This window comes from Epinephelus fuscoguttatus, linkage group LG3, assembly GCF_011397635.1.
Source record: "Epinephelus fuscoguttatus linkage group LG3, E.fuscoguttatus.final_Chr_v1".
Taxonomy (NCBI): Eukaryota; Metazoa; Chordata; class Actinopteri; order Perciformes; family Serranidae; genus Epinephelus; species Epinephelus fuscoguttatus.
This window is the reverse complement of record NC_064754.1, coordinates 18,418,748-18,541,960: the sequence shown is the minus strand read 5'-3', so window position 1 is coordinate 18,541,960 and position 123,213 is coordinate 18,418,748. Positions and strand designations below refer to the sequence as shown.

The 123,213-nt window shown below is 41.3% G+C and overlaps 3 protein-coding genes across 3 annotated transcripts; all 3 read left to right on the top strand.

Annotated features, from left to right (window-relative positions):
* Window positions 1-2,441: 2,441 nt before the first annotated feature.
* enam (enamelin) lies at window positions 2,442-6,122 on the top strand. The gene is made up of 4 exons (XM_049567669.1): window positions 2,442-2,495; window positions 2,640-2,669; window positions 3,273-3,356; window positions 5,440-6,122. The coding sequence occupies exons 1-4, from the start codon at window positions 2,442-2,444 to the stop codon at window positions 5,827-5,829; spliced, it is 558 nt and encodes a 185-aa protein (XP_049423626.1). The 3' UTR covers window positions 5,830-6,122.
* A 5,978-nt stretch (window positions 6,123-12,100) lies between these two features.
* On the top strand, window positions 12,101-28,274 carry cnga1a (cyclic nucleotide gated channel subunit alpha 1a). The gene is made up of 7 exons (XM_049567658.1): window positions 12,101-12,148; window positions 12,406-12,708; window positions 12,799-12,903; window positions 13,241-13,347; window positions 15,431-16,041; window positions 16,141-16,932; window positions 28,266-28,274. The coding sequence occupies exons 1-7, from the start codon at window positions 12,123-12,125 to the stop codon at window positions 28,272-28,274; spliced, it is 1,953 nt and encodes a 650-aa protein (XP_049423615.1). The 5' UTR covers window positions 12,101-12,122.
* A 10,635-nt stretch (window positions 28,275-38,909) lies between these two features.
* tacr3a (tachykinin receptor 3a) lies at window positions 38,910-94,596 on the top strand. The gene is made up of 5 exons (XM_049572403.1): window positions 38,910-39,529; window positions 45,202-45,390; window positions 46,790-46,940; window positions 86,162-86,358; window positions 88,861-94,596. The coding sequence occupies exons 1-5, from the start codon at window positions 39,162-39,164 to the stop codon at window positions 89,192-89,194; spliced, it is 1,239 nt and encodes a 412-aa protein (XP_049428360.1). The 5' UTR covers window positions 38,910-39,161; the 3' UTR covers window positions 89,195-94,596.
* The last annotated feature ends 28,617 nt before the right edge of the window (window positions 94,597-123,213 follow it).

Below are 123,213 nucleotides of genomic sequence, written 5' to 3'. Positions count from 1 at the left end.
GTCTTTTGACTGTGGGAGGAAGCGGGAGTACCCAGAGAAAACCCACGCTGACACAGGGAGAACATGCAATCTCCGTACAGAGGGGCTCCCCCACTCTGGGTTCGAACCAGGAACCAGAACCCTCTTGCTGTGAGGCAACAATGCCGCCCAGCAGGGGCGGACTGGCCATCTGGAGGTTCTGGAGAATCACAGAACAGCCGGTACTCAAGGATGGCCGGCGGCCGCCAAGCAGTCATTTTTTTTTGTTTGTTTGTTTGTTTGTTTTTCCTTTTTCTCCCTGATAACCTACTGTTCCACATCCAGTCCGCCTTTAAATTGGATGCCAGCCGGCCCATAGATATCTATGAGCCGGCCGGCTGGCAATCAAATTGAAGAAGGAAGCGCATACAAATCGAGCAGCCATGTGCAGCAGGTGCAGATGGGAGAGACAGCGTGAAAGAGAACAGTATGGTTACTGGTATTAATTTTTTAAAAAACGGAAAGAAAAGGGTGGGGCTGAGAAGGTGAGGGGAAAAAAACAAAGGCAATTAGAGAGTGAAGCCTCTAAATGTCGAAAGTTAACAGAAATGTTCACCATCATGTGTTAAGATTTATGGATTTTGACACCCGTGTCTGGGGCTGATGAGTTTCCACGCACCAGTTGTTGTGGGCTGGGCCGAGTCAAAGTCCAGGGCTGATTTTTAGTCCCAGTCCGCCCCTGCCGCCCAGTTACTGTTCAGAGTAGGACTAAAAACGCTAGCTAATGTTAGCGAGCTGGGTCGCTAACAGCTCTAATTTGTGCTGTAATGTCATACTGCATTATGTCACACATTAAATTGACAAGTTATTACATGACTGACCGGTAAAACAAACTTCAACACAACAAAGATTAAACAGAAAATCACTTACATTAGTAGGACACGCTGCTCTTACCTCTTCTCCTCTTACCTTCTGCCAGCGTAACATTATTAATATGTTTAATGTGAGCAGAGCAGCGCACAAAGTACTTTGTCATTCGATTTATCAATTTGGGGAAAATACGCTCAGTATAGTTTCATGTTTTTATCACAAATAGGCATGTCTGGGGGTGGCTTAGTGGTAGAGCAGGCGCCCCATGTACAAGGCTCTTGCCGCAGCGGCCTGGGTTCAACTCCAGCCTGTGGCCCTTTGCCACATGTCACTCCCTCTCTCTCTCTCCCCCCTTCACGCTTGTCTGTCCTATACATTAAAGGCTAAAAAGCCCCAAAAAATATTTAAAAAAAACCAAAAAACCAAATAGGCATGTCAGTATTTGTTATAGATGCTTCACCAGCCGACATTGATATGGCATGTTTTATTTGTGTTACTAATATTTAATTGTGTAAATAACCTGAGTAGTGTCCGAAAATGGTTTTTCACGTTGCAGGTGAGCTCACAACACAGTGCTCTACATTGAACTCCCTACACAGTGAGTAGGGAGTTGTGAATTAGTGAATGATTTCGGACACAGCCACTATCTACACTCTGCTCTTTCTCAAAGTGTCACAAGCAAAAAAGTTTAGAAACCACCGTTTGAGACATCACACTGTATTTGATTAGCTTATGAAATGTTTTTATTATAAAACTTGTATCCGTAGTAGAGTATTTCACCTGAAATGCAGTTAAGTAAATGTATAAACTATCATAAAATGAGAATAATTAAACAAAGGAAAAGGAAAATGTGTACTTTCCACCACTGCTCAAGTGTCTACTAGTGTGTGTAGTAGGGTTTAGATAGTGTATCTCTTTGTCACTATCATTTTACTTTAATATTTAGAGCTTCAAACATTATGCCTAGCAGCTCTGAACTGCCTAAAGCAATAAGCACTTGCCTAATTCTTTTATATATTCCATGTTTCCCCTTCACATCTTCATAGTATTTTTAAATAGCCTACAAACCAAGTGGTGTCTCCCAGTCATTATCATTACGTGCTTATGTCAGCTTCATGCTGTCTTGTCTTTTTTTTTTTGTTTGGTTTTAGGGCAATAAAGAGAAGGGCATGTGTGCTAAGAATACTTGCACACAGCGTGTAATTAAGTATAAGAGGGGCCTTAACCCTACATGCCTCTTTTTTCTTTTTTTCAAAGTGTTAGAAGATTTCTTCAAACACATAGCTCTGCGTGTTTTACTGGATATGATTGGCTGTCACAGGATGTTCCCGTGTATAAATGGCATCCATGTTAGAGATGAAGTAGATTGCTTTCCATCCCTGAGGAGACACAACTTCAGTTTCTCTCGCTGCACCGGGAAATAAAGGTGAGATGGGCTTTTTATATGGAAACAGGATTACATTGTGTCAGGAACAAGGTCCTGCTGATGCAAAAGGACACAAAGCGAATTATCTTAACTTAATTTTAATTTCAGAAATGCTTTCTTTTATCTGGAAAAGGAAACAAAGGAAACAAGATTGTCTCTTTTCTGTTTTTCAGTAGGAACAATCACGATGAAGCTGCTGGTGTTCGTAATGTGCCTGTTCACCACCACCTTGGCTGCTCCTGTAAGTCTTTCCTTAACATGATGTAAACATGTCATTAAGTCTACCAACTTGATCCCTTTTAAAGATTTTAAACACTGCTTTGCTTTAAGGAGGAAAAAGCACTAAGTCATTGTTGCTTCCTCATTCCTCTTGTTTGGTTTGCAGGTTGCGGAGAGCGAAAGCTATGAGGAAAAAGTAAGACATTTGCTTATCTGTGAGGTTTCTGTGTCCATCTGTCTGCTGTGGCATGTCATACCATGTTTTAGTCATGTCATCAGATGTGTAGTGCGATAGGTGTCTGACGGAGAAGAGGATAATTGGCTTAATTGCGGCTCATGTCTGGAGATGTCTGGTATTTCCTCAGCAGGTTGCGGCACATGCTAATGAGGCCCTGAGGTGGATGGAGATGTACAGGCTTTACCAGCAGCAGGTAGTGGGGGTCCATTTTAGTGTCACTGGACAAGAAGAAGAAAAAATATAAATCATTATTAGTTCAGATAGATTGCCATTAATCATTAATCTCTATTTTCCAGGGAGCTCTTGGAAACCCTTTCCTGCCTGCTGCTGCTGCTCCTGTAAGTTTATCTTGTTTGACTCTAACACGACTTTAAGATTTCTGCGAAAACTTAATATAAACAAAACTCTGGCATGATTACTTAAGTTTACTTACTCATGAATTATTCATTGGTTTAGGCTGATCCAGCTGCAGCAGAAGTGGTAAGCTCACATACAGGACTGCAGCGTCTAATCTGTCACAATGCAATATGCGCCTGAGCTGAAAATGTTTTATTTATGCAGGTGAATGCAGCACAAGCCGCGCCAGCTGATGTTCCCCCTGCAGCTCCCGTGGCTGTTGGAGACGCATCAGAGGAGGAGACGGAGGTGAGCAGGCATCTTCATACTGAACTGCACTGAAATGTTGTTTACAGAGGTAAACGACCAATGGAGATGTCTCTTTGTTGGTATAAATGTCACTACAGGTACTCCTGCTGAAGGGACCAAACAAAAAAAGCACAAAATGTTTTATGATTGGTCTCACATGACCAACAAAAACACTGGATTTACACTGAGCTGAGAAGCACAGGTGAAGGCTACTTGTGGTGCATTTCTCCTGCTCTGAATTTCACTTGGGAGCTCTGCTTAAAAAAAGAAAAAGACCTGCAGTGTTTCTGTTTCCTCCAAAACAAATTCAAGACAAAATCACCAGTCATCATGTGTTGATCATTTTGCTGAGCTAAATATTTTTCACATCAGATATTTTGACTTGTCATATTTAAAGGAATACTTTATCCTTAATAAGACCATGTATATATTCAATTATTAATGCCATGATATATAAAATTCATGAGGAAAATTTGTTTTTTCTCACACGCCTCATGTAAACCAAGTACACATGTAAAGCGAGCATCCAAAAACAGCAACACTGTTGATTACTTTAAGTCACTGGGGACCATGTTTATCAGAAGCACTAAGCAACTATATCAAAACAGGCTTTTACAAACTCTCACACAGCTTGTGCAGTATAATCCAAGTCTTATTTATCCAATTGCGGGCTCAGTACTTCCGAAATATTTTGCAAATCCTTGCCCTCAGCTCTCTCTGAATGGGACTGACAGTGAAAGCAACACAAACATTGTCCCCAGTGACTTCAATTAATTGAAATTGTTTGCAGTTTTGGGATTCTTTGTTCACTGTCAGCATCACAAATTCAAGGTAAAACAACATGACTAACTGATATATAAATGGTCACTTTGTGGATAAGGTATTCCTTTGAGAAAAACACAGGTGTAACTATTATCATGAACAATACCAAGACCCTGAAACTGAAGCAGCTGAATGGGATTTACACAATTCATTTATTTTATTTTAGTTTTTAAAAAAAAAACAGCTGTCAAATTCAGTTCTATTCAGTTTTATTAATAAAGCCCAGGGGGTTTTACAACATACGACATCCCTCTGTCCTTGGACCCTCAAGGCGGATAAGGAAACACTTCCCCTTTAACAGGGAAAAAAATCTCAGGAAGAGCAACTCTCAGGACGGACAGATGTGCCACTGATGTCGTACAGAACAGATCAACATATAAATTTACAGGAATCCATATGACAAAATGATACATAAAGAGAGCGAGAGACAAATATGTTCAGCTCATAGGTGGATTACTGAATGGGCCTATCAGGCACAAGCCCGAGGGCCGAAAGTGTCAGGGGCCTCTCTGGCTTTCACCTGCATACTTAACAGATACCAACCAGAAGGGGACACAAAACGACCGCAAAGAGACACCAAGCCGCTGCAAAAAGACACAAAATTACCACAAAGAGACATAAAAACATTAAAAAATATGAATAACTACTACAAAGAGACACAAAACATCAACAAAAAAAGAGTCAAAACCACCATAAAGTCTGTGTGTCTTGTTCCTATAGAGGAGAGGTGATGAGGCCTTTCATATATCTGTGTCCAGGGACCCATTGTCTGATAATCTGCTTGTGGCTCTGCTGGCCAACAGATTAGTCAGGTCATTAGTTGTAAATAAAATCCAGCAAAATGATCAAGACATGAGGTGAATCGGTTGCAGTTTCACTTTCATATGTGCTTTGTAATGATCTTAGGGGTAAACCAAAGAGGTATTACTAAGGAAGGTAAGTACTGGATTGTACTTAAAACTGGAAAAAAGACTGAAGCAGTAGAGTCTGACCTGCAGTCTGTTGAATGGATAAAGCGCTGACTATAACATTATGTATTATGCAGCCAGTGGCAGTTTTCATTGGACCCGTGTCCAGATGTCAGTTGAGTAATTGTATATGCTTGACAAAGCTCCTTCAGAGACACAAAAGATTTAATACAACTGTTTTTTTCACACGCTGTGTAGCTCTCTCTGAACCAGCCTGTTTGTTTCTGTGGTTAACCAAATGTATCTGGAATTTCTCCACATCTAAGTCATTTTTGTTCCATCTCTCGGCACAGGATGGCGCCCCTGCCCCCAGAGCTGCAGCACCTGGTGCCCCTGCTGCCCCCCTAAACTCTGATGAGGCAGAGGAGGCCGAGGAGGCGGAGGCAGCTGAGGCTGAACCAGCTGTGGTCGAAGAAGCACCAGCAGAGCCCGCAGCAGACCCCGCAGCAGACCCCGCAGCAGATGTGGAACCAGCTGTGGTTGACGTGCCAGCAGACGCTGCACCAGGTGATGCAGCTGTTGTGGATGTGCCTCCTGTTGATGTGGTTCCTGTTGACACGGCCCCTGCAGCCCCTGAGGTGGCGTTTGATGTGGCTGCTGCTGATGCTGCAGACGCCGGCGATGCCCCGCAGGCAGCTGAGATTGACACAACCGGAGTGGTAGCAGATGCTGCCGCAGCGTAGTTATCTTCCTCTTATTACCAGTTTAGGTGCTCCTCTGTTACCAGTTACCGGGATGGGTTTTGCTAAAGGATGAAAAAGCTGTGGCATATTGAGTAGAGACTGAGGACAACAAACGAGGTGTGTTTGTAGTCGGAATTGGACAATTAAAAGATGTTGTTGTGTTCTTCTTTCCGTCTTTAATTAAAATACTTTTTGCAGTTATGTACTTCCAGTTAAGCTGGGATTGATTAGTCATGGCCATGCACACAGGCACCATAACTTATTGTGCACACACTATAAAAATATATCTCCTCCAGGATTTCAATTCTCTGTGTGCCTTTTTCACAGCAGACATTTGGACTCAATCCTACCTAAGTGTTCCAGTAAGCTATGACAGTGCCAGCATGGACAAAATCAGGACCCTGTAACTGAAGAAGCTAAATAAAATTCAGTCACCATGATGTTTATTATTTACTTGTGTGCTTTTCCTACTGTGACATGGCAAAATGCCTTCTGTGAAAAAAAATAAAGTGTGAAATAAATGTAAGAACCTCCAGGCCACAGGAAATCCTGGTTTAAGGCTGTAGCTGGCTGAGTTTTAAGCTAGAGTGATGATACTGGTATCATATGAAACAAGAAGACCCAACTGTGCCAGCAAGGGGCTAAATAACACTTAAAAATTAGGCTAAATTTTGGCAGGGGAAAAACAGGCATGGCCATTTCCAAAAGGGTACCTTGTACTCTCAGCCTAAGATTTCTGAATGATATTGGGCTCTATGTGGACCCACGAGTCTCTCCTATATACTCAAGAGGGCTTGTTCTAAGTAAAAAAAAAACTTTCTTGTCATAAATATAAAAACAAAAACCCCAACAAATGGCACATTTCTGTAATACTGACGATGTTACCTATCCATTTGAAGAGAAAAGAAAGTTTTATCATATTCCAAGGCGGCATGGCATACCCTTTTAAGTAAACTGACCTCAAACCTCTTTTTCTTGTATCATTTGGGTGATTGGGACAGCTCATCTTATCACTGATTTAGGCCAGTGTAAGCAAATTTACTGCATATTTATTTCATGCTTTGATATAATTTCACATGCACACTTTTCTTTTCCTTTTCATCATTAAGATTTAAGACTCCATGTACATTTATGTTACACTTTATTGCTGAAGTGCATCCACAACTCTCACAGCAACCCCCTCCCTCCCACAGCCTCCCATAATTCTCTCATTGAACACATCTACTTGATTTTTTTTTTTAATCCTAGAAGTCCAAAATTCATTGAATACTCACCGACGTTTAAAAAAATGCTAATCAGGATTAGTTAAGGCTGGGTTAATAGGTCAAGGCTAAGTGTTAGGTTTGGCTTGGTGGTTCCTGCTAACTGGCTAGTTCAGCTAGCAAAATTGGCGTGCAAAAAAACACCTAGCAAAATCTAGCCAGTCCATAAATATTGACATGGTTGATTAGGGTTCTGCACACATGAAGAGGTTGCAAAGCACTGATCTAGAGTACACAAAGCACACACAATGGCTCTCTATTGCAAGGTTGATGATTTACTTTATTAGCAAAGCTTTTTAGCATGTGCCTGTTTGGGATTAAACAGGTTAATTCCAAAAACAGACACATGCTATAAACACATTTTTATTGATTTTGGAGCAGTAGTACATTATAATCATGTTTCCATCAGAAAATTTGTGCAATATATTCACTCTGAGAATTTTATTACCTTGAAAACTAGCTAAAGCTCATGTTACTTTCCTCACTTCACGCATTGCAGGGTCAACTTCCTGTTTGAATCTTGCCCTACCTACTCTACACGATATCACACCTATGAGGGCATGCTGTTTTGATTATGTGGTTTCACAGCTTGGGCTCATCAGGTGAGAAAATAAAACCTGTATCGTTATACTGTCCCATTTGACCTCATGTCCCAATCATCCTTAATTCACCCTACATCACTATGCAATTGCTCAACTTTCATATTGGCATAGTTTCAAATAGCCTATATAAAAAACATAAGTAAATTCCTGAAATTCAGTTGTGGCTTTTAGTTGATTTGGTAGGCTATAGCTTTAGGATCGTCAGTGGCCCCATCTGGCCATACCTATGGAAAATTACTGGGGGTGCCACTGGCTGCTATGGGAGCTAACATCATCACACATGAATAAAACTGTGTTTATAAAGTCCTCAAGAGTCTCAGCTCTCCAGTCATACCCAATTTATGCAATTCCAAGACTGTTTAGGGACCCCAGTCTGCAGAAATATTCAAATATAATAGGTGAAAGTAACACATTTATACTGCATGCAAAAAAACTGCATGATATTGCCCCAAACTGCATGGGATTAGCATAAAGTGAGCATGTCTGTAAAGGGATAAAACTGTCATGGTATCTAAAAAATACTGGTGAGGAGTCCATTATTTTGCCTTTCCTTTCACTCCTAATGCTGCAAAAACACACAACACAACCATTCAAAGCTCTCATAATTTCTACTTGTTCCAAAAGGATTCAATATAATATAAAACTTATTGCAATTCCAGAGATGTTTCCTGTACTGTCATAAAACAGCAAACACCACGTCAGCCAACAGGGAGTGCTACTGAGCCATCGGATGTCTACAGTGCACAGGGGAGGTGGAACTCCAGCTATTAGCATGCAGCGCTCAGCACTGATAGAGGTTCAGATTTAATTTTCTCTCTCATGATTCTTATTCATGTAAAAGGAAGCAGATGCACCTGATCTGAAATCTGTAATACCCGGCACGATCTAATAGGATCAGAGCTGGATATGGCTGAGAGTGCTGACTGAGCAGGAGATGCCTGTGTGTGTGTGTGTGTGCGTGTGTGTGTGTGTGTGTGTGTGTGTGTGTGCAGGCAGACTAAATCCTCTGCTGTTCCGCAAATGGTCAGGAAAATGATAGCCTGTCACAGATAAAAGAGGAAAAAAAGGGTGTCACCACAAAATGGTCTTCAGTGTTCTGTGTCCTCACTAACAGGTTAACTGAAGGTTGTCCAAACTTCACTTAAACGAAATCTCTTCTCCCACTCGAGTGGCCAAATAGGAAGGATGAGTGAGTTTGCCTCTCCACTTCTCAGCCAACTCTAATCCACAAATCCTTATCAGGGTCACTGAGACTCTGTGACACAATAAGTTAGACTCAATGCTTATAGGTGACACTTGTGCGGCTACATTTTGATATTGTTTTAATAAGCAACTAATGATTTGAACAAGAAATGTGTTGCTGCTGCAAGTGGCCCGCTTATAGATCTTAAAAAAGCATACAAAGGATTCAACGGAAAATGGACTCCGCATGACATTAACAGGTGGAAAAGGTGAGTCACATGAAACTGAATGGATTATGATTTCTGCAAACTGTGGTTTCAGACTTTAGGCTCTTTTTTTTACACAGCTTTCAACATGCCACACAAACAGTTTTGCAGTATTTTAGCAATGCAATGCAAGTCTAATTTAATCACAGGACTTATGTGGAGCAATAAACATACTGCATAAAATAGTTTGCAAATTTTATTTTCAGTTTTCCTGTATATCACCATTAAATGAGTGAAAATGTGAGCTTATGATTTGATGCACTGTTTTGGAATAGCTGTCTTTCCATTTTGCTCTCCAACTTGAGAAGATTTTTGTCATAGTTGTATGAAGGGTTTTGAGAACACAGCACCTTTTGTTGTCATGCAGCTGGGAACACAATGTCACTATTTAAACTTTTGATTCTAACAATGCATCAAAACCACAGAGACTATTAGACAACCATCTATGACTGCGTCTTTTGCAGATTTCTGTCTTAACTGTTTGGTCTAAAGTGTCAGAAATGGCCAAAACTCTCCACTACAAGTTCACAGAGACCAAGGTGACATCCTGAAATGTGATTTTGTCTAACCAACAGTATCAACACTGAGAGTATTCATATTTAAGATGATAGTAGCAGTTCCTTTAGTGCTATTTATCAGTCTAGATTATTTTGGTGTGAGCTGCAGAGTGTTGGAGATATCGGCCGTGGAGATGTCTGCCTTCTCTTGAATATAATGGAACTAGATGCACTCACCTTGTGGTGCTCAAAGTGCTGAAAAAATACATTTGAAAAACTCAACAGCAATGTCTCTTTCAAGAAATCATGACCTGGTTACTCAAGATAATCCACAGACCTTGTTGTGAGCAGTTTCACGTAGGAACTATTGTCTTTCTAACTACACCCACCAAGAATATCACCACACAGAAGGGAGAATGCATTTACTGCTTGCTCTCCTAGCACAAACTGAATTAGCTAACGTTACAGCTCAACTGGGGAGGATGTCATTGATGTTTACATCTTGCGCTGTCACAAACACAAGCCTCTCATCCCAACACATTCTCACTCCATCCTTGTCACATATCAGCGTATGGTCATTGACTTTCCACATCAAGAAACGACATGCAAGGTACCCTGGGTGCGTCGGTTGACGTTCTGGGATGCTGTGTCAAGTTCAGTCTGTCACATGCATTGTCTTCTTTCAAAATACACTTCCGTTTTCACAGTAAGTTTACCATTTACATACAGTCTCTTTCAAAATAAATGCACTAGAGTGGTACAACACCACAAATTTATGTTTTTTGTTTCCTTCAACAACAAATGCACGTGGTTGGGTTCAGGAAAAAGAACGGGATTAGGCTTTATAATCTTACGGGACACAAACACCGCTCTCCCAGATGAAAGTCGATGTTTGTTGGACCCATCCACCACCACTGCCTCCTGCCCCACTTGGACTTTCACCACCTTAATTTTTGTTCTCGTCCCAACGCATTTCCCTCTGATGCCACGGGGTGCCGTTAGATTGAAACGGTGACCAGCTGCTTTTCACGCAAACATTAAAGGACGCCTTTTATCATTGGCGTCTGACGCTGCAAGTCAGTGCCCAATAGGGCTGTCAAAATTACTCAAAAATGACGTTCGAATATTCCTTCTAAAAATAACTCATAGGTTCGAACCATTCGAATATTTTTTTTCCGCATTATGTCCACAAGAGGACAAACAAATACAAGAAAACATACTTGTATATGAAACATAACTACCTGTAGGTATTTTTATTTCAACATAAACGTCTTTGAAAACATTTACATACCTACACATTAAAATATATAAAACAATTATCTATACCCATGACCACGCCCGGCGATGACGCCGCGGAAGAGCCTCGAAGCACCGGACCGTGACCGGCTCAATCGTTTCAGCGTCTGGTCTATTTTCTGCGCGAGCCGCGAGCGAATGTATCAAGCCGGGTGACGGAGACAACAGCTGGGAGCAGAACCGCTTGTCAACCAGCGTGGAGAAATGCGCGTCTGATGCCAACGCCCACTTGCAAAGAGGACAGCTGCAGTGGTGTTTTTTTTCTCTCTTCACAATCAAATATCAATTTTCACATTCGAAGGTCCATTTTTTTTCAAATTCGAATTTAAATTCGAATTTAGAATATTCGTTGACAGCCCTACTGCCCAAGCATCGGTTTTCGACAACTTCGGAGTGAGACCAAGCTGCTCCTCCATGAGTAGATGCATGCGTCCCTCTGATATGGTTGGTGGGTGTAGTTTGGTAGAAAGAAAATAGTTCCTACGTGAAACGGCTCACAACAAGGTCTGTGGATTGTCTTGAGTAACCAGGTCATGATTTCTTGAAAGAGACATTGCTGTCGAGTTTTTCAAATATATTTTTTGGCACCACAAGCTGAGTGCCATCTAGTTCCATTGTATTGGAGAGGCAGACATCTCTGTGGCCGATATCTTACACTCAGCAACTCACACCAAAACAATCAAGATTGATAAATGACACTACAGGTAAGAGGAAATATACGTAGTTTTGATTCAGGTGTGGACTGCCCCTTTAAATGATGAACCAATCATCAAAAAATTCACTGATTAATTTTCTATCTATGGACTAATCATGTAGTCTAATAGTTTAGCCATACCTAATTTGAGGGTCTGTTATCACATTGCTGGGACAAACCAAGAGTATTTAACCTTTAGTCACTTCTCATCATTACACAAAATCTCTTCTTGTGATTTATTTTTGCAGGGTAAACTGCAGATCTGCTGCCATGACCACTTCAACCACCCTCACCGTGCCACCTCACACTATACCACAGCTCTCCACAGACAGTGAAGAGCACAGCGAGGATGACCTGTAAGCAAAAGACATGCTTAACATTATTTAAACAAAAGGGCATGTAAACCATTAATTAGAAAGTAAGTCTGTTAATTAACTTTATGTGTAACATGCTGTGTCTCTTCCAGAAGTGCGCCTGAATTAAATCTTCTCAACATGAATAACAGCAATAACAATGAAGAGTAAGTACGATTATGGAGTCACGAAGAGATAAGTGAAGCCCTTGTAAAACACAGTTCCTCTTTGATCTTTAATAGGCCTTACTAGGCCTATTAAATATATAAATTAATCCGCTCCCAGGGAGAAGAAGCCAAAAAAAAAAAAAAGAAAAGAATGAGAAGAAATAGTAATTATGTTATATTACAGACCTTTTAGCAAATGTTGCCTGGAAAGAATATTTGATGCTCAGTATTCTCCATTGTACTGATGTGCATTACAGTGAGGAGAAAGAGAAGAAGGAAAAGGAAGAACAGGAGGCAAAGGAAAAAGAAGAGAAGGAAAAGGAAGACACGGAGGCAAAGGAAAAAGAGGAGAAGGAAAAGGAAGACACGGAGGCAAAGGAAAAAGAGGAGAAGGAAAAGACGGACGAGGACGAACAGGAGGCAAAGGAAAAAGAGGAGCAAGAGCAGAAGGACAGGGAAGAACAGGAGGCAAAGGAGAAAGAGGAGAAGGAGAAGAAGGAAAAGGAGGAGAAGGAGAAGAAGGAAAAGGAGGAGAAGGAAAAGAAGGAAAAGGAAGCGAAGTAAGCATGTCAGTCAGAGCAACTTCCTCAAGACAACTTTTTCACTTTCAGATATTCAATTTACACTTTTTTTTTTCTTCCTTTTCACAGGGCCAAAGAAATTTTTGTCATTAATCCTGCCGGGAATTTGTATTACAACTGGCTGTTCATCATCACACTACCAGTCATGTACAACTGGACCATGATTATCGCCAGGTGACTTCTGTAAATCACAGATTCCTTTTCAACACTGTAAATCACCTGCAGATCAAATGGTCTCACAATTCCATTCAGTTCCATGAAATCATATCCTCTACCATATGTAGCTGTTACACATCACAAGAAGATAAGCAGCAGGCTGACTTTGTGCGGAGAAGTAGCCTCATTCTTTCAAAAGCTAACAAGTTCTCTGATTCACTTTGAACACACTGCAATACTGAATGCTATAGTAATCAGCTGCAGCAGTAGCACCATTCGATCTAGTGGGGAGGAGGCTTGACCTTTCATTTATGAAACATACTCATTGCTGGTGGTCTTCCTCTTCTGTGAACAGGGCTTGCTTTGAGGAGCTGCAGTATAACTACCTCATTTACTGGGTTATTCTGGACTACACCTCAGATGTAATCTACCTGGCCGATATGTTCTTCAGGACCAGAACAGGTGAGAGTCTGACCTGAGCCTCCCAATCTGTTCAAGGATAAGGCACACTGTTCAATCACATACCCACATGTACACTGATAAAATTATTTGCAGTTACTGTTGTCTCTGCTTCTCATTCTGCACAAAAAGATCCTGTCTTGATTTGTTTTCACTGTAAGTGATGGAGAACAAAAATCCACAGCTCTTGTTGCAAAAATGCTTTCGAGAGCCAAAGAACCAGGTCTGGACATTGTCTGGAGTTTCCCTTTCTCAAATGTAGCACACAACAGGAAACTGTCTGAGTCAGAGGCGTTCTCTCTAACACATTCTCTCTCTGACCTCGTTACACATCCACATTTGGTCATGGACTGTCCACATCCAGATATGACGTGAAAGGTGTTGGTTTTTGATGATCTGGGATGCCATGTGAAGTTATGCCTGCTACATGCATTGTCTTCTTTCGAAATACACTTCCGTTTTGATAGGAAATTTACAGTTTACATACAGTCTCTTTCAGAATAAACACACGAAAACCGCAAATTGATGTTTTTTTTGTCTTCAACAACTAATGGTCATGGTTGGGTTTAGGTAACAAAAGCACGTGGTTGGGTTTGGAATTTTATGAGATGCGAAGACTGCTCTCGTTGGTGAAAGTCGGTGTTTGTTAGACCCATCCACCACCACCCCCTCCCACCCTACTCAGACTTTTGTCACCTTAACTTTAACGCCTTAGCATTTCACCCTGATGCCACCCAGCACCATTGAACTATGCTGACAACCAGCCACATGTCATGCCAACATTAAAGGATGGCTTTTTTGTCAGTGTCTGACCCTGCAAGTCATTACCTATCACCAGAATTCGGAGTGAGACCTACAGAAAATACTCTGTTTGGTTTAGGTGAGGGGTGGCGGCAGTAAATGACGTGAATAATACAGCAGTCATGTAGTTGGTTTGTTATGTGGTCATAAAAACACAGTCTCCTGCCGTTCCTTGAATTTATTGGACGATTTTAACTTCAACCCTTACTGATAGAAGTTCCTGAATCTCGGCATCTCTCTAGTTAGACATTTTTGACTCCATCCCCCAGTGTTTGTGTTGTTCCAGTTTTGCGTGAGCCTCACGAAAGAAGCGTCATCAACATGTGCACTCCACACTCTTCACATATGGGGCTCAAATGGACATTACACAGATGTTGCTTTAGGGAGCTGGCAGGGTAAAATCCGTCTGGTGTCTGATGCAGCTTATTCAAATGTTTACATTCTTGCATACAGCTCCTTTGGGTAACCTCTAAGCTAATCAGAGGTTTAAGCAGTCTGCCTTAAAGAAATCAAGTGGGCATTTTCCAAGTCACAGTGGTTTTAGCACAAACTTCTCTATTTGGAAATATGGTACTAGTACATACAGTACAGTATCAGAAACTGTGGATCTTGTCCCCCATCACTTACACTGAAACAGCAGAAGGAAGGGATTACTTCACGGTCAGTATGGGCAGGAAGAATGATTACAGCAACCAAGAACTATTTCACTGAACATATGGGCATGTGAGTGTTGTGTTACAGTCGACTTGAAAAAATGTGAATCCATCCTTTAAGCATTTTAAACACACATTTGTCTGTGTTGGACATACGTTTGATTGTTTTACAAATCTGGATGTCATTGGGTTTATTTCTGGGACACTGATCTACAGAAAATAAAGTTACAATACGAGAACAATCCTTTGCTAACTGATCATTATTTTGAACACAAAAACACTAAATCTTGTGAGTATTGACATCTCTTCATGGTGAGATGAATATCTCATCACTGATGCAGCCAACTGTTCTAAAAGTTGCATTGTAATTTGAAAGGCAGTCATTTCTGTGTAATCAAGGTCTGATTATTCAATTCAATACAACTCAATTCAGACTTTCTTAAGGACATTACCCATGAGGGGTCCATACCACAGTAGAATACGATATAATACAATCATAATAAATAACAGGGATATTGTGATAAAAGAAAGTGTTTTGGATTTGATTCCAACCTTTCTTTAGGCCTTTTACTTTCACTCATGAGGAAAACCTTATACAGAGTGTCTTTAATTTTTTATCTCTTTGAATGCAGGTTACCTTGAGCAAGGCCTCATGGTGAAAGATAAGCAGCTGCTACTCGATCGCTACATCAGCAGCTTCCAGTTTCGTCTCGATTTCATCTCCATGCTGCCCACAGACTTCTTCTATTTCTACTTTGGCCTCGACTACCCAGAGATCCGCATCAACAAGCTGCTGAGAATCGGCCGCATGCTGGAGTTCTTCACGAGGACGGAGACTAAAACAAACTACCCCAACATCTTTCGTATTGGAAACTTGATCATGTACATTCTCATTATCATCCACTGGAATGCTTGCTTCTACTTCTCATTCTCAAAATCCATTGGTTTTGGTGCTGACGACTGGGTTTACCCAGCTTTGGATGATCCTGATGAGCCTGCATTTGGGGAGTTTGGCAGGAAGTATTCGTTTAGCCTCTACTGGTCCACACTGACCCTGACTACCATCGGAGAAACTCCACCGCCAGCCCTTGACTCAGAATTTCTCTTTCATGTGGTTGACTTTTTAGTGGGGGTTTTGATCTTTGCCACCATTGTAGGAAACATCGCCACCATGATCTCCAACATGAACGCTGCCCAAGCTCAGTTTCAGGCCCGGATTGACAACATCAAGCAGTACATGCAGGTACTTGGACCTCTTCTTTCCACTCAAAAAACTAGCCCAAGTATGGGTAAAATAAACTATTCTTTGATTATATGTTGAATGTTTTCCTTTCATTCACAGGTCCGAAAGGTCAGCAAGGATCTGGAATTGAGAGTCATCAAGTGGTTTGACTATTTGTGGAATAATGGCAAGGCACAGGATGAAAGAGAGGTGCTGAGGTATCTTCCAGACAAGCTAAAGGCTGAGATCGCCATCCAAGTCCACATGGAGACGCTCAGAAAAGTTCGTATCTTTGCGGACTGTGAGGCTGGCCTACTGATCGAGCTGGTGCTCAAGCTGCGGCCACAGGTGTTCAGCCCCGGAGACTATATCTGCAAAAAGGGCGACATTGGCCGTGAGATGTATATCATCAAAGATGGAAATCTTGCAGTTGTTGCTGATGATGGAGTCACACAGTTTGTTGTGTTGAAAAGTGGCAGCTATTTTGGTGAGATCAGTATTCTTAATATTAAAGGCAGCAAAGCAGGCAACCGACGAACAGCCAACATCCGCAGCATTGGATACTCAGACCTCTTCTGCCTGTCCAAGGATGACCTGATGGAGTCACTGGTGGAGTATCCAGATGCCAAAAGCATGCTTGAGGACAAAGGCCGGGAGATCCTGATGAAAGATAATCTGATAGACTTGGACCCAGCTAACATCAAGCCTGAGGTCAAGGAGCTGGAGGAGAAGGTCAACAAACTGTATGGCTCGATGGAGCTGATGCAGTTCAAGCTGAAGAGAATGCTGGGAAATTACAAGAGTGTTGAAAAGGCCCTGAGACGTCGCATCGCAGATCTGGAGCACCTAACAGGAGAGGAGGTGGAAGACGAGGATGAGGAGGAAGAAGAGGTGAAAAAGGAAGAGACGAAGGTGGAAGAGGAGAAAAAGGAAGAAGAGGAAAAAGGCGAGGAGAAAAAGGAAGATGAAGAAGAAGGTGAAGAGGAAAAGAAAGAAAAGGAAAAAGCTGAGGAAGCGAAAGATGAAGAAGGAAAGGGTGAAGAGGTAAAAGAAGAAGAGAAAAAATAAACCCATAGTTTCTGTAAAACACTAAGCACTTTTCTAAGTAGCCACAATAGAATCTTTATCACGAAGGAGTCTCTCTTTCTGGACTTGCTTTTTAATAATCTCAAAGATAATTAAAAACTGCAAAAGACAAAAAAGAGAAACACTAGAGACTGGCTGAAGTATCCACTGGAACTCATTTTAACAAGGTGTTGCCACTGTGTATATATTATCAGATTAAAGACCGTAATTCAATGGACAAATATTGCCAATGAAGATATTAACATTCAACTCAAATAAAATACTGGCTTCCGTTGTCCTATTTATTGTGATTTTCATAACTAGATATGCACAGAGTCTTATGCTACTCCCACCCCTGCAGTATACGCTGCTTCCCACACAAGGATAATAAAGAGCTACTATTTACAGGTAATCACATGGCATACAGTAGCTCTGGGGCTGAAGCTCTCTCTGCATAAAGGGTTTTATCAACCGATAGACAGAAGGCAAGGCTATTTATTTCTATAGCACATTTGTGCAGCGCTACAAGGGTGGCAATTAAAAGCTACAAAGTGCCTGAATTAAGAAATAAGACAGGCTCAAAAAAACATTCAAGCATTATTAATCAATAGATATGGTAAAACCAAAGCAAGGACCAGTGTTCAATTATAGAGAGCAGTGAACAGTTCAGCTTTAGATTTTGACCATGGTCAGATTTTGACAGTGCCTAAAATCACAGGGAAGGTTGTTATAGATATGTGTCACAAAGACCCAGCAAGTTTTTAGGGGGTTCAATATTATTTGGCCGTTGCCCGCTATGTGATTTGTAGAACAGTAGCAGTGTTTTACAGTCAGTTCTCTGACTTACACGTAACCAATGCAGACACTTCAGAATGGGTCTGATATTTCTATACTTCCATATTTTTGGTTGGCACTCACACAATTACATTTTGACATGTTAACAAGAACAACCCAGTGGTTTCCAATCGCTTTGGCGGCGACCCTCTAAAACAAAGCAATATCTGCTTGTGACACTTCATCAAAAGTTAAGGCCTTTGTGTGTGAGCAGTTCAACCAAAGAACAAGTTTTCCTTCTCAGATGGCTGTTGGAAATTGTTTTCAGAGGCATGAGGAGGTGAAAGCATCCAGTATTTCACAAAGGACATAACAATGGAAAGATGTTATCTGCAGTCTTCTAAAAATTTCATTGGTGCCTGCTGAAGGGTGCTGACCCCTAGGTTTGGAAATTCTAGTCTAACTCAGTGGTTCACTCACTCCTTACTTGTCAAATATCGACATGTAGTCAGTGGCCCTCAGCCTCGACACTGAGCAGAGGTATGAGTCCAGAAGCTGTATAGAATAATTGACATACCCACTGGTTTATAGACTGCCAATTTGAAGCTTGAAGTTTGGCCTTTCAGCTGTCACCATCTTTTGTTTTTTTGGAGCCAGAAGTATTTGGATGAGAGGACTGAGCTGTGGAGGAGTGGGGAGTGGATCTGACACATAGACTGTGGTGATGCCTCACAGACAGCCTGTCACTCAAGTGGCCTTGCCCTTAAATATGTGCAACTTTAAACCATAATAAAATGTAAATTGATGAATTATATAACAGCGCACTCCCTGTGCAGCTGTCATGAATAATTAAATTTGCCATAGGGTCCAAATCTGTTTCTTGTACCAGGCTGTAAACATGTTTATTCCTGCTGTAAAGTCGGGCATTTTAACACAGGGGTCTATGTGGATTGAATCGCTTCTGGAGCCAGCCTCAAGTGGCCATTCGAGAAACTGCAACCCCAGAGGTTGCTTCTTATATCAGACACACTGAGTGACTGCATTTTTTAACGTGACTGCCATATAATAAAGAGCAATAAAGTCTGCATCGGGCGAATGAGAAAGGAGGTGGATGGGTCAAACTTTCCAGACTTTCACTCAGGAGTCTGCTGTTTGTGTCTGTTGTGAAACCAAAAGTCAGTTGAGTTTTAAATAACAATGCAGTGTACTAGTATGTAGCATACTATGCTAAAGATGTATGTGACGTGGCGTAAGTGACATATGTTACATTAGGTATGTAACAAGTGTACTTACTTAAAGCCAAATCATTATGTTTTTTTCTAAACCTAACTACATACTTTTGTCACCCAGACTTAAGGAAGTAAACCTAAAAGTGAAGTTTTGTACCTACATTTTTAGTTTATTTTAAAAAAAAACAGATGGATGCAGTTAACCAGCGGATTTTTCTTGTGGAAACAAAACCTTATTTGAAAATGCAATAAGCATAAATTGACACACCATCTGTGACCATCGAAGACTTGCCGGTATTTGACGAGTTTGGAGTGAGCATGTGTTTTGGAGTCAGGACTCCTCCAAGGGTCACAAGATAAATCTGAGAGATCGTAAGATGATTAATGGGAGAGAAAAACAAAAGCAACAAAAAAGGAGAGTTGTTATAAAAAAAAAAATGTTGTTCCCATATTTTTGACTCAACTATTTAATGTTTACACTTTTAAGAAATAATAGATAATTTCACCTCAAAAGCCTCAGACAGTTATTTGAGTGAAACCATCTGAGAGAATGAGAGGGGAAATCACTCTTTGTCGGAACTGCGAACAACTCACCTGAAACGTGACGAGAAGCTTCAACTAGACAGCCTGCTTTCTAGTTTTGCTTCAAAGCCATGAAATAAAACATCTGATTTCTTAAACTTAACAGTGTTTCTACTTCAAGGCAGAAGCTTTCATTCAGTGGAGAGGCAGAAAAACCTACACATGTTGAAGATTATCAATCAAATGTGTGTATGAGCGTTTTGCGGGTAGGCGTTGCACTGTGCTCTAAACCACTGAACATGTTTGATTTGATTCTGCTCAGTAAAAACGCAAAGAAAAAAAAACAATTTTCACATCAAAGGCTCACAAATCTTCCTCACTCGTCAGTGCTTTTTATGTACACACATCACTGCCACTCGTCACCTGTGAACAGAACTGAGCTCCTTTCGCTCAAAGGCTGCAGATGTCTGACGGAACAAAAATAAGCACCACATAACAGTGTGAGAGCAGCTAAGCATGTGACTATTGATCGTCTTTGTGCTGGTCTCTCAGCGCTGATGACTAGATGGCACCAGCACAGAGTCACATTCACAAACTCTAATGCATCAATCAAATCGCTGATAAACCCCAACAAAGAAGAAAAGCAACCAATTTGCGATATCTGGCACACCTGAATGAGTCAGATTTGCTGGTGATTCGTTGCCATTCCTGGAGGAGCTGCGTGCGTCACCCTGCCTTCTCCTGTTATTTCCTCTGACTATATGATTGTGTGATGCATTGTGGGAGAAGCACGATGTCTTTGTCTTCATTAATTAAGTGGCAGCAGATGGTTTGTTATACTGTACTGCACATATAGCACTTAAGCAATTAAGGAACAGCGCCTTTCTATTCTTATCTATTCTGAAATGTCTCTCACCTTTTTTTAATTTAATTTAACAAGTTTTTCCAAGTCACAGAACTTAACTGAACAAACTTGACATAAATCATTTGTTTCAGTCTGATGAATGCCATCTGTTCATCATCAGTGAAAGTAACGGCCATATATTTGACATACAATGGATCCTGTTCTTTTACATTTGTGGGCAGTTTCATTCACAAAAGAGGGCATAGCGGGCATAAAAGAGGACCCGAAACTACACTAAACTAATTTAACTGCAACACTTTTGTTTTTGCTCCCATTTTTTACAGGTTTAAGTTGGAGATCTACAACTTCTTTTATGTTCACTAAAGACTCTGAAATTCTGGTCCCAGATTTGTTAAAATCCATGTAAGTGAGCATGTCTCCTTTTGTCAAGATAACATCTTGCATATCACATTTTAGAGTGGCTCTTTATTGTGACATTCCCAAAGCACACCTGTGCAGTAATGACGCATCAGCATCTTGATCTACCACACCTGTCAGGTGGATGGATTATCTTTGAAAAGCAGGAGTGTTCACTAACACCTATTTTAACAAATTTGCAACCTAAATCAAAAAGAAATAAGTCTTTTATGTGCATGAAAAAAGTCTGAGATTGATATCTTTAACCTGTGAAAAATGGGAGCAAAAACAAAAGTGTTGCTTTTACATTTTTGTTCAGTGAATTTGTTTGCCATGGCATCTGCAGTGATGTGGGCACTGTGCCAGACTTTCGTGGTGAACAGAGAGCTGGGCTAGAAGGCAAAGCTTTCAATTTACTGTTTCATCAATGTCCCAACTCAAACCTATGGTCATGAGCTCTGGGTAGTGACTGAAAAAATGAGACTGCAGATACATGCGGCCGAAATGAGTTTTCTCAGAAGGGTGGCTGGGCTCAGCCTTAGAGATCAAGAGCATGGACATGGAGGGAGCTCCGAGTAGAGCTGCTGCTCCTTTGCGTCGAGAGGGGTCAGTTGAGGTGGTTCGGGCATCTGATGATCAGGATGCCTCCTGGGGACCTCCTGTTAGACGTGTTCCAGGCACGTCCAACTGGTAGGAGGCCCCGGGGCAGACCCAGAAAATGCTGGAGGAATTGCATATCTCATCTGGCCTTGGAACGCCTTGGGGTCCCCCAGGAGGAGCTGGAAAGCATTGCTGGGGAGAGATACGTCTGAAATACCTACTGGCTTCGGGTAAGCAGTTGAAAATGGATGGATGGATGGATGGATGGATGGATGGATGGATACATGTGTTTGCTGTGACAGGCATAAAGAGTGAATGTCTGTCATGAAGTTAGCATGTATATTGATACGAAGTGTCACTACGTTTCATTTCTTATACATTTTAAAATGTGGAGATCAATTTCCCATCAACAGGTCTGATGCTTTAAATCCTTTGCTTCTATCAGGAACTGCACGGCACACTCTACATTGTATAAATATTAATGCCACATACACTATATTGTCATGAACTCAATTTTGATAGCCAATGAAAATGCCTTGGCAGACTGAGTGCAGTGAAGTGATGGAGCGCATGTTATTTATCCTGGGGAAATTGCTGCCTAAAAAGCTGATTTCCCAGTGGAGACATTTCCCTGTGGGATTCAAAGCCTGAGGGTATTCACTGTATTGACTAGAAGAGAGGAAGGAAAAAAGAAAAGCAGACTTATTTTACATTAAAGGCATTCATTAAATACATGTAGCCGAGCAGTAAAGCTGTTTAGCTGTGTTAGCGTGCACTACATTCTCAGTGAAACTCAAATGAATGGCCAAAATGCAAATTATCCACATATCTGATCACTAGTAGTGAATTATTTGGAAGATGTGAATTATGTCAGTCTCAGCTCCTGTAATCAGCATATTTGTCTTAAAGGACAAGGCTGGTTTTATTCCTTTTCACTAGTGCGCATCGTCCATCTGTTAATACTTTCTATCTCTCAGCCCCAAAACCACTCAATCCTGCTGAAGATGTTAAGCTTTAAAATGTGTTTCTATTGCCCAACCTACTTTAATTTTTAATGAATACGTTTCTTAAGTAGCTGGGTGCAGTACATTTTTAGAAAGCGTTTCTCACACAGAGGGGAATAGCGAGTTATTTCAAACCTTTTTAAGCTTTAGATTAATACACATTTGGCACTCTAATTGGTATTTACAACTGCAAGACAGTGTCTCGTATGTGGGATTGACTCAAATTGATTACAGGGCGTGTTTACAACATAATAAAGAAACATTACACCGAGTGCAACAGTGTGTCTCATTTATGTGTTTTTAATAGTTTTTGGATGTCAGTGGAAGAACCAATTAGGCTATATCAGGCTTTGTCTGTAGAAACAGTACTAGTTCAACACATTCTCACTCCGACTGCGTCACAAATCGATGTCTAGTCATGGACTTTACACATCGAGATATGACATACAAGGTACCCTGGGTACGTTGGTTGCTGACCTTCTGGGACGCCGTGCTAACTTCACCCTGTTACACGCCTTGTCTGCTTTCAAAATACACTTCTGGTTTTACAGGAAATGTACAGTTTTTATACAGTCTCTTTCAAAATAAACGCACTATGTTGGCGCATCACTGCAAATTGACGTTTGTTTCCTTCGACAACAGTGGTTATGTTTAGCCAACACATGCACGTTGTTGGGTTTAGGCAACTAAAACACGCAGTTGTGTTGGGTTTGTCTTTATAATCTTTCGAGACAGATGAAAGTCGGTGGTTGTTGGGCCCATCCAACACCCCTCGCCCACTAAACTTTTATCGTTGTCCCGCCATTCTCCCCCGTTGCCACCAGGCGCTGTTAAAGAATAACGGTGACCAGTCACGTATCATACTGATGTGAAGGACGCCTTCTTTCATCGGTGTCTGACGCCGGAAGTGATTGACCAAGTGCTAGTTTTTGACAACTTTGGCGTAAGACTGGGTTGACTAGTTCATCACCGTTATGCTTTCAAGAAGTCTTTCACCGCTGGACAGATGGTCTTTTCATAAAACTACATTGGCTGTCTATGCAGTAGAAAGATTCAAGATTCAAATTAAGTATGTTTGAAATTGGTGCTCTATATCCAGACAAAGAGATGAAAAGGGCTGTGTTGTTCAGAAGGTAGAAAACCTACAACTACCAGAATGCACTGCATCACACTGGACCAATAAGAGCTCCTATTGGTGGGTGACATAATATGAGTTCGTCCGTTTTCCACTGGAAACAAAATGGTGGCCGGCTTGTAACAATTTATCATGAATTACACCAAAAAGGTAAGCTAAAATATGTATCTGAAAACATATTAGGCAAGAAAAAGGCAATGCAATAACAAAATCTTGGTTTATATTTTAACAACACTGCTTATTTTAATCTGAGTATTTTCAGCCTATGTTTTTCCAATACAGTAAGGCGCCTGCTATTTGTTCACAAATTCTCATATTACAGCCAAATAGTGTTCTAAAATGTGGCCCCGAAAACATTTTGGGTGAGTAATAGGCAATACAGTCACAGAATCTTTGTTTGTAATTGACCAACACTGCCTAGTTACCCACAACCGGCAAACTATCCCTTTAAATATTTCAGGGTCGGTTGTTAGACTGATTGGAAAAAAACATATCGACACACACAGAGGCATACTAACACAAGAGAATACAAGGCTGAAGCTCAGCCACTTCTGCCTTATCTTTTCTGGTGTGAAGAGGTTTTCCTCTGCTCTCCAAGGGAATGTCAGCAGAGAACCAGGGGCATAAATATCAGACCGGAGGAAGAGCAGATGGAGTCGAGTTCTCCTGCATCTCCCTTCCCTGATCAATCAGCTCCAGCATCTCCCACATAAGAGCTTTATCCCCATTCTTCAAGCCCCTTCTCTCCTTATATAGGGAGCCTGGTTTGTGCAAAACGCATGCCCATAGGTTCCATATACCTGGTGTACAAAGTATCTGTGCAGGGTACCAAGACCATTTATATCAGCTGTCAGCATTTTCTAATTTCCAATGCTGTCCTCCCAGTCTGCCACCATTTGTCAAAATTCAGACAGGCACTCCATGTCTGAAGAAATATTTGAAACAAACAACTAAAACATTGGAAAATAATAAAACATTTTTAAGTGGCAGACAAGGTAGAAGATATCCTCAACACCCAGACACCAATCACAGTGTAACAGACGATGACTCATTGATGATATTAAAGATGCAAATGTATTAACAAGCAAAACAAGAGAGGTTTTTCTTGTTTGTTTGGTTTTTTGATATATTCAAATTCTACTCGGGGATGCTGTCGAGCAGCCATCACTTAAGCTTTGCCTTGAAGGTAGGAAAGTTTGGTACCTCCTTAATAAAAGGAGGCAGTTTAGCCTATTTCATTCAACTCATGGCACCAGTAAACAGAGACGAATCTCGACCTGTCTTACTTTGATCTGTGACGAATCAAGTTTACTTTACCAGCATATTTATTTTGCCATTGCCACAAGCATTCCCTAACCTTAACTAAGCTGCAGTTTAAATAAGTTTTTCAACAAGAAAACATCTGAAAAACTGGCACTGAACGTACTTTGGGTTTTGCAGAATCATCAAATATAAATGTTCATGTCTGGCGACTAGTTTGAATTTTACATGCAAAACAAACTGTGAAATGATATTCTTTTTATGAAGATGTACAGTGCAGATTACATTATTTTACTAAGATTTATTGGAATGACATGCATCAGTAATTAAATGGCAACTACATATGTTATATGTTGTGTTTCTTTTCCTAGTTTTATTTGGGAACTAGTTTGCACATTTTACCTAAAGTGTTATTAATCTGAACTGGTGAAATAATACCCCGTAAGACAGCGAAGTGACATGTTTGTTGTCAGGTTTTGTTGTACCCAAAAATCTCACCCTCAAACTGCTGCAACATTAAAATACTGCTGCTGAGTTACTGAATCAGTAATAATTAACCAGTAACGATATTTAGTGTAACACTGAAAGCCTGTCCGTTGCTAAAGGAAAGTTTGGAATACAGGAGTTAAATTTGTGTTTTTCTTTTTCACTGTGGTATCACTGAAGGATCGGTCTGAATACTTCTTCCACCGCCGTCTATCCTGTATAGGGCTCTAAGATGCTGAGGCACTTATTGCCCTTTTGGGACCTCATTAAAGAAACTTCCTCAGCCTGAAATCCTGTCTTATCTTAGTTAAGGATGGCATTTAGGATTTTTGCAATTACAGAAAAATGTTTCCTAATTGAATTGAGGAAAAAAATCAGGACAGGAATGTACTGTATCTATTACAGAGCCAACTAACATAGAGATATCCTTTATTAGGAATCCTAATAAACTGCCAAAAATGGCACCAGCTGTTGTGGCATTTCTTAACTTAGGATCCAAATGCAAACACAACCAGGAAACGGGGAATGGTTACAGGCGGTTTATTGTAATTTGAGGAAGTGGAGCTGCAGGCTTGTATAAAATGATGGCTGAGGTGGGCAGGGAATGGTGAAGCAGAGCAGGCTGATTAGCTGAAGGCAGAGCAGTCCGTATCCAGAGGCAGAAGACGAGAACAAGGCTGGACGTGGCAGGTTATGGTTGAGGCTGGTGTGGTGAACCTGAGGCACAGAGCAGAGTGTCAAAAAACTTGAAGTTGGCCCAGACATCTGTGCCACAGAGGACACTGAACGATCTGGAACAGTCTGGATGTCTGAGCTGGGGTTTTGTGCTGCAGTGGATTGACTGTAGATGTGGTTTAGGTGTGCAAGTTCAGCAGCTGCTGGCATTCAGGAGAACTGGGAAAGCCATAAGGCCACGCCCAGCAAACACACTGAGACAGACTCAAAACAAACATTTGGAAGGGGAAACAAGAAACACAAAGCTGAAACCCTAACACCAACACTATCATTAGGTCTGTATGGCAATGACATTTAAGATGGGGAACAACATGAACAACCAAATATAGTGATTGAAAGGCTACTTAAACTACATCATGACCCTTTGAATTTCCCGGACCTTGTGGTAATGGGTGTACATTAGCTGCCAAGATGATAGATTTTTAATGAAATATGTTTATGTCTGGCTCTGAAGAGGCTGACCAGGGCACATTGAGATCTGCCAAGAATCACTTTATTTATTTTTTGCTAAAGGTGACTTCCATACTGAGGTTGCAGGTCTGTCTTTAACATTACAGCTAAGCTAGCTAGCCTGTCACAAGTGAGATCCATTGTAATGTAAGCTGACTTTACCATCTGGAGATGGAGGGAATGGTGGATGGTGGATGATGGATGGTGTCACCTAGGTGAGACGGTTGCTGAGCTGCAGCCTACCATTCGAACAACAAAATCATTTTTGTTTTTTAGGCTTCAAACATGGGTGTTTCCCAGCAACCTGTTAGTGGTTTTCTACCAGCTTTTGGGCTCCAAACATTGTTGTTCGGGAGCAGATAATGCCACAAGTGATTTTTTTAAACCAAGAAGTCACTGCTTTTCCAGAGGGGATTGTGCCTCCAAAACTGGGTACTTCAAGGGACATTGTGTAACATTTTCAGTTGTTTATTGGCAAAAAATCAATGTCTGCATTCATAAATATGTCATCATTGGTGTATTATTACCTCCACCAATAATCTGACTTATTCTCGTAAAAGGAGAATTTTGGATTTGTTTGTAAATTGGGCGGGTAAGGAGAGAGCTGCTGAAGGAGAAAGGTAATGCAATCACAGGCGAGAAGAGGGATGAGGTGTGTGAGGTTGAGCCACTTGTCAGTCGTCAAAAGACAAGACGTGATTGGTTTGTTTCGATTTACGCCCGCCCCAACAGTCCTACGTTGTAAACACAGCCAGCATAGTGAGGAGGGGGTTCGTCAACTCGCGTCACGTGTGTCTGTGTAAGAGTCTGAGCGGCTACCATTGTTGCAATACGCGTCTGAAACAGTGAGGCACTAGAGTGCGCTATCCATTTGAATGCAATATATGATTTAGAGGGGAGAAATTCCTACACACTGTGGCTTTAAAGCTAAAACATGATATTTTCCAAACCACAACCAAGTGGGTTTTGTGCCTAGATATAACCACGTTAACCACAGCATTGCTGAAACATTAAGTTTCAATGTATCTACTACATAATAATATGTAAATGTGACATATCCATGGTTTGCAGAAACATGATGCTGACATTCCTGTGGCGGTTTGGTTGGGAGGAGTGCCAACTGAAGAATCAAATTGTAAGTTATTGTTACAAATTCCTAAGATAGGAGGTCTTAGACAGGACAGGACACAGCCATCAGTTTAAAGATTGCCCCTGTAATAGGAAGAGTTAACATATGACAAACAGTTGGGGTGTTTCCCTGATGCCCCTGGTCCTAAAAACCCAGAGCAACAATCAGTTCATGAAGAACTCACTCCTGACACTCATTTAATGGAGCAGTATCGACAAAATCTGCCAATACCCTGCCGAGCTCTTTCCCCCAGCTCCCATGGGTCATAAAACACTAATGCTGCATGTGGGGAATGTGAAAGTATGACTGTGGTGAAAGTGACGTCCGCTGATTGAAGCAGGGGGGACAGACTTGGAGAAACGTTGCATCGAAAGAAGGAAGGAGAGCCACTCCACTTTCTCCAATTAGCACTGATAGGCTAACATTTATGCATAAAACATATCTTGTCATTATCATTAGGATCATTGTCAGGAGCAAGAGTGCTTCATTCTTACCAGAGTAGCAGTTGATATTCACATATAATTACAGTGCCTTAAGCTTTCTTATGGCTCCACATGACAGTTAGTCTCCAGTCCTCTTCTGCTTCCTCATGCAGGTGGCGTAGAGCATCTGCATGGAGAATACCTTAACAAAAAACTGTCTGGACCCTGTGATAAAAGGTTTTAGTAGCAAAGACATGCCCTCTGATAGCCTCTAATGGATTAGTGTGTGACACAGCCTGTTGGTGGTCAAAAAAAAAATTAGAGGACAATAAGCTACAAAGTAAAGCTTTCACGTGGTATTCTTGTCAGGAATGTGATGTTCAGTTGTTAATGTCTGAGGTCAGGACTAATCAAGGAATATTTGGAGAGCAATGCTCTTTCATTAGCAAATGAATTGCTGTCCCTGGGTACATTTTGAACTGATCAAAGCAAATAGCCCCGAGCCCTGAGTTCTGACACACCACAGAGACAGCTGTGAAAAGAGCTGACGACAATGCTGCAGCTGAAGCTATATGTAACCATTGCCCTGATATTTTCACAAGGATGTGCACTGGAAGACATGCAAAAATGACATTTCATGTCAAAAAGATGTAATTACCAAACGACAATGAAGTCCGTACACGTGCGTAACAAAGCCTCCGCCAGACAATGAGCCTACAGCACCTCATTAAGCAGCCAGTCTCTAAATGATCAGAGGAGAGAACAGACAGGGGTCAAGACTGGACTCTGTGGAAATATGCCTCCCATGCAAATGAAGCATTTTTTAACCTCGTCTTTTGTCTTGGTTGCCATGTTCTTTGACAGCTGTAACTGTAAATTAGATGCCGCTTAAAGAACATGTACACTGTACGCCTAATGGGACCCAGTGGTGCTTTGGTGTCATGTGCTTGAAGACTGAAGTTTTGCTTTTTGGCCTCAAAGTTGAAGCATCGTGTTCTTTTCTCCCTTTTCAAACGGCTCATTGCAGGAGCGCCCTTTTAGTCGTGTGTGTGTAGGATGCATCAATACAACCACAGTGTCCTTGATTTAATTCTGGCAAGGGACCTTAGCTGTGTTGTCATTCCCCTCACTCTTCCCATGTTTGCAGTCTGCCAATAAAGACTGAAAATGATTGAATTAATTTCTTCAAAGCATTAATGTGGAACTATTTTTCAACCTAGACCCTATTTTTGCATGATTTTGTGTCCATATTTCCCACTGAAGAAAAACCCACTAACACCCACCAACATCTGGCTTTTGTATTTAATGGGAAATGTTACAAGTGGCTTTCACTCCCTGGCAGGCCAGCTGTTGGGAAATATGTGCTGGGGGACAACACTTTTCAAAGTGGGGGTCAAATGACTACACATATCACGATGCAAAATTTCATACTTCCTGCAATTATTATCCAATTAATCATATTTTCACGTGTATTTTCTATTTTTTGGCTAAAACAGTGCCCTCCAAAGAATGATTTGAGAGAAGTAAAATCAAACATTGACTGAAGAAATTACTGCAAGGTGTTATTACATCATAACATCGAATCATGACTGAAAAAATACCACTTTAATCAAATATTGGTCAAACTGGGCACAGAACTGAAATAAATAAATAATAATAAAGACCAGGCTGTCAGTTGTCAGTTGTTCAGTCATATGTAATTTATGTAATTGCAAGACTGGAACCCCAGTATGCAGGAATAATTTTGCAAAAATGACAATGTTGCATTTTCCCTCGCTGAAATTTAGTGTAACTTTGGAGCGTTAGTTGACCCCCTTTCCGACATGGTTGGTACCAGTCGATGCCTCGGGTCCTCTAGTTTAATATAATATCTTCACTGTAGCCTGATACTGCAGGTTCTATTTGCCAAAAATTAGTCTGCCCCACTTCTCACCTTCATCTCTGCCTATACCTGCTGCATCTTCACACTTCTTTTGCCAGACTTTTGGCCTTTGCCTCTCTGCTCCTTTCATTTTCTTGTGCTGTCTGTACCCTGACTTTTCTTTTATGAGTGCCTGATTTTTTGTGAGGCATCTGGACTCAGACTGCAGTTCACCTCACATGTTGACATTAGTGGGCTTATGAGTTCTCTGCAGTGCCGCTGTCAGATGGACCATACCACTTCACAATACCTGTGGGGGATGGCAGGAGTATCAGATGGCACACTGAAATGTGTTGTCAGTGATTTAAGTCAGTAAGTAAATTGTTGTACTTGACCCGATTTTAAAGGTCAAGCATAGACCTTTTCATGGGGCGTTGGGCCTGGGTCATCTGTACCAGTACTGCTCCCTGGACAAATGACTCTGTCGTAGTCATGGGTACTTATCAGCTTCAGCTCGGATCAGCTTAGATTGGAAGTGATGAAAATATGACATCTGGGGGAAAACACTCATTTTCGCCCTTTTGCCGATGCAGTGCAAGACAGGCCACCATGAAATAGCATCTGTTTCCATCCAAGCAGTGCTTAAAGAAAATGAAAATGAAAATTCAGCCATTATCTACTCACCATCATGCCGAGGAAGGCTCTGGTGAAGTTTTAGAGTCCTCACATCCCTTGCGGAGATTGGCGGGGGGAGCGGCTAGCACACATAATGGCTGACGGCGCCCCAGACTAACATCCAAGAACACAAAATTGAAACCACAAAGTATCTCCAACATGCTCATCCGTAGTGATCCAAGTGTCCTGCAGCCAAGTTGTTTCGAAAAACGTCATATGAACTCTGTTTTTAGACACATCAAGGGGTGTGAGGACTCTAAAACTTCACCTGAGCCTCCCTCGGCATGAGGGTGAGTAGATAATGGCTGAATTTTCATTTTTGGGAGCACTAGCCCTTTAAACATAAGTCCAAATTAATCAGCACCGTATTTGAGAAAGAGACTGAAAAAGTAAGATATTAAAAAACAGAAGGGACCAATATAACATTTTCACTGGCCACCATGCCGCTTTCCACTGAATACTAACTTGTTTTCCAGCCCGTTTGTGATGTTGAACGTGACACACCAAAAAAACAACAACAGAAAGCCATACTTGTCAACTGCAGAGCGCCATACACTCAATTGCACACGTAAATTTTGGTGAGAAAAGGGTAAAAGTGACCTGTGGGAACAACACTTGTTGAAAATGGTCCAGTATTGCGTCAGAGGGCTGTAACCTGCAGCAGTCAAATAGGCTACTATGTAAACATTTGAGGCAGGTGTCAATTTACGTCTAATAAAATGTTTGTTTTTGCCACTAACAGGCTCAGATTGTTATTATGAGTGTCTTACAACATTGTTTAACATAGTTTATGAGGTCAAGGTTAACTAGAGTACATTTTGCCCCTTCTCTGTTCATTTTAAGACATATCTGTGCTGTTGAGATGCTTTAAATTCAGATTATATTCAATTTGACGGAGCGACAGTGCCCCCTGCTGTCAAAACCCAGTATCGGCGTGAAGAAGTAACAAGCGGAGGATTGTGGGTAATTTTCAGAGCTACGGAGGATTTCCAAGAGGTACTTCCTTGTTATTTGTGGACAAATATGAAGTTAACTTACTCAAAAAGCACATTTAAGTTAAGCTGACTGTATCTGTTTGTATGTTAATTGTTTGTCATTAAGTTCGCCTTGTTTTAATTAAGTTAAATATTCGTTTTTATTATTTTGCCGATAGTAAACTATGTGTACGCTGTTAGCTAACATTAGCATGATGCTATCTTTCCAGATAGAGCACGACGTCACTTAACACCGTTGTCCCTTGCTGTTTATCCCAGATACGTTTTCACTGTCGCTCCATTTAATGTTGTAATATGTTAAACAGGGAGATTTACTGTTTTTTAATGGTTGGTTTCTCTCTGGTGTTTTTAAATGCAGTGTTGGAATATGAATGTTTTTGTAGAGGTGAAATACACAAAAAACACGTATGTTTTGTTGTTTTGTATGTTGTAATTTCAAGAGAGAGGGAGGCAGCATTCACCATTTTATTTGCACAAATTTATAATCCACTATCCACCCACTGTATCACTTTATTATTTTATTGTATTATTTGTGTTGGAGCCACAATAACATTCTTTGTATTTGTTTTGATTCATGTTTAACTAATAGTGACCACATGTAAATAGATGTAGCTTTGTTGTTTGTACACAGGGTGGCGCACTAGAACAGGGGCCTGTATCACGAAGCAGGATTAATGTCTTAGCGAGGTAACTTCAGGGTTAACCCTGGGTTTTCGGTCTCATGAAGCCGGTTCAGTTCTTATCGGGGTAGATCACCATGGTAACTTACTCTGAACGGCTGTCTTTCTCCGGAGCAGGGTAAGTTCACGGTTGAATCTGATCCTATAAAAAGCACCACCCACTGGCCAATCAGCTGTGAGGAAAAAATGCAGCCCAGTCATGTCGGGAAGTTTAATTCATTTGATTGATTTTGATTTGAAAGTTTATTTTGAACATTAAAAAATAAAAGAAAGCAACAACAACAGACAATGAAAAGATTGTTCACAAAGGGGTGGAAAGAAGTCGAAATTTCATCCCACCCCTTCATAAGAAAGAAACTGATCATTTGCGGACACTTAATAGCACCATTAATTAGTGCCAACATTTTGTTTTGTTGGAGGAAATGATCCCTGTTAAAGATAATGGGCCTAATTGACAGCTTTGCTGCTGGAAATGTGGAAAGTAGCCTAACATGTCTACACTTCATGGTGTTGGAGGGATTTTCCTTTTTGTTTTTTAAAGAGGGAGACTAGGTATATTTTTGCGCAGCTGTTAATTTCTAACACAGCTCAGTATCAGGATGATTTTATTCAGACTATCAACTTGGTGTTGATATGATTTAATTGTGGCGTCAGTTTTAAGCTTTATTGTAACATATATAACGTTATGACAAAGAAAACCAGTTTATCAGACGCAATGATGTTAGACGATAATTGTAATACACACAATTCATCTGCGCAGCATTGATTTCATGGGATTCAAGGGTGTGACCAGTGTCAGATGTACAGGTACAGGTACTGTAGCTACTTGAACCAGTGATGAGTAATTTAACCTACACATCATTTTATTTTTTATCTTGTTTTGTCTTGATTTTTCCCTCTCTCCTCCTCTCTTTCTTCTTTCCTGACCCATTTTTTTTCTTCTCTATTATGTGATTTCATTGATGTTTTGACAGGGAATTTCTTTGATAGGCTTTTAGTGGCTTCTAACCTCTCCGGCACTTTTCTTTTTTTAATCTTGCAAATGTTATACTGTCTGTTTTTAACATTATGTGCAAATAAACTAATCTAAACTAAAACTAAACATTATTCATCCCGTTATGCGTTGCCATGCATGTTTCCTCCTCCTGCAGCTGCCACGGTGTTGGCCTTTTCTCTAATGTTGCTTTTCTCCTCCTCATATTTTAGTAGAATTAATCTCTGATCCTCACGAGAAATACTTTTTTTTCCCTCACATACGGCGCTCTGTGAGGATGCTCAGTGACGCTGTGCTTCTCTCATGATTGTGATTGGTCCGCTGCGTGCGCGTTCACGGCTCTTGATAAAGCAACCCTGGGTTGAGTTACCGAGTTGATATCCAGCGTCGTGATACCGATTATCCTGATTGCCATTGTTAGGGTTAGTCAACCCAGGATAGGTCTGGGGAACCCAGGAAAGGTTGATCTCGCTTCGTGATACAGGCCCCTGGTAACGTAGGTAATACAGGTGGAGGTGCAGGTGATGAACAACAGGTGTGTGGCAGGATAAGCAAATAGTTTCATGACTGTGAAGTGTGGCAGCATGAATAGTTCATAGCATGGAAACTAAACTTGGACACTTAACTATTAAATGGACAGTAAACCTGTGGTTGACTTGAAACTGCTAAGTGGAAACTTACCTGAGATTAACATACAGAGTTTTACCTGTGAGAGTTGAGCACGTGTTAAAATAAATAGGTCATCGCACTCAAAGAAACCAGATGATGAAGTGGACATTGGTTTGTTGTTGCCCATAACACGCATCCGGAAAGTTCTCCCCGTTCACCCCTCAAAGCCTTAAAATGTTACGTTTTTTATTGACGGTGATTTTCCATGAGATAGTGCACGAGCGGGGTGTCCACACGAGATCACTTAACACTGTTGTCCTTTGCTATGTATCCCAGACGTAGAACTGGTTTTCCATGAGGTGAATAAACCTGGCTATTACCACCATCCTCCAGCTCCAAGTTGTTCATTAGAGCACAAGACGTCACACACAGGTTACCATTACAAAAAGAACCCTACAGTGAACTGAAATGTTTTTCTGTACCTGTTTTGCATCCAAGTCTCACTAACTACATGTTTTGTTCTGAAATCTTGTCGCAGGAAGGAAATGGTTGAAACACGACTGAGGGTTGGAGACAGGGGACGAGTGCCGGTAATAATTTGTTGTGTTGGAGTACAGAAAGTGTTTCTTACTCTTATGTAAAAGATTTTAAATGTCAAGGCTGAATATTTAGCTGATTTCAACAACGTGAAAAAGTGTGTGTGACTTTAAAAAGAGACTTTGTGTGAGCAAGACTTGGACACAAAGCAGAACGGAACATGCGAAAGGTACAGAAAAACTTTTAATTTTTCTGAAGGGTCGATTCTATATGTGATAAAACACTCTTAATAACAATTTGAGGCTGAAAGAGGCAAAAACAAGCACTTTCAGTTCCCAGAATTACATTGTAGTCTGTTTTCTGCAGTTTTTGCTCAGTACTGGACCAATTTCAAAACATGGGGTAATCAGGTCCAGGTTGAAAAAAAGCCAAAGTTAACTTTTAAATTAGTGACATTACTGAGTGAATATTAAAAAAAGATGAATAAAAAGGTAGCACCAATTGTAATGTAAAACACTCTGACAGCTTTTCAAAATTGCGCATGCGACACACGTGACCATATGCATTATTTCAATCACAGTAATATCATGCTCTGTAATAACAGTGATCAAAGACCGAAGTAAAGGCCATAGAGATGAGGTCTATGCCCTCTGTAAGTCTGTAAGTGCTAGACTATATCCTGTAGCTGCTGCTTTTTTTCTGTAATTGATTTTTCCCCCGTCATTTTCACCTTATGGGCCAATTTTCGCTGTGGAAGAAGTAGTTTTGATATTGCTAACACGGAGGTCTAAATGTTTTCTAAGAGTTCACACAACAAAAAGAGGCCACTGCAAACTTCAACCTGAGGCTGAATCACTTGATATCAGTTTTCATATTCACATGAATATCCATAAATGTATATGCACTGAAACACTGAATATGCATGCTCTGTCTGTCTGCAAACACTGTTGTGTTATTAAACTGACTCTCCATCAGGATACTTTTGGCAGTATTTGCATATCCTCGAGGACCAAACTTCAAAAATGTCAGTGTCTCATATGAATTTCAATCAGCATTAACATGCAGCATTGCCCAGCAGAGCAAGAAACTCATTTGATTTATGTAGACTGGCCCTAACGCATAAAGTCCCTTGTTTTAAATCACTGCAACATTAATCATTTGACAACATCTTGTAATGTGATTCTCAATAAGGAGTAATTTAGGTTTTGTTCTTGCACTGCGTGACCCTCTCCATTACTCAAACATACCTTTAATGTTGACAGCATTCGAGAATATCGTATGAACAGTGTGAATAAGAATAAAATGATTGGGTTATGTTTTGCAGCTTTTTATGTATCTGCATCTGTCTGTAAACAGTAACACATCTTCTTATAACTCCCCCATAAGGGAAATGATGGAGCGGAGTGTATGTGGAGAGCATTAGAGAAGAGAAAATGAAAAACTGAAAAGGCACAAGCCATCCGGGGCACAGTGCAAAAACAAGAAGGTGAAATGTGCAAATTTGTACAACTGTACTCTCATTATTTATTATAATCATTGTTTGTTATCTAAGTAGTTTATTTGAGTTGATTTCTCATTAGCTTCATTTCTCGTTGGTAATGAATACAATAATGATTAGAACAATAATTAAAGGTTCAAGCAGCAACGTATGGGCCCTCGCAGCTTCCTGCCAATGGGGGTGCTGGTCGCCAGTTACCATGGCTGTGCATTTCTGTGACAGTTGGACACTGGCACAACTTTCTTTCCCCCTGGGTCCCTGCTCCATGTGGCCAGTCTCTTGCGGAGGCGAATGTACTTGTCCCTCACGTTTTTCCACCTCTTGGTGCTGTCTGCCACATCCACACTGATGTTTTGTGAAATCTCTTTCCACGAGTTAGCAGCCATTTGAGTCTTTGTAGTGGACTGACGAAGAGTTGTATTAATGCATGTATTTGCGGACCTCTTCGATCAGCCTCTCCTCCATTTGGTCCATGTTTAAAGAATGAAGAAGGAGCAGCCAGAAATGCGTAACAAGAGATACGTGGCCTACAAGCCGACCAATCAAACGTGTTGTGGTCTGCATCGACACGACGCCTAGTTACAACTCTGGGGAGGTGCACGTCAGGCTACGGTGTAGGTTACGGCGTAGACTCTAAATCGAAGTGGCGCCTACGCCATAGCTTCGGCGTCAATTCAACGCAGAAGTAGAAATTACATGTAAGAGAGCCTGGTCTTACACCAAAGTCGTCAAAATCAGGCGGAAAAAAGGCGCCTTTAACCCCGGAAACGCAGTGGGACAAGGACAAAAATTAGGGCCATAAGAGTCTGACTGCGGTGGGCGGGCGGCAGGGGTGGTGAATAGATCCAACACTGAGCGGTGTTAGTGTCCCATAAAATTCTATATCCAAGCCCTGTTCTTTGGTTGCCTAAACCTGACCTTGTGCGTTAGTTGAAGGAAAATAACCATCAATTTGCTATGTTGTACTGACGTAGTGCGTTTATTTTAAAAGAGACTGTATGTAAACGTTAAATTTCCTGTGACAACAGAAGTCTATTTTGAAAGAAGACAATGCATGTAATAGGCTGAAGTTGACACGGTGTCCCATAACGCCAGCAACCAACGCACCCAGGGTACCTTGCACATCGTATGTGGACGTGCAAAGTCCATGTCCAAACATCAATATGTGACAAGGTCGCAGTTAAAATGTGTTGACTTAGCTGTTTCCTGCATGGAGTGTGTTGGAAGTGACATAATAAAAGTTGCGTACCACTTCTTGTTTCGACTATGTGAGAACACGGTGATTATACATCATGTTGCTTTAAATTTCATGTAAATTGGATGATCTTTGCCACAGAAGGTTGACTTCCTGTTGTCAGTCAGTGGCGCCATGAGTCAGTATGGTCGTGTAGATGTCTTCAGGCCTGGACTCTTATCCAGCGTGTGAAATCTGGGGTGGATTTGCCCATGTAAGATTAAGTTTGAACACAGTCTTCACAGGTTTTAAAGCATTTCTGCGCATATTAGACGGATGTGGTCAACTTGCAAGTAGCAGTACAAGTCTTGGTATGTCACATGTGCCTCCCAATTTTTGTAATTGTGGGTGAATCGTACCACTGCAGGTGCTTCTCTGAAATTTTCTAGGAAGCCTTACTGAGACATTTTTTCACATCAGAGCACGCAACCTGTAAAATATAAATTCTTTCATCAGCTCTGATGTGCGTGGACAGTGAGGTGAGCTTTTGAGCACCTCCTGCCCCTCAAAAACGTGATTCTTTTTATCAAATAATAACAAACAGAGTGATTTCATATAAAAGGAACATTTCATGTCCCCGCACCACACCGTGCTCGGTCCCTAAAATTGGGTGAGTGCCAGGGGAAGCATGCCTAGGGTGCTGAATGTGCTCTGGCACTGTCTAAACACCATAAATAACTTAAATTTCGGGAAGTGTGAAATGGAAGAAAGTCTTTTTCTTCTGCTGTGAAAATATAATGGCCTTGCTGTGTTGTGCTACGGTATAATGCATCCACATGACACCACAAATGAGACCATACAATAGACTGCAATCACTGCTTTCTTCTGCAGTGTAGCCTGGCGCATTGGAGTGAAAATATCCTGTGACTGACCTCTCAGATTCAAAGGTAGCATAGCGTTACATGTTCTGCTGATTAAGAATTAATTTCAGCTCCTTTTGTGTGTGTTTATTTGAGTGCTGATATAAAACCATTACAAGTTTTTAAGGAAAATCCCTTGATCATATTATAACTAGTGTTTGAGAGAATGAAATGACTCTGGGCACTGGCTGCTGAGAGAAACACAGCACAAACAGCTTTACTCGACTGATTGGATTTGATCAGCCATGGAAGACATGTAAATGTACCCGTGTAGAGGTTACCACAGCACTAAGGGCTGTGGAAGCAGATGAAGGAGGTTTATCCGATGTGAACAGCTGGATGTCTTCAGGGGACTTCAGCCTGTTAGTTGTGAATATTGATGTGACAGAAAGAGGGAGAGTCAGAGCCATTCAGATACAGGATTGTGCGTTTTTATTCTCTAGTGCACTGTGAGGGTGATTTAAGACCTCAATAAGACAAGCATTAAAACAGACACAAGATCTGACAGTGGTGGAAACCCCAACAGAAGGAGGTGATACTGAACTGTAAGGGGCTGAATAGAGTGCGCTCTTGTGCACACGCCGTCTGCAATATTTCAATATCCTGTTTGTGGTTTCTTTGAAAATGCTGCTGACACAAGATCATCTGAAGGGTCACGGGAGATAAAGGTACACACTGTGCGCTGACTGATTATAACGTGAAGACAGACGACGTGGCTCATCTGTTATTCATGAAGTTTAAAACAGCAGCCACAAGTATCAATCAATCTCTTTCACCATGTGTGCCATCTGTGCGTCACTGAGTGCGCACGGCGCCCTGCCTGCTACTGCTGCTGGAGGAGGAGAGGCTGTGCGCTCACACCCACATTCAACAGGCACTGAAGGATACTTGTTACGTGTTTCACCGCGCTTCTATTAGTGTAACTTTATACTGTAAAGTGCGACACTCACTGTAGGGGTCCGGAAAGGAGAGGTGTATTTTTTAGGAATGGTGATGTGCTTAAGTTGCGCGCTATGGTGCACACACGCAAATTCTCTTTTACCATTCTGGCTTTGCACCTCAGTCAGTAGATCAGACTACTGAAACAACCCAAACACTCACTATATTCAGAGGAAAGGAGAAAAGGATGGCAGCTCCACATAACGGAACCAACGTAACGGCGAACTACACCAACCAGTTTGTGCAGCCACCGTGGCGCGTCGCTCTCTGGTCCGTCGCCTACAGCTCCGTGCTGGCGGTGGCTGTGTTTGGAAACCTCATCGTGATCTGGATCATTCTTGCACACAAGCGTATGAGGACGGTGACGAACTATTTCCTCCTAAACTTGGCGTTTTCGGACGCGTCAATGGCCGCGTTTAACACTTTGATAAACTTTATTTACGCTGCACACGGGGAGTGGTACTTCGGCGAAGCGTACTGCAAATTCCACAACTTCTTCCCAGTCACATCCGTGTTTGCAAGCATCTACTCCATGACTGCGATAGCTGTGGACAGGTGGGCGCATGAAATACTGCAAGAACAATATCTAAAGCATGATTTATAACGCTTAACTGTCCCCACGCCACTCACACCTCTTTCCCTATAGGTGATCAATTACATGTGGGTAAATGTATGACGTTTTAAAGCAGTAACAATGTAGATTAAGACTCTTCTTATGTGCACCTCTGTGTAAATATTGTATGTATTGGAGTACATTTATAATCAGTATTTGTGTATTACAGAAAAAGAGAAAAGGGATTAAAGCCATTGAGCTGTATTCCATTGTGATGCAGATTCAGCAAACTTTAACTCTCAGAGAAGAAATTGAATCAAGTCACATGCACAGAACAAGAGCGGAGGTTTTATTTCAGCATTCGGGAGGACACATATGAAACGAGGTGGGGTGGTGGTGGTTAATTTCTTGCTTTCTGGAGAATGTTTCTACAGCAATTTGTGCATTTTCTGCTTCAACTTCTGGTGTAAATATCTCTAATTTGATCAAACTCCGCTGCTTCTTTTATGCTTTTATTGTTGGGAGGGACAAATGCACTTGTTCTTAATACTTAGAGGGACAAGTCTCTCCTCCACCAGAAATCTACGCTTATAGAATATGTATATTTCAAGCTTATGTCGTGTAAAAACAAAATCCTTGTCACCCAAACACTTTGCTCTCAAGTGCTTTATGCATGATGTTTTGGACATCTACTGTCTGATCATTCCACTTGGCTACGTTCCACCAGCAGTGGCAGAAAATTGAATCCTGTGCTTTGAAACGCAAACTCACATCAGTCTTGCTTGAGGACAAAGTGCACTCCATTTGCAGACGCTGATGCAGTTAAAGTCATTTGGTGTTTTAGCTTGTGCCCTCATTTTCATAAGAACTTACTGATGGAGTCCCCATCAGTTGAATTTAAATTCCGCTGAAGGCATCTCGTGGCATTATCTGAGTTTATGTTCCCTGCTGATTTAAGTATACGTTTATTTCAGTTCCCAGTGGAAGGCTATAATTACTTGTTTGTGATTTGCATTATTATACTGGAAAGGCGGTTTCCCAGCAGGGTGATTGCCATCTCACCCACCACGGGCCTATTCCACATATTTAATTTTACGTTTCACTGCTAATGAATCGTGGATTGAAGCTTCTGTTTTGCAAAGAGTCTGCAATGCAGTGAATGACTCTTTGTATGCCAACACCCCAGAAGAGATCAGTCTTCCCTCCATACTTTCACGCTCTCTGATTCTCTTGCTTTTCTGTCTCATGCACTCATATTTATCTTCTTTGCTCCCTCACACTTCTTTCTGTCTTTGTTCCTCCATCTCTCATCCTGCCCCTGTCGTTTCCAGTAATGTGGTGATGCAGTCATCACTATCAGCCGGGGTTTGATACTGATCAGTGGACCGTCATACGTCATAATGTTTGAATAAAGGGATTAGACTGATGAAGGAAGCAGCCACAGGCCGAACATAATGAAAACAAAATGCACCTTGAAGCTGCATCCAGGCGCAGTGTGTATCAGCAGCGATAGTGTACAAGTGTGACAGTGTGTTGTGATATTGTGTGAGGTGTTTTCCTCTCCCAGTACTTCTCCTTGACACACGAAGAGAGCAGTGTATTTCCCGAGGCCGTGCTCATTTTGGCTCCTCTACAGCAACCTCCATGGGTTTGTATTTTTGGTCCGCAGTGTCCATTTGATTCCGTCAACTGCGTACTGAGAAAGAGAACATCGGCATGACCTACATGTTGTAGATGTAACCTCCGGTCATGCTTTTCGTAACCCCAGTATGGTGCTGTCTCCGCTCTGATGTCTTGAAATGGCATGAGGCCACAGTTCGTGATCATCTGTGAATTTGTCCTTCCTGTTGACTCTTTGTACTGCCAAGTGTGTTTCCTAAGGCACTGGAGCAAAACAAACACAGGTTGCTGTGTGAAAGGTAACTGGCAAAGCCTTGAAGCTTTTTGTGATAACACGGCTGCTGCCTTTTCCCATTTCTCACCTCTATTTTCCTGTGTTGAAGCTGTGGATGTGTAGAATGTAGGCTTATCATTAGGTCTTCTGCAGTGATACAGTCTTCAATGTTATGTGTGCAGGGAGAACCGGAGACGAGGCACACATCATTGAGAATAACAAGTGCTGTTTTCTGCAGGGTCGGTTCACTATAAACACATGCAAATATTGGTTTGGTTTGTTCAGTTTTTGAGACCTGCATCTGTTATAGTTCTTCTTCTACACCATTATGGTATGTAATGGAATTGTGTTTCAGCAGCAAAAATAACGACATAACATTCAACAAAAGCAGTGTCACTTTAGAGACAATGTTCCTGTTACTCATGATGATCCACAGACTTTGTCATGAACAGTGTTTAAAGCTACAGTTAGTGACTTTTATGAAAATAGGTTTGTGTCATATTTGTTGAAACTGTCACTTTATTCTGAAAGAAGGGCATGAGGCAGATAATCTGTGAAACAAGTCCTTCCTTGTCTTTTTACTGATTCTAATGGCATTTAATCAAGAGAGACAGAAGAGTGAAGTAAAGATGATATTTAATACAGAATATGAGTGAACAGATCAGTAGATGATTTGTGCTGATTAAGATTTAACAAGTCTTTGGCGCTTGAACACCAGAGGGAGATATTTTGTGACCGAGGGAAATCTGAGCAGCAGCAGGATAAATCCCCCCATGGAGTCTAGACACTGGTGGTGGTGGCTGCTGGCTGCTGAGGTGTATGAGGCTGATGGATTTGTAAAGACTAGGTGGTGATGGGGAGGTGGAGGGTGCACATAACGGCAGCAAGCAGAGCTACGGCAGAGAAAGAAGCATATTTAAAATGAGGAGCGATAAGATGATTGGCTGACAGAGAAGGTGTGTCACTGTGCTATTGGTTGATTGTAAATCAGCTGATGACTCAGTTGACAGACCCAGACGATGATACCTAGAGAAAGCGAGTGAATGGCAGGGTGAGAAAGAAACTTACAACCTGAGCATAAAAAGCATTGTCTTCCTGACTGAACTTTAGCTGGAGCTTTATTTCCTAGAATCTTATGTGGCACACTGAAAACAATCAAGGAACAGTCTGGAACAATGTCATCGTTGGACTTGTTACTCTGCAGACATCACTGTAGTTTTCATAGTTTTCATCCACATATTTCATCCATCTGACAGGAGTTCCATTAAAGCTACAGTTTGTAACTTTTATTATAAAAAAGACTTTCATCAGATTTGTTGAAACTGTCACTATAGTCACACAGCACTAAATGAGACAGATAATCTGTGAAAAGAAATTAAACTCTTTTGCCTTGTAGCACTTCCAAATGCATCACCATACATGAATGAAAACAACCAATCAGAACCAAGGAGTCTCTTACGCAGCTGTCAGTCATGTCAAGTTTGCTCCAGACACCAACACATTCTCCCTCTGACCTTGTCACATATTAGACTCACAAGTCAGTCTTTAGATGCTTTGCTTAACTAAAGACTGATGACTTTCTCCCTGATTTTGTGTTTAGATGGGCGGATACAATTTCAGAGTTTAAAAAAACTCCTTACGTTGCAGAACCAATAGTAAATCCGCAGGGCGGTCCTTTGGTGGCTCGCTGAACTCTTGTGCTCGGAAACATAGTCCAACTAGAAACACGTGTAGCGGTACAAAATGGCTCAAATCGCTGTAAGTCCTTCATTTCCACAATCTTGTGGACTGAGCACACGGCTACAGCTAAACAGTGCACTAAATTGTGTTTCTGAAAACATTTAAGGCGAGAAATAGACAATGCAGCAAGTCTCTGACAGCAGTTCACGAGCAGTGATTGACACAATTCATAGCCGTATTTGAGACTTCTCAGCCGTGACTTGCTGTTTTCATTCATGTGCGGTAATGCCATTAGAAGCACTACAAGGCAGTAGAGTAAGCAGAGGAATAACTTTTTTTTTCACAGATTATTCATCTCATTTAGTGCTGTGTGAAAAGGTTACCAACTGTAGCTTCAATGGAGCCACTTTCAGGGGCAGAAATAGTCTCTATGAAAACTATTGACAGTGTTGTCTGTGGAGTATCAAGTGTAGTGAAGACATTGTTCCAGGGAGGAGGAGATGTTGTTGAAATCTTTAAAAGAATCATGTTTCAGTTCTCTCAACAGCACAATAGTCCATTCACTTTCATTATGTTGTGATGACAGCATACATATGGGGGTTGAATGTCCCAAAATCCAAACAAACAAAACCAAAGCTATCTGCGTGGCTGGATGCCATTAGCTGTGTCATTTGAACTCACCATTTAAGTGTTTTTTTTAAGATTCTGTGAAGTGAGGGTGGCTGGAACATTAAGCACACTCCTCTCGTCTGAGGACGTATGAGCCAACACTTTATATTTAGCTGTGCACATGTTGGGCCGCTCGCACTGGAAGTCTCATCCAAGGTAATCTCTGCTAGTTCAACACCAGGCGGTGATGAAGTGACTGTTTAGTTGGTGTTGTCACACCACAGTGACGCAGTTTCGAAACAATACGTTGTTGAAAGCTTCCATGCAGCTTAAGGCACACCAGACATCCAGGTTGAACACGAAATGAAATGATATATGAATTTGCCGCTGTAATGTCTCTGTGATCATGCCCAGTCGAGGCTGAACGTGCTTTGATGTGTGCGGTTGGATATCAAACAGGAGTGTGTGTATATGCGTTTAATCATATTATTCAAGTGTTACTGGTGTTGCATTGTGGTTATTGTTCAGTAGCTACAAGTCTATTAGATCAAACAGCGTTGTGTGAGCTCATTGGATCCCAAATAACACAGACTGCTGTGGCCCTCACTTGATTGGGCATCTAACAATCTATTCACACTGCCAACCACAAGGGCCAGCGAGACATGCAGAATAAATGCCAAGCAATTACTGGTGAATAGATGGGGCATCTTTGTTGTTGTCCCTCAGAGAGTTCCAGTCACTGAGGTGACAGGACAAGACCCATTCTTTACCATCTGATGGAGATTGAATTAGCGCCTCTAAGCCTGTGTTAGCAGCAATTGAAAATCATGTAGCATCCTGAGTCGGGTTCATGCTCAGCTCATAATCTGCTGCCAGTTCTGAGCGCTTCTCTGTGTGGTTCAAACGAAATCTCGTCACAGTTTATTGGATTGAGTCATCCATCAGTTTCCCTGAATATCAAACACCACAGTGTAATTGGACATTTACAGGCTGCTAGGCAGAAAATCAAGTGTAATACTACTGTAGAAAATAAAGTGAAAAAGCTTGAATCATCTATTGATTTTTAGGCCAGAAAATTCGATTCAGACTTAATCACATACAGCAGTGCTTCCCAAGATAAACCCGAGGAGGTGGCTAGATAAAGTCGTAAGAGAGAAAATATATAGATTTCTGTTGCACAAATGTTTTTACACATCATACCATATCGTTTTGTAATAATTTCTTATTGAATACTGTTTATTTTAACATCTTCAGGCCACTGGAAATCCTTTAGAATAACCAATCCAAGAAAGTGAAATGACTCATTGTTTGAACAGCTCGTTAAGTCACACTCACTGTAATGTATAACCTGTATAAGCAGACGTTACTTAATTTTAGTGAGTTCAGTCAACTTCCTGGTTAAATAAAGATTAAATCAATTAATCAGTGATTTATGTTGTTGAGGCTTTAAACACACTTATGTCTTATAACCTGCTGACCTCCAACCTTTAGGTACATGGCCATCATCCACCCCCTGAAGCCTCGTCTGTCAGCCAAGGCCACCACAGGAGTTATCATCTGTATCTGGAGTCTGGCCGTGGTCCTTGCCTTCCCTCTCTGCTACTTCTCCACCACCCACGCTCTGCCTCGCAGGACCCTCTGCTACGTGGCCTGGCCCCGAATGGCCGATGACCCATTCATGTGAGAAATACTCTGTAACTTGCTTTAGTAGCTTGCTTTGATATCAGGCAGTCCTTTCTACGTAAGCTGAGCTTTATAGGGTGCCCAGTAGCTCAGTGGTCAGGGTGGGTGTCCCATATACAAAGGCATTGTCCTTGCTGCAGTGGCCATGGGTTCAGTTACAGCCTGCAACCATTTGCTGCATGTCATCCCCTCTCTGTCTCCCCCTTTCATACTTAATCTGTCCTGTCAAATAAAGGCAAAAGCCAATAAATAATCTTTATAAACAACACAATTTATACACAGGTGTAAGCGGTGCTGGCCTGTGATTGCATTACCTTTCTCCTCCAGCAGCTCTCTCCACCTGGGAAAGGTTACCCCGATGTTGACCCTAGTTTTTTGAATTCAGCAGTCACGTTGCGTTTTTTATTCCCTTTATTCCGCTTTCTTGGCGACGAGGATTCTGTCTCCCGTGATGCTGCATATGCATGATCCTGCATTGTGCTCAAAGAGTGGGACTTTGTTATGCTGCAGTAGTGCAGGCTTTCAAATTTGCCAGGGTAGTAGCCGAAGCGCCTCTTGCTCCTCTCCTTTGGCTTCTCTGTCACGCAGCGCTGGCCTGGCTCTCAACGAAAAGATGGTGGAACGTTATGGAACCCCCCCAAACGACTTACCCTCCCAATGTACAAACAAATCCGAAATTCTCCTTTTACGAGAATACTTTAAGTCAGATTATTGGTGGAGGTAATAATACACCAATGATGACATATATATGAATGCAGACATCGATTTTTGCCAATAAACAACTGAAAATGCTAAACAATGTCCATTTAAATTTTGACGAACCTCAGTAGCATTGACTCTTGAGTCTTCCTAGCTCAGCCATTTGGATCCCAAATCCATAAAAGGAAAAGTCTCAGTGGAAAATTAAGAATGTAATATGGCGTGGACAGATTTCTTTGCGTCCAACGCAAACACAACAACCCACTGCTGAGTAACCACCCTGTGGTAAAACATAGTAATGAATGTTCATTAAGACCTGTACTGTTGATAAAAGCCTTTTCTGATCTAATGTTTGCTGATCCTTCCATCCACCCCGACACTCTCCATACACAGACTTCACTCTACTGTGTCACCTGACTTCCTCAAATCTTTGTCACTTGAGTAAACACACATTGTTTTGCAGCATTTGCTGAAATAACTGTTGCTGTCTCAGTTTGTATCAGTGTAGCATTTAATATGATTTACATGTGACATTGAGATCAAATCTACATTCATCTGGTGCAACAGGTATCATAAATATGAGGCTCAACTTGGATTGACAGTAGAATATAAAATCTACTGTGTATGAAATTATATATGAGTATAAATTCTTTATAAATGTAAACGGTCATCTGCCTTTCCTTGTTTTTGTCCCCAGGTATCATATCATAGTTACAGTCCTAGTCTACGTGCTGCCCTTAGTGGTGATGGGCATCACTTACACCATCGTGGGGGTGACTCTGTGGGGAGGAGAGATCCCAGGAGACTCATCTGATAACTATCATGGACAGCTCAGGGCTAAAAGGAAGGTAAGCATTCATGAGCAGAAATAGTCCAACATCCATTCAGAAATTTAGATATGACCTGGGGCAGTCCAATTAGTAACTGTGAACATGATGATCTTTGAACGCCAGAAGTCAGAGAGCAGGAATAATGTAATTCTCTGCCACTGAGCAGCCTGTGGCTGCAGGTACTTATTATCTCACTTATGCAAACAGTAAAAGGAAGAGGGAATATGCCATTTTGACAGAGATCTGGGAGTCATCCAATTTTGTAATCTTTTTTTTTTTTTAAAAACACGAAGGCATTCAAAAAGCATCTGCCAAAGCAGAACAATTATCCATCTATTCCTTTAGGATTTGGAATAAAACCTCTGTCTCTGTTAATTTAATTGCTTTGGTAAAACCATTTACTGTCTGATGGGGGAAATCTCCACCTCTAAATCTAATTAATTGTTAAGTGTATCCTGCTGAAAAACAAGCTGGTGCAAACATGACATCATTGGTAGAAATAAGACATAAGCCTTTACAGCAATACCCTTTGACTGATTTTATACAATTTTAAGCCTGTCATATATTACATGTTTTAATGAACCGAAACAACTCGCTGTGCTTTCTGTTGTGGGAACTAATGGAACTAATATCTAGGGGTGTAAATCACAAGTTTCATCACGGCACAATATTTTATCAATTCTTTGGTCAATGATGTGATAATGCTGTATCACAAAGTCCGCCACAATAGAATTTTAATTCCACTCAATTAAGGAGCCGGCGACTGACATGAGATAATATCAGTAGATATCCTAATTGTCTTTTTCTTGGCTGCTTACCATAATCTGCCTGGCACTATGCTGCTAGAGCTGCTTGGATGGTAATGAAGGAGGTGCGCTTGGATGGAAATGGTGACACGGCAATGTATCCTCATACAGTGATTACGTATGATATCTTAGAAATTAGCACTCCACAAATGGCATTTTCACGTTATGTACATAACGTAAAGTTGTGTACTTAACATAAAGTTGCATAGTTTAGGTTTAGGAACGGAAACATGGCGACGTTTTACCTTAAAATAACTAATGTTGGTCTCCTGAGGGAAAGTCCTGTGTTTGTTTGACCAATCCACCACCTCAACCTACCTCCTTACACAGACTTTCACTCTTGATACTATTTCCTTCTTCCGTCGGCACATTAGTCACATGAGCACAACCTTCCTGATTATGTTGGTTACATATGTATGAACAGTGCATGAGAACCGCCTGGACACAGACGTGCCAATGGAATTTCAAAATAAAGGCGTAAATTAAAGATGATTATCTGGATGGATGTTTTCAGTTTGCATTGATGATACTGGATCGTTTATTATTGATATATTATTTCAGCTTAGATTGATGTATTTCAGTTTAGATTGATGTATTGTTACACACCAACCAAATATCTCTGATTTAAAAATGCTGAGTACATTTGTCAGACATGTAGTAGGAATTTATAGAAACCATTAACCACCAAAGTGAGAACACTGGGCTCTTTAAGAGATTAATCAAAAATAGGAATATTAAATTCAATCCCACTGGCGAGATTGAAAAGAAATATAAAGTTAATTAATCTCAACAGTAATAAAGTTCTCTAGTCGTGCTTTCAGTTTTAATTTTCTGTCAGGTAGAGGACAATTATACAATGCTTACATTTAGAATTATGAACGTCAGCAACAGCATATTGTTCTGAACAAGATTAATGACATTTGCTGTCTGTATGTGCGGCAGGTAGACACACTGCACTGTGAACATTTCAGGGGACAAACCCTTGATTCCACAGAACACAACCTTTGTGGTTGTCACTTGTCCTCAATCACGTCTTTATCCATGCACACGGACAAGCACAAGCCCTGAACACCGACAGTGTCTTGAGGCACTGTGAGATTGTCCACACTTTGGTAGAAGTGTCTAACAACAGGGCCTTTATGTCTCAGGAGTGCATTCAAGATACGCTTTTACAATAAGACCATTTACTGCTACAATTATCAAATATGAGAAAACACATCTTGCAGCAGTCACTAAAAGGTGATAAAGGCAAATAAAGCACCCACTGCAGCATCATCGGCAAATAAAATAATATAGTTGGCACAGGCATGGTCAGTTAATTCTAATAGATTTTGTAATGGATGTCCATTCCTTTTTATTTCTTCACTGGACATTACTATGCCTCCCCACTATATGATTTCCCTGTGGCTGCCCGAGCACAAACAGAATCGTTCTGCCTGTGACTATAGAGTCTAGGGATGGGCAACACAAGCAAAAACACTATTTGAAAATCGTGGCAAGTATTCAACAATTTTTCGAATAAAGGCCCGAACATACTCGGGCGGAAGGGACTCCCCGCAGAGTCCATTCCGCGTATGTTCCGCCCGAGTATGTCTCTGCATGTTTCTCCTGTTTGTAGAAGAGCGTCTCACACCGCTGTAGCAATCCTAGACTGCCCTTGTGCGGTTAGGAGCTGAATTGCATGTCAAATAAAGGGGGGGAAATAAGACAGCGAATAGTAATAGTCACATTAAAAAATCGATTTTTCAAAAATAAAACAACTATTCAAAAATCGTGACCCATCCCTAATAGAGTCCAAACTTCTGCCTGTTTGCCTTTACATGCTTCCACCTTTTCCTAAGAATCTGTATCGGCTTCAACATAGTGATTGTTATTTCTAAGCCTCCCAGCAAGAAAATGGGTCTTTGGGGAGTCCTCTCCGCGTAAATGAGAAGATCAATAAGTGAAAAGGAATATCTGTGTCTGAGTGTGTGGATGTTGTTTGTACACAGGAGTATTCAGGGTATACCCATCTGTTCCACTGTGATATTTCACACTGTCATCATGGCAATTTAAGTGCAGAATTCACAAGCAGTTTGCTTTGAGTGTGTGTGTGTGTGTGTGTGTATGTGTGTCTGTGTCTGTGTGTGTGTGCGTGTGTGTGTGTAAAGTCTGGATTTAGCAGAAGAGATGCAGCATGTTTCTCTTTCAACCTCCACCCTGTCCTCATCGCTGGTTTACATGGCACAGTGTCTGTTTCTTGGGGATGAATGTCATGCAGGTTGAGAGTTTTGTGCTCGCAGGCTCTGGTCAGAAAAGGTTACAGAAAGGGGAGAACAGCTCAGGGCAACACTGTCAAGCATCACAAAACAAGCTGGTTATACTGTACTCCCAAAAATACTGAATAAATACAATTAGGAAAACGTAAAAAAAACAAGGAGAAAAAAGCATGCGCGTAAAACCTTTAGTTTTCTATACATAAAGTTTTAACAGCTGTGTCATGCCAAGATAGTCTGTCGTCAAGTATATACTGAATGCTTCTAGTATGCAGTGTGGCATTAATAATCCTCCGGGACTGTATCATGCTCATGCTTGTTTAACCCAAATAATGCGTAATGCGGTTTGAGGTCAGAACACAGGTAGTAGTCTCGTTTGAGATGAGCCAGGGCTGCACAGAACTGATTACCACGGATTGTTGCACAATGCATTCCAGTTGGATTTGTGTCCGACTCCATCCCAACTTGCTCTGATGTCATGCAAAAGTGGACAATGATAACCTCACGTGATCGAGGCGGATGCAATTTTTATAGAAAATTTTCATTTTTGTTGAACTGGAAAGATTTTGATTGTATTTGTCAGATTTTAAAGATTATTGCTTTTAACAGAATACATTGTTTGGCTGATGATGACGTACAGTACTCATAGCCTAAGGGTCCCTTCACACTAGGGTTGGGAACGATTAACCGATACGACCGGATATCCGGTTTGACAAGCAAGAAATACGGCTACGTCGGTAGCAGCCTCCTCAATCGATACGAGTCAGCCATGAATCCTTAGATGAATCGATTGTAGAATCATGGATTCAGGTATCGCGAGACTAGCAATCGGTTGACTGACTTTAACAGTTTGCATCTCAAAAACAACGCGAGAGCTGGCGGCATGCTCTGTAGCAGGCATTACCGACAACGATAATGGATGTAAACATCAGCGCCAGCTTTGTCTGAGAGGGTGGAAGTTCGCTGCAAAGATCAACCTCTCATTGGGCAGAACGAGCCACCCGCTGAAGTCCCGCCCTACCACCTCCGGTTGCAGTTTTCAACACGTCCTTTACTAACTTTTGCAGTGTTTGATCTTGCGAGGATGTAGCCATTTTTCTGCCATGATTCGCGTCCTGTAGGCGATATTTTTGTGGGCATGTTACACCAAAACCTGTTTCCCCCCGGCAATATTTTTGCAAGCACATCGTTGCTGTGGCACCGCCAAGAACGATTGTGATTGGTTGAAAGAAATACAAGCAGCTGGGGCGTTTTTTTTTCCTCCAATCTTAAAGTGAGAGTCGGCCCAGCCAGACCTTTCTTTTCTTGAGAAAGGACTGGTGAGCGAGACTAGTGCCAGCTTGACCGGTGGAGATGAGGAACAGAAGCTAATGCTGGCTGGATAAACCAGGGAGCAGCCAAGCCGCAGCAGAAACTAAAGGCGAATCCTGCCGGTTGTGGGTTGAACGGGGGTCACAGACACAGACAGAAATACATATTCCTGTCAAATACGGCGGCGCATGATAACGGCTTACCGGCGACCGACAAGCCCGGCTCCAGGTCCAAGAAGTCTTCGTCTGTGTCATGACTGCCCAGAAATACCAGGCGAGCCGTGACAGCACACAAGTATGTGACGTGTCAGAGGAGAAACGAGCAGTTCACATTTCCACAAACCTCACTGCACTTTAGGGACTGTTCTTTACTTGTCAGGGGACGAGGATGGCTGGTTGATTTTTATTTTAGTTATTTATTTATTTTATTTTATTCCTCTCATTTTTATATTGATCCCATCCAAGAAAATTATGTTCATTCAGCAAGACTTTTTTTGGTCCATGTCAAAAAATAAATACATTTAACATGTGATTTTGTTGTTGTTTGACTTTTTATTTTATTTTTGCCAGTGCCATACAGCAACAATGCTTGGGAATGTGGTCTTTTACAAATTTGAAAATACTGTAAGAATGTCACTTTTATAGAACTGGCTTCTTTATTTTATAATGTATGATTAATGTCTACATCAACAAATGTTAGAATCGTATCAAATCGTATCGTTCCTACACTGTATCGAATCATATCGAATCGTTCTGTATTAAAATTATATCGTTTTTTAATCGTATCGTAACCCATGTATCTAGATACGTATCGAATCGCCTATCACAGAGAGATTCCCAACCCTACTTCACACCTGCCCTGTTTGGTTCGTTTGCCCCCTAAGTGTGGTTTGTTTGGGCCAGTGTGAACACAGCAATTGCACCCGAAGCCAGACCAAGACCTTCTTGAAGAGGTGGTCTCGGTCCGGTTACAAACGAACTCTGGTGCGGTTTGTTTGTGGTGAGAAAGTGTACCAACCTCGATCCGAACCAACTGCAGTCACTAGACACATTGTTTGGGTTAAACATGAGCATGTTACAGTCCTGGAGGATTATTAATGTGCACCTCCTCCTGTACTGCCTTAATATGCACATTCAGCACATCCAATGCATCAAAACATTGTTTTCTAGTTGGAGCCGTGCCTCGTTTTCAAACTGTATGGTTTGACTAAAATGAACAATGACAGCAATATAGTCCACGATGACCAGTGCTAAAATCAACCTGCGTAGTTGTACCTCCATTGTGACATTAGAAAGTGTCACATTTCTCTTCCAAGTGTACTCTTCTTAAACGTTTTGTTTACTTCCTGGATTTTTCCCACGTGGAAATTCTGACCAATTAAGGGCAGCTTTCTCACGCAAGGCATTTGATCTGGTCCGCTTGCAAATGCTACTGTGAGAACATGAACCAACTCTAGGCAATTAAACAACTTTGTAACAAAATGAGTCCCTGATTCAGACCAAAGCAAGTGAACTCTAGCTCTGAAAGCACCCTAAATACATTGGGGTGGCTGTGGCTTATAGAGCAGGTCATCCACTGATTGGCGGTCCAATCCCCGGCTCCTCCAGTCCACATGTCAAAGTATCCTTGGGCAAGATACTGAACCCAGATTGTTCCCGATGGCTATTCCCTCGGTGTGTGAGTTTATGAATGGTTACTGAGTAGCAGGTGGCACCTTACATGTCAGCCTCAGCCATCAGTGTGTGAGTGGGTGAATGTGACTTTTAGTGTAAAAGCTGTTTGAGCGGTCAGAAGACTAGAAAAGCACGATGCAAGTGCAGTTTATTTACCATCCATTTACATTCATATTACAGGTTATAAATTATACATAGTCTATTGTGTATTAACATTAGCTGTTTTAATTATTTAACCCTCCGGTCCCCCTCAGACGGAAAACGTCCTTTTCAGTCATTTTTCAGTTTTTATTTTTTGATAACTTCATGCATATAACATGACATTTGGTCAGAAACCTTATTTTTGGTGATATTTTGACATTTTAAAGCCGCTCCTAAATCAGGCCTAAAGTACACAAATGGCAACCTTTTACGACACCTCGCCCTCTCGGACGAAAACCGTCCCCATTGAAGCCCATTAAAATGACATTTTTTTATTCCCCTTCAATTTACATAAAAATGAGATCTTTTTCTATCTCTGGCAGTCAGGTTAGTTAGAGAGACCGAAGAATGGTAAAAAAAAAAAAAAAAACCCACATGGGGCCAATTTCCATTTTTGGGGCCCTGCTGTCTTTTCAATACAATTCCTGGTTTGGCCACTTGAAGAACTGTAGGCTCCTAGCAGGGAGGGCAAATGCAGAGTAGATCAAAAAAATGGTCTTGCTGTGCTCATAAGGATGTGACAGTGTGGGCTGTATAAAAATTTTGCAATATTAGTTTGTGTGTGTGTGTGTGTATACATGGACTCAAAATACACAATGTCAAATCCCTATGTGAAAATATAGCTAAATGCTATTACTCATGCGTTCCAGAGTTAGGGGATCAAAGTGGAAGTTTTTACTAAAATCCGGCTGAATTATACATTTTCTCCTGCTTCCCCTGCAGAGCAAACACACACTAAATAATAAGCAATAAAATTGCCTGCATTTTTCTCCTATTTTTTCATTATTGAGGTTTGGGAGCCATTGTTGCAAAAAAAATTTAAAATAAAAGCTAGGTTAGTGTTGATATGGATGTCTGGGGGCTATGGCTGTATAGATACTTAAAAAAATAGTGTGTGTGTGTGTGTGTGTGTGTGTGCATGCACATGTGTGTAACTGTGTAGCTAAAAATTGCAAATTATGAGCTGCAGGTTGCTGCAAGGTTACATTACTGTTTTCTTTCTCCATCTCTCTCTCTCTCTCTCTCTCTCTCTCTCTCTCTCTTTCTCTCTCATTCATACACACACACACACAATGAATATTTGGTGTGTATAATCTGAGTGGGAGTTGGTTAAAAGATTTAAGCAAAAAAAGCAAAAAAAAGTAGAAAAAAAAATTGGTTGTTTTTCAACAAGGACAAAAAACATCCCGAAGTGGACAGGTGTGATTTTTTTATAAGGGGGACCAGAGGGTTAAGTACTTAGCAGCACAAAGACTTGTGGTAAGTGGATTGTCAGGAATCTTAAAATAACATCTGCATAGTTGTGAGTCCCTGACTACATCTGACTTATATTTAATGAAAGCTGTTGTCTTGTATTTCTTTCCTTTGTGTTTGATTGTAAAATGTTTTCAATCTGTTTGTGTAGTTTGAGGGGAACAGGTCTGCTCAGCAGATTATTATTATGCAGCAAACTGATATGATGCTGACTTATATGAGAATTCATGTAAAATGGAGGATAAACCTTGACCAGAAATCGCAGATATCCTGTGAAGCATTTTAAGAGGAAACTCTATCCCAAAACAATTGGAAACTGAAAACAAACTGATATATGGGTCTGATAATATTTGAATAAATCAGACCTAACAGGATGCAAGTGTTTCTGTGACTTCCTGCACAGACTGCTGGAAACTGTCTGATTTGACTGTGGCTTTCAGGTGCGGTTATCTCAAATGAACCTCTGGTTAGACCAGGAAGTAGTCAGACTTAACTGATATATCCACTAGATCAGTGGCCCCCAACTGGTGGGTCGTGGCAGGGGCAGACTGGGGCAAAAAAGAGGCCCGGGAATTTAGTATCTGACTGGCCCACTCAGGGGCCGGGGCGGTGAGTGATGGCGGCAAATGCTGGCGGAGGATGATGGCAGTGGATGATGCTCGTGCTCGTCGTCCTCCGCTTATCCGGGTCCGGGTCGCGGGGGCAGCAGCCTCAGCAAGGAAGCCCAGACAGTCCTGTCCCCAGCCACTTCCATCAGCTCTTCCGCGGGAACCCCGAGGCGTTCCCAGGCCAGCCGGGTGATGTAGTCCCTCCAGCGTGTCCTGGGGCGGACCCGAGGTCTCCTCCCGGTTGGACATGCCCGAAACACCTCCCAAGGGAGGCGTCCGGAAGGCATCCTTACCAGATGCCAGAACCACCTCAACTGGCTCCTCTCGATGTGGAGGAGCAGCGGCTCTACTCCGAGTCCCTCCCGAATGTCTGAGCTCCTCACCCTATCCCTAAGGCCGATCCCAGCCACCCTGTGGAGGAAACTCATTTCGGCCGCTTGCACTCACGATCTCATTCTTTCGGTCACTACCCAGAGCTCGTGACCATAGGTGAGGGTTGGAACGAAGATCGACCGGTAAATTGAGAGCTTCGCTTTCTGGCTAAGCTCCCTTTTCACCACAACGGACCGGTTAAGCGCCCGCATCACTGCTGACGCTGCCCCAATCCGCCTGTCAATCTCCCGCTCCATCCTACCCTCACTCGTGAACAAGATCCCAAGATACTTAAACTCCTCCACCTGAGGAAGGACCTCCCCCCTGACCTGGAGTGGGCAATCCACCCTTTTCCGGCTGAGGACCATGGCCTCGGACTTGGAGGTGCTGATTCTCATCCCAGCCGCTTCACACTCGGCTGCGAACCGCCCCAGTGAGAGCTGGAGGTCACTGTTCGATGGAGCTAGGAGGACCACATCATCCGCAAAAAGCAGGGACGAGATTCTCCCATCACCGAACCTGACACCCTCCACCACTCGGCTGTGCCTAGAAATTCTGTCCATAAAAGTTATGAACAGAACCGGTGACAAAGGGCAGCCCTGGCGGAGTCCAACCCTCACCGGGAACAGGTCCGACTTACTGCCAGCCACGTGAACCAGACTCATGCTCCTTTGGTACAGGGACTGGATGGCCCTTAGCAAGGGGCCACCCACCCCATACTCCCGGAGCACCCCCCACAGGATGCCCCTGGGGACACAGTAAGCCTTCTCCAAATCCACAAAACACATGTGGACTGGTTGGGTGAACTCCCATGCCCCCTCCAGCACCCTGGTGAGGGTAAAGAGCTGGTCCACGGTTCCGCGTCCGGGACGAAAACCACATTGCTCCTCCTCGATCCGAGGTTCAACTATCAACCGGACCCTCTTCTCCAGCACCCTGGAGTAGACCTTACCGGGTAGGCTGAGGAGTGTGATCTCCCTGTAGTTGGAACACACCCTCTGGTCCCCTTTCTTGAAAATGGGGACCACCACCCCGGTCTGCCACTCCAGAGGCACTGCCCCGATGTCCACGCAATGCTGCAGAGGCGTGTCAGCCAAGACAGCCCTACAACATCCAGAGCCTTGAGATATCCGGGGCGAATCTCATACACCCGGGGCTCCGCGCCTCGGAGTTGTTTCACCACCTCGCGACTTCTGCCCCAGAAATTGGACGACCCGCCCCTGAGACCCCCGTCTCTGTTTCGTCACTGGAATACGTGTTGGTGGGATTGAGGAGCTCCTCAAAGTATTCCTTCCACCGCCCGACAATGTCCCCAGTTGACGTCAGCAGCTCCCCGCCCCCACTGTAAACAGTGTGAGCAAGTTGCCGCCTTCCCCCCCTGAGGCACCGGACGGTTTGCCAGAACCTCTTTGGAGCTGATCGATAGTCTTCCTCCATGGCCTCACTGAACTCCTCCCATGCCCGAGTTTTTGCCTCCACGACTGCCGCCGCGGCGCTCCGCTGCAGCTGCTTCCGGAGACCCACAGACCAACCATGCCCTGTAGGCCTCCTTCTTCAGCCTGACGGCTCCCCTCACCTCTGGTGTCGGGGATTCGGGGATTACCGCCGCGACTGGCACCAGCGGCCTTGCGGCCACAGCTCGCGACCGCCGCCTCAACAATGGCAGAGCGGAACAAGGCCCATTTGGACTCAATGTCCCCCTCTGCCCTCGGGACGCGGTCGAAGCTCTCCCGGAGGTGGGAGTTGAAGATCATCTGGACAGGTTCTTCCGCCAGGCGTTCCCAGCAGACCCTCACTGTTCGTTTGGGCCTGCCAGGTCTGCGCGGCGTCTTCCCCCACCATCTGATCCAACTCACCACCAGGTGGTGATCAGTTGACAGCTCTGCTCCTCTCTTCACCCGAGTGTCCAGAACATATGGCCGCAGGTCAAATGATACGACTACAAAGTCGATCATTGACCTGCGACCTAGGCTGTCCTGGTGCCACGTGCACCGATGGACATCCTTATGTTTGAACATGGTGTTAGTTATGGCCAAACTGCGACCCGCACAGAAGTCCAATAACTGAACACCACTCGGGTTCAGATCGGGCAGGCCGTTCCTCCCAATCACGCCCTCCAGGTCCCACTGTCATTGCCCACGTGAGCGTTGAAGTCCCCCAGCAGAACAATGGAGTCCCCGGTTGGGACACTGTCCAGCACCCGTCCCAGGGACTCCAAAAAGGGTGGGTACTCTGAACTGTTGTTCGGTGCATAAGCACAGACAACAGTCAAGACCCATTCGCCGACCCGAAGGCGCAGGGAAGCAACCCTTTCGTCTACTGGGGTAAACCCCAACGTACAGGCAGAGAGTCTGGGGGCCATCAGAAAGCCCACCCCGGCCCTCCGCCTCTCACCCAGAGCAACTCCAGCGAAGGAGAGAGTCCAACCCCTCTCAAGGACTAGGGTTCCAGAGCCGGAACTATGTGTCGAGGTGAGGCTAGCCGGTAGCGCTCAGCCTCTTCCACAAGCTCCGGCTCCTTCCCCGCCAGAGAGGAGACATTCCATGTCCCAAGAGCCAACTTCTGTAACCGAGGATCAGACCGCCAAGGCCCCCGTCTTGGTCTGCTGCCCAATCCACATTGCACCGAACCCTTCTGGATCCCTCTACGGGTGGTGGGCCTGCAGGGGGCAGTGGATGATGGCGTTGGATTATGGCAGTGGATGATGGCGTTGGATTATGGCAGTGGATGATGGCAGTGGATGCTGGTGGTGGATGATGGCGGTGGATGATGCTGGCAGATGCTGGTGGTGGAACAAATATGTTCACATATATGTGGGAGACAAAAAAATATATATGTAAACATTATTGAAGGGATAATGACACATCATTTAACCTGAGGCCTTGATTAGAACAAATATGTAATATCTTTAATGTTAGTTAAAATAGTTAGTCTGCAATAGTCGCTTAATAGTGTGAAGACTGGTGAACATGTAAGTCACACTAATAATGATCATAATATAATAATAAACATATCATCACCTTATTGAAGTAGCAATTTCTGCAGCAGATAAGTAAACACAGGTGAAAAAGTGTACTATGTAATGTACTATACAGTATGTGTTTTATTCACAAGTACACAATGGTCTCTAAACCAGGTTTAGTAAAAGTTAGTAAAAGGCTATGATGGTCTTGTCTGAATGCTTCAAAAAGATGAGGCTTTAATTCATCCAAAACATTCCAAGTGTTGTGAAAAGGTGCCTCAGATAAGCACAATTACATGTTCTTAAGCTGTGCTTATTCAGTATATACTTAAGTTTTATAAACTGCAAATAATACACTTTAAGAACAACAACAACACATTAATACACATTTCCCCTTCACAGTGCATGTAGACTGTCTCAATTTCTATATTATCCAACAATACCCACACAAAAAGAATAAAACTGACATTCATTTTAATGTTGATAAAAGTAATATACAGCAGAGCAGCATTTAGCTCACCAGCTTAAGGGAAATACACAAGAGATAATGTTAGATCAGATGTTCAGCTATTTTATTAGTTACTTAGCCATGCTGATGTTGGCTAATGCCACTGAGTGCTGCCTGGCTCTAGTAACGTTGCACAATAATGACGTTTTGACAGCCAAACTAGCCTATGTGCACTGTGCTAAAAGTTAACAAGCTAGCCAAATAATGTTATCACGTTAGCTTACAGCCGCCTCACCTGACTAGCATCCCCCTCCCGGTCACGTTGTCCTCCTCCTGCAGACGGTGACACGAGAGCTGCAGGTGCTGCTGCGGATGCTGAATGTCCTGCTTGAGATGCAGCAGCAGAAAATAAATGTGTCAACTTTTGACGCTTGGCAACATCTGCCTGTAGTGCCTGCCTTTTTTTGTCTCTTAACATCTCCGCTCCTCCCTTCCGTTTCTTCTCCGTTTTTGCATGTATGTATGATTGATTGATTGATTGATTGATTGACAGATGCAGAGGGAGGAGGGACCGAGGCCCTCGGCCTTCAGCTGTGATTGGCCAACAGCCCCAGGACCGAGGTGAAAGGGGTGTGACACACCCATGTCGGCCAGTGTTGATTAGCCAGACACTAGAGAAACTGTAGTGGTTATCATATTAAAGGCCAGCCCAACTGCGCCGAAAGTCGGTTTTTTTTTTGTTTTTTTTTTTCTCTCAGTCCGGCTGTACCGGCCCACTGACGCAGTGGCCCACCGGGAAAACTCCCGGTACTCCCGATGGCCAGTCCGCCTCTGGGTCGTGGTCCAAAAGTGGGTCATGGGTCCATTCTGAATGGACAGCAAGTGACTCACATCGGGTTTATAAAAACACGCTTTATTTTTGTTTTCAGTGAATTACTGGCATAGAGATTATATTTTAAAGTGCCATTTCCTGCTGTAGAGTGAGTAACTAATGGATGCCTACTTGACAGAGACGGCAAACTAGCTCAATGATGCAAGAATGATGCTGAATATATCAAACTGTGTGGACCTTGAACTAATGATTCAGGAGAAATCTTGATCACGTGGCTGGACCATTTAGGAACCACTGCACTAGACTGCCATAATTACACCTCAACGTCTGAGTTTATCAAAGTACATTCAAAAATCTGGGTTACAAACAAGGTTTTTAGATCTAAATACAAAATAGGGGTGACTATAATATTAAGAAATGCATATGAAAAAGTCAACAGCAATGATACTGACAATGTTTTAAGATAACCTAAGAGTCCACAGCGATGCTAGCAGCTCTAAAAGACTGTTCTTAGGCATAGCAATTCTTTGAGATATATGCTGACATTAGCATGCTAACATGCACACACTGACAATGCTGTGATGCTGATGGTAAACAGGTGTCAGTTTAGCATGATAGCATGCTAATGTTTGCTAATTAGCAATAAGCATGAAGTACAGATGCGCTTGATCACTAGAATTATTCCATAAGGCAAGGTGAGATTATTTACATAGCACATTTCAGCAACAAAGACATTTGAAGTGCTCTACATAAAACATCAAAAGCAGCAAGGCAAGGTGCAAAAGAAACACATTGTAACAAGACATTAAAAAGCTATTCATTACAGAACTAGAGAACAGAAAATAAAACGTAAAATATAGATTATCCAAGTTACAGTGCAGTGTAAGAATAAATATTTGATATAGTAAAAGGCAGTAGCAAACAGAAAAGTCTTCAACCTTGATTTTAAAGAACTGAGAGTTGGTGCAGACCTGCAGTTTTCTGAGAGTTTGTTCCAGATATGTGGTGTAGAAAAACTAAACCTTGCTCCTCCATGTTTAGTCTTGACTCTTGGGACACAAAGCAGACCTGTCCCAGAAGACCTGAGAGGTCTGGATGGTTCACGCTGTAGCAGAAGGCCAGAAGCCATTTAGTGCTTTGTAAACCAACAGTAGGACTTTGAAGTTGATTCTCTGAGAGACAGGAAGCCAGTGTAAAGACCTCGTAATAGTAATGCTTATTAAGCATTCCAGAATAAGCCAGAGGGGGACATGAATGTCTGTACCACATTTCACGACAATATGTGAAATAGTTGTTCATATATTTTACTCACTGTGCTCACAGCGGTTAGTATTGATGCATCACAGCAAGAGGGTTTCTGGTTCAGTCCGTATCAGCGTGGGTTTTTCTCCACTTCCTCCCAGTCCAAAGAAATGCAGGTTAATTGGTGACTCTAAATTGGCCGTAGGTGTGAATGTGAGTGTGAATGGTTGTCTGTTTCTATGTGTCAGCCCTGTGATAGTCTGGTGACCTGTCCAGGGTGTACCCTGCCTCTCGCCCAATGTCAGCTGGGATAGGCTCCAGCCCCCCCGCGACCCCTAACAGGATAAGCAATAACGGAAAATGAATCAATATTTTACTCAAAACCCAAACGACAGTCTCATAGTTGTGCTACAGGAAATGTCAAATGATCACCAGTCATTTGGAAACATTGTCTAGGGTCCATAAATGTTCGCCCCAAATGTAATGCTAATCTATCTAGAGATGAGACATGACAGAAAATTACATCCACTTCTATTGTATTTGGTTGGCAGCAGATTGTTAGGGTGGACTGGCCCTTTAAGGAAACATTTATACCTCATCCATGACCAAAACTTTATATATTGTGAACTGAACAGTAACGTCTTCAGCGGCATCTTCAAAATAAGCTATAACCCACTGAAGGGACTGATGCAGTAATTTGTTTTTGTTGATGGAAAGATAGGGGCAAGGGTCACCACAATGAAATAGATGAATGAACTGAAGCGAAGAGGGAGGAAGTGCATCTTTTGTATAGATGTAACCCATGAGGAGAGTTATTTTCTTTTGAGTGTTTCACCTTAATGATGAATTTCCTGTACAGTCATCACAGGTCTGTGAGGGGATAGAAAGCAATAAAAAGCTCCATCTTTCTATCATGTCTCATCATCTGTATTGAGATACAGATAGTCTATTGTTTTGAGTTAATCCATTCTGCTGCAATAACCATGTCACAGGTGGTGTTTTTTAAGCTCTCTCCAGGGCTGTGCTTTGAAATGTCAGTCTCGAGTGCAGCAATAACGACCTGTCATAAGTCTGTCATACAGCTCTTTAAGACAATATGTGTTCAACTTGTGTTGTAAGCACCATCTATCGTCTATCTTCCTTGGTGCTTGACGACAGAGTGCTGTGTCTGTGTGTGGGGGGTTGGTGGGGTGATGTAAGGCTCGGGATGGATTACGTCTACAAGATCAGATTTTTCCTGAAATGAAGTACAATAAGGTTAAGCTGCAGTGTATGTGAGTGTGATGCTAACCTGCTCAAATAATGGGACATCTAATCTTTACTGGACAGGTGTCACCAGATCTGTCTTGACTGACAGAGACAAGTGCAGTTGTGCACAGCAAATTGCACAGACTTGATCCATAATGATAATCACAATAGACGCAATTTCTCAAGGGCCATTCACCATTCGCCAAGGCACACGGTAACACAATGGGAGTTGGCTACTTTCCTCTGAGGGTGAGTGCTGGCGTTAAGTACTGTGGCTACTGTCACATAACCTGTCTTCACACCAGTGATTGTCTAAGACAAAAATTGAATTTCTGTCTTTTTCACATCCGTACAAAGGCTCCTGCTGGAACACTTAGGCGAAAGCCATTCTTGAATAAAGCCTTTTTACTCTGTTCAGACCCCCCGGTATTTTTCCATTCTTTCCTGATTAGGGTTTTAACTACAAGCTATAAAGACCAACTCTGTTTCCTAAAAAGAGGGTCACTGCAGTCCTTAAAAGTACTGAGCACTCAGTTTTACAGTATGAACTTAAAGTGTGGCTGTTTCAGGTATGTGGATTGTGCTGTCCATTTCTAATTTTTTTTTTTTTTTTTGGGTGGAGTGTAAATTAGCACCACCATCACTACTGCTAGTTACACTGGCTGGGAAGCTCGTCATTATCTTAAGCAGATTTGACCAGAAAAATTCATCATGTTCAACTGATTAATCTGTCTTTTCATTATATGCCACTTATCCAGGTCCTTCACATAATTATTTGTCTCATTTTGTTATATAAAGCTTGCAAGTACTGGAAAATGTGATATGATGATTAATTCTCATAGTGCACAATCGGAAAATGACATTTATGTATTCCAAACGTTTTTGAAGAAGTATATTTGGTTCACAAGCAACATTTTTTGCCGTCCAGGAAGTGTTAAATTTCTGTATCGTACAGAAGTCTTAGGGAGGAGATTGGGATGGGTGGTGGACATACAAAGCATGAGATCATTGATTCATATCCTGCTTCCTGTGTGTTCGTTTTAAGCCAAAAAAAAAAAAAAAAAAAAGCATTTTGGTTACAGTTAAGGAAAGACCTTTTCAGCATTTAGCCAAAATCAGCAACCAAGTGGCCATAAAACCTGTTAATGAGGCTGAAGCTGCTACTAGTTAATATTGTAGGAAAACAAATGAAGCATTCTGTCAGTGAGTGTTCTGTAAATAACAATTAAGCTGATATATTCTTTTAACAACTTGGTCTTGCTCCCAACTCGACAAATATCAACAATTGGTCAGCAGTCCTCAGCATTGGATACAGACACTCCAAGACACCATTTAGTGGCAGTAATAGACACACCGGGTGGCAGCATTTAAACTCCAGGGACTGTATTCACAAAGGTGGAAATGAAATGAACTGCTGACCATGAAAGTGTCATTGGTAGTGTGATTGCTCTGCTGATGGAAGGCTGAGACAGACCCAAGTCATCACTCCTGCACTGTTGCATTTTTGTTGCGGTAGGTGTGCGTTCCTTAATGACATCAACCACACATATTATCCCTGCATGTTCTGATTTGTAGCATTTGATTGACTCAGTGTCATCCAGCGTTTGGAGAATATTTCTCCGAACTCTTTGTGTTTCCACCATTTCACTCCTCTGCTTAAGAAACTCTTCAGCCTCTTAAAAGTCCTCCTCTTTGCTCCTAACAGTTTTTCACCTTAGCTGCTCTTTGAAGGTCTAAGATGCTCTGTGAACAACTTTTATCTTGACAAACACCTAGTCTTAACTTTAAGGGGAAATTCTAAGAAAGCATCACAATTTTCCTAGAATTTCGTCACTAGGAGCAACTCTTTGTACTTGGAAGCTTTGTGAATACAGCCCCAGACTTTGATACCAGTTGTTTGTGTCCCATGTAAAATAAAAAGGCACTTGAGTTGTTTTAATAACAGCGTTGTGTGCTAGTATGTGTAGCACCCTAGGCCAGTGATGTATAATATTACATGACATTACGTTAAATTAGTAACAAACATACTTACTTAAGCCAAACCATGATCTTTCTAAACCTAATCATGTGACTTTGTTGCCTAAACCTAAGGAGGTAAAATTAAAAACAGTTTCCTGCCTATGTTCTTTGACTGCACACTTTCAACAAGCAGAAACTGTACATTTCTTGTGGAAACAGAAGTTTATTTTGAAACACAACACAATGCATGTAACAAGCTTAAATTGACATGCCGTCCCTAAGCGTCTAAAACTGACGCTGGAGGGGTACCTAGAGGGTCATAGCTTGATGTGTAGGGCCACTGACCAAGCTTCAATATTTAAAGAGTTGGCAACCTCATTATATGTATACAGTATATATTACATCTGTTTATTCTGCAGTGTTAACAGTGTATGAATTATATGAAATATTACAGACAATACAGAATTTACAGACACAAACACATGAACAGAAACAAACTATAAAAACAATAGGACACTTACAGTAAATATACAGTATAGTAAATGTTAAAGGTACAAAGCTGCTTTAGATGGCCTCTTATTTCGTTGTTACACTGTTGCACAGAAGTTGTAGGCAGGCAGTCAGGGTTGATGGTGAGTGTACAGAAAACAAATGAAATATACTACAAGACTGAACATTTGGCAGATTCATTCAGGGGGAAAATTTTGCCAAACTCTGTTTATGAAAACAAATCAAGTACAAAAACCTATTTCCTTATAATGTGGGTAAAAAAAAACATAATCCAGGTTGGCGTTATATTATTATGTTTCTGTATTAATAGTATATCAGTGTAATGTTCAGTATACAAAGTTGCTTTGGGGGATTTCTTTAATTGTTTTGTTTGTGAAGTGAAGACTCACCATCCTCTTGATTTGTTGTCTTTCTTTCCTCTTCACTTTGTTTTTTACTGAGTCAGTTTCTCTCTCGTTTAATCACTCAGTGGCATTTAGGCGTGCAACTTGCTGAGGTTTGTTCTCATCGTACAGCATTTCAATTGTTGGTGGGACTCATTCTGGCTTCAAGCTAACTAATGGGTAGTCATTTACTGGATAAATGAAGAAGCATAAAGCTAGTTCTGGGGCAAGCCCTGCAAGCACAGTTACAATCTAACTCAATATCCATTTTATGCATTCAAGAGCTTATTAGCATATAAGTTTCATTACCTTATTTTCCCATAGCAAATCAGCATCAAAGTAATATGATTTCCTCAACTACTCCATCTGTTTCCCACTGCTTGTTCTAATGTACATGTGAAATGCTGTGGTAGTGAAGACTTTGATACTGAGGTACAGTGACTCAGTTTATCTTTAGCTTCTTACAAGATGTTCTTTAATTATTTTTATAATAGGCATTTGGCTTTGTAATTGTTTTCCTTTGCAACATTAGGAACACTATGACCTGCAACTTACCCTTGGATGACTAGTACTGTAACTGTAACACAAGTAAATACTAATATCTGTAGTTCCAATGGTTCATAAACGCTGCTGCAAGGCGTACATGAGGAATTAGCTAATTTCAGAGCCACTAGTTTTACTTTTAAAGGCCCCTCATATCTAATATAAACATATTTTAGCATATCCCATCTCTTAGCAGATCCCATCTCTTCTCAGGTGTGTGTAGGCATTTAACCTCATTCTATTGTTAGCTTTGTTACAACTGTTATGGAAAGACAACTTTTTGATTATTCTAATAGAGTCTGGTGACCTCCAACACACCACCAAAGCTTCTTCAGTGGTGTGACATGTTACACTATGACGTCTAGGTACCTCTCCAGCATTGTTACATGCATTGTGTCATATGAAATAAACTATTTTCACAGGAAATGTACGGTTTTATTATAAACTTCCAATGTTGGTAAAAGAAAACCTTTCTGGTTTAGTTTAAAATAAGTGCAATTGTTGCTAATGTAATTTAATGTCAAGTGACATACACCTCCCCTCCCACTCTGTGTGGACTTTTTTGCTCTTTGTGCTACAGCAGTTGCTCTGAGCATCAAAAATACGTCTCATACTGCTGCTAAAGGCTGCCTGGGTGCGTCAGTATTTGACACTGAGGGCCACTGACCAAACGCTGGTATTGAACAAGTTGGGAGTGAGACTGGGCTGCCTCACTTAATGTCCAGCATGTCCCTGCCACCCTTCATCTTAAGTTGTAATAAGCCAAAATAACTAAATAATGATAAGCGTATCTGAGAAATAAAACGCCTTCTGTGACGACAAGATGAACTAAAAAGTTAACCAAAATTTAAATATTTCCCTGACCTTAACCAAAGTGAGTATGTTGCTTCACCCACCATCCATCCCAAACAATACCTTATAACTTGTGTGCAGTAGAAAACAACTTTCTCATGTCTGAATGACAGAATAGGCAAATTTCCAGGGGACCCAGTGCTCAGTGGGTATAGCAAGCATCCTACATGCTGCATGACATCCTCTCTCTTTCTCTTCCCCTTTCACACTTGAGCTGAAAAAAAATCTTAAATAAAAAAGACTAGGTCAATTTCCAGTGACTTCAGAAACAACTGATATGACCAGCCCCAAAAAGTCAAAAAAATATTACTAATCTTTAAACAGCTCCTAAACGTCATGAAACGGTTGCAATTCCACTCCAAAACTACTTATTTAGGTTTAGGAAAAACATCATGGTTTGTCATTAAATAAGTACTGTCTTCATCAATATTACATGACGTATGTCATGTGACAGATGTTATAGCATGCTATGCATATTAGCATACTAGGCTATGTTGACATTCAAAGAAGTCGACATTGATTTTTGGACACAAACACTGATCTCCAGGGTGAAAGTTCTGTGTGTGTTTGACCTATCCACCATACCTCCCGGCCACTCTATAGGGGCTTCTTCGATACTTGTACAACATTACGCAGACTTTGCCACTGTATATGCTATGTCATGTCACTTCCTCCTCTTCTCCTCTAGTAACCACTACAGACACTGAAGTATGGGTCATAAATAACCTGCTTGCACAGTTGACGTATGAAGTTGTTTTTCAGTGAGAGAGCTGGTAGAAAAACATAATGCTTAATTAAATACTGTCATTGAATATTTTCCAGGTGGCAGTTACATGTCCTTCGAAACAGCACAGTAGTACACAGTATAAATGTGGTTTCTAGGAGACAGGGCTGGAACAACACATGACGAAATGATGAACTCTGACTCTGATGACTGAGTGCTGGCCTTTGGATACTATAGTATCTCATCTGCTTCCCACTATGTGCTCTCCAGGTGTGATATTCTCCTTGCCGGCTGGCTTAAATGTGTGTTTGTCAATTTTCTGCCTATAGCTCGTTTCTCCCCCCACAAGCTTGCTAACAGCAAGGAACCAAGTGCAAGCACATCTAGTTTTAACCCTGACATTTAGTGAGAAAATGCCACTCTCCCCTTTAGCTCTCTTTTCCATGACATAGAATTGATATCAAATGGCCTTTAGATTACAGACATGTTTCTGTGGGCTACTTTAGCGTAGATTGACCCTCCTATACAAGTGGGAGTGAATACACGTAAGATTCTACTCTCAAACCTGATGGAAGGGCTAAGACAATGGTAACCGCAGGGCTCAGCCAACTGCTTGCACTTGTCTCTCCTAGTTAGCGTTGGTATCTTTTAACAAGAAAAATAAAACACCTGTGAACATTTGCCATGTCCAATTATAAGACACAGATGGAATTTATTCCACCCTGGGCATCTGTCACCCGCTAGCTTTCTTCTGTCCTGTTATTGTACAAGAAAATTGGCATGGCCATTAAAATCACCTGATTAAAATCGATGAAGCTGGGTACAAATGTATTCTTCACATATAGAAGGCTACAGACTCACTGTGAGGAGCAGTTGTTCAGAGACTCTTGTCTTTGCATTCATCATTAGGGAGACTTTTGCTGTGGACCACTAGCGTGAATGCACATGTTTGCTTTCAGTAACTATGACTATGCAAGAAGCATAACCTTGAATGTGTTTGACTACAAGGGCAGGCAATAAAATCAAACAGGAACAAAGTGTCTGCCCCTTAATGCTTTAATACAGGGTCTGCACAAGAACCTCACCAGAGGGCTGTACCACAAAGTCAATTCAACAGAGCGAGGCTTTCTCTGTGATAATCGCTCTGTGCACGCTCACATAAAATGAGTCAAATTATACTTTTAGCAAGTCATTTGACTCTTAAAATTGATTGAGCCTGTGCCGTCCACTTCTCCCTTTGAAGAATATAAAAAGGCGGTACAATGAAAAGCAACACTGTTGCGTCAATAAAGGTGAGAGAGGAATGCTGTCAGAAAATTAGTAATCAATGTGGTAGCTGCACTTTTTACAGCTCTTGAACTTTTAAACTTGATGCAGCACATCTAAACATATATCCTTGCTTGCTCAAGGACTGCATTTTGGTCTGACACTGTCCCATAAAGGTGAATACATGGAAATCATTTGTTTTTGGGCAAATCAAAATGAATGTGGTGGTTAGCACTCTCGCCTCACAGCAAGAGGGTTGCCGGTTTGATCCCGGGCGTGGGAGCCCTTCTGTGCGGAGTTTGCATGTTCTCCCCGTGTCAGCGTGGGTTCTCTCCGGGCACTCCGGCTTCCTCCCACAGTCCAAAGACATGCAGATTGGGGACTAGGTTAATTGGTAACTCTAAATGGTCCATAGGTGTGAATGTGAGCGTGAATGGTTGTTTGTCTCTATGTGTCAGCCCTGCGATAGTCTGGCGACCTGTCCAGGGTGTACCCTGCCTCTTGCCCGATGTCAGCTGGGATAGGCTCCAGCCCCCCCGCGACCCTCAAGAGGATGAAGCGGTTAGAAGATGAAGAAGAAGAAGATGAATATTATCTGTGATATATACCATTAAACTAATTCATTTCTTATCAGTGTTCTATCAGCTGTAATATACTAGTAGTGTTAGTAAACTTAGGCAAATCAGGACGAAGCATAGAAAAATAATGCTAACTGATAATATTACGGTGGATTGGAGGAATTATATTGCATTTCCTGATCAATAACTAATAATGCATGCCAGGCCTACCTGTGATTTTATGAAGGGCATCTTTTATAGCCAGTGTGGACAAAAGGATCAGAGAACACTACAAACACAGTCAATCTGTATGGCTCATATATTCACAATGATGTTAGAGTGACGCTACTTAAAGGAACTGTATAAGTCAGTTTTTAGCCAATGTCAAGCCAAAATTTGTATAAAAAAAACAGAGGTTCTGACCAGAGTAGGTCTGCTGCCATACTGCCTGCATGACCAGTGCATGTGGTTTTCGGCAAAAAAGACTATGAAAATGGTCCTTTGATAATTATATTAACATTGAACCAACTTTTACTACAGTTTCAATGGAAACTCACTCATGGACATGAAACATACATATTTATTTTCAACATTTCCTGTTTCTGTTTCAAAATAAAAGCCTTCTGACAACATTTCTGTGGACAGATTCCCTTCATTTGTTAATAAAAGGCTATTTATTGTGAAATACTTGCAGGACTGTGTTGTTGAAAATACAGCTAGCAGTGCATCATAAATGAGTGTAGTATCAGATTTAAATGTGGAAATACAGTGTAGCAGCAGCAGTGTTATATGTGTGAACACCACATGTGAGCGAGCTGCAGCAGTTCAGTGATGTAGCCATCACGCACTGCTCAAACAGGCAGTGTGGCCCAGGCGCAAGTCACTATGGCGATCTAGCCAGGTTAGAAGTGAGCCACCTTTGTCGGATGGAAAACTTTGACTTTGGACTCAACACACCTCACAAACCCACTAATCACGCTTTGTGGTACAGCATTCTGCTGGTGGACTTGTTATTCAGAGATTTAAGTACACATCCTGACGCTTTGTTAAGAATTCGTTAAAATTATTCTAGTGCTAATTGTCTCAAAGTAGGGTTAGTGTCACAGTCTGCTATGTCCTGATACTCTCAGACGTTTTGGAAAGACTGGAGTGAGTCGTATGTGTAATAGACTATAGATTCATTTCAGCTGCCTATACTAGTTTGTCTTTGTTTTCACTCCAATCAATTTATTATCAAGGGGATTGAGTTTCTGGCTTTTGGAGTTTCTGTTTACTGTATTTTTTTCCCTCCTGTGTCCCTGTGCTGCATTCCATTAACCCATCTACACACCTGCCCTGCATCAGCATCATTACACCTCCCCTGCTCCAGAGTTTTTCCCAGCCAATCAGCGTATTGTCTGTTCTCCTGTCTAATCACATTATTTCCTTCACCTGAGCTTCTGCACCATTTTCTCCACCTGCACTTCATCCCCTCGTCAGATAAGTTTGTATTTAAGTCTCACTCTTGGTTGGTTTTGTTCTATAATATCAGTCGTGCGTCTTCCTGCTCAGACCTTGAATGAAAGTTATTTATTTGACTTCCTGTTGCCTGCAGTCTCCTGCGTTTGGGTCCACCTGCTCCACACTACCTGCAAGTTACCTTGAATCACAATGAGTTGAACTGACTACATTTCCCTTCCTTCACAAAGCCTCTGAATAAGAAATGTGTATTCATATGCGTGTGATCAAGTTTCCTTTCCTTCCTCAAAGATGCACTACAGCTTGATTATTTGCAAAATGAGGCACTTAATATGCTGTTGGTAATCATTTGTCATTTTTGAAAACAAGCTTCACAGTAAATGAGGAGATTGATGCCCCTCTCATGTCTGTATAGTAATCATGAAGCCACACCAGCAGCCAAATATCTTAACTAAAGAGGAAGAAACTGTTAGCTTGGTTCTGTCCAAAAATAACGGCAAAGGCAAAAACCAAAGCTGTGATTTTACAGAGGGATTATAAGTGCAGCGGTAGTTGATGAGGTGGGTGTACTGCTGACGAGGAAGTGAGTATACTCATCTCTATATCAGTGGCTTTATGGCTGATAAGTGACAATACTGTAAATGGCCAGAAAGAGAAGTGGGTATACTCCATATACCTGCGTGTACCCTCCACTACAACACTTTGAGTGACTATTTCCTGACCAGGCAAACTTACTCCCTTGCCTAAAATCAGACAGAATTGTCAACTCATTACACTCTGTTTCTATTTTCAGTCTGACGTTGTGTCCACTCTGAAGGCCTAGATACACCAAACCCACATCAGAGAGCTAGCATAGACAAAAACCAACTGTTGCATCACCTCAAGTCACCTGTGTCTTGGCCAGAAAGTTGAAACTGAACACACCGTGAAGACCACTGCGGCCAGCTAGAACGTATCTTGTGCACCTGCAGCAAGCGGCGGTAGTTTGTATTGGTCACCAAAAGAGGGATACCAGAAGACCTGACGGATTCAAGATACTAGTTAACCAGTTAGCACATTACCAACATTACCTGATGGTGAAGGAACAAAGGATATTTACTGTGCATGAGTGAACAAAATCACAAACCATCATGAAAGGTTTCTGCTGAGGAGCTCAATGGCTAAAACAAAACAATCCTAACTTATACTGTATAACAAGTTTGTTTTGATCTCAGTCCTCCTTGACCTTGGCTGTTTGTTTACCCTTATCACTCCCACTTCTCTTCTCATGTGCTGAGCTGATTAGCCAATCAGAGTGATTTCATTCACTGACTGACTCCCCTACTGATTCAACATGTTAAATCAGCTGGAAAAAAAGCCAACAAAGGCTGACAAGGGCTAACAGGGCAAAACACACCAAAAAGACAAGGGCGGTAGATGCTCACCGATCGCCCAACATTGAGCAGAGGCTGACCATTGGCTTTGTGTGTCAGGGCCTTAAGTGAGATTTGATTTTTCCAAACCAATGGAACCAGTTTTTCCAGAGACCCCCATATCCACCTGAATCTGACATAATTTTAAGTCCACACTGATGTGTAGCCATGCCAACATATTGGTTTTACTGTGTTTTTTAAGAGTGGAGTGGAGCGAAGAAAAATCCAACTATGATGCTGGGCGATATTGAGAAAACATAGATTTAGATCAGCCTTGATAGCAGCATCTGTCTCGTCTGTTGTTACTTAGTGGATCAGCACTATTAATAAGCTGGTGTACGGCTGTGGTGCCCCAAGTGGGCAGGGTCTGCACATGGCCTTCTTCAAGATTAAATCTTGAAGAAGGCCATGTGGCCGAAACGTTGATTTAAATAAACTGCATATGGTGCCAGAGTGTGCAACACTTTTTTTCTTCAACTGATCTTCCTCCAGTGATCAGCACCTCAAGAGTATTTGTGCGTTTTCTCTTAAAATTTGTAGATACACATAATCTGTCATGAATGTTAGTCAGGATTACATAAAATCATACTGTGAACCCAACTGTCCATGACGGCCATTATTTGTCAGCCAGGAAAGCTACCATTGCTTTAGTGCTGCACACCGCATTGTTGTTTGTTCTGTCTGCTGACAGTTACATGGTTGCTGCCGCTGCCTGACAGATTACAACAGTAAGTGTCTTAACTGTGTTCAGGGGTGCACTGGCTGAAATGGAGTGGACCAGCTCCTCACTGGTTCTTGACAGCACTTGACAATAGCGTTAGTCTTGCCCATGACATTGAGTGGTTTATCAATCCCCCCGTGAAGCTCCTTGGTCATTTTTTTTATTTTAACTGAGAATCCGCTGTTTGATGTTAGGATGCCAGACAAATCAGTCAACTTGAACTTGAAAGAGAGGCACAGTAAGGTTGCCAGGCAACCAGCAGAAGACAGTGGCCCAGCCATGAAATAGTCTTGCATATAACCTGCAGTAAAACCACAGCATGTCATTTCACGCCTGACTTACACATTAAACCAAAGAGATATAACATGGATGTGGTGGTTGTTTTCATACCTTTGGATTGAGCTTGACAAACTGCCCCCCTCTTTCAGTCTTTCTGCTAAGCTAAGCTAACCCACTGCTGGCTGTAACTGCATATTTAACAGACAGATCTGAAAGTGGAGTTAATCTTGTCGTCTGCAAGAAAGGGGATAAGCATATTACAAAATGTCTTGTTATCTGCCAATATTTGGAGTTAGCTTGTGGCTGGTTAGCAGCGTACAGTGAGATTATCTTCTTTTTCTATTAAATGTCCGTCATATAATTTTTCTTATAGGTGTCTGAGGTCTGGGAACATGTCAGTGACCACAAGTTTCCATAGGCCTCACAATTAATACAAGAAATACATATTTATATTGCATGTTCTGTCAGAGTCTGTATATCAGCACAGTAGCACCAGTAATCCTGCTGCAAGACTCGTGGGTACAGTATGATTACCATTATTATTCTCATTATATGACATTTTTTTCTCACTGTTCGTTCCAGTACCACTGGTCTTTGTAGTGCAGCAATCATGAAACATCAAAGTGGTAAAAAGCGATAAGACATCCTCCCTTTGAGGTCTGCTCTACTGTATGTAAATCTCATATTTGTTCTTGACTCATGTCTTATTCTCTCTGCTCTGTCTGAGCCCATTTGTGTTGGATTTTCAAGTTCAATCCAAGTATAAAAACCATCAAAGGGTCCCTGAATGTGCACACAGATCTACAGCATATTAACTGGGTGCAACAGGTTTCACAAACTTGATCAAATTATACATCTTGTTCTGTGCCCTTTTTTTCATTTGCAGAGTTTGGTCAAAATTATGGCTGATGAATAGATTTACTTTTCCCGTTTTCCATTTAAATTTAATAAAGCCCAATGTGATTTCCCTATTTATGCAAACTGCTTTATAAATCAAGTTTGCCTTGCCTTTTTTCTTGCCTTACTAATTCGGAAGAGTCAACATTATTTCTGGAGGACAAACTAAAGTTACACTAACTATTTGAAAAATCAAAGTCCTTTATCTTTCTTTTAGCACTTAAGCTCAAATAATTCAACCTTTCACTGGCAGGTAATCTAGGTGGGAATGAATTGTGGGTTTGCAAACAATGCAATCCTGTCTTCCAGCGACCTAGAGAGTAACCTCTGCCAAAATAAATCATATTTAGTAACCTTACTACACTTACCGTAAAGCCAAGCAATGTTCAGAAAATTAAATAAGCTCAAAAAAGGGCCATTTGTTTTGCTCAGTGTTACTCTACTTAAGTTGCTGGTCGGGTCCCTTGTTTCCATTCTGTTTTATTGGCAGACAGTTGCTGGATGTGCGTGATGTGCAATCATATCATTCCCTCAGTTAGACCTCTTTTCTGTTGTTTGTCCTCTGGAAAAAGACCTCCACGTCAGGGACAAAGATAAAAAGTTTGAGACAGAGAGAATTACCTAGCATCTCTTATTATCTATTTGTGTGGTCACAACACAAACAAACAAGTCAGTGTGTTTAGGACAAAGACCTCAGTTTCAATGTGATACATTTCACATGTCTTTGTCCTAAACACACTGACTTGTTTGTGTAGATACTTTTTAATCATAGCTATGTAGATGTGTCACAAAGCAATTCTTATTTCTTACTGTCTGCCTTAAGAGCCGTATATTTATTGAACATTAGACATGGAACAAGGACAGGTTCAGCTCTTGTGTGTGTGTGTGTGTGTGTGTGTGTGTGTGTGTGTGTGTGTGTGTGTGTGTGTTACTTGAATACTGCTCTATAAATACTATCCTGCAAACCTAACAATCTGGCCCTTCAGATTAACCACATTAAACCACTATGTTTTTGTTTGTTTTGTTTTTCAATATTTTATTGTCTTATTGCTTTAATTTTCTAGTCCTGCAAAACTTAACAGTTGTTTATGTTATCCACTAAAGTGTGTCTGTGTTGTTTGAATTTTGCTGTGTGAAGCTTTATTGGCAGACTTTCTACAGGTTTTTTGTTTTTTTTGTTTTTTTTAGTATTTACGTATATATTCAGGGAAATCTGTTTTTTGAAGCTCTGTGTTAGAGAGCTTGATAGGAACAGATGGTGAGTGCTAAGTGGTTAAAAACAACCTACTTTCATTTAATCAGAATAAAATTATAAAGAATGAACTTCACAGAAAAGTCTTTGGCAATAACATTTCTCAGTATCCTCATTTAGTAAAGCTGAGTTGAGATATGCAGAATCTTCCTGAAAAACAATGTATTAACTCATACTGTCTTGGGTGTGTCAAACAAAAAAGGACAGCAGAGGAGATACCTGCACACCAATGCAACTGGGCTGGACATCCACAAAAAGGTCCAGAGGATAAGATCAATGCAAAAAATAGTCAACTGATTTAGGACATCTGTGCACAAACAGAAGGGTACTCAAAGTGCCAGTGCCATTGGTGTGCAGGTATCTCCTCTGTTGTCCTTTTCTTGTTTGACTCTTGTTTGACGTTTGACAAACGTAATCCCTCTCAATCATCACTTATGACCCTCTAGAAGTGTGTGGCTGTGTATTTATCTGCAGAGACTCTGCCCTCTGCCTGTATCTTCTTATTTTATTGTTATTCTGCTGTATTCAGACGTTATGGGCACAGCGCAAAGGTGAGGTTGGAACTTTATTGAAAGGTAGCAACCAGGTGCCAGACTGTAAGCAGATGTACGCATATAACAGGAAGCAGTGAAAAATAGGAACACAGTGAAGAAGAAGCTCAAATATAGCAAGAAGAAATGACAAAGCTTGTTCCAAAACAAAAATCTGGGGTTGGATTTCACTTTCGCTGGTGAAGTTGTTTATAATGCAGAGCAGCCACCACTCTGTCTAAATCTTGGCAAGGTGCTGGAAACATCAATGAGTATAAACTAGTACAAAAGATTTCCGTACACATAGACATATGAAGTGTTTCACTTTATTCTGAGCTTTCAGTCTTTCAGACCTTCATCACAGCATACATATATCAACAATGGACAGGCAGGCATACTAAAAACTGGCCCTACGCAACACATCTGTGCACTACCCTGGTGGTAGAAGCTTCACATCTTGGTAATTATAGTCTAAATACTGACTCAAGTACTGTGAGGCATACAAATGACACCATACCTGTTACAAAACACAAACACACAAAGGGTGGAACACAGTGAATGCAGAAAAAACATACACAATCAGGAAGCATCCTTTGATAATACAATGCAGTTTCATCGTACAGTAAACAGGGCTTTGAGAGGGATCAGACTAGAGCCATATTAATCAGAGATCCCCAGATCTATAACACAAACATCTCAAAACAAAAATAAAACAAAGGGCTATGGTGGGGTCCTGGAAGTCCTGCATAATGAACCTTTAAATAAAGAGAAGATGCATTATGTTTTTTAATTGGCACCATGAATAAAGAGTGTCTTCTCACAATCAAGTAGATGCCCTTAAGACGGCATCCTGCCATCTCCACCTTTTTTGCAGATGCACATATTGCTGTGCTGCAACATCAGATCAACACCTGTCACATCTAAACATGTAGCACATGTTTTCCTTTTATTATTTGTTATTTTAATTGTTCACAAGGTGAGATATTTCTCGTGGTAGAACGGAGTATGCATGTACGTTCAAACAAAAAAAGACAGCAGGTCATGGAATAAACAAATAAACAGCCAACACATTGCAGGGCCCCAGTGTCCGCTCATTTATTACACTTATTTCCACCATAAATAAGTGGACATTGTGACATTGTGTGCGAGCTGTTTGTTAATTTCATACTTCTCAAGGTAGCTATTGACTGACAAGGCTACCTTGACTGACAAGCAGTAAAATCACTTGACCATAGAGGAAAAAACATTGATTGTCGGAAAGACCTTCAGCTGAATTTCCCCGGACTTTTCCATTCCCTTCATTAAATAGATATTATGGAGCATGTTCCTGTTGTTGTGTAACCTGCAACCAAAATTAACCTTATCGTGAATGTAATTTGTGAAAGGCATACTGATAATCAGAATGCAGTAAAATATAATGATGTAAAAATATAAACGCGTAAAGACCAAAAAACACAACATATTTTATCACATTTAATTGACCAGACATAACAAATTGCGTTGGTAAGTTCTCGTCAACAGGCGTCTTCCATACCTAATGAAAAGCTTTCCTGTTTGTTTTGGAAAAAGGAAACTGAAGGAGCACATTGCACACCCTCTTGCAGTCAGTTCCAGCTCACGGAAGCATAAAAATGCAGCTTCTCCTTTCTTGGAGTAGACTCTTGATGATTTTAAAAGGCCAGACTTGAGTGATCTGGAGAGGCTAATTCGTAGCTATGTCAGAAATACAGTGTATTGTGCAGGAACATTCAGAGCTTTGTCAGTGAGAGGGAGTTTATCTTCAGTTCTAATTTTCACTGGAAAATAGAACTGTGTCTGCATTTCTTTGTTCGAGCTGTGTTCTGAATGTGCTGCATTTGACTTACAGTATAGTCCAGTTAATCAAGGCTTATTCTATACGTCCAGTTTTGTGATTTTAAACAGGCAAAACGTTCATATTTTGCTTTCTGGTTACTTCTTGTGGCCACATTCTCAGGCTTATAGGTCAGACCATTAGTTCAGTGATAAGTGCATCTTTCACCAGTGTCCTTCAGCCACCCACTCAAAATATGAGGAGCTTCTTAATTATTAACAAGGCTAAGAGGATAACACTTCAAATCTGCCCTTGATTTACAGAACTGAGCATGAGCATCTCCACTGACGCAGGTCCTGTGCTCACCCACTGTGAAGAAATGAACCCGTCAGTCTCATTTCTGTTATGACATCCTGCTCATTAGAAAACATTCCCACCCACTGTTTGTTCACATTCTAACACCATCTGATTTGCCTGATGAAGGTCTAGTTACATCGCAATAAATTTATTTATTATTTCCATTTTTATTTTTATTTTATTTTTGAAAGTTAGACAGTGTGCAGGAGTTTGTCCGCATCTAGTACAAGCACCCCATAGATCAACCTCTACTGAAAAAAACTTTCTTGGCCAATGGCTTTTCTCATTTTAGGTCTATTTCATAAGGCCCTATACAGACATTTTTGCTCTTTATCCTACTGTAGTTGCCGGCAGCATTACAATTACAGTGAAAGGTGCCTTTGCGCTTAAGTATCTGATGCAGATGTCCACTGACGAAGCAGCAGTATTCAACATGTTCAGTTGTGGCCTGGTACGTCAATAACTGCTCTTGCCTGGTGTGTATCATATCTGCGTAAAAGATGCCTCTGTGTGTCAGTCTGATATCGAGATCACTGACAAAGCAGCAGCGTTTGATGAGATTGGAATGAGAATAGGCTGAATATAAGGGACTTCTTTGTATATTCCATCCCTGCACTTGTGGTGTACCCAAGGAACAATTCTAGGTCCACTATCACTTTCTGTCTACAGGCTGCCTTTGAGCCTCAAAACACAAATGAAATCTACATGTCTATGCTGATGATGCACATCTTTCTTGTGTTCAGCCTTCCTGCTTTGCCTAGGGCCATTTCTGGTAAATGACAGAAGACCAGGGACCAGATATTAAACAAACATTACTAATTTATCAGTGCTAATCAGTCAGAACTAATTTACTAATTTATCAGTATGTATCGTAAATTAATTCCCTGTTTTCAATGTTTTAGCATTTACTGTCCTTAGTTGTTTTTAACAAGAGACAAATCTAGTCGCAGCAGCTCTGCACAGTTCAGGTGCACACAGGGGTGTTTTGGATTTAAAGACATTCAAGGCTGAGCACTCTAGTATCTTAATTACATTCAAAATACAAAAAAAAAATCCCAGTGTGAATTTAATTTATTTTATTTTTAGTAGCCTATCACTGCTGTGAAACCTGGGGATGAGCCACTGTAATGTATCTTTGTAGAACAGTTTGTTTATCTCACAAAAATGCACAAACAATGGCTTGAATGATATCTAACGAATTAGTCAATTAAACTAAATTAATGTAGACTAGATTTAGGTAAGTAAAATTACGTACGTGGGTTAAGTAAAAAGGATCGTGATGACAACGTAATTTAAAATATTTTAAAGTTCACTTGTTTTCCCATGGTTCCTAAAACCAGTTCCCCGGGGGAAAGTCCTGTGTTTGACACATCCACCGCCCCCATCTGCCTCCTTAATGGACTTTCACTCTTTACACTAATTCCTTCTTTACTCCCATCAGCACTTTGGTCATGTGATCACTGTCTTTCTGATGGGTTATAAATAACTGGCTCATGATTATGAGGATTGAATACAAATTGTTGTACATTATTTTTCACAGCTATACATACAAACAATGCATAGGAACAACCTGGGCACAGTACAACTCCCTGCTTTATTTTTCTGTCTTGTAATTCAAAAGCATCTGCATCTGCTCTCCATCTGTTTCATTTTAACACTTTGTAATGTTGTAATGGTGATATATATCACAAACAATACATTTAAAACAACCCATTACCCTCAGAGTGCCCATTTTAGTGTTCCATCTTCCCTTTCAGCTCTGATTGTGCACCAGTCAGGCTTTCTACTACTTTCATTCTCATTCTGCAACAGTTTGACGTGGCTGTCAAAGTGAATGTTTAAACACTGTGCATGCAAACAGTAGATGTCTGTCACAGAGAATAATTATTGTAAACGAATAAACAAAACAGCTCTTGTATTTTTCTAGTTGACAGAGTGAATTATACCAATACATTCTGCATGTCCACACACTGAGTTCAGTTAAGAACTTTATAAATTGCAGCCGCACTATTGCCATTAACAATATTATATAATATGAGCACATGGCTTGAAATGTGTGCTTTGACATTGTCATTATCCCTCATGATAAAAAATCTACACGAGTCTTTGTGTAGCTCACAGCTCTAAAGAGAGTCCAATGTTTATACCACTGCATGAGCTCACCTAAACCTCCTGCGCCTCACAGGATATACTTTTAATATTGTTTATGTAGCCATGTAAGGAAGAGACTATGGATTCTGTCTTTTTATCATGCTCAAAATCTTGGCCCTCATGACTGGATTTACAGTTAAAACTGGGAGGTAAGATGCTTGTTCTTATGCTGATTGACCAAGCTGGGCATTATATCATTTTGTTATTGTTGTCTTTTGACTATAATGTTGCATGTGTATAATGCTTAATATGATAGGTGCCATGTAATTTATTTTAGATAATCTTGAAGAAATGCTGTTTCTACTTGTTCCCTTTTGGATTGTTAAAAATGGCTCATAGCACAGGCACAATAACACTTGTTTGCTTGTTTAGGGCACCGGCAACATTTAAAGACAGGGATGACGAGTTTGAAAGCATGTTTAAAATTAGAGGGCACTTTGCAAATAATTTAATTGTATTGTAGTGCTTTGGGTATATGTCAAAACAATGAATCTAAGTAGAGACTGTGTTAAAGCAGATACATAGTCTAAATGCTCGAGAAGCCAGCCACATATAAAATATCCTGTGTGTTTACACATTAGTTACATGGATTATATTGAGTTCTCTGGCAGTCCAAATATGGACTGTTTAAACAAGACCCAAGAGCACTTAGCAAATATGTTTCTCCTCCTCAAGTTTATTTACATATTTAGCCTACTGGGGATCTCTTTTGCAATGATGGGATAGCTTAGCTTTAAAATAAGGCATTAACAAGAGAACTAAGAAAGCAAAGAATACAAGAAGTTCAACACTTCTGGCTGTTAAATGAATTGATCCTGCTGATATGAATTGTGTGTGTAACCAATGTCTGATAGCTTTTTCATCTGTGCTATAGACCCGTGGTAGACGTCACAAACTATATATAGTAAATGGTCACACAGGCCCCTTTTACACAGCCTCTTCAAGGCGAGAATGCTTTGCCATTATCATTCTGTAGGTATCATCTGTGAATAGAGAGAACAGAGTCGTCTCGCCTTAAGTATTATGTGTGCAACCAGGCCAGCCCATATAGACATCTGTGAAGCTGTTACACATAAAGGACTGTGTGTAACGTTAGCAATCTACATGTCAAACACGTTAATTGTTCAGCCCCTTACTGTGCATTCACACCAAAAGCATCATGAGCGCCAGCGGTCGCTCAGGTCGCTGGCATCGCGCTGCCTGGCAGCAGCTCCAGCAGGCGCTTGCAGCGGACAAGGGGGGGGCTGCAGATGTGTCCATCAAGGCTGACACGGCTGTTCACTTTACAAGGATGAACAAATATATCATTTATGTCTTCACTTTGTATTATCCATGACTTTCATTACACAATTAAAATAACGCTAATGAACACAGTCAATATAGCCTTTATGAGTCCTTTATAATTATGATTTTACTCTCCTGTTGGCATGTAGGAAAAATGAGAAATGTAATTGGTGTTAAATAACTTTCGGAAGCCTCCTTTGTACTGCATCGGTGTATTTGCTGAGGAAACACAGGGCCCGGAGCCGTCGGGCCGTCTGGGTCCACAGAGTCCTGCAAACCCAGCAACTCCACGGTGAATTTCACCGGCTCGTACAGCTCCGGGAGAACCCAGACCTCCGTACCCGAATCCCGGTCTGCAATTGGCTGCTGCTTCAGCAGCGACGCTGCTCATTTGCATAAAGTTCAGCTTCTCTCAACTTCTACTTGACGCTCTGGTCGCTGGCATCGCGCCGCTCGCTGCAGCCAACGCCCCTGACGCCCTTCGTAGCAAGTGTACATTGAAAATGAATGGCTGCCAGCCGCTTATGACCCTCATGATGCTTTCGGTGTGAATGCACAGTTACCAGTAGCTGTGTTCAACAACGGTTTGGAGAACAATGGAGTGCCACCCCTTACTATTGTAGAAGGCTGGTGTGTCTTCATGATGGCACTGGCACACATTGGATATTCTAGTTTGGCAAATCTGTCCATTGTCCTCTGAAGGTCTCCACCATTCAATAGATCAACATAGTGTTTAGAAAGGGCCCTCTCCAATGGTGCCGTAACTTGGTGTACCAACACACACATAGTGGTGACACTGATACAAAAAATGGATGCAGCACAGCTAATGGATTGATATTCATGTGGGGTAGCATACCACTCCAAAGCAATGGCGAGTTGAAGCCATGGTTCAAGAGGCTGTAGACAGTTTGTTGCCCTGCATCTCAGGTGTTGCTCGAAGTTCCAATACAAAGTCAAGTGTTCCACAACATGCAAAAATGACTCTGCCACTTACCTTCATCGTAATTGTTGGGGACATTATATCAGAAAATGGGCCTGTGTGGTCTCTCTCTTTGTCCTCTACATTCTTCTTTAGGAGACCAGTCACTGAAAGGAACTAAACGTCACAGAATCTTGGTACATATTTGGTCAGCGCCGCTTAGTTTTACCGTTTGATCATGTTTTTTTTTTTCAGCCTCCATTTTTACGCTACCAAAAAAAGTACGGCACCAGCTTCCTCTCCACAAATTCTCATATCACAGCTTAACAGGGCACTAAAACATACTTCTAAAGACATTTTAGGTGAGAGATGGGCAGCACAGTAACAGCACCTTGGTTTATATCTGATCAGCGCTGCCTAGTTTTACTGTTTTACCTGAGTTTGGTTTGAGTTTGATAGCGAAAGGGTGGGGTTTTTCTCTTGATCCACATCTGTAGTATTTGTGTCTGTGGTGTTGAGCATACAAAAATGTTAAAGTACAAAAAAGCCCTAGAGCCAGCGAAAATCTGCTGTGGATTTAAGCTGAGAGATAAGCAGGGAGATCAAGGTGCTGGTAAGATGGAGGGAAGTTCACCAAAGTTCATTTACAGATACTACCCACATTGATATGTTACAAAGCTGGTTGAAAATCAGCAAAGTATCCCTTTAAAGACTTCGTAGCCAAGCTGTTTGTTACCAGCTGGCAAAATCATGTAGTTGATAGTGGCTTAAAAAACATTCATGTAGGTTTTGCCATCCTTTAACCTCTGAGCTACAAACTTGTGAGCTGAAATGCAATTTCACTTTTACATAACTGCAGACAGATTTGACTGATTGAGTGCACATACTTTAAATAAACACACTGGATTCCTCACCTTCCCCTCTGAACACCCCTCAGTGCTTTAATACACCACTGAGAATGTGTCACATGCAACGGAAACATTTACACTGCACCCGTAACAACAACTTTGCACTTCCCTTACAAGCCTGACTTGTATCGTCTTGAGAGAATCACAGCTTCCATTATATGTCCACACTGTCATCAAGCAGACATAGTGACTGACTGCTTCACCACTGTTTAGCAGCCACCTAGCATGGTTTACATCTTGTGTTATGCCATAAACTTCTTGAAACAAGCACTCAAAACAAGGGGTGCCAGGACTTTTGTTTGGATTTCAGGAGGGACTCTGTTTTGTCTCCGGCGGTGTTCCTCAGCAGCCAGCCTCTGAGGAACAACACTGTATTATGAATAGTGTTCCTGGTTATCAAACAGACAATACATCATTGACTTCACTTCCAGTTAGAAAAAGAGATTGAAAGATTAATCCAAAGATAGATAGATGAGGGATTAAATTAAAAAGGGGCCTGCAAGTGAATGATATTATCTATGTAAATACTGGAAGCACTGTTTATTATCATTTGTCTTTCTCCTGTAACTTTTATTTCCAGTAAAATGCAGCCCTGTATTTCAGTAAGTGCATCCATATTGGACAATTCTGCACCTTTCAGTTTATGCCCAATGCCAACACAGGCGGTAGTGTGCCCTACATGGTGCAAGGTGAAAGTAAAGATGGCAGCAGCATGGGACCAGCATTCAAATCCTGTTTCGAACCCTGCAAATAATGTTTGCATTTTTATTAACCATAATGATTTTCCCGTACTTTAACAACACCCCAGGCAAGAATTTAAATATTGAGGATGTTGTCTGGTTGGTGAAATAATAAAACATACCACTTTAACTAATGGCAACTAATTTTTCTAATGGTATTAAATTTATATGGCATTTTGAATGAGAGTTAATGGTGAAAGTCGTGGTCTAAAATTATCTTTATTAGCATATTGTATTTGTGATTATAATTAATAAAAAGGTTTACTGTCATACAAAACATCCGGTAATTTTAATCTTGTTAATGGCGGGCAATAATATCAAACTATGAAAACATTCTGAACACCCTAATCAGGAATTAGGAGATTAGTTTTTATGGCATCTGCTCTGAGAGTCCTGTTGTACGGCCAGAAAATCCAACATTTCTCTGAATTTTAGTTTAATTTAACTGACTTACTATTCTTACAGTAATCTAAAATGGTCTTTGGTCAGCCCAGTTGCCCGAAGAAAATGTAGGCATTGTATATTTCTGCAAACCACATGTCTGTTTCATTTGCACCTTTCATTGGTACTATATCAACATTTTTAAGTGATGTCATATAAGAACTAAATTTGTCATCTGGAGGTGTAGGGGGTGATGGATGGTGTGTCACTAAGTGAGATACCTGCCAAGCAGCAAACCACTGCAGACTTCTGTTTAAGAACAAACAACAAAACCGGCTGTGATTTAACAAGTTACTTGCTCCTCTGTTTCCCAGGGGCCATATTAACAAACATTCTGAGGACACTCTCCGAGAGCTCCTAACTCAGCCTAAACACTTTAGTAAGGGGTCCAGGCCAAGGAGCGATTTAGAAAAGTTCTCAGAGGAACTCTTAGCAAGGAAGGGACAGAAACTTTTACCCTGGTGAAGAGATGTGGTTGACCCTGTTGCTACATATGACACATTCTTTTAACAGATGTGATCGGTTGTCACAGACACACCCTCTTGTGAGCCTGCAAGGTGTGGACACCCAGTGGACATCAATTGCTGACTGAAAGTGTTGTCATTGTTAGTGTGATCATTTTATTTCTGGCATTGTAATGTTATTGTGTTGGGTGGGAAATGTGTGTGTATCTATAATGAGATCAACCCCAAATATCCCTGCACGATCTATTCTGTGGCATTTCATTAACTCACTGCCATCCAGTGTTTGGGGTATCTTTCTCCTACCTGTTTATCTTTCTGACATTTTCTCCTCTGCTTAAGAAACTCTTAAGCTTCTTAAAAATCCTCCTCCCTGCTCTTGACAGTTTTTCCCCTCAGGAGTTGAGTAGTATGTGAATAAATTTTATTTATACAAGGACCTAGTCTTAACTTTAAGGGGGAAATGTCACAATTCTAAGAATTTTCTTTTCAGTAGGAGCAACTCTTAGCACCAGGAAGCTTTGTGAATACAACCCCAGGTCATTTAGCCCCCAAACGTGGGTGTTTTTCAGTGACCTGTCGCTGTTTTTCCAGCAGGGATAGTATAAGGAAAAGCAAAAATTGTTTTTTTACTGAGACATCGCCAGGATAGTGGCATGTAAAGTGGGTATTTTAAGCCAAAACATAATCTTTTCCTAAACATAACCAACCGGTTTTTGTATCTGCTAACATATCTGCTACATAATAACGTAATATAATGTGTCCATGGTTGGCAGAAATGTATAATGCCAGCATTTTGTCAGGGGATTAGGTTGTTTTGGTGTGAGACAGAACCTCAACTCCGACTCTCTGGTTTCAGCTTGTAAAGACGGTACATTCCTTCAGAAAGCTGGACTATGCTCACTTTGTTTATTTAAATGCCTAAAAACCACCCTGTTTTCCTTCAGTGTCTTAAATAATGTAATAGTCTCTGCAGATTTGTACTCAGTTGTTGTTTTTCACCGTGCTTTGTACACTCAGATGGCTCCTTCTTCAAACAAGACACCAATTTCAATGATTAGAACTCTTGTCTGTTTGAGTATTTTTTCCTTTGTGTTGTTAGGTGTTGTGTTTTGTGGTTTGCCTTGTCCTTTTGTTTTCTATTTCTCCTGGGAACCTCTTGAAAACAAGATGATGAAAACTCAAGGAATTAATCCTAATGCAGTGAATTTAATTTGAGTTTAGACTTTGATGTTACATTGCTACTGTGCTTAAAAGGTTTTGGCGTACATGGTCATGTGACAAAGCCCCCTATGAGTTTCGATTAGATACGAACATGTTATTAGATCAAAGGAACAACAATTTACTGCCCTGCTTTCCATTACAGCCTTATAGTGATGCATCACCTGGCTGTTGCCTTCAGTGTGATGTGACTGGCATTCAGAAATGGACTGAAATGACATGCTCCACATTCTACCCCCCAAATATTCATTAGTTTTAAAGATACTGCAGTTTTCTTTCCTGTGTAACTTCCCTGACTCACACACTGCCGTCTTTCGCTCTCTCCCTCACTGCTTCCAGGAATCCTAAACACAGCCAACAGTGACAGCCTGTGAATGTTTCTCATCATCGTTCTCTCCTTCCTCTTGCAGGTGGTGAAGATGATGATCATAGTAGTGGTGACCTTTGCCCTCTGCTGGCTCCCCTTTCACGTCTACTTCATTGTGACGGGTCTCAACAAGCGTCTGAACAAGTGGAAGTACATCCAGCAGGTCTACCTGTCAGTGCTGTGGCTGGCAATGAGCTCCACCATGTACAACCCCATCATCTACTGCTGCCTCAACAGCAGGTGGGTAACAACAGCGTGGTGCTGACAATCTAAAAAAACTAAATATTTGATGTTGAACCTGGGCATACACTGAGCCCGCTGTAGAAATTTTGTTTTGATCCAAAGCTCATGATTTATGTGTTCACACTGTATGGTTCGATCATCAAGCCACAACCTGAGTGCTCACACTATACATGTAAAATAGAAAACTGGCCTCTACGGACTGTTCCAGCTTTTGACAATTGCAAATAAAGATTCAATTAAAGGTTCTGGGGCAGGTAGAAGTTTGTCTGCAAGCAGAGATACTGCTGAAAATAATGTAGAGAGAGAGACCTCCCAAGAAGAGCTTCAGGGTCCATTTCTGCAAAAACAGATTTGTCCAAGTATTGATTTCCCCTCTCCCTGTCTCCCTCTTTTTTTCTCACACTCACACACACACACACACACACACACGTTAGTGAGTTAGCAGCACCAACAAACCAGACTGAGTATAAGCTACAATGCACAATTGATTGAGTGATAAAAAGGCACTGACCTTGGGGAATCTGCTTCATCTGTGCGAGAGCCTGACGACAGCCAGCCAAAATATCTGATATGTGAGAAATTCATCTGAATATCTGACAGCCGGTCAGGAGCAGCTGATCGGGTTATGATCAGTCCTCGCTCCACCCCAGTACACTGCACGGCAAACAAGGCCCGCCGAAACTGAAATTCAGTTTGACTCTAAAATGAGTTGCAGGGCTCAAATATCAGGCTCAAATCACACAGTGCATGTCCAGGTTATTTGTTTTTTACATAGCAAAATGAAAACTACAACGTACTAGAAAACATAACAAAAAAAACCTCAAATAAAAGAAAAAAGGAAAGGAAAAAAGCTGCAAGACATACATACCCTCAGTATTAAAATGTTTCAGGTGTAAAAGGCCTCAGGTAAAGGTCAATTATAGGACAATTATTTACCTTTGAAATAGTCAATGAATGGACCCCAAGTGCTCCAAAATCTATTGGATGCTGCACATTTATAGGACCGTATTTTCTCCATTTGTATGATAATAAGCATTTCACTGAGCCAGTTCTGGAAGCTAGGGGATGTAGGTGATTTCCAGCTGGTCTTGGCAGCTACAGTCCAGAGCATCAATGCTAATTGTTCCTCAGATGTGTAGTTCAAAGTCATCCCTGAGCATTCAAAGAGTGCCAGCTCTGGATCAGGGGGAATGTCTGTCAGTGCCACAGAACCACTGAAATATTTTGCACCACTAATTGTGTAGATGAAGACAGAGCTATAAAAGGGGTGTCAAAGAGCCCTCTGCAACTTTACATCTGTTGCATAGTGGAGACAAAGACGGATACATTTTGTTTAATTTGGTTTTTGAATAGTGGAGTCTGTGAGTGACTGTATTGAGTCAGTCATCAGTGCATGCCCAGTTTGAATGTGACCACAAAAGTGTAATTGATTTCGTTGTCACATCACATCACTGAGTGTAATTAAGTTCCATTATATGTTATACTAGAGGATACAAGTCAGGCATGAATTCATAATTTTAATATGACATGGCAAAGTGACCAATTTAGCAAGAGTAGTTGCTATTTTGTTTGTCTGTTTTGTTTCCTTACATTCTCTCCATTCATCCCTCTGGGTTTTTACTTTAACCATCGTCTTTGGGTTTATTAGAATATGACAATGTGACTGTAAGAACTGCCTCTTTTGTAGTAGTAGTTTTGTAGTAGTTTTATAAAAAACAGATTTTATTCTTTAAAAAAAATACATATTGCTTCTCTCAAGCATCTGAAGCCTCTTTGGAGTATGAATGAATACAGCCTCAGTGCATTCAGAGAAGGATCCGCAGCCAGGCTCTCAAGTACTGTTGGTTCCCTGTTGAGTACTCTCACAGTAAATACTCCACTTCCACACCAACTGATGTGCTTCTCATCACCACACAAACATTTAGACGTGCATCAGTAACTGGCTTTTTAAAAGCTTCAGGGACACCTCAGCACAATCTCTTCTCAGCTGAGGAGCCAACCTTTTGGTACAGCACTGTGTACAGTGTATTCTGCTTCTGGTCTTATTAAAGGTCCAGTGTGTAGGATGTAGTGGCATCTAGAGGTGAGGTTGCAACACTGCAACGTCTCCCATGTGGCAAGTGTCAAGGAGAACAATAGCGGCTGACACAAACATGCATATGGCCCTATCTGGAGCTAGTGTTTGCTTTGTCCATTCTGGTCTACTTTATGGAGGAGAACCATCTCCATATGTAGATGTAAATGTCTCATTATAAGGTAATAAAAACACAAGAATTATTATTTTCATAGTGTCATTGAACACTACTAGAACATGGTTTATAGATATTTTATAAAATGTCTGCCTGCCCCTAAACCTTACACACAGGACCTTTTAAATGAAAATATCTTTTTAAAAAACAACATTTATTTATTTTCCATTTTATTCTTTCTATATTTTCCTAACAATAACCTGCCTTGTGTTTTCCAACCATTCCCCTCTCCCTCTCGATGTGGCACCAGATTCCGAGCTGGCTTCAAGCGAGCGTTTCGTTGGTGCCCGTTCATCAAGGTATCCAGCTATGACGAGTTGGAGCTACGTTCTACGCGGCTTCACCCAACACGCCAGAGCAGCATGTACACGCTGTCTCGAATGGATACCACCGTCATGGTGGTTTATGACCCCACCGAGGGAGATGGCGGCGCCGGCGGTGGGTCTGGAAGGAAGCACTCCCTGTCGGCTAGGAAGAGGAGCTACATCACGTCTCGCCACTCGGAAGTCTCTGGATGCAACGGTGGCGATGCAAAAACGCAAAATGGAGGAGCTCCAAGCGCTCAGCCTGAGGAGTTTTCTTGAAGGGTGTTCTCACAGACTGACACACAGACATGTAAGAAAAGAACACACATAATACTCTGTACATACAAATGGTGCACAGGTCGTTGCTTAATTTAGATGTAAAAGCATTTTATCGAAGCAGTTACTTTAACATGCAAAGAATGACCAAGTGGACACAGAGATTATTAATATTTTAGCTCAATGGATAATATTAAAGATATCTTGGAGCGTGGATGGATCACTGAGTGGGCTTACTGGGCACAGGTGTGAAGTTCAAGGGGTCAGTTTAGAGTGAATGTTATTAGCAGTAATTATTTGAAACCCACACAGCTTAATCAAAAGTATTGAAGCCTCTACTATGGTGTTTTTGTTTGTGTGTTTGTTTGCCCTATATCCTTTAATATTGGAGCCAGATTGTGATGCAAATATAATTTATTTTATGCTTGCTTGTTTTCCACTACATAATACAGCTGACAGTATTAGGCTACAGTGAAGCAACTTAAGTATGTTTCATAGCAGAATAGATATCGTGATATTATTTTGTATGTTTTTCTGTGGAGAGAGCTGTCACTGTGAGACTGGCTCAGTTTGCGAGCAGAGTTTACACACAGGTCCCAAAAGTGTCATCATCACAATTAAAAAAGGACTGTGGTTTGTAAATTCCATATACTCTCTTCCATCCACATGCATGGCTCACAACTGTGGTGTTTGTTAGATGTTCAGGCATCAACAGGAGAGGAATTTATTTCATGTCGCAAACTGCAGCTTGGTGAAACAGGCCTCTGCTTTGGAAAAGATTCATACAGCCTTCCCTAAGTTCAGGGTTTGTTCTCAACTAATAGCATAACCATGAAGTCAGAGTTTACTTACAAAATAGCCTCCTAAAAAATCTGAATTGATGGCTAGCAACTAGGGCTGGGATGGGTGGTGCTAATATAGGGGGACCTTTACATGTCTGTGCCCCAGGAGCCCATTGTCTCATAATCCATCCATGCTCAGGAGCACCCTTAACAACATATGAAATGAACAATGCTGAACTTGTTAAACAGTGTTAAAATATGCCTATCACAACTTTTTTCCATGACCAAGACAAGACGATGACGAGGAGATACTGACATCATTTAAAACAAACTGTGACTAAATCAACACGCAATATTGTTGACTAAAAAGACAAGAAGGAAATTTAGTTTGAAAGAAAGGACTTAACTGAAATCTTTTTCTTCTTTTCCTTTTTTTAAATTACAAAATGTCACAAAGCTCTGCCCACTCTCCTTTCAGCGCCCATTAACCAGCTGCTCAGACAGGTCACATTGCAACAGAGAGCTCCACATCCAGCTCACAATCTGCAGTGACATTTTCAGCATCTGGTCTATTTTCTCCATCAGCACTACACCAGCAGCACACAATGAGTACAGTCAACCTGTTCTCATTCCCAGGTCGTCAATACAGACGCTATGTCACACCTCTCAGTGTGTGATACCGATGCACAGGGCACTCTTTAGCATGTCATTACAGCTGAAACACATTGTAACACATGGTTTATGTTGTGAAACAGTCAAGATTAGGTTTGGGTAACAAAACTCCTTGGTTAGGATTAGACAAAACATGTTTGTGGTTAAAATGAGTACATTTGTTATGTAGAGTGTAAGTACATCACTTCAGTTACATCATTGCCCAACAACCATACATACATAACGCTACATTAAAACAGTGTAGGTATGTTGTAGGTACGTAAGTTACGTGACATTATGTGAAAAGCAGCACATACTTTTGGTTTCAAACGAGATACACATCGCCGTCTACTCTGTGAAAGTCATGTTTTGTTTGACCAGTCTACCTCCCCTCTCCCATCCCATACAGCCTTTCTCGTTGAGTACTGCCATGGATGGGTTTACATTGGAGTTGGTTGAAAGCCTGGTGGCCTGGCTCATTGACACGTTAAAGGATGTCTTTGGCATCATTATCACACAGTGAGGGGCGTGATAAAGTGTCCGTATTTGAAAATTGCAGAATCAGAATGGGCTGGTACAGTACAGACTTGGGACTTGGACTTTTTCCACCAAATTAGTGTATGTATGCAGTTTTTAAATGCAGGAAACCCCATTGAAAAATAATTTCTGGTGTGTCACATTCAACGCGACTGCTAGAAAACAAGTTTTTAAACAGTAAGAAGCAGTATGGATGCCATTTAAAATGTTACAGTCATTGCTTCTTTTTATATCTCTTACTTACGCAGTCTCTCTTTAGAAATTGGTGCCAACTACATTTAAAAAAATGTTTGGACACTGCTTGGATAGAAACAGATGAAATATGTGGCAGCCCATCATTACATCACACCAGCAAAGGGGATAAAATTAGCACATCCACCCAGGTGTTGAATTTCCGTCACTGCCGATCAAAGTCAATCAGAGCTTGAACCAATAAATGTAGTAATTTGTTAAATACAAATGCTAGATGTTAGCAGGTGTTAGTGGGTTTCTTTGTCCAGTGGAAAAGGGGCTTTACTTATGTTGGAGTTAACAGTGACAACAACAAGGCTTTGTTCAGTAACATCTTCCAGAATATCAGAGCAGAACGTCTTCCAGGTCTGGATATATTCCTTTAAATTATATCATCAAATCACTAGAACAGAGTTTTTCTGCAAAGCTGCACTCTCAATCATTGAACCTGTGTTTATCATCAGATAGTGATAAGATAATATCTTATGTGAAATAGCCAGTGTTTGACTAAAATGACAAAATTATTGGTTTTGGATTGACCAGACCGAGTGGAATGTTTAATATAATCTGATGACTTTATAAGATTAAAATACCCAGAATTAAAGTCAACAAAAAAACAGACTAAAACAGTATCAGGCTGACTAAATATAATTTAAAAAATTGACATAAGACTAAGACCAGGACTACCTTTTTTTAATGTTAAAAAGCAGACGAACTTAACACTTCTAATACAGTATTATCATCTAAATTCAAAGTGCTTCGCCTTAAATTTTCTCCTTATCCAGTAAGAGTCCCTCTGCAATAATGAAACACTAAGTACCTGTTTCATTACAGAACATTCAGCTCTGATTGAGATTAGCATTTAAACACAGTCAGCACACTGCACACTGTTTCATGGAGGTCTGGGTCCCACGGTTCAAATGATTGACAATGAAATTAATCAGTTCCGCTTGTCGTTTTGCTGCTCTGAGTGAGAGATCATCTCACAGTGGAGATAATCTGAAAACACGCCATGGTGATTGTAATTCTGTAAGTATGTCGTAGTTTCATTTCCATCTGTAAGTATTAACTGCAAACTTTATGTGACGCAGAGAAATTACTCTGCACCTATTTACCCCCGAAGCTATGAATGAGCGGCAGCCGAAAGTCACCGATGGAATGGTTGTTGTTGATTAAACTCCATTTGGCTCTATATGTGGCTTTGAGTTTGGCTCTGCAAGTACTGAAATGGAGTTTGGCTTTCAGTTGTGTAATGGTTGGACATGCTGTGCCTGTAACTAGCATTAAGCCAGAGGCAAAATCCAGTGTACATTTGCGCACGCCAATAGACAGGCTGCTGGAGAATGGACAGACTGAAAGCAAACAAACCAATGAGGGCCTCGTGGGTCATTTTTACAGTGATAAAAAAAGCTGCACATTGAAGTGCAGCCTTTGTTCTACTGTATAGTGTTCTTTTAAATGCCTTCATACAAAGCGAAACAGTTCTGTCTCACACAGGTCCCACTCTGTATACTCTATACTCTCCTCCAATCATAAGCAAGCATGTGCCCACTGAAATTTGCATTAATGTAGCCAGCCAATCAGGATGTGCCTACCTGTATACATACGGAGCCTGCAGTATATAAGGCAGCATACACTGCAGTCTGCCATCCTTTTTAACTTCAATTTGCCTACCAATCATCTCTCTCCATGGATGGAGTCACCATTTCAGGAGCTTTATCACTGCGTTGGCACACACCATGCAGAGAGCGGTGTTCAGCAGCCACCAGCCTGTGAGGCTTGCTGGGCGCTACCCAAGTTTAGATGCCAGCAGCAGTGGGATCATTTCAGATGTTCGACCTGAGGCTTCTCTGCGATGAGAGTGAGCCGGAGCTTGAGATGCATAACCCTCAGATCCTAATCCAACCGCCAGAATTCTGCTGCTGCCTTCAGCCATCCCCACTGAGACAGCAACTTTGTTTGCAGATGATGATTACAACATTTTATAGGTGTCCCGCAGGAGTCCACAGCCGACATCTCTCTGCTGAGACTCCCCACAGTGGGTTGTGTTGGCCCCCGAGCACAGGCAGGTTGGCAGGAACCCTCTGACTGTGGTCCATGCACAGTCAAAGACATCTGTGTGGTAGTGTCATGGTTTATGCCCTGCCTCTTCATACAGTTCTATCTCTTGGACATGTCAGGCTCTTCTTCAGGGTCTGTGCTCGCTGGAATGACACAGGACTGTTGAAAAGGACTGGGTGTATGTCATGTGTGTTGCGCCTGACTCCACCTTCCTTAAACCTATGTGTACCCATGCTCCTCGATGACCAGGAAATGTCATATGCAGGGTGTCTACTGCTTGTCTTTCAACCCCTGTGGATCAGGCTAAAGCTCCACCCAGTTCGGTTGCTTCTCACCTGGGCAGGCTGGGGCCCCCAGGTTCTCCATTGTAGCAGCCAAGATTACAGAGAAGTAGGCGGGAAGCAGTGAGTAACTTTTAGCCAGTCAGGATCAGTATGTGTCGATGCTATGTTGCAACAGGACGTTAATTCATAGGGCTTCACCCACTGTATCCAGAGTCCATCAGAGGGCCGAGCCTGTGATCTGTCCGTTAGCCAATGACTTTACAGAAAGAAATAGCACTTCAAAATAAAAGCTCTGTGCAGGAAATTCACCATAGTTCAAAATTAGTTTTTAACAAACCTGACATGTTCACAAGTCACTTGTGGTCCATTCAAAATGGATCCATGACCCACTTTTGGACTGTGACCCACCATTTGGGAACCGCTACCACAGAGTCCAGTAGAAGGCTTTGCCTGTGCTAATAGAACTAGGGTTACAATATAATAACCTTCATTTTTGCCTTTTGCAGTTTTTGGTCTTTCTGTAAATTCTTCCAGCATGCTGTTATCCTGAGTTACATCTTTATTTAACTCCCCTGCTTGTGTGCGCATAAAGTGTTGAGACTGCCCCAGCAAATAGCTAGCCTGTGGCACGTTAGGTTTACAATACGATAAGTGGAACCATACTGTGAAAGGATTATATGCTGTAAACCATTGGACCAGTGTATCCCCTCTCACTCTGTACACATCAACACACAGACATGACTCGCGGCTGGGAACTAAGCATAACAATAGTTTTGTTTGACTGCTTTTATCAGTAGCCTAGCATTTTGTTGTGTTACTTTTTCACCAAACATACATTCTTAAAAGATACTGCAAAATATTTAAAAAGATATATATATATATATATATATATATATATATATATATATAAAATGTCCTATTAGTTGCAGTAAAGATGGCGGTGTGTGACGGGAAGTTATTATGTTTAACAAGTGGTAAAAGGTTCCAGGAAATTGACTCTGTCGTGTGGAACGAAATGACATCTTACTTATTATTACCAACAGTTCTGAATGTTTGAAGACTTCATGAAAGTATTTACTTAAGAATGTGAAGAAAAACAAGTTGTGCATTTCAGTGTCATGTATTATTGAGCTGTCGTCTGATCATTATATTGAAGTTAATATTTGTATGTACTGCTAATCGATCTATTTTCATGTTTCTCTGTATAAATGTATGTGTTTTGTACGAATGTACAGTACAATGTGTGCCTCTATCTGTGTCAAGTGGTGGCTATATTATTTGTTGTGTCTTTCAAGGATTATTAGTTCATTTCAACCTGAGCCTCATGTCTTAGCTCTGATGTCATAGAGTGCCCAAGGGATGATGTTTTTCTGTAGGCTGACATGGAAGTTAGCATTGCGCTAATTCCCTCTTAAAAAGTCTAGGGGATTGTTTAATGGATTTTGGATTACTGCCAAAAATAAGTTCTGTGACAAACGTTTATGATACACCACTTTCATGGTTATTGAAGTCTAAATGCAGTCACCAGAAGTAAAAAGCTAACATTAGACAGCACAGGAGAGCCAGCTCCTCAAGTCAACACTCAGCTGTCCGTTAACATCTAAAGGAGAAGGGACATTCTCTCAAGGACAGCAATGTTCTCATCTTGGCCAGAGAGGAAAGATGGTTTGAAAGAGGCCATCTACGTCAAACTGGAATGCCCATCATTAAACAGAGGAGGTGACCTATGACACCACTTATCACCCACCTACAATGCAGTCTTGGGATCCCTCCCAAGACGACTTCACATCCATTCACACCTGGTAACCCTAACGACACATATGATGGCCAGGCAGGTCAATGACTCACATGTGACGAGTCCATTAGAACTGAAGAAGCCCCTTGGATGAGAGGCAAAATGTCTTCAAGAAACGCAAGCAAGTCCAGTTGCCTATGATATAGCACTTATGATTACCATGACCTGGATGAATGAGAATCTTCACCGAAACATTAGGCTATTAAAAAAAAAACTAAACTATGGTTGCGTGCCATAACGTCACCACCATAACAAGATCGTGAAACCATGTTTAGCACCGCTCAGTGCAATGACGTGCTGCGGTCTCATTTAGCCACTTGTTAGCAACCAACTTTTGAGGACACATAGAGGCTTCAGAGTTCACGAGTTGGGGTATTTCTTGATGCATTCTGTCGTAGAACAAAACGTGAAAGTCTCTTAAGCTCGTGTTATCCACAGACCTTATTTCAGGCATCTAACCAAAAACCTATTAAAAAAATCGACTTTGAGACATGTGTAGTAACATGCTAACTCATTTTCTGGTTTTAGGACTCATTCCTGTGGCACACTATTACTACACTACCTTATGTCCCCTATATTTTGCCAGAAGAACTAATTTCACCGCTCTAATTCAAAAACAAAACTCAGGTTGAAATAAACTACTGTACTATCCTTTAAACTACTAGTATAATATTATAATTGCTGGCAAATGACAATTATTTTAGTAATTTAAGATGAGGAATTGTAAGAACTCTTTGTTATTGATGATACTAAGTGACTTTACAATTCTATATCATATTTCTTACAATGAGACCTCCAAAAGGTTTTTTGTTTTTTTATTGCTTGGTCAGTGCTGATGTATTGGCTTAATGTCGCTTCACTGCAATGGTCTTATTTACTTTGTTTTCATGAGTGTTTACAAGTGACATGACATGCTTACAATGAAATGTAGCTGTGACTTGTTGCAAACGCAGTCAGTTTTAATGAGGAAAAAAAACTCAGCGACTGAGCAATAGTGTTTTGTTTTATGTTTGTTGTCAGAAACAATGCAGGCCACGGTAATAATCCGCAACTTTTAAATATCTCAATTTTCTGTCATAGAGCATCATAGATTTGACCCCATGGAAGCAAACTGCATTCATGAAAGAGAGATGTAGACGTACTTTCAGTTCCTTGACCACTCCTTATAATAATATGTAAGCATCTTGATGTTTATTACATCATCTTTATCTTGTCATAGCGACCTCTTCTAAGCTTGTTAAACATTTCACATATGCTGTTGTAAATACGTGTGAACAGGAAGTTCTTACTCTGAAAAACCCACAACCATACAGATACTGGGAGCGGTTGCACAAAACACCTTAGTTCTCTCCTTAAGTATGACACTTAAGGCTTAATTTCTCCTTAGCTGAGGGACACAGTTGCACAGAATCCCTTAAAAGGTGTCCTTCAGAAAAACATTAACTCATTTACTGCGTTGAAGGAGATTTTACAATGGTACAAGTTTCCACAGAGATTGTTTGTTTGCTCGGACTCACTTGTGATGCCTGTTATCGTCTGACAAAGTTGACTTATAGTTAGATGGTGAAAAAATGGCAGAAGAAAAGAAGACAGAGGAGGAAAAGATCATACCTCTGGAGGAATGCAATCATAGAAAACACATAGTACAAAGTAAATTTGATCAACAAATACCAGAAAACAGGAAATGATTGTAGGAAGAAATTGCAACAAAAATTAATTCAATTAAAGCTAGAGTGTAAAATCAAAAGCCTATCTCTCTTGATCTCCTGGTCGCAGAACTCTCTTCTCGGGCTGTGTTAGTTTTTTCATTTATTACCATAAACTCTGCAGTTGAGATAGAGTCAGACATACCTGTTGTTTTTTGTTGTTGTTGTTTTTGTTTGTTTGTTTTTCTTTTTTACCTTGTTTTGGTTGCTAAGATCTTTTGTGCAACAGTCTAGGGCCTAAGTATAAGACAAAAACAAGGATAAAACCATAAATATGTAAGTGCAAATTTTAAGGAGAAGACTTAAAGATGTTTGTGCAACCAATTTTATTTTGAAGAAACCTGAAAATCTTAACCTAAGGTGTTTTGTGCAACTGCTCCCAGATTTTATATTACCCATTATTGTTTTGGTATGAGCAGCAAAAATCTTGTTGCTGACAAGACAAAAACAATGCACTCCTAAGGAAAAGAAACTGATTAATTTCCACGATTAAAAACACACCAAAAAATGTACGTATAATCTTAAAGATGAATCTCTCCGTAGACATGGTCACTGTACAGCACAGACTGTAATTATGTCATTCTGTTCATTTCAGTCGTCAGCAGCAGAACAACAACCCATGCTTATTAATTTTTTTGTTTAGAAGCTGCTGTCAGACCATTGAAATGCCGTACAATGACCACTCATCACCAAAAGAGTCACCAAAATTGAGATTAACTCAAATGTTGCGGATTATAACATTAAAGTGACCTTAATTTAAGTGTCAACATGTATTGTTGTCTCTGTCTTGCTATAAAAAATGGTTAATAAATTAAAATTCATACTGTAAAACAGAGTGTGAACACTGGAGCAGAGTCAGTACCAGAATTTTATACATCAGCTATTTTATTATAGTGGACAATCTGTGAGGGAACCAACTGGAGTTTCACACTAAACCAAAAAGCTTTCTTGACCTCCACAATCCACAGATTACAGCAGCAGACATCTGAATGAACAACCCTGTTAAGAGCTATTTTTATGCCTCCGCGCCAACGACAGCCATGGCCAAAAGCATTATGTTTCTGGGTTGCCCATCCATCCATTTGTCTGTTCTTCTGTCTGCCCCATTCTTGTGAACTCGATATTTGAAAAACGAAACATCCACTTTGGGCGGCACAGTGGTGTGGTGGTTAGCACTCTCGCCTCACAGCAAGAGGGTTGCCGGTTCGATCCCGGGCGTAGGAGCCCTTCTGTGCGGAGTTTGCATGTTCTCCCCGTGTCAGCGTGGGTTCTCTCCGGGCACTCCGGCTTCCTCCCACAGTCCAAAGACATGCAGATTGGGGACTAGGTTAATTGATAACTCTAAATTGTCCGTAGGTGTCTCTATGTGTCAGCCCTGCGATAGTTTGGCGACCTGTCCAGGGTGTACCCTGCCTCTCACCCGATGTTAGCTGGGATAGGCTCCAGCCCCCCCGCAACCCTCAAGAGGATGAAGCGGTTAGAAGATGAATGAATGAAACATCCACTTTGAGTCAAGGATGAACTAATTAGAATTTGGTGGTTAAAGGTCATGGTCACTGTGACCTTGCATTCGTGTCATTCTCGTGAACGCAATATCTCAAGAAGGCCTTGAGGGAGTTTCCTCAGATTTGGCACAAGCGGGCTCAAGAATGAACTGATTAGAATTTGGTGGTTAAAGGTCAAGGTCACTGTGACCTCTCAAATCATGTTTTTGGCCACAACTTCAGAATTTATATTTTTAATTGATTTTTAATTTATTAATTGTGACAGTTTTTCTGGAAATTGATTGGGGGGGGGGGGGGAATCTTTCACCTAAATGTACAAAACTTGGCAGGCACATGAAACACTCCAAGACATACAAAAAAGCTTCTTGGGCCTATGCTCTAAACTGAATGTAAAGTCCGCCATTTTGAATTTACTATCCAATTTTGGCGCACTTTTGGCTATTTCCGGGGGTCGTACTTTAGCGAACTCCTCCTGACTTCAAAGTTGGTCCGTCCCATCGAAAGACCTTAATTATGAAAAGTTATTCCTTTTGCTTTTTTCACACACTGGTACTGGATCATTCATTGGTATTGGCCGATACGCAAGTTCAATTGGTATTGGTATTGGTAAAAAAAATTGGTTTCACAACCTTTTGTTGTAGTTTTAAGTAGAACCAAACTAAACATTGGCTCATCTGAGCTGGTTAAATGGCTCAATGTCTCATTTGCCTTTCTTCTCAAACAATATAACAACATGGCTTCCCAAACAAGAGTTGCTTTGAGGATTGTGCGCTTTAGCTTCCATATGTGCCTCGTCCTCAGAGTGACAAGTGAATGCTTTGGCAGACAGATGTGCACGTAACCAGGCAACAAACAGCCACCTTTGAGATTACTTGATTACTTCAATTATCAGCAGATGACGATGATGTTGTGTATGTGAACAAATCTATTATCTGTGACATCAGCCCTGGTTGCTTAAATCGGAAGCTTGTGGTTTAATTACTGGAGGTTGTTTATACAGTAGACGTCGTGGGAAATATAAGAAGCCACCAAGTGAAGCTGACGCACGTGATGAATGCTAAGACACAGAGAGTCGATGCAACAAAAGATCAAAAGGTAAACTACTATATCGTACACTATGACTGATAGTAATGGCTGAGGGTGTATTTTTCTTTTTTTAAGTATAACTTGATCTGGAAGAGCAGCGGGAAGATGTCCTTTTTGTAAATGTAAAGAATTATGAAAAGGAGAGGATGTTCAGACCTCATCAGATTCAGATTCTATTTGTCAAACTAATAGCAGATGTCAGAGTATAGAGCTGAAATATTAATTTCTCAAGCACATAAAACCTGAGGTTGTTCAATTATTCATCAAGGTTGTATTAAACTATTATTTTACTCTACAGTGGTGAGCACTGCTTAATAAGGCAATAGGTATGCAGCAGCTCGTCTCTGCTACTCGACACTGCTTTATAGTGCAGTCTGGTCTGTGACAATGCATTTGTCAGGTTTGCATTTGAATATATAATTATATGACAAAGTATAACAGAGCATTTAATACATTCATATCACCAGATCATGGCTCGATCACATGTAAGACAGTGACATACTTTTTTTTCCCGATCAGTTGATTCCCAGTGTTGAAGACCAGTAAACACTGAATCTACACGATGTTGAGTTGAAAACTCAATGCACATGTTTTTGACACAAGGTCCTGTCTCTAAAGAGGAAATGCTTTTTCACTCTAAGTAGAAGCGTGGATCTGCACCACTAAATAAGGCAATTGTTACTCAGCAATTCATGTCTACTGCACATGGAGGAGTGCCAGTCTGCTGGTCTGTGTCAGACCACTTGGCAGGTCAGTCATTTTTAAAACAGCCTCTTACCCACCACAGCGGTGGAGAAGGGAAGTAGCATAAAGCTGTCAATTCCCTTGGCACTGTTGCTTCCAATGTACACACTTTAATGTCTGGTAGTTAAAATCATTTACTGCTTCTGCCCTTCTCAAACGAAAACACATTTTACTGTCGTTGCCACTGATATTTATGTTAACAGAACACTGCAGGGAACATGTTCAGCGATTGATAAGATAAGAAAATGCTTTATTTGTCCCACAGCAGGGACTCTGCAAAGAGGAGAGGGCAGAACAAGAAGCATCAGTAAAAACAGAAAGCAAAGTATAACAGTAAAATGAAAAATATTGTAAGTAGACAGACTGAATGGTCAAATTCACTTTATTGCACATGGGAAATATAGCTTCTTTTTATATGACGTCATATATTGGTGCGCTGGTGAAGGTCAGGCAACTGGAGGAAAAAACCTACCAACACTGCACAAATGCCTGTGATCAGCGCCGTTAAGAGCTGCTCCCATCGATCATACTGGGGAAAAACAAGGGCCACTTTATGTCCAGAAAATAGAAAGATGTAAAGGAAAGAAGTCCATCCATCCATCCATCCATCCATTTTCAACCACTTATCCAAAGCTAGGTCGCTGGGGCAGCAGGCCGAGTAAAGCATTCCAGATGTCCCTCTCCCCAGCAACACCATCCAGCTCCTCCTGGGGGACCCCGATGTGTTCCCAGGCCAGACGAGATATAGAGCAGCGGCTCTACTCCAAGCTTCCACCAGATGTCCAAGCTCCTTACCCTATCTCTAAGGCTGAGCCCAGCCACCCTACTAAGGAAACTCATTTCAGCCGCTCGTATCCACAACCTCATTCTTTCGATCATTACTCAGAGCTCATGACCATAGGTGAGGGTTGGGACGTAGATGGACCAGTAACTTGAAACTTGCACATAACTGAAGATGCCGCACCAAACCGCTGATCCATCTCATGCTCCATTCTAACCTCACTTGAGAACAAGACCCCAAGATACTTCATCTCCCTAGCTTGCAGTACCACTCTCAACTCACAGGGGGCAATGCTGGTTTTCCAGCAAGGAACCATGGCCTCAGATGTGGATCAAACACCTCAGTTTTTTAGAGGAGCGGAGTCAACTAATGTCAAACTTAAACGTTACAGTGCTGTGTTTAAAATGCCCTTACCTGGCTGCAATTGCAATATGCTGTGGCAACATCCCCGTGTTTTTAGCCACAGTTCAGATTTTAACATTGTTTCAACAGACCTCAGGAAACAGTTGACCTAGTAGGTTGAAAATAGTGGCTAAAGTTAGTTTACGTTACCTGGTAACCGCGGTGTATCCATGTACAGAGTTGAAATACCAAACATAGTTATACTCAGGCATATTTACTGACCTGGCCAAAGGCAAAATGGCAGTTGTTTCATCATGGACCGAACCACACACAAAATAGTTATAGTCCACTACACTCTTGTACACTTTCACTTTTCAGTCAGGAGAGACCCTTTTTTGTGAAAAGAATATTTGTTTACTTGTGCTAATATGTATGAATAATGTGAAAAGTCTTTGGCGATTAGACCCCATTGAGATGGTATATATTTAAAGAGGATAATGAATCCATCGTAGAATAAGGAGCCCCCTCCCTAGGGGTGTTGACACTGGTGATGGTAGAGGTGGTGAAGATGAGATGAGAGGAAGATGTGGAGAAGATAAAAAAAGTGCTGACAATCTGGATGAGTAGAGAAATGGGGGGCCTTTGTTGAGTTTTTCCTGGACTATTGATTCGATGGCTGTAGGTGAATGGGGTGGAGGAGGGCACTGCAATTCTGCCTAAAATGACAGCTGACAGCAGCAGAGGAGAGAGCAGATTAAAGATTTTGTAGTAGCATCCTGATTGGCTGAGAGAGATCATGGCAAAGTTTGAAATAGAAGAGTGAACACCCATAGTCAGCTGATTGGAGGAAGCAGTGGGATAGGGATGGTGAGAATTGTGAATGGATGAGCACAAAGAAAGTCTTCCCGTCTGAACTTTGCAACATCATCATGTTTACGCCGGGAAAATCAGTCAGGTTGTGGGAAAAATCACTTTTCTTTGTTTTGTATGGATCACATCCAACATGTGTTTCAATTTTCTGACAATACTGGCTGCCTGCAGGTTCATGCAACTGATATCGCACCAATATCGCACATGACTGAATTACAATAAGTGATTGCAAGTCTTTGAATATCCTTCTAATGAGAAGTCAAAAGTTTGTGCTCCTTTCTCCTTGTTTCGCCTCAGTAAAGCCACTAACAACAGCTGTGAGGAAACTGCTGTCCTGTTTCTTCCATACTCCTCACATCCATTTGTAACCATTCTTTGTATCTGCCACTGTTTGGGAATCCATTGCAATCACTTTGAAAGGATTCACCACACACACTGAGGGGTCTCTTCAAGCCTCTTAATGTGCAGAGACAAAATGTGCTGCAACATCATTGATATTAAAGATTTCTGTCTGTTGATTACTTCCTCCCACAGTGAGACGGGATTATCATGCTGCTATCTTCCATATGCAAATTAGACCAAAGTAATTTACCACAATCTCCATACTGCCTTTGAAATGATTATTCAACGTGCATATCATGTAAGAAGTTTGAATTAAGTAATTTCATGGCAATTTGAATTTGGCAGACGTTCACTTTCTTCTATAAAAACAGTTATTTCAAGCTTTGTAGTTCTTAGATGTATTTCTGTGATTTATGAAACAGTATTAGAGGTACAGCTCATCGCTGAGCTTCATCTCAAACTGCTGCTTGTCACTCAGGAAAAGTGAGAAGTTAATTGCCTGTGTGACTTTGTGCAGGCGAAACCAAGCTGTCAGCTGGTGTACCATACATCAAGGTAAATGTGACATCTCCCTTCCTGACTTACACTGATTTGATAAGCTATATGGTCTTAGATCTGACATTTAATTGGTTTATGGACATCAAATGTCACTCTGAACAGTGGCAGGTGGTTATTAGTGAGATTGTGTTACTAAGAGACCGTTTCACGTGATCTCACATGGAAACACTTACCTGTGTAGAAACAGCCCCCACAAAAAGCATTTAAGATCTCTTTTCCTTTTCGTTATTAGTACATGATGGCATGATTCACAGTAGATGTCATTTGACCCTTCACTAAATCCCGCCCCCAAATGCAGACTGGCCGATCACAACGTAACATCGGCCAGTTCAGAGACCAGGGTCCGACAACAACACAGCTGTGCTCTATTGACTCTAATGCAGTTGTTTCAGATTTCCTTCATTTTCAGGCTGGTTTTGTGGATTTGGAGCTAAATGTTGTGCCTGGGGCACGTCGTGTATTAATGATACTCGTTACCTGGAGAGGTTGGAAAAAGATATACATTTCTTCCCTGTTCCAAAACCAAAATCAAACCCTGGAAAGTGTAGGGTTAGCTAGCTAGCTGCTGAAGATATAGCCTACTGAATGTATACACATGCTGCTTTTGCTTTGACATGATTATAACAGTGGAAAAAAAGGCCGACCCTGCTGTACAGGAACCAGTGAAGGGAAGCAGGGAGACTTTGCTGATATTCAACCAGCTCTGTGTCATCGCATTGTGCGCAGATGAAAGTTGTTTCACTTCTTTCAGCAATCAAGGGGGCCAAACACTGTTCATCTGCACACACTGTGATGCCACACAGCTGGTTCAATATCAGCAAAGTTTCCCTTTATATTCATTGTCTTGTGTGGCGATCAGCAGTGATGTGGTGGTTCACTTTTACACTGTGATCTGTAGCCTATAGTTCGGCTTTAGCTTCTAACTATCTTTGTCTTTTTAACCTGTTGTTGCTGCTGAGTCAGTTTGACATCCTGGATATATCCTTCAAACACAGACTGTAGACCCCTCTGTCTGCTTCTCTCTGGAATCACTGTTTCATTTTTCCTAAAATATGATAATATTTCTCCATGGAGTGCAGTTAGTTACAGTGTGGGCTCCATGCTTACTCTGTCACAAAGGGCCGGGGCTTAGCGAAGGGTCAATTTTTGCGTATTTGCATGTCTGAAAGTTTAGATTTTGCTCTCTTGAACATGGCTCATATTAAACAAACATCACTGTGAATCCTGCCTTAAGCCTTGCAATTCAGCAGATGAGTTACCAAACTTTCTGTGGATGTCACAGGGAGTTGTGAAGGTACCCCCTGGGGAGGTAATGTGATAAAACTGTTGTTTTTCTGGAGAGCTGACATGCACCATCAGTGCTGTACAGTGGGGCTTCTTAATACACATCAACTTGAGTTGATGTGTATTAAGAAGCCCCAGGTGTGCAAGGAAAACAATGTTTTCATACACCACTGCTGAGTGAAGCTCTGATACTACTACAGTACAAGCCCTTTCAGCTCCCTTAGGTAGGTGTAGATGAAGAAAACAAAAACAAGGATGTCTCTATCTCGTATAGTGCCTAATGTCAGTGGATCACAACATATCAGATACTGAATTGATCTCAAGGTTCTCCAGTTCAAAATATGACCAAGCTTCTCTATGGATGTTGGTTCTGAAACAACGCAGGGACAAAAATGTGGCCTGTGACAGATGGTCGGGCTTGTTGTTAGTAGCCGAAATTATTTCTGGAAAATTTATCCCTCCCACTGGCTGTTAAGAGAAGTGGGTAGTAAGCAAATGGTATAAAACGGTCAGTATGTAAAAAAAAAAATTTTCTACAATTGTGAATCACTACAGCCACAAGAGCACACAGTCATGCACATGTACAGAAAATATTACATTGATTGGTCCAGTAGTTTGCAAGATTAGCTTGTGGACAGACACATACACACACACACAAGCACATGACCAAACACATTTTCCCCTCCAGACTTCTGCCTGGAGGAGATAACAACAACTTAAATCCCATAGCCATTACATTATTAGCCAGCACTGTGAGAAAGTTTCAGTATGGTCAGTGTTGTCAGGTTCAATAAAAGTTAAACACAAGAGGATGGACGTATTGTGAAACTATGAGACGTGAGCTTACTGTGAAGTGAATATGACACCTAACTCTATTAAAAGCTCCCACTGACATGTCATTTTTTTCTTAGAAGGGATATTTATATTTTAATGTAATGGATCTCGGTGAGCACCAGCACCATAAATAAACATTGGCTTAATCCTCTGTTACACTGAGTGTGACTTCAGACATGTTTGTAGGACAGTGTCAAGTTTATTTTTACTAAAAGGTAGCCTACTTTGTAGAGTTCAAAAAGGCAGACTCACACTCAGTCAACGTCAGCTGAGAGTCAAGGCTAATCAAGGCTCTCTTAATTACCTTGACAGGAAACACTTGGGGATGAGGCCATTTGGCTCTAGCTTCAGCTTTCGGAACTATGGGTGCGTCCCAAGTCTCTTATTTTCTACTGCTAACTCCTAACTCCTTACTTGAACTGGAAGTCGTTCAAGGTCCGCCATCTTTAAGGCCATCTCATGTCTCTTATTCCTGCCAGTAAGGAGTTAGCATTAGGCGTTAGGAGGGATCTGTTAGGTGTGATGAGTAAGGTAACACGAGAGGTTCCTAACAGGAAGTCTTTTTCAGCTTGAGGCCATGAGGTATAAATACCCGCCCCCTACGCCTGTCTCATTTGAACGAGATGGCAGAGAAACAGCGCAAGTGTACCCGTTACATGCATTCTTTGCAATGAAACGCTGTAATTCACATGCCTACGTGACTACAAAGAGTAACGTTAATGATATTTCGTGCAAGACTGTCATGTTGTAATTAAGTTTATTTCATTCACAACCCGTTGCGGTGTTCAGCGGACTGTCTGTGATGCGTGGCTGTTAAATGTGCAACTGCTCATGCACACACATATACATACACATACACAAACACATTTGCCCATCATTAATTGTCCTGCATGTCATGTGAGTGGAATAATGTTTAATAGGCTGTAGGTAATTATTAATATTAATATTAATTATTATTATTACGGCTTTGATCAGCGAATATAATGGGACTTGGGATGTAAGCCAAATGCTGGCTCCGTTATGCAGCAGATCCAGCTGTGCTGCCGTCATCAGGACAGGACGTCGCTTCACGTGACGTTTCAGAGTAAGGCCGTCTCATGTCTCTTATCAGCAATCCTCACTCCTCACTCCTAACTCCTGACTCCTTAAATGTTTTCCTAAGTGGGAGGGACTAAACAGTTAGGTTAGGTGGCTAGGTTAGGTGGTTAGCAGTAATTTTAAGAGACTTGGGACGCACCCTAGGTCTCATTCTTACTTGTTATGATTTGCCTCTTTGGCAGAGGCCCCGGATGTTACTAAAATGATGGCGGGGACAGCTTTTCGCATCGAATCTTGACGCACAAGAGGTAAGCTGTTAGGTTTACGCCACAAAACTACTTGATTATGGTTAGGAAAAGATTGTGATTGTCACTAAAAAAACACCTGGCCCTGACTAGTAGTACATACACCGCAACCGATAATGTTGTTTGTTATGGGGTGATCACACAGAAATCAGACGCTAGAGACGCGGACGCTTCAAAGACGCTTGAAACCCTGGAAGTGTTTATTCAATGCGCGCTAGCTACTGGCGTCTGACGCTCAAAAAGTTGAAAATATTTTAACTTTTCAGCGTCTACATGCGTCTAAAAAGAAGCGTCTACAAAAACAAGCGTCTAAAAAAATGCCAGTCAGACACAGCATATCATAGGAAAACAATAGTTTTACTGCCGTCGTATTTCTAGCGTTTCATCTCGGTGTGATTGCTCCCTTAGTCTCAAACACCCTTCTCCTGGGTCCAAAGTCCATCTTTGTTGAACCCATCCATCTCGCCCCTGAGTGTATTTTCATGCTCTCAAAACTATGTCCATTGCCATGTTTTACAGGAAAATGATTGGCTGAAAACAGAATCGTTAGGGCAAGAATGTCAGGGTAAGTCACTTGGAGGCAGAGTAAGGCAGAGTAGGACAGGTCTTGCCTTCGCCATAGTAGGAAAAAAAATATCACGTTGAGGACACCGTTTAGTGTCTGAGACACATTGGTGACACTCCCTAAGTGGTGTATTTTCACCCCTGGAAGTGAGACCAGGCTGGGTTTCATGAAGGACATGTTTACATTTCACAAAAGGAAAAGCACGGGCATGGAATTAATGATGGCTGAATTCCACTTTGCTGATCCAGGTTTGGGGGCCTGGTATTGTGTATGCCAGCTCACTACTGCAACAGTTAAGAACAGGGCAGTCATTAATGTCATCAGTAACACCTGTGCTTCTGCTGCCATGACAAGTCAAAATGTCTGGTGTGAAAAAGGTGTATTCAGTGTATTGGAGACACATTGACTTGACTCTGAGCTACCCACAGGAACTGAGCTGGTCCAGTGAACAATACAAAGTTGTACAAGAGTGATGCCAGGCACCATGAAAGTGAGCAGGTCTCGAGTACAGAGCCATGACCTGAAACCTCCGCCTCGGATATAATAGATGCATGACAAAGAAAAAGGGCTCAGCCGCATGCTGCCAGTCCTCAAGTCCTTATTATTTATGACTGATGTTTGAAGCAGGTAGATCGAACACCATCTGCCTGCAAACACTGAAAAGGTTACCTTGATAAATGTGTGTGTTCTCCTGTGGTTCAACCCGAGATGTTTACAATTTCTGGACTTTCCGAGTAAACCAGACTGTGTGGATAAGGCGACTGATGTGAGTGTTGTGTAAGCGTCCAGACATAATAGGCCTTTCTCAGCAGCACAACGATTTTGACTTGTCAAACATGGATGTAATAAATAACATAAATAATGGCTCCGGTCTATTTAGGTATTCCACTTCCTGACCACAGTAATGTATCTAACATGAACAGAGCTATCATTAATATTATCAGCTACACATGTGCTTCTCCTGCAAGCCTCAATGTCTGCTGCAAAAAAGGGCTATCAACGGGGAATTTTAAGTGTGTAATCATGTGACAAAAAAAGCAAGCCGTGAAAAGCATAATGTTAAACTGTGTCTGTCTGCAAAGCACTGTTTGGAAGTACTTAAGGAACCTGTTCATGGGTTACAGCCCTTGAAAAGAATGTTTAACCTCAGCTGCATCCTCATGAGGAGCCCCATGAACACTTGATTTGAGTGAAGGAATGTAACATAAAGACTTCAGTGTGAGTTAAGTCTTGCATGACATACCAGGAGCATCAAACTGTGTGAGTCCACATGGTCTGAGGTACCTACAGAGCAGAGAAACGAAGATATAAATCACTGTGAATAACACACAGAAAGCACAACAATATTGTTGCAACAACTCCTCACTGAGACTGAATAAATGTTTAGTAATGTATATATTACGTAACAAGGTGTATATGCTTGTGGAGCATTAAAAACATTTAATCAGCTCAAATGTTGGCATTGTAAGGCTTTAAAGCCCCCAGACGTGGATGTTTTAAGGGGCCTGTTGCTGAGTTTCCAGCGTCTTTTTAGCTTGTTGTTTCTTGTTTTACTTTGAAACTCACATCTCCCCTCGTTTCAGAGCACTTCACTTCCTGTCCCTGTGTGTTTTCCCTCCCTTTTGATGATGCAACCTGTGTCTGATTGTCTGTCCCGCCCTGATTAGCCTCACCTGTGTCTCGTTATACTTCCCCTCACCAGAGTATTTAGTACCAACGTGGGTATTTATAAAACCATGACTCTTTGCTCACGGTTTGGCCTTTCATCCACACGTAACTGCAGTTTTGGGCCCCTGTAACCAGAGTTATTTGTAACCGGAGTCCAGGGTGAACTTTTTGGAAAAGTCCGGTGTCAGCAGTCATGTGTGGACAGGAAAACCACAATTATTTTGTCTTGTCTCCATTGTATGACATCACAGCGTGCGATGTAAACAGAAAACAGCTGTGTTATTACCTGATCCAGTGTGTGTGAGAGACGATTTCCCCTGCATTTTATCCGTATTGCCTTCAGTTTGTTCATGATGATGGCCCTGGTTATGTCCTCCTTTTGATAAGGGAAGTCGGAGGACGTCTCACGGTACTGCTCAATAAAAAGAGCTTGGATATCCACGTACTTCGACTGGCACGACTCCCAGTCCACATTTTCCTGAATCTTGTTCACTTTATATTCATTTGTAATAGTGAGCAGTAACTCTACCTCGCTGTCAGTCCACACAAAAGATTCCACCCTGCCTCGATTCGCCATTGTTGATTTTTCGCGCTTGTTGTTTTTCCGGTAATGACATTTTTTACTGCCTTCTGATTGGCTACAATGGCCTTACAGTTATATTGCCACCTACTGCTTTGGCATGTGTATTACATTGCTTGATAGTGCTGCTCATATGGACGCAGATTTTTTAAAAACTGGAGGCCAAAAAAGTTCGGTTTTAAAAATACCCGTGCTCGTGTGGACTAGGCCTCAGTGCCAGTTTGTCTTAGCTCCTTGTATGTCTAGCGTTCCAGACCAACAGACTTAGCCTGTTGACTGATCTGCCTTTGCCTCACCCCTACTGGATTTGTTTGCCTCCTTCTGTGTACTGAACCTACCTTTTGACCAACAAAGGCTGTGTTATTTTACCCGAACTTCGTAAAATGCCGCTATTTTTCCAGCAGTGATAGTGCCAAAAGCAACTATTGCCGACATTGCTGCTTTTTCAGTGGGGACCGTGCCCCCAGAAATGGGTATTTTGAGCCAAAACATGATCTTCTCCTAACCATAATTAAGTTATTTTAGTTATTCAAGTTGCAGTGTATTCACTGCAAAGTAACATACAAATGTAATGTATCTGTGGTTTGCAGAAATGTACAATGCCAACATTATTTCTGGCGATTGGGTTGTGTTGAATCCAGTTACAACGTGCAGTATGCTAACAAGCTCCAGATGTCTTTTCATAACAAACAGTTTCTATATTCCAATATGATCTTCATTCATTCATCTTCTAACCGCTTCATCCTCTTGAGGGTCGCGGGGGGGCTGGAGCCTATCCCAGCTGACATCGGGCGAGAGGCAGGGTACACCCTGGACAGGTCGCCAGACTATTGCAGGGCTGACACATAGAGACAAACAACCATTCACGCTCACATTCACACCTACGGACAATTTAGAGTTATCAATTAACCTAGTCCCCAATCTGCATGTCTTTGGACTGTGGGAGGAAGCCGGAGTGCCCGGAGAGAACCCACGCTGACACGGGGAGAACATGCAAACTCCGCACAGAAGGGCTCCCACACCCGGGATCGAACCGGCAACCCTCTTGCTATGAGGCGAGAGTGCTAACCACCACACCACCTTGCCGCCCCTCAATATGATCTTATCAGAAATATTTTAGAATTATTATATTATAATTGTTAGCACCGATAGCAACCAACAAACTTTAGACAACAGTGACAGTATTTGCAGCTGACTTGATTAAACACTGTTAAAATTAATCCTCCATGCCTAATCCTCGGTGGACTTTCCACTGTTACTGCCACACAGGACAAGCTGCAGTATTCATTATTCATTGGCCAACATTAATTATCCACTGTGAAGGGATAGTTACAGCAGTACACAATCCTGTGTACTCTTGAACAACATTCAGTGTATAATCTTATCTCCAGTTTATCGTAGGCTGGCATACGTACGAGCGAAGGCTTGACAGAAACACCAATATTTATTCAAATCAAATGAATGATTGGAGATATTTACAGCAAACGACTTTACACATACAGAGTTCCTCTAAACACTACAACAGGGTGGTACACCTCGGACATGTCACCAGTCTACCGCAGAGGTAAACAGTAAGACCAATGTCCAGACTTTGCATTATTTACTGATTTGCTGAATTAATGGGCACATTGTTGCCAGTTTAGTTCAGCAGCCTGTCAAATGAGATAAACCACACTTCATAGCAAAATGAGCATGTTTTTAAGCTTCCAAGTGTATACACCCTGCTACCCAGTGTCCTCATATGAGGACATTACATTTTAGGTTTGCTGCACTGCATACTTCATTCTGCTTAACTTTTGTGTGTATTAGGGTGCTTCCACACCTGCCCTGTTTGGTTTGGTTCAATCAAACTCAAGTTCATTTGTCCCCTAAGTGTGATTCATTTGGGCAGGTTTGAACACAGCAATCGTACACAGGTGTGCACTAATACCACCAGATCAAGACCTTCTTGAAGAGGTGGTTTCGGTCCGGTTACAAATGAACTCTGGTGCAGTTTGTTTGTGGTGAGAACGTGTTCCGACCTCGTTCTGAACCAACTGCAGTCACATGACACATTGTTTGGGTTAAACATGAGCATGTTACAGTCCTGGAGGATTATTAATGTGCACCCCCTCCTGTACTGCCTTAATATGCACATTCAGCACATCCAGTGCATCAAAACATTGTTTTCTAGTTGGAGCCGCGCCTTGTTTTCAAACTGTATGGTTTGACTAAAATGAGCAATGACAGCAATATAGTCCACGATGACCAGTGCTAAAATCAACCTGCGTAGTTGTCCCTCCATTGTGACATTAGAAAGTGTCACATTTATCTTGCAAGTGTACTCTTCTTCAACGTTTTGTTTACTTCCTGGATTTTTCCCTCATGGAAATTCTGACCAATCAAGAGCAGGCATCTGATCTGGTCCACTTGTAAATGCTGCCATGAGAAAACGAACCAACTCTAGGCAATTATACAACTTTGTAACAAAATGAGTCCCTGATTCAGACCAAAGCAAGACAACTCTAGGTCTGAAAGCACCCGTAGACTTGTTGTCCTCATTCGTAGACACATTTATAAGGCATTGCATGTTAGCAAAAGCACAACAATCCGTGTAAAAACAAGATGGCCGCCATCTCGGTCAAGTCATTCTACAGCTAATCCCAACACAAAAGTGGACAAGGTCCAAAACCTGATCAAACTTTATGGTTAAAACTTGTTTATTGATACTTAATAATATTTGTAGTTTCATATTGCATATGAATTTGACCAATTTTAGCAATAATAACAAGTTAGCACTGTTGATTAGTAAGTTCGCTTTTGAGGACATGGGGACTTTATTAATGTTTTATCACAGCACAGACCAATTAAGTGTGACAAACTATTCCTACAAACAAAAACAACAATTCTAGCTGGAGCAAGGAAAATAAATACAGCGTCACAACTTCACAAATCACAAGGCTTTCAGAGATGTTGCATTGTTTGCTATTTTGTTTTTGTATAGCAATGTTCAGGCCGTTACTTTGACTATTAAAATAAACCCCTTCTTCCCATATGAAGACTTTTTAAAAACTGCTTCCTGTTTAAAGACAATGCTTATTTTTTTTTAATATACTTGTGTCCTGTTAATCCCGAGTAGCTGGGAGAAATTAAAAACGTATACCAAGCAAAAGCTCTGGTCTCAGGAGGATACAGGGCGGAGCAGAGGTGGTAAATAAATACATTTCTCTAAATATATTCCAAAGTAATCAGCCTCTGTGACATCAGATTATTATTCATAAAGCCCTCAATGCATCTGTTTGAGAAAATTGTCTGATTTCTGTGCCAGTGATTGGACACAGAGTCAGCCCTTCCCAGTGAGGAGAGTGATCACCGAGGTGGAGGATTATTTAAATGTTGTCTGTCTTCCAGGCGTGATGCTCACTGACACAATCTGACATAGATATCACAACTGTCTGCCTGGTTAGATACCCTAAGGTCTTGTTGTCATTGTAACTAATGAAGCTTTAATATCATTCAAGTGAACGCGCAGCGTGTACAATTAAATAATTTGACATAATCTGGTAATTACTGCTCGTGTTTTATGATTACAGGAAGGAGCTGAGGTGATTTGATAGATAGGTCATAATTATGTTAATGGAACAGATAATTAGATATCTATTGACTGTTCCCCTTTGAAGGCCTACTTTATTTATGTCATGGTGTATTTATACAGGATGATACTAATAAATCCTCTGGAGCTTAATAAGTTTTATTGAAAATAATTACTTAGTTGTCTTTTATATTCTGTATGATGTAATGACACCGTGCACAGATATGAGCTTTTACTGGTGTTGTAGCTAGCCTGAAATGAAATGCATATACACATGAAGAATAGAGCTGGGATGGAAATTTTATAATAATAAATATGTTCATTTACTTCTGTGGTTATTGTTTTATTTAGATTTAAATTCAATTATTTATGCCGTGCCTATTTATTAATTTATCTTGTGTATTCATATTTTATTGATTTTTTTAAATTTTATAAACAATTGATATATTCCATCTTAATTTATTCCACTGTCAATGTATTAGTTTAGTTATTTATTATTAATATACAATATATTTATGACGACCTAGTTCTGGTGTAAGGCCAATCCTGTTGAGCTGGAGGTGGGAACACTGGTTCAAATCACCAGTATGAGAGGGAAGAACTCATCTTTATTTTGTGTTTCTTCTTCATGTGACGAATTTCAGGGTACAAGTTCAAGTTCAAGGTACAGTCCATTGGAATTTGTATTACTATGCTAGTTGTCCGATTTGCGAAGGCAAAAGGAGCCACCTGGCTGTGAGGGGATTTACAGAGCTTGACAAAGAGGACACACAGATCCTGTTCACACCTGGTTTTAATGTACATCTTGGGTGCTCAGATCAAGTGGACAGCGCAAAATACAAGCCTAAACATGCATCCTGATAAAGTTTTATGTACCAATTTAAGGTGGAAATATCTTCATTTATGTAAAAAACAAACTTTAAGTGAAAGGTGACAGTTTGAAATATAAAATTAAGTTATAGAATATAATACAGTAAGGCTCTCGGGCACTCTGTCTCCTGTAGATCAACTTTTCTCATTTAATGTTATCCCTGCTGAGTCAATACATATGAAGGCACAGTTCACTTTTCCAACCTACTTTGTGTCTTCTGTTCGGGGAATAACCTCTTTAAATATGCAAGTGTCACCTATTCACATCAATGATGAATTAATTTATTTGTTTCAGCAAGATTGATGTTCATGTCAAAAACTTTCTGTACATTCCAAACATATCCGCACAACTGTATACTGGTACTTTAGAGGAAAACACTGTATCACTACATTTACCTAAGAGATACATGTTAGTGGTTATGTTGCAGATTCAGATTATTACTCACAAAATTTAACAATTAAAATATGTTGCATTATTATTTGATAAAGTAGTCTGCATTATATAAGAATGAAATGCGTCACCTTGAGCAGACTTTCAGTTAATTCAAATACATTGTGCTGATAAAACCTCTGCTGACTGCAGGACTTCGACTTCAACTTTTGCTGCAGGCTGTTAATAGTTTTACTTAAGAAAAAAAGTTCTATAGCTGCCAATACCTACACTGATCTACCAACATTCTCAGTTGGAGAAAGGCCCCCAAACAATAAATCCGCCCCTGGAGGTAATAATAATGGGAGCACAGTGAAACGCAGCTGATGAAAGGAGAGCAGTGCAGCCTCATATTTAGAAAGAGTTTCATCCAAAGTCTGACTAAAACTCAAACTAAAACAAAATCTAAAGAAATCACTTTTCAGCGCTGAACATTTGACTGTTTATTTCAGACACTTTGGTGCTGTGAAGAGAAGCTTCACTCTGCTTGTCTGCCTCTGTCACTGTGCTGTGTTGTCAGGCTTTTGCTCTGATCGACTGATCAGCGATTAGGAAGGTCAAAAAGTGTGTTGTTGTTTTTTCAATTTATATTATTATTAGGCCTACTTGTTTTTGCCAGTTGATGAAAACAGTAAAATTATTATCGATACAGGCTGCTTAAATGTAATCACCTGATTGCGGGGAATGTATGATGATTTATATTTTAAAGAGAAGAAAAATGGGGTGGCAGTAACATAACTTTTCTTCCCCTAAATAAATTATGGGGATGCATTTGCTCTACTTGCTCCACTGCTCAGACGCCTACAAGCTGTGCATTACATTACTGCTGTGCTGATACGGTGGCACCCTCCTGAGACCGTCTGAAACACACAGAGCACTATCTGAGACTCTCTCTGAAGGAGGGGAAGTTTAAGCGGCTGTGTGATGCTCTTCACTGGAGGTGAAGATTCGAAACTAACTTAAAACACTTCTGATCGGGCATCGTCCCATACTGAATGCTGATTCAATAGCCTATAAGTTGGATTTGTCCAGTATTTTCATATGCAGAACTGTTACAATGAGAATAATGTGAATGACTTTGCTCAAATATTGGTTGGGACAAGTCTGTCCTCCTAAAATATTAGCAGGTACATGTCCCTATCATCCATGCGCAAACCTACACCCTTGGATAGCACGCCAACACTATAACTTGCCCATTTTACAAGTTGACAAAAGTGTTGCATGACTGTCCATTGTTTTGCCCATTCAGAAAGATGTGTTGAATTCTGATGATAACAATATCTCAAGCTATCCCGTCACAACCGTTACATGACTGGTGAGAGTGTGGACCTATTAACTGTTTGCAAGGCCCTCTATGTCCCCTCTAGTGTATGTGATGTAGACAGTAAGAAATTTCACAAGTGGTCAGCTGAGACATATTTATTCATTGAACCTTTATTTAACCAGGAAGTCCCTGTAGATTAAAGCAGCTGTGCGGAACTTTACGTTTTCATTGATTATAGTGCCCCCTTTGGTCGAAGCGGTGTGACACCCACAGCCTGGTTTCGTAAAATCTCGACTGCAACCGGCAATTACCGCATGCATTTGTTTTGGAGAGTGAGAGGAAAATCATAAATGTTCTGGTGTAGCTCTGAATTTCTTATAAACTGAGGACAACTGCCTGCTGTATATTTGTGTTCATGGTCACAGTCACACATAATTTTGTGGCGTTTGTTGTAACATTACTAGACAAAAGCGGTTCACATCAACTAACGTTAAATTTAGGTGGCTTATAACTTCCATGTTGTCATATATTGAAGTGAAACGACGTCTAACAAGTTGCGGTATATTCTCTAAATAAAAACAAAAATTACGTACCTGTCAATTAGGAAAAGGGCCAACTTGAGATCAGTTTTAAAACCTTTCAAATCTCTCAGCTTTCTCCACTTGGTGAATGCCCGACTGAGGTTTACATGCGTTTGGGCTCGAGCCCTATCACTGTCCCGTTTAGCCTTCTTCTGTTCATTTTCTTTTAGATGGTGCTCCGTCTTTGTCCGCCATGACATCGAAAGTACAACTAAGTCCTTATAGATACATCTGGTAAAACTGTTATGTGTTCAGCAATGTCTGTTGCGTACCGCATACTTGAAGAGCACACTGTGTAAAGATGGCTCCTTCTTCTTCTCTCAATTTATTGGCGGATTGCAAACAACTTCCAGGTGCATACCAACACCTACTGTACAAGAGTGTGCAATGTGTCCGGGGGGGGGTGACACGAACTAGGGACAGTTTTATAAATGGTAAAAAGTTCCGCACAGCTGCTTTAAATTCTATTTTTCAAAGGGTGACCTGGCCACATGAAAAATAGATGCATAACATAAAATCCAGTTTAGGAAAAGCAATCGCTCTTAGGCTAAACATGTTTTTATCAGAGCTTGGACTCTCCCAAAAAGGCTAAATCAAGCTGTAGTGTGTTGAAGGTTATTCCATGACCAGGGTGCAAAGTAGGAGAAAGCTGCTCCACCAATTTCAGAGCAAATTCTGTGTATCTGGTAGAGCTGCCTTTTAGTGGAGTGAAAATCATATCAGCTGTCAGTGAGTGACAGGAGGCTACACAGTTTCAGAGGGGGGTTACCGAGTATGTAAGTAAAAATGTACCATGTATGAGGACATCATATTTTGCTGTCTCCTTAGGCTGATGGAGGGCCAGGAAACCAGATCATAAAGCACACAGCGATGTGTGTGGGACAATGAGATGGATATAAGACTGTGTTAAATAATGAACACAGGTGTGAGCGGCGATGTGTCTCGGCTGTCTACTTCTGTTCGGATCACTGAAATGCATTTTCAAACCACGTACAAACAGGGTCAGAGTGTCTCTTGCCACATGAGGTGTGAGTGCCACTGAGTTCAACAAATGATTAGCTATGTTGTTTTCCTAATTAATAAATATTTCAAATGACATTTCGGATGGATGATTGAGTGTATCCTTCTGAGACCCCGTGTTGTATGAGGACATCATATTTTGGGTTTACTTGATCTTATACTTCATTCTACTTAGACCTGTTGCCTAGCCTGGAAATCCAGACCCAAATCTAGAAAGATTTAGGGTCTGGCTATGAGTAATGCAAATGGCCCAACTCGAGGGGCGGCACCAAGCATGCATTTGAAAATATCACTGCACGCAATTGGGTAACACTACGACCAATCAGAACAATATGGGGGTGACGTATCCAGAGCACTACCAGCAGAGATAACTGGTAGATTAGACTCTTGCCATATCTGGTTGGCAAAACAGCAAAAACGTTCTTCTTGCAAAGGAAAGATTTGAGCGCCGTCTTCTGTTCTTCTTTTAGAGAAAAAGCCAAGTCTAACTCGTTCATTGAAGCGGCCAAAGCCGTTTCAAACAACTGGTGTTCATCTGTAGCCATCTTGCAATGTTTACTGACTGATTCCGGACTTCGTCGTTGCAGCGCTGTCGTCATCTGTTTAGCTTGCCTCTGGCCCGCCTATATCAGATACACCGATGTGATTGGTGCAGCTCGGCTCCAACGGCATGGGTAATGAGCATCATTACTGATTGCCAGAGTGACTTGCTGAGCAAATTCAAATTGTGCTCTAGCGAGAACTCTGGATTTCCAGGGTACCTGTTGCGTTCGTTCATTTTTGTGCCTTCTAGTGGTAGTAAGAGCACAATAAAAAAAAAAGTCTGCAGCTGATCTCAACACACTACATTTTTTATTTTAGCAAAAGTAACAAGCCAAGACACTGTTAATCAGAAAAGTACTCATTTAAAGACGTTGGGACTTTATTGTTGTCTCATTTGAGGACATTGGGACTTAATTATCACTGACAATATATATATATATATTTTTTTTATACTTATCAGGTCCCACTGATCCCAGATAGCGAGGAGAAATTAGAATTGCATACCAAACAAAAGTTCAGGTCTCAGGAGGATATAAATTATTACAAACCAGATACTTATGGGCCTATTCAGCATTGCATTAACTCCATCACACATAGCCTCTGTGGAAATACTGGACATAAACATTGCTCTTGCCTCAGGCAGAAATCATTGAGGAAAAGATGTCTGTGAGATCATGGAAATACATTTGGGGACACAAACAGCTGCTGGATAGAACATTTAGGTCTTCTTCTGAAGGTTGCACAGGGAAAATATTTGACTGAATCATGGATTGCATACAACATGCTGAAGTCACACACAGGGCGAGCTACTAGCTGACAAATACATACCATGCAGAGTACAAGACTTATAGGAGAAGGAGACAGTGAGGCTTCTGCTAAGCAGCATTATGGCTGGACTGCAGGAGGTACAGGGGGATGAATATGAAACAGAGACACTGCAGGGAGAGGCCCAGACTGCAAGCTACAGAAGACCAGTAGGACATAAACACACAAGTTTATCTGTTCATCTTTGAGCCAGCAGTACATGAGCCCAAACTATAAAGACAGTCCATATCTGCAGCAGGGGGTGATGGAGACGAAGATAGGAGTCAACAAACATAGACTGATGATTTTATTGAAAGCTTGTGGTGACGGCAGCACAAAGGCGTTGCGTTTGACAATGGGTGGTGTGACTTTCTCCAGCATGTCGAAAAATACACACATCCAAATATAATATTCTCTATGTTGCCTTTTTCAACCTTATGTAGCTTAGTTTTTCTGCTTTATCTTATCATAATGAAGTAAATGTTGCTTGCCGTTGTAACTGCGACAGAGCAATGACATCATCATTTGTTAGATTGGCTCCCTATACGCCCAACTTTCACGATGCAATTCTGTCTGCCATCAGGTACGATCTCTCCTCTGCTCGATTTACAGCACAAAGGAAGTGCATCGACCATTGCACAACCAAAACAGGAAGAGGATAGCACTTTTGTTTTTTCACGTTTTTATAGCTATCCCCAGTTATCAGTGTATTTCCTTTGCAGTTATTATCCCAAGTAGCGGAAATGGCAAATGGTGGAATGACCAAAGTGACTGTGGGAGCCAAAATGCAGTGTGTCCTGTGCTGTTGTTAGTTGCTCGACTCTGAGGACGCAGAAAGCAATCCAGTTGTTTTTGCGACAGCTGCCACAGCAATAATACCACTAGTAAACCCTATCGAGGAAAAGTTGAAAAAAGTCGTCTGTTTCCACATTAACTTTTAATTTGAGTGTGTGGTTTGTAACCTCATTGATTTATTCTTTTTTCCATAACAGCTTATCCTGTTAGGGGTCGCAGACGCAGATTTGAACCCCACCCTGGGGTTCAAATCTTCCACCCTGGGTTCGAACCAGGAGTCCTCTTGCTGTGGGGCGACAATGACAATTATGGGAAGAGTTGACCATGTATTCATGATGGCACCAGATACCAGTGATTTCACTTTCTACCCTGTTGTCCTCCAGCTTTTGTAGGGGACTGGCACTTATTTTTCAAAGGGCCCCGACACACCAAGCTGACGGTCAGACGTTGGTTTTGGCAGTTTATCCCGCATCACTGGCACTGGTCAGTCCTTATGGGCTTTTCGTTGGCTGTTTTAGCACAATTAATAGCCTTGGAGCCAGTGGAGCCCAATAGTGAATGAAATCACTCAGATTGGCAGTTCAGAGCAGTGCATGAAAACAGAAACAGAAGTGAGGAAAGTAAACAAAAACTGGAGTCGAGAGGGAGTGAGATCAAACAAACTTGTTGTTTGAGGTAAGACTGTGTTGTTAGCCAAAACGGTTTGTAACAGTTTGTGTGATTAGCATAGCATTAGTTAGTAGATAGTATATATTCTTTGTTCTTTTAACATCAGGTTGTGTTTTTAATGAGCTAACTGGCTAACTAGCATCTTGAGTCTGCCATGTCAGTCTTCTAGTTTCTTGTTTTTTTAACAGATTTTTTGGGGCTTTTTTGGATAGGACAAACAAAAGCGAGGAGCTGCAGGCTGGAATTGAGCCTACGGCCGCTGTGGCAAGGACACTGCCTTAGGATATGGGATGCCTGCTCCATCCACTAAGCCAAAGGGCACCCCTCCAGTTTCTTTATTTGAATGACAAATACAGACTACCACCACCTGCTGATTCCTCTCACACAGGTGCAGTTAGCCATGCTACTTAGCTGTTGGCTGTAGTCTCTGCGGTGTGTTCAAGTGCAACTTTTTGGAGATACTGTCGACGTGAGGCGATGCAACAGTTGGCTTTCATCACCACTAGTTTGATGTCAGTTTGGTGTGTTCAGCCCTTTTAAACAAACAAGGCTGCTTCCATACTGATGTTATCTGAGTTCTGACTTTAATTGACGTCTGAACTGTCACGTCTACTTCTTCAGTTTATTTTGGCCCGTTCTTTCTCTCTCAACCTCCTTCGAGCCACAGTCAAGCTTCCTCATGCCCGTGCATCTCTATCAAGCTTTAATGCCACCTTTCCACCAAATGCTCCCCTCATCCTGGTCTCCTGTCTCCTCCATATCGTCCTGCTCACCAATATCTAATTTCTCAGTCAGCTTGTCAGTGCATTTACCGGCCCCTTTTCCCAGGTCAGTTGCCAGATTGTCAGTTATGCTTTGTGTCTTGCTTTCCCGCCTGCATATAAGCATATGTACCTTCACTTCTTGGAAAAAATCACTGAACTGTCACTATCTGCCTGGACTATCTGCGTTTGGATCTTTCCCATGCTGCTTCCACCCACCTGCCTGACATGAATACAGGAAGTGAAGCTATGAAGCATTTCTACTTGTGCCAGAACAACTTACGTTAGATGGTGCAGTCACATTAAGCCACAAAAAGGAATTTTGCTACCTTTTATTGATTACTCATGCAAATTTAACAGCCGAACTGTGATGTTCACTCACCAAAACAGCCAGTGGTGCACTGACTGTAACTGTGGCTACCAACTGTGGGGCTGTGTCCTCTGTGACAGCTCAGGCTGCTATCAAAATGTAATAAGAATCTCCTGTTTGAGTTTCTTTCCTCCAGACTCTTGACTCTGCACATTATGCAGCCTTGCACAAACATTTATCTTAAAAACATTTTCAATCCACAAGGATTTGTCTTTGCTTTAAACTCACTTGGAGCAAATTCACATGTTCATGTCCACATTGCTCCATTGACTTTATGCGCAATCAAGCCGCCTCTTAGATTTTATATTCAGTACATGAACACACCATAAAAGCGAGCTCACATTTGGAACATAAAAAGACATCATTAGCATTTCATTGATTTGATACTGGACTAATTATTCTCTACCTAATACTGTGGACAGCTCTGCGCTGACGCTGTGCCGGCCAAGGTTACTGCTAATGAAGTGCCTCACATCCCTGACTCCCTGAGGTCCTGTTCAGAACTTTTACATTGATAAGCATAAAACTCTGACGTGATGTGTTTAGAAGTTTAACTGATAGATTCAGACAGCTCTGTTCAGCAGCTGTCTACACAGTGTACTCGTCTGAAATTGATGTGAGGCAATCGTTTAGATTGTTTCTAGACACAGACTCACTTACCCCTGGTCTTTTTTAAAAAGCAAAACCCACTCTGTATTAATCATCAGTATTATACAAAGTGATGTTTCCTCTTAAATGACACTATTTGGGGCAAAGTCTAAGTGGTACTAATGCTGGAGAGAATATATTAAGTTAATCAGACAACATACATAAGAGTTTATTTTCTGCTCCTTCACCAATTGACAGATTAACAATAATTAACTACAATTAGCAACAACAGTAATCATTGCAGACGATACAATCAGTGGTTGCCGGCTTAATTTCTCATTTGCCACAACAAAGATGATTATCAGTTTAAAGTCATGCTTCAGCTCCACTTCTCCAAGACCAAACTGAACTGACTCTTTCCTTCTGTCTGTGCTACCTACCTGTGAAAAGTCAGGGGACAGGACCCGAGGTCACCTTTTCTGGTCTTGCCTCAAGCTCAGGAAATCCTGAGATAGCATTTGACATTTGCACATCGATATATAGAGTAGCAAGATAATCCCTGTCAGTCTCTCTGTGATATTGGTTTGCTCCAAGTATGCTTTGGGTCATGCCTAGCTTTATAATAAGCCCTCATGTGTGGTAAGGTCACAGTGAAAAAGGTTACCCTGAGAGAGTGAAAATCACTTTCCTCTCCTTGCTTTAAAAAATGGCTAAATTATATATTTTTGTGTCTGTACCTTGAACAAATTCAGTATACTTTGTCCACTGTCCACCCCAAGTTTCTTAAGATCTAGGTGTTAAGCGAGATATATACTTGCGCGGCAGACCATACGCAGTAGTCTTCAAACGTGGCCTACACTGTTGTGAGCATTTATACTTGTGCGGTGGTGTGTGTCACTCTGCAGTTACACCTCAGAAACACTAGGCAGCAGTGGGGTTTCTGTGACATGCTGTAAAGTTTAGTTGGCTCAAAACACAGATTGAACATGGATTAATAGGGACAATTGAAACACAAATACACAAATCGGCTTCACTATAACTTGCAGCATTCACAGACAAACATTTGTCTTTATCTGGACACATTTTCCCCACAAATACAACATGCTAATGTTTTAGCACAGGCCTATGGCATTTTACATTGTATAAATTAGCCTAGCCACTAGCAAACTTTCCCTCTACTCATATGAAGCCAGGAACAACAGCAACA

Excerpts from the sequence above, each read along its gene's own strand:
- enam (XM_049567669.1), top strand. The coding sequence starts at position 2,442 with ATGAAGCTGCTGGTGTTCGTAATGTGCCTGTTCACCACCACCTTGGCT. Across the intron at positions 2,496-2,639 it reads CCACCACCTTGGCTGCTCCT|GTTGCGGAGAGCGAAAGCTA; the intron begins GTAAGTCTTTCC and ends TTTGGTTTGCAG. Across the intron at positions 2,670-3,272 it reads GCGAAAGCTATGAGGAAAAA|GTGAATGCAGCACAAGCCGC; the intron begins GTAAGACATTTG and ends TTATTTATGCAG.
- cnga1a (XM_049567658.1), top strand. The coding sequence starts at position 12,123 with ATGAATAACAGCAATAACAATGAAGA. Across the intron at positions 12,149-12,405 it reads AACAGCAATAACAATGAAGA|TGAGGAGAAAGAGAAGAAGG; the intron begins GTAAGTACGATT and ends TGTGCATTACAG. Across the intron at positions 12,709-12,798 it reads AAGAAGGAAAAGGAAGCGAA|GGCCAAAGAAATTTTTGTCA; the intron begins GTAAGCATGTCA and ends TCCTTTTCACAG.
- tacr3a (XM_049572403.1), top strand. The coding sequence starts at position 39,162 with ATGGCAGCTCCACATAACGGAACCAACGTAACGGCGAACTACACCAAC. Across the intron at positions 45,391-46,789 it reads ATGGCCGATGACCCATTCAT|GTATCATATCATAGTTACAG; the intron begins GTGAGAAATACT and ends TTTTGTCCCCAG. Across the intron at positions 46,941-86,161 it reads AGCTCAGGGCTAAAAGGAAG|GTGGTGAAGATGATGATCAT; the intron begins GTAAGCATTCAT and ends TTCCTCTTGCAG.